General features: G+C 43.7%; 1 protein-coding gene across 1 annotated transcript; it reads right to left on the reverse strand.

Moving 5' to 3' along the window:
• Nucleotides 1–26,828: 26,828 nt before the first annotated feature.
• LOC143804275 (calpain-8-like) lies at nt 26,829–95,588 on the reverse strand. Its single transcript, XM_077282209.1, has 21 exons — nt 95,291–95,588; nt 61,796–61,865; nt 60,382–60,500; nt 59,292–59,425; nt 58,855–59,020; nt 58,537–58,620; nt 58,345–58,430; nt 54,009–54,083; nt 53,420–53,577; nt 47,576–47,736; nt 43,596–43,810; nt 43,293–43,329; nt 42,575–42,625; nt 40,275–40,338; nt 39,688–39,752; nt 35,872–35,940; nt 35,018–35,096; nt 34,479–34,595; nt 27,900–27,958; nt 26,996–27,042; nt 26,829–26,949 (listed from the first exon to the last, which is right to left on the reverse strand). The coding sequence occupies exons 1-20, from the start codon at nt 95,534–95,536 to the stop codon at nt 27,019–27,021; spliced, it is 2,079 nt and encodes a 692-aa protein (XP_077138324.1). The 5' UTR covers nt 95,537–95,588; the 3' UTR covers nt 26,829–26,949; nt 26,996–27,018.
• Nucleotides 95,589–111,729: the final 16,141 nt, after the last annotated feature.

Genomic DNA, 111,729 nt, shown 5'->3' on the forward strand with positions numbered 1-111,729 from the left:
TATGTCACCATTCTGTTCAGTGTGGTTTCCCTCACTCCTCCAGGAATATTGCAGGGTCATACCATCAGCTTCGGTACCGCAGCTTCCTGACTGGTCGGACTAACCCGCTTCAGGAGTTCCTGTCCGCTTCGTTTCGGATGTTTAGTGTTGCTCCCACAAAGTTAGCTGCTACCATATTGATGCTGCCCTGTATTCCTCCACCACCACGTGACTGTCATCCCATAGGCCCTGGATGGCTGGGCTTCCCAGCTTGAACGTTACGGGACAAAACTGTCTTGTCCTGGCTCCTAGCCCTTACTAACTCCAGGAAGCTCCCCAACTACTCCCAGTGGGCCCCTCTTATCTAGCTAAATCCTATTGGCCTAACTTATTCCTATCTTAGGGTACTGTCACACTCTGCAACTTTCCAACGATCACGACCAGCGATACGACCTGGCCGTGATCGTTGGAAAGTCGTTGTGTGGTCGCTGGAGAGCTGTCACACAGACCGCTCTCCAGCGACCAACGATGCCGAGGTCCCGGGTAACCAGGGTAAACATCGGGTTACTAAGCGCAGGGTCGCGCTTAGTAACCCGATGTTTACCCTGGTTACCATCGTAAAAGTAAAAAAAAAAAAACGTACATACTCACATTCCGGTGCCCGTCAGGTCCCTTGCCGTCTGCTTCCCACTCTGACTGAGTGTCGCCGTAAAGTGAAAGCAGATCACAGCGGTGACGTCACCGCTGTGCTGTGCATTCACTTTCCCGCCGGCAGTCAGTCAGAGAGGGAAGCAGACGGCTAGGGACCTGACGGGCACCGGAATGTGAGTATGTACGTTTTTTTTTTTTTTACTTTTACGATGGTAACCAGGGTAAACATCGGGTTGCTAAGCGCGGCCCTGCGCTTAGTAACCCGATGTTTACCCTGGTTACAAGCGAACGCATCGTTGGATCGGTGTCACACACACCGATCCAACGATGACAGCGGGAGATCCAGCGACGAAAGAAAGTTCCAAACGATCTGCTACGTCGTACGATTCTCAGCAGGGTCCCTGATCGCTGCTGCGTGTCAGACACATATCACGGATCGTACCGTCGTAGCGACCAAAGTGCCACTGTGTGACAGTACCCTTACTCTATTGTGCCCCCCTTCCTAGTGGGCTAAATCCTATACTTTCCCTTTATCTACTTGACACATTAACATCTGTACATTGTATTACACAGTATGACAGCATTATAAAACATATCAAATATGCATGGCATTCCATAGTATCCCATATCAGATATACCAGCCTTGCAGGGACATGGGCAAGGAGTGTGGGGCATGAACTAGCCTCCGAACCCCCTTACACGTGCAAAGGTTTCGGGAGATTAGTTTGGAGATCTATGTAGGAGACAGATGATGGATGGTCTTGTTAGCTAGCGCTCGTGCTAAACGGATTGCACTAACGCAATCTGAACCTAGCCTTAGGCCACTTTCATACATCAGTTTTTTGCCATCAGTCGCAATCCGTCGAATTTTGAAAAAAACAGATCCAGCGACTGATACTTCCGGATCTGTTTTTTTTTCTCATAGACTTGTATTGGTGATGAATAGCGACGGATGGCCTCGCGTTTCATCCGGAGTTCGCCAGATTTGTCGACAATTGTCTGTCTGGCGGTTCGCGACAACAGAGAAAGTGATTTTTTTTGTGTCTGTCGCCGTCCGTCGTTTGTTAGAATGGAAGCCTATGGTGCCCGATCCATCAAATGATGGAATCTGGCGATGGATTCCATTTTTTTAAATTGAGCATGATCCAATTTTTTTTTAGGATCCAATTAGCCGGATCAGCTAGTCACAATCTGCGACGGATCCATTTTTGCCGACTGATGTGTGAAAGGGGCCTAATACAGTTTGGATTTTATGACAATTGCTTAAACTTCTTTCAAATTCTTCTGAAAGGTCATAGTTTTCCCACAGGCTGGCAGATTTCCTTGTATTTGCCAATAGAGACATGACAGTGAACATACTGACTACGCATGATAAGACTGTTTGTTTTTTAAATCTATTTCCAAAATATTTACTGACTACTAATGTATGGCTTGGTTGTGGCTTTTATGCATTTTGTGCTCAGAGCCTAAATTTGGAGTAAACACTTGTGATCATCTAATGTGCCAGTCATACTGCAGAAGTCAATATTTATCACCTTACCTCTTATGCACCTGTCCATGGATCTTATGTAAGTGTCCTGAATGAATATGGATACACAGGATATCAATTTGGGGCAATTATCCTGATATGATTGTAATAAAGTAGCTGCACAGGATTAAAATCAGTACTATAAAAAACTGTCTTCTTCATCCAAAACCAGAACAACATCAGCCTATAAGTTGTGTACAGTATTGCAACTCAGAACCATTCACACCACTGAAGAAAATCCAGAATACCAGACCCAATCTTACTCAGATACATTATTCTGAAAGATTTACATCAACTGATCTAGATGGGTGCATTTCTTGCTCATTTATTAATATTTATTATGCTCGCTTTTTTAGTGCCATAATATTTCACAGCGCTATAAAGACATTATCATCACTGTCCCCTTTGGGGCTCACAATATAAATTGCCAAACTTTATGTTTTTGGATTGTGTGAGAAAACCCACACAAACATTATTGAGCCTGTCCTGAGAATGAGTCAGACCCAGTATTTTACTCCAGAGCTTCACTCACTATTCTGCTGGTGCAGTCACTGTGTACATACATTACATTACTGATCCTGAGTTACATCCTGTATTATACCCCAGAGCTGCACTCACTATTCTGCTGGTGCAGTCACTGTGTACATACATTACATTACTGATCCTGAGTTACATCCTGTATTATACCCCAGTGCTGCACTCACTATTCTGCTGGTGCAGTCACTGTGTACATACATTACTGATCCTGAGTTACATCCTGTATTATACCCCAGAGCTGCACTCACTATTCTGCTGGTGCAGTCACTGTGTACATACATTACATTACTGATCCTGAGTTACATCCTGTATTATACTCCAGAGCTGCACTCACTATTCTGCTGGTGCAGTCACTGTGTACATACATTACTGATCCTGAGTTACATCCTGTATTATACCCCAGAGCTGCACTCACTATTCTGCTGGTGCAGTCACTGTGTACATACATTACATTACTGATCCTGAGTTACATCCTGTATTATACCCCAGAGCTGCACTCACTATTCTGCTGGTGCAGTCACTGTGTACATACATTACTGATCCTGAGTTACATCCTGTATTATACTCCAGAGCTGCACTCACTATTCTGCTGGTGCAGTCACTGTGTACATACATTACATTACTGATCCTGAGTTACATCCTGTATTATACCCCAGAGCTGCACTCACTATTCTGCTGGTGCAGTCACTGCGTACATACATTAGGCTATGTTCACATTTGCGTTGTTGGGCGCAGTGTCGTCGACGCATACCGACGCATGCGTCATGCGCCCCTATCTTTAACATGGGGGGCGCATGGACATGTATGTTGTACATGGTTGTACTGCGTTTTACGACGCATGTGTCATATAGACGCACAAGACAGGGCGCAGGGGACGCTACTTGTAGCGTTTTCCCTGCGCCGAAATTCCCAATCTGTAGGATCTTATGACAACGCATGCATCGCAAAAAGCTGCGTTGTGTACATGCGTTGTTGGTTGCGTCGCGTCGCCGACGCTGCGCCCAACAACGCAAATGTGAATGTAGCCTTACATTACTGATCCTGAGTTACATCCTGTATTATACTCCAGAGCTGCACTCACTATTCTGCTGGTGCAGTCACTGTGTACATACATTACATTACATTACTGATCCTGAGTTACATCCTGTATTATACTCCAGAGCTGCACTCACTATTCTGCTGGTGCAGTCATTGTGTACATGCATTACATTACTGATCCTGAGTTACATCCTGTATTATACTCCAGAGCTGCACTCACTATTCTGCTGGTGCAGTCACTGTGTACATACATTACATTACTGATCCTGAGTTACATCCTGTATTATACCCCAGAGCTGCACTCACTATTCTGCTGGTGCAGTCACTGTGTACATACATTACATTACTGATCCTGAGTTACATCCTGTATTATACTCCAGAGCTGCACTCACTATTCTGCTGGTGCAGTCACTGTGTACATACATTACATTACTGATCCTGAGTTACATCCTGTAGATCTTTTATTATAAAAATGAAAAAAATAACAATAATAGTAACAAAAACAAAACAGAAATATCAGCCAGAAAATAATCAGTATAATGAACACTGGTCCAGCCGCTCTTCCTCTCCACTCACATATATTATATACTGTATACAGAATAATAACTAATAATAACTAACATTAAGTACTTACATCTTCTGGTTCGGTCACCAAACTGAATAATAGCAAACAATATAAACAATAGCACACAAAAACAAATAAACAATAGCAAACGAAGACTATATACACATACATATATATTTTTTTTATTATTACTATTTTTTAAAAAAATTATTTATTTTTTATTATTTTTTATTTATTTTTTATAAATAAAATAACCATAAACTATGCAAATATATACAATACTAAGCTGACCACTACCCCACACTCAAGCGCACCATTCCCAACCTCCGCACTGACCTGAGAGCTGGTCCTGCATCTCATGCCTCAGTTCATGTCCAACGTCCATAGGCCAGATCAGGCAGTGCCAGTTTTTCCCCCAAACAACCCAGTGTCCCATAGTCCCACAAGATAAACCCACCTCCCCCTTTTCCCACCACCCAACCTAACACCTTCACCCAAATCTATATCCCCATATACAATATATACAATATATACAGCAGCACACACCACAATAATCACAAATCACGAAGCCCAAGTTCGGCGCCTGCAGCCCTACGTCACTGTATAATGATCAAGCAAAACAAAAATCTACAGTGTCAGCAGCAGCCCACCACCAGGAAAGGAGACGACCAGACTAGGGTACACTAAAAGAAAAGCCCCTCCAGAGGAGCGCGGCCCTCCGTGTGCCCAAATCTCCCATACTCCAGAGAGCGCACCTTCACCAGGTCACCGAGTATGGTCCTAAACACATCATCCACTGGGAGGATTTTTCGTTGCGTCGATACTAAGCACCGTGCGTTCCACGTGTGATACCTAACCACTGCGCTAACTAGAAATAAGGTGCAGCGGTCCCGACCTCCAAGGTCTCCGAATGCTCCATAGGCCCATTCCGCATAGGAGAGACCGGCCAGCCGAGACCAGCCAATGAAGGCGCCACCCTGTTGTAAACCTCTGTGTTGAAGGGACAATGAAGCAGGAAGTGGTCCATGCTTTCCAGCAAGGTACCACAATGCTCCCGAGGATAATTCCTGTCCTCAGAGCTCCTACACTTCAGATTCTCCCTCACACACAGTTTCCCATGGAAGCAGCGCCAAGCCAAGTCCCAAAAACTTTGAGGGGATCTTGATAGAGTTCAAAAGATGCAAACCCACCCCAAGATCCCGACTTGGGCAGTCCCTGAGCGCCAGAGGCCTCTGGAAATGGGTCAAGAGAACCCTATTGTCAAGGAGTTTCCTTGGCAGAGTCCTGATCTCCCACATTCCCAGACCCCACCGACGAATTACCTTCAGAACCAAGGTAGCGTAAGCCGGAAGATGTCCATGCGGTGTGCGAAGATCCTTCACTTGCCCTCCTGTCTCCCATTCCTGGAAGAAAGGCTGAAACCATCCCCTACAGGAGAATACCCACGGAGGAGTCCTCTCTTTCCAGAGGTTTGCAATATTGATCTTAATGAAGGTATCCACAAGGAATACCCTCCTAGTCTCCTCGTATGGTAAGTAACCTCCCTCTTGACTAGGTTTAGTCTATTCCCCCATAACAGTTGGAAGAACAAACTGTAGACCCAAGTCCAGAGAGATTCCGGCAAGATGCACACACTGCCCAGATAAATCAGTAAAGGGAGCAGGTAAGTTTTGATCAGGGTTACCCTTTCCCTTAGGGTCAAAGACCAACCCTTCCATTGGTTCACCTTCTGAGTGGCGATCTCTAGCCTGCAGTCCCAATTTTGTTTGGGGTAATCCTCCTGGCCAAATTCGATGCCAAGGACTTTTGCAGAGACTTTGGGTACTGGAAAGGTGTCTGGGAGATCAAAAACAGGATCTCCTCCTCCCAGCCAGAGACTCTCACACTTATCCCGGTTGATCTTGGACCTGGATGCCTCCGAGTAGCGATCTACCTCTGACATCAGCCACCCTGCCTCTTCGTGAGAGGAAACAAACAGAGTGACATCATCGGCATACGCCACCACCCTCAGAGTGGCTTCCGGTGCTGCCTAGTCCATCCCGATCCCGGCCAACGGTCCACGCTCCACCCTCCTAAGAAGAGGGTCAATCGCAAGCACGTACAGCAGCGGGCTCAAGGGACAACCCTGGCGAACACCGGACCCAACCTCAAAAGAGCTGCCAATCCAACCATTCACAAGCGGGAAACTCTCTGCCCTACTGTACAAGGTCTTAAGCCAATCAACAAACCCCCCCGGCAGGCCATATCTCAGAAGGACGGACCAGAGGTACTCGTGATTAACCCGATCAAACGCTTTTGCCTGGTCCAGTGACAGCATGTACCCCTTCCAGTGACCAGCCCTACCCTGCTCCACTGCCTCTCGGACACAGAGCACAGCACTAAATGTGCTGCAGCCTGGAACAGAGCAATGCTGGGCCTCCGAAAGGAGTCGGGGTGCAAATTTCACCTGCCGATTAAACAACACCTTTGCCAGAACCTTCCTGTCTGCATTGAGAAGTGCTATGGGATGCCAATTCTCAATGCAAGATGGGTCCTTACCCTTTGACAAGATGATCAGAGCAGGTAGAAAATAGCGTGTGCACTACTGGTCAAATGGTGCTAAGGTAGGTTCCCACACCTTAATCCAAATAAAGAAAAAACCTAGCACTCAACTGATGCTTATGTGCAAATTTTATTGTAGTACCCAAAAACGTTTCGGTCCCTCAAGCGGACCTTCATCAGTTACGTACTAAACTGAAGCTCGGGCATAAGAGACAATATTGTCTCAGGGCACTTGTACCTGCAGCTTCTTGGCAGAACGATGTACTGGATAGAATGCTGTGGAGGATCAGGCGTGATGTGCTGCTGTCAGACGCGGTGTCCACCGCTGGTTCTGCCAAGACGCTGCAGGTACAAGTGCCCTGAGACAACATTGTCTCTTATGCCCGAGCTTCAGTTTAGTACGTAACTGATGAAGGTCCGCTTGAGGGACCGAAACGTTTTTGGGTACTACAATAAAATTTGCACATAAGCATCAGTTGAGTGCTAGGTTTTTTCTTTATTAAGATGATCAGAGCAGACCTCCTCATTGACTTCGGCAGAGTGCCCGAGGAAAGACACTCATTGAATACCTCAGTCAAGAGGGGAACCAAAACGTCCTTAAAGGTCTTATAGAATTCAGATGTTAAGCCATCTGGACCAGGCAATTTTTTTTGGGCAAGCCCTTCAATCGCCAACTGAACTTCCTCTTCCCTGATCATTTCTGTCAAAATGTCAAGAGAGGGGACTACCCCTGGTTCGGGGACAGCTTCAGCCAGGAAAGCCGACATCTCATCCCAATCAAGATCCCTCTTCCCCAAGAGGTGCGAGTAGAAGGATCTGACAACCTCCAGGATCCCTTATCTGGATCGTCTCAGGGACCCCGTAGTGTCGACCAGTCCTGTAACTATTTACTATTCACTGACATCTTGCAGTTTCTGTAAGGCTAGGTTCACATTGCGTTAGGGCAATCCGTTTAGCGCATAGCGCTAGCGGATTGCGCTAACGCAATGTATCTATAGGGATTTGCCGATCCCGCTAGCGCAGATCCCCGATCTGCGCTAGCGAGGAACGGACCTCGGGCGCACCTCGGACGCTGCTTGCAGCATCCGAGGTCCGTCACAAAGTAACGGCATATCGCTAGCGCGTGCCGAAAATGGCATGCGCTAGCGATGCGTTGGCAACCCGTTAGCACATTGCTGTCAATGGGTGTGCTAACGGACCCGTTACATGGCGTTAATTGCGACAATTTCACCATGTAACGTAGTCCGCTAGCGGACACCCATTAACGCAATGTGAACCTAGCCTAAGGGTCGGGCGAGCGGTACTTCCCATAATCCCTCTCAAAAACCAAAGATGCTTGTCTATCGTACTGACACCTCATAAGCAAAGATTTCACCCTGGAGATCTCCTCGCTGCTACCTCCAGTTGAGACAAGATGCTCGAGTTTCCTCCTCAGACCCTGATACAGGCAGTACCTGCTCAGACTCCTGAGGCTCGAGAGCTGGCAGAAGAATCTCGCCACGCTTTCCTTGAACATCTCCCACCACTCTGACTTACTACTACAAAGATCCAGTAAGGGTACCTGGCTCTGAAGAAAATCCTCAAAGGACTGTCTTATCTCCGCTTCTTCCAAGAGAGACCAATTGAGCCTCCAAAAGCCTCTTCCCATCCGGAGGGTCTCTGTATCATTCAGAGAAACAAAAATTAAACAGTGGTCGGAGAACTCCACCTCAACAACAGACACTGCTGAAGAGACAGCTTCCTCCTTTAAATAAAACCTATCTATTCTGGACCTACAGTTACCTCTATGATAGGTGAACCCCTCGTGGCCTGGGGTGTGCCGAATGTGGACATCCACCAGGTGAGCCTCACTAGCTATACTATTAAGGGCGACGCTATCATAAGTCAGCTTGTCTCTGGAACCTCCTCTATCTCGGGGCCTCGTGACAGCATTGAAGTCCCCTCCAAAGACAACCTGCCGACTTGTAAAAAGGTAGGGCTTGATCTTCATAAAGAGACACTTCCGGTCCCACTTAGATTGGGGACCATTGATGTTAATGAGCCGGAGCTCTTGTCCCTTCATGAGGACATCTAAGATCAGGCACCTCCCCATTTCTAACTCAATAACCCGTCGGCATTCCACCGGTGCGGTAAAAAGGACCACCACTCCGCTATACGGCTCGGCCGCAAGAGACCAATAGGAGGGCCCGAGTCTCCACTCCCTTTTAGCTTTAAACACGTCTGCCATGTTTGGCAGCCTGGTCTCTTGCAAAAAGAAAATGTCAGCTTCAACCCGGCTGAGAAAATCAAAGGCCGCAAATCTAGCTGTATTTGACTTTATGCTGGCGACATTAATGGACGCCAGCGTCAACGGAGTGGGTACCATCATTGGTGATTGAGTTAGATGGCTTTCTTCTTCCCACTCCCCTTATCCTCTGCCTCAGAGGAGGAATCCTTCCCCCTCTTTAATGACATAGAGCTGTCCATTTCCACATGTTTTTTCTTTTTATCCTCCTCTTCTCCAGACTCCGGGCCAGTCCCTCCCTCCAAGGACCTTACATTCCCAGAAGAAGAAGACTCGGCGCCCCCTGTAAGCCCCGCCGAAGCCGGAACCTCACCCTCAGCTTCCTCTTCAGATGAAGAGATGTTCTCAAGGGCTTGGAACCGGTTAGAAAGACCAACCAGAGGGGAGTCAGTTTTTCCTTCCTTAGATACCTTGGTCAGAGCGGGAGAAGATGTTTTATCTCCCTTCTTTCTCTTCTTTTTGGTGCCAAGCTCACGCTTTTCCTGTAGCCACTGCCTATTATCCTCATCCATACTTTCATAATGGGAGGATTCGGAGGCAATGGCGGTTTCCTCCCTGTGGATCCTCCTGACCTCCTCATCCAACTCATCATCCCTCGGGGCCTCAGCAGCAAGACTGGCGTCCAGGACAGGGGCCGCCGCAGTAGCCCAAGGCTCGCCCAGCTCCCTATCCTGTCTGTGCTTGTCTAGATGGCTCAGCTGGGCAGGCATCTTTTTATTGCTTTTCCTCCTTGGCCCCTCAGCTCCCTCACCCCAGCTAGTCCCTTCCCCAGCAGAATCAGCCTCGCAGCTTTCTCCCACCGGGGTCACGACTGCATTAGCAAAGGAGCGAGGACAACGGCTGAATGGGTGACCTAATTCACCACACAGGTGGCACCTAATCTCCACACAAGATGCAGCAAGATGGCCGATATCCCCACACAATGCACATTTCTGCACAGTGCAGTTTACGCTGAAGTGTGTGGGGTCGCTGCACTTGTGACAGAGCTTCGGTTGCCCCTGGTAGAAAACCAGGATACGACCCCTACCTAGGAAGGCAGATGATGGTATGTGGGCAACCGTACCACCTGAACGCTTAAGTTTTACCATAAACGTCCAGGCCCCTGACCAGATACCAAACTCGTCACAGTTTTTCTTTGGCATCTCCACTATCTCTCCATACCGGCCAAGCCACGTCATGATGTCATAACAAGAAAGCGACTCGTTACATGTCATCACGGTCACTTTCTTGACTTGATTTTGGCGAGACACCGCCTGAACGGCAAAGTCTCGCCAGCCGGGCTCATTTTTTGCCAACTCATAGTTCGACCAGAAGAGTTCAAGCCCCTTCGGCCGAACAAAGCTGACATCAAACTCAGGTGTGGAATAGGGATGTATAAAGGCATAGATGTCAATCGCCTTGAAGCCCATCCTCCGCAGGAGCTCCACAACCTTCGACCTTGGAGGACATGCATCACTGCCCCTCCACCGAAGACGGACCACATTCCTACGCACACTACCCGGCTTGGCTGTTGGGAGGGACCACACCGTATCCCCCACTCTTTGCTCTCGGAAGGCCCCGAGGCCATGCCTCTATCCAGAAGGATAGATCAACCTCTCGACCCTCTACCATTAGTGATCTCTCCCCCCTCTTTAGAGCCTCCAGGAGACGCCATTGCAACATGCCGTCCCCAGAGCCCAGAGACGAGGAGGACGCCCTATTTCCCCCGGAGGTGACAGCGACAAAGCTCCTGACAGGTGCTGCCACCACTGGGGGGGGCAACCGGACCAGTGACCACATCCACACCAACAGCATCACCATTACCCAATTCCATAACCCCCTCACCCTCTACCAAACCAGCAACCACACCACTAGACAAAGAGTTTTCCGCATCCATACCCACCACATTCACTCCTGCTGGACCAGTGACAACAGGGGGTGACACTGTGGCCTCCGCATCATCAGGCACAAGGGGCTGAGTCTCCTTCACAGAACTGGAGGTGACCTCACCCCTGGTTTTATGTGGGCCCTCCGCATCATCAGTTGATGTTTTCCGCTGCTTCATGGTTGCTACTAGGCGCCGTTGATCTTTAGCTGCTGTGAGGCACCGCTGATCCTTAGCATCAGGATCTTGTTGACCAGCGGCACCAACACAAAATAGGACTTTGGGAGGACCGGAACTCCCAGCCCCGGTAACCCCCTCACGCTGCCGCCACTCCTCAACTAAGTGATCAGCGGCAACAGTATTCAGGGGCACTGAGACTACCGAAGCTGCCCCCGACACCGGGCCGCTCCCCCCTCGCACTGAGGAGCGGACCACAGTATCGTGGCCTGACCATTCACCCGCCACCGGGCCACCCTCACTGTCCAACCTCTCGGCTGATGCACCTGCTGCTACGTCCCTGCTACTACAAGCAGAGACGGAGCTCTGCGCCTCATTGCATTGCTTTGTAATCTCCCTGTGCCTTTGCACCGGATCCACAGCAGAACCCGGGCTGGGCAACGGGGCTTATACAGCGAGCTGACCCTGCAGCCGACTCAGGGGGTACAGGGAGGGGGGCATATACATAGCTTACCGCCTCCTGCAGCTTTGGCTTGGTGGATTTCTTTGCCTTTTTCTTCTGGCCCCCAGGTGCTTCCTCTGGTAAATCATCACCAAGATGGAAGTTCTGAAGGCACACTGGGAACTCCAGGAGCTTGATCTCTGCCATTAGCGCACCTCCCTGGCCGATGTCACTGTCCTCCCCAGAGCCAGCAGAACTGTGACGAGATGTCATTGTCGCCTGTCCTGCAGGGACCTTGCTGCATGTGGCCTGTGAGTGACTAAGCAGGCTGCCTGGTGGGGCTTTCTGCTGGTCATCCTCCTCATCATCATCATCATCCACCTGGCTCTCAGGCTGCAGCCCCATCTGCCTTGGCTGTCTGTTATCAGCCATTTCTCTGAATCTGTCTTCATTTATAAGCTTTTCTTTAAATGGTCCACTTTTTTCTCTGATGTAAGCTTTTCTGACTTCAAGCTCATTGATCTCAACTTTCAGTCTCCTCACCTTCGTCTGGAGCTGATTCTTCCTTGGTTTGGAGGAACCTGCAGCTTTGTTGCTTGTGCAGCGCAGATCCTCCCGAAGCCTCCTCAGGGTCTTACTCGCCTCTTCATTCTCACAGAGGTGGCTCATGACCCGGGAGGCATAGGTGGACACAGACTCGCGGGGTCTCTGCAGCACCCAACCCTCCTCAGTGAGGTCGGCCTCACCTCCGTGAGCACTCAGCTTTCCTCCGGAAGGACCGCCATCTTGCACACTAGCAGGCTTCTCCTCCATGGAAGCCTTGCGGCTTCTTTGGGTCTCTGCAGACCTGGGGGGAGTAGGATCCACATTGCTGCGACTCCTGGTGGAGCGTCTCACCCCCGAATCCTCTGATGTGCAGGCTGGTTGCTGGTTCCTTCTGCCCCCCACCAGCCTGGTCCGGGAAGCAGAAGCCTGGGACTTGGCTCCTTCACTCATCTCAGGAAACCCACTCTATCCCTGGGTAAGAGAGAGGGCAGGTCCCCGGGTGGAGAGGTCGTGTGTTGTGAATCAGCTTTTGGGCTCCCCTGGTGGTTGCTGGTGGTACTAATGACTTGTGTGTGCTTTGCGGTCACAGTTCACCTGCTCCCGTCAGTGTTTGGGAGTTTCCTATTTAGCCTTGCTCTCCAGTCATTTCCTTGCCGGTCATCATTGTAACCAGAGCCTTCGGTTGCATGTTCCTGCTACTAGTCTGCTGATCAGCTAAGTGGACTTTTGTCCTTTTGTTTTTGTATCTTTGTCCAGTTTGCAGTTTTGTTATTCTCTGTAGCTGGAAGCTCTTGTGGGCTGAAATTGCCACTCCTGTGTCATGAGTTGACACAGGAGTCTTAAAGTAATTTCAGGATGGTTTTTTTAAAGGGTTTTCAGTTGACCGTGAAGTCCTCTTTTGTATCCTTCTGCTATCTAGTAAGTGGACCTCTCTTTGCTAAATCTACTTTCATACTGTGTATGTAGTTTCCTCTGAACTCACCGTTATTATATGTGGGGGGCTTCTATCATCTTTGGGGTATTTCACTAGAGGTAAGCCAGGTCTGTTTCTTCCTCTACCAGGAGTAGTTAGTCCTCCGGCTGGCGCGTGGCATCTAGGGATAATCATAGGTATGCTCCCTGGCTGCTATTAGTTGTGTGGTAGATTTAGCTCACGGTCAGCTCGAGATTCCATCACCCAGAGCTCGTCCGTTATTTTTGTGTTTTGACGTTCCCCTGCCATTGGGAACCATGACAGTATGACCGGCCATGTGTTAAAGTTATTGGCAGTAGAAAGGAGAGAAAAAGAAGTCTGCAGATTTTTTTTTTTTCTCCCCTATGCTTGCTCCATAGTTGGATCAGTTGTATTTCAGCTCTAATTACAGCCTTTGCCTTTCTCTCCTTCTAATCCTTGAATGGCTCTGATCTCACCTGTTTAAAGATGGATCCTCAGAGTTTGGCTGCAGGTTTAAATAATCTTGCTACTAAGGTTCAAAATTTACAAGATTTTGTTATACATACTCCTATGTCTGAACCTAAAATTCCTACACCAGAGGTGTTTTCCGGAGATAGATCTCGTTTTTTGAATTTCAAATATAATTGTAAATTATTCCTTTCTCTCAGACCTCACTCCTCTGGAGATCCTGTCCAGCAGGTTAAGATTGTAATTTCTTTGCTGCGAGGTGACCCTCAAAATTGGGCATTTTCATTGACACCAGGGGATCCTGCGTTGCTCAATGTGGATGCGTTTTTTCTGGCTTTAGGGTTGCTTTATGAGGAACCTAATTTGGAGATTCAGGCTGAAAAAGCTTTGATAGCCCTATCTCAAGGGCAAGATGAAGCTGAGATATACTGCCAAAAATTTCGTAGATGGTCTGTGCTTACTCAGTGGAATGAGTGCGCCCTAGCGGCAAATTTCAGAGAGGGCCTCTCTGATGCCGTTAAAGATGTTATGGTCGGGTTCCCTGCGCCTACAGGTCTGAATGAGTCCATGACAATGGCTATTCAGATTGATCGGCGTTTGCGGGAGCGCAAACCCGTGCACCATTTGGCGGTATCTTCTGAAAAGATGCCAGAGAATATGCAATGTAACAGAACTCTGTCCAGAAGCGAGCGGCAGAATTGTAGGCGTAAAAATGGGTTGTGCTTCTATTGTGGTGATTCTGCTCATGTTATATCAGCATGCTCTAAACGCACAAAGAAGGTTGACAAGTCTGTTTCAATTGGCACTTTACAGTCTAAATTTATTCTGTCTGTAACCTTGATTTGTTCATTATCAGTTATTACCGTGGATGCCTATGTGGACTCTGGCGCCGCCCTGAGTGTTATGGATTGGTCCTTTGCCAGGCGCTGTGGGTTTGATTTAGAGCCTCTGGAAGTCCCTATACCTCTGAAGGGTATTGATTCTACACCTTTGGCTTGTAATAAACCACAGTTCTGGACGCAAATGACTATGCGTATGACTCCAGACCATCAGGAGGTGATTCGCTTCCTTGTGTAAATTGTGTTGTACAATTTACATGATGTTTTAGTGCTTGGATTACCATGGTTACAATCTCATAACCCAGTCCTTGACTGGAAAACAATGTCTGTGATAAGCTGGGGATGTCGGGGGGCTCATGGGGATGTACCTTTGGTTTCTATTGCCTCATCTATTCCCTCTGAGGTTCCGGCGTTTTTGTCTGATTATCGTGATGTTTTTGAGGAGCCTAAAATTGGTTCACTCCCTCCCCACAGAGATTGTGATTGCGCCATAGATCTGATTCCTGGCAGTAAATTTCCAAAGGGTCGTTTGTTTAATTTATCTGTACCTGAACATACTGCTATGCGAGAGTATATCAAAGAGTCCCTGCAAAAGGGACATATTCGTCCTTCTTCATCTCCTTTAGGAGCCGGTTTTTTCTTTGTGTCTAAAAAAGATGGCTCTCTGAGGCCTTGTATTGATTATCGACTCCTGAATAAAATTACAGTCAAATATCGGTATCCGTTGCCCTTGCTGACTGATTTGTTTGCTCGCATAAGGGGGGCTAAGTGGTTCTCTAAGATTGATCTTCGTGGGGCGTATAATTTGGTGCGAATTAAGCAGGGGGATGAGTGGAAAACCGCATTTAATACACCTGAGGGCCATTTTGAGTATTTAGTAATGCCTTTCGGCCTTTCTAATGCACCTTCAGTCTTTCAGTCCTTTATGCATGATATTTTCCGTGAATATTTGGATAAATTTATGATTGTGTATTTGGATGATATTTTGATTTTTTCTGATGACTGGGAGTCTCATGTTCAACAGGTCAGGAGGGTTTTTCAGGTTTTGCGGGCTAGTTCTTTGTGTGTAAAGGGTTCAAAGTGTGTTTTTGGGGTTCAAAAGATTTCTTTTTTGGGGTACATTTTTTCCCCTTCTTCTATTGAGATGGACCCTGTCAAGGTTCGGGCTATTTGTGACTGGACGCAGCCTACTTCTCTTAAGAGTCTTCAGAAATTCTTGGGCTTTGCTAATTTTTATCGTCGATTTATAACTGGGTTTTCTGGCGTTGCTAAGCCTTTGACTGATTTGACTAAAAAGGGTGCTGATGTTGCCGATTGGTCCCCTGCTGCTGTGGAGGCCTTTCGGGAGCTTAAGCGCCGCTTTTCGTCTGCCCCTGTGTTGCGCCAGCCTGATGTTTCTCTTCCCTTTCAGGTTGAGGTCGATGCTTCCGAGATCGGAGCAGGGGCGGTTTTGTCGCAGAAAAGTTCCGACTGCTCAGTGATGAGACCTTGTGCGTTCTTTTCTTGAAAATTTTCGGCCGCCGAGCGGAATTATGATGTTGGTAATCGGGAGCTTTTTGCCATGAAGTGGGCGTTTGAGGAGTGGCGTCATTGGCATGAGGGTGCCAGACATCAGGTGGTGGTTTTGACTGATCACAAGAATCTGATTTATCTGGAGTCGGCCAGGCGCCTGAATCCTAGACAGGCACGCTGGTCGTTGTTTTTCTCTCGGTTTAATTTTGTGGTCTCATACCTACCGGGTTCTAAAAATGTGAAGGCAGATGCTCTTTCTAGGAGTTTTGAGCCTGACTCTCCTGGGGATTCTGAACCTGCTGGTATCCTTAAGGATGGGGTGGTTTTGTCTGCTGTCTCCCCAGACCTGCGACGTGCTTTGCAAGAATTTCAGGCGGATAGACCTGATCGTTGTCCGCCTGGTAGACTGTTTGTTCCTGATGATTGGACCAGTAGAGTCATCTCGGAAGTTCATTCTTCTACGCTGGCAGGTCATCCTGGAATTTTTGGTACCAGAGATTTGGTGGCTAGGTCCTTCTGGTGGCCTTCCCTGTCTCGAGATGTGTGTGTTTTTGTGCAGTCTTGTGATGTTTGTGCTCGGGCTAAGCCTTGTTGTTCTAAGGCTAGTGGGTTATTGTTGCCCTTGCCTATCCCGAAGAGGCCTTGGACGCACATCTCTATGGACTTTATTTCTGATCTCCCTGTTTCTCAGAAAATGTCTGTCATCTGGGTGGTGTGTGACCGTTTTTCTAAAATGGTTCATTTGGTACCTTTGCCTAAGTTGCCTTCCTCATCTGAATTGGTCCCTCTATTTTTTCAAAATGTGGTTCGCTTGCATGGTATTCCTGAAAACATCGTTTCTGACAGGGGAACCCAGTTCGTGTCTAGATTTTGGCGGGCATTCTGTGCCAGGTTGGGCATTGATTTGTCTTTTTCGTCTGCATTCCATCCTCAGACTAATGGCCAGACGGAGCGAACTAATCAAACTTTGGAGACTTATTTGAGGTGTTTTGTGTCTGCGGATCAGGATGACTGGGTTGCCTTTTTGCCGTTGGCAGAATTTGCCCTTAATAATCGGGCTAGTTCTGCCACTTTGGTTTCCCCTTTCTTTTGCAATTCAGGGTTTCACCCTCGTTTTTCATCTGGTCAGGTGGAATCTTCGGATTGTCCGGGAGTGGATGCTGTGGTGGATCTGTTGCATCGGATTTGGGGACAAGTGGTGGACAATTTGAAGTTGTCCCAGGAGAGGACTCATCAGTTTACTAACCGCCGTCGTCGTGTTGGTCCTCGCCTTCGTGTTGGGGACTTGGTGTGGTTGTCTTCCCGTTTTGTCCCTATGAGGGTTTCTTCTCCTAAGTTTAAGCCTCGGTTCATCGGTCCTTATAGGATTTTGGAGATTCTTAACCCTGTGTCCTTTCGTTTGGACCTCCCGGCATCTTTCGCTATCCATAATGTATTCCATCGGTCATTGTTGCGGAGGTATGAGGTACCGGTGGTTCCTTCTACTGAACCTCCTGCTCCTGTGCTGGTTGAGGGTGAATTGGAGTACGTTGTAGAGAAGATCCTGGACTCCCGTATTTCCAGACGGAGACTTCAATATCTGGTTAAATGGAAGGGCTATGGTAAAGAAGATAATTCTTGGGTAACTGCCTCTGATGTTCATGCCTCGGATTTGGTTCGTGCCTTTCATAGGGCTCATCCAGATCGCCCTGGTGGTTCTCGTGAGGGTTCGGTGCCCCCTCCTTAAGGGGGGGTACTGTTGTGAATCAGCTTTTGGGCTCCCCTGGTGGTTGCTGGTGGTACTGATGACTTGTGTGTGCTTTGCGGTCTCAGTTCACCTGCTCCCGTCAGTGTTTGGGAGTTTCCTATTTAGCCTTGCTCTCCAGTCATTTCCTTGCCGGTCATCATTGTAACCAGAGCCTTCGGTTGCATGTTCCTGCTACTAGTCTGCTGATCAGCTAAGTGGACTTTTGTCCTTTTGTTTTTGTATCTTTGTCCAGTTTGCAGTTTTGTTATTCTCTGTAGCTGGAAGCTCTTGTGGGCTGAAATTGCCACTCCTGTGTCATGAGTTGACACAGGAGTCTTAAAGTAATTTCAGGATGGTTTTTTGAAAGGGTTTTCAGTTGACCGTGAAGTCCTCTTTTGTATCCTTCTGCTATCTAGTAAGTGGACCTCTCTTTGCTAAATCTACTTTCATACTGTGTATGTAGTTTCCTCTGAACTCACCGTTATTATATGTGGGGGGCTTCTATCATCTTTGGGGTATTTCACTAGAGGTAAGCCAGGTCTGTTTCTTCCTCTACCAGGAGTAGTTAGTCCTCCGGCTGGCGCGTGGCATCTAGGGATAATCATAGGTATGCTCCCTGGCTGCTATTGGTTGTGTGGTAGATTTAGCTCACGGTCAGCTCGAGATTCCATCACCCAGAGCTCGTCCGTTATTTTTGTGTTTTGACGTTCCCCTGCCATTGGGAACCATGACAGTCGTGGTTCCCAGGAGCTCAGGAGCACACAGCAGGTTCGCAAGCGACCGCACCCACAATTAGCACAATGAGCAGCAGCTGAGCAGAGCTGCACCCACTATCCTGCTGGTGGAGTCACTGTGTGCATACATTACATTACTGATCCTGAGTTAAATCCTGTATTATACTCCAGAGCTGCACTCACTATTCTGCTGCTGCAGTCACTGTGTACATACATTACATTACTGATCCTGAGTTACATCCTGTATTATACTCCAGAGATGCACTCACAATTCTGCTGGTGTAGTCACTGTGTACATACATTACTGATCCTGAGTTACATCCTGAATTATACCCCAGAGCTGCACTCACTATTCTGCTGATGCAGTCACTGTGTACATACATTACATTACTGATCCTGAGTTACATCCTGTATTATACCCCAGAGCTGCACTCACTATTCTGCTGATGCAGTCACTGTGTACATACATTACATTACTGATCCTGAGTTACATCCTGTTTTATACTCCAGAGCGGCACTCATTATTCTGCTGGTGCAGTCACTGTGTACATACATTACATTACTGATCCTGAGTTACATCATCCTGTATTATACTCCAGAGCTGCACTCACCATTCTGCCACTGCAGTCACTGAGTAGATACATTTCATTACTGATCCTGAGTTACATCCTGTATTATACCCCAGAGCTGCACTCACTATTCTGCTGGTGCAGTCACTGTGTACATACATTACATTACTGATCCTGAGTTACATCCTGTATTATACTCCAGAGCTGCACTCACTATTCTGCTGGTGCAGTCACTGTGTACATACATTACATTACTGATCCTGTACTGATCCCGAGTTACATCCTGTATTATACTCCAGAGCTGCACTCACTATTCTGCTGGTGCAGTCACTGTGTACATACATTACATTACTGATCCTGAGTTACATCCTGTATTATACTCCAGAGCTGAACTCACTATTCTGCTGGTGCAGTCACTGTGTACATACATTACATTACTGATTCTGACCAAAAAGTTCTTAATGAACTTCCCATAAAAATGTGCAAAGCCAAGAAATCTCTGCAATGCTTTCAGGTTACTCAGTTGAACCCAATCAAGAACTGCTTGCACCTTAACAGGGTCCATCTGAAACCCCGATGCAGAAACCAAATGTCCTAAGAACTGCACCTGCTGTCCTTCAAATTGACATTTCTCCAGCTTAGCAAATAAATTATTGTTACGTAGAATCTAAAGAACCTGTCTGCCATGCTCACAATGCTCCTTCTGAGCTTCTGAGTACGCAAGTAAATCAATATGTCATCCAGGTAAATTACCACAAATCTTCCCACCAGAGACCATTGGTTACCAAATTTTCAGAATGATATTCAGGCGTATTAAATGAGGTCTTTCATTCATCAACCTGAGATGGTTTAGTATCCAGTATTGAGCAGAGGTTGGACATGATGACCCTGGACGTCCCTAACATTCTATGATTCTATGAATGAGTATGAGATTACATGCCCCTCTGAAGTCAAGTTTGGAAAAGTCCAGGCACAGACGCAACCCTCCATCTTCTTTTTAACAATTGGATGGGTGGATGGCCATATGACCCTTAGCCAGACTCTTTTGAATATATTCTTTCAAGGTCCAATTTGCCTTTTTCTGTGTGCTTCAATATACACCAAAAGAAAAAAAAAAGTGTGTATAACAAAACGTGTGTAATTGTAATAATTTTATGGGATAAAATACTTCATTTTCCGTAACAATTTCAAAGATGCCAACACTTCTGGTCCTGGCTGTATGCCAACATAGAGTTTTTAAATATATCCGTATATATTAAAACTCTACGGCAAAAAAATGTATATCAATTTGTGTAGCTGTTTTTACTGGAAATATATATATTTTATTTTTTTGTACATCGAGTTGGATGCATTTCTATTCAGATGTGATTAAATGCAGATTATGCAAATATGATCACTGATGTTTTGAAGAACCTGCCAATGAACACATTGTGTTCAGTGGAATTTACTAAGAACAGTTGTTTTCAATCCACACACTTTTTTTTCCCAGTAATTCACAAATATTTTTGCAATTTAGTTTGGGTTCTGTGTTTTTGTAATGAGCTTGGTTCTGTTATCATATCTTTGTATTATCCTTTTTTCTATTACTGATACCTATAAATCAACTCCCAAAAAAAGTAAAGGTCACATGCCTAAACACAAGACTAATAAGCAACAAAATAGATAAGACTCAGTCAAGAAACAATCTGAAAATAAAATGGATCACTTAAAACTATTTCTAAAAATTAATAAAAAGTGCCTGAAAAAATGAATGAATTCACACACAAACATAAAAGGAAGGGCACTAGGGTATTCGGATAAAGTCAGACAACAGTAGACCTTATGATATGTGAATGACTATAAATAAATATGTACAGTTACCTAATTCAGCATATAATTACACCATGTGACAGGATAACCTTGCAGAAGTCAAAAACAAACTCCAAAACATGGGAAAATAGACTAACAATATCATAAATCTTGATTAAACAAGAGGGAAAGAAGGTAACAAACCTAATGTGACCATTTTCCATCCACATCCAAAGTGAGTTTTGTATTAACATGCTTCGTTAGGAGTTAGAGAGTGAGTGGTAAACTTATTTATAGGGGAATTATCACAAAAAATCACATTAAATACTGCCCCATCCTAACTCTCTACTGTGCTGCTCCTACAGCCACTATATAGCCATGCCATTCACACACATTCCAGAAGTATTTTATAATGATAAACAGTACTACTAATGATGGGAAGTGTACTCACTTGTTTTTGTACCCTCAAGAAACATATCTGAAATATGGCTAATTTTTGGAAATGCTTGACAGCAATACAGAAATTCTTCACATTCAAAGTTTTGTGATTAGCAAACAGTTGAGAACACCAAAAAGGGATAATTTTTCTCACGTCTAGTTGAGAGGCCATTACTCCTTAATATTCAAAACAATACAGTGCACCTGTTTTGTCTACCTATTTAATGGGATAATTTTTGGACGGCCTATGAAAACACTATCACTTCTTCCTTTAACAAAGTGCAAAGCTTTTTATACTCCTCAAATGTGGAAAATTATTATTATTAAAAATATTATTATTTCAGTATAGGGCACCTCTGATTTCATAGTTCTTTACATGTGAGATGGGTCTACAAACAAAATACAAATATAAATTCCAATGAACAAACTTACAATGATAGACTGGTACAGAAAAGAGAGGGCCCTGCCCTTGTGGGCATACAATCTACAGGATAATAGGGAAAGAGACAGTTGGGAGAGTTGCAACAGCTAAGGTGGTGGTGAGGTGGCAGCGGTTCCCCTGCCTCTATTGGACCTGGTGTGTGTCTTCTTCGTCTCTTCTCGTTGGTTGCCCAAGGATCTATGACCTCTGCCACCAGCATTGTCAGATGAGAATCTTTGTACTAATTGTTTGACTAGGGCCTACTGGTATTGCACCATTTTACGAGCCCTCTCCGCAGCAGGAAGCAGAGACGGAAAGTTCTCCTTGTACCATGGGTCAAGAAACATGAACAACCAGTAATCATTGTTAGCCAAAATGCATACAACGTGAGGGTCATGGATGGGAAAACCAGTGGGAGATAAAGTCAGTCATGTGTGCCAGACTTCTAACAAACAAGACATCCCTGTCCCCACCAGGAGGACGACTCTCCATCTTCCCATTCTCCCCCTATTCCTCCTCTTCTTCATCCTATCCACACTGAACAGACTGGATGAAGTTGGTGTAGGTAGCACCCTCTGTAGCGCAGGCAGCCATCTCTTGTTCCTCTTTTCCTGACTGTGACTGCTCAAATATTTGGGCATCACTACACATGATCTCCTCATGTCCCCCTTTAAACGCACAGGGCGAGAGCTCAGAATAAATAAATGGAAATGTAAATAATTCCTAGGAGTATCTGAGTGTGGGATCACTTGTCTCCTGGGACTCTTTGCGGTGGGAAGAAAGAGGATCAGGGTGAGGATTATGTGGTCCATACTCTTGGCTGGTCAGACTGGACCATGTGGAAGACAGGGTGGTGCTGGGAAACATTCTGGAAGCATTATCTGTCATCCAACTGACCATCTGTTTGCACTGTTCTGGCTTCAAGAGTTCTGTCCCAAGCCCCCATGCAAAGTGGGACAGGAAGCTAGGTCTTGTCTGTTGTGCTCCCGCAGCAGGCACTGTCACACCTGGCACACGGCCTCGGCCGCTGCATGCACCATCTGCAGCGCGTCCACTTCCCTGTCCCTTACCGCATGCCTTGCGCATTTTAAATTAGTTACTGTATATATGCCTGCAAACTTTTCAGTATTAATAGGGAAAAGAAATGATGTCGCCCTGAGTTGGACTTTTCTTTTAACGATGCAGCAGTGATATACAAGTATCGCAATGTCAACATTAAACACTGCCTAGATGCCTCTAATCCTAAACGTTTCTTCAACTGAATGCAGGTATCAGCGGTTTTACTACAGAAAGGAAAATATTTAGACCTGAAAATGGCTGTTGTTTAAATGCTGTAGGAACAGTATACACGCACTGCAATAGCAAAATTAAACCCTGACTATATCCCTGCTCTAAAATATGCTCTTCCTCCAATAACAACTCTCCCTGAACTGCTTCCTGAATGCAGGGTGTCGAGTATTGCAGCACCAGGTCTTATATAAGACCACATGACGCGATGTGGCTGGCCAATCACAGTAATTCTAGTATCCAATATGGCTACGACATTACCGTGTATATCGGGCACTCTCCACGTTGGCTGTCTAACAGGTGCCAAACGTGCAGGGAGGGGACTCGAGAATGGTGCTCATGTAATCAAGTAATGAGCTTGCCCGAGCTCCTCGATCGAGTATCGAGCAGGCTTTCTCATCAATAATTCTGATGTAAAGTAGACATGTGGAAAAGTTTATTTATTAACTATTCTGTGTGTTACGGCAATCTGTTTTAATGGTATAAAACTTAAAAGTTCAAAAACTGTGAATTTTCTAATTTTTTTGACAAATTTTGGATCTTTTTGGAAATAAATACAAATCAAATCGACCTAAAGTAACATAAAGTACGCTGTGCCATCAAATAATATTCTTAGAATCACTGACACAGTATGTGAAAGGATTCCAGAGTTATTACAACATAAATTGAGAAATCAGTTGAAAAATTTGGTCTGGTCAGGAAGGTGAAAACAGCCTCAGGTTTCAGCGGTAAGGGGTGGTTAGCATAAATATTGGTTTTAAACAATCAGTTATTTTGTGATGACACTTTCCCTTTTACAGCGTTTTTCGGTATATCGCAACTAAAGCTTAGTGATTATCTTATCAAATATTCTGCAACGTCTATTACGCTTTGGAGAAAACTGATTACATCAAAACATATTTACTGTAATTTATGGCAAAAGACGACTAAATTATTGCACAAATCTGTGCCAGCCCGAAATTTATTACTAGGCTTCCCCCCTTTTTTTTGCAGAGCCCGGGCTTTCTGCTATTTAGTAATCCATCCTAACATTTTGCAAACGCCCTGTGCTCTCCAACGACAGTTATCTCTATGCTGTTAATATGACCCAAACTCCAGGACCCCAATTATGGTGAAGTGTTCCAGAAAAATAAATACAGGCAGGTCCAACATGGTATTGAATTGGGAAGAACATTAAATAACTGTCATCTGGAGTGGAAACAGATGTGCGATCGACTGTTAACGGTAGAGATGAGTGGATCTTTTAGGGTAAGTTCACACAGGGCGTTTTTGCTGCATTTTTTTTCTGCAGCAAAACCTGATCATCTTGGCAGGAAAGAAGTTGCGCCAAAAACGCAGGTTTAGGTGCATTTTTTGGTGCGTTTTTTCATGTTTTTTTTTCCTTTGTGCATGCCAATAAAGTTGAGTGCACGCAGAGAAGAAAAAAAACAACTTCCTGTAGATAGATAGAATGAATAGATAGATATAATGAATAAATAGAATAGATATAAAGAATAGAATTGATAGATAGAATGAATAGATAGATTTATAGAATAGATAGAATGAATAGATAGAATAGATCGATACATTACCTGCGGTATCCTCTTCCCCGGCATTATCCCACGGTGCAGAGGTCACCTCAGGTCAGGCTGTGAGGGAGTGCAGGCTCGGTGACGTCACCGCTCGTTACTGAGCCTGCGCCTGCTCCGTATCATTCATTCCCCAGTAGTTTACAGCCAGGACGGTCGCATTAGCAGGGCTTCTGGTTGTACGCTTTATCTCCCCCAGATACTGCGTGGGACACTCCTTATATCGGGCTGCGACGGATCAGGGAGTATTTGTGTTGGTTTATTATTTTTATTTTTATTTCAGGAGATCGAGGTCTAGTCTTGGAATGGCAGACTAATAAAATGGAAAAACTGTGTATATTGTTTTATTTCATTAAAAGACTTTTTTCTGCATGTGTGTGTGTTTATTTCACCCTTTAATTACTATAGGATTAGTAATGGATAGGTGTCTTATTGACACCTCTCCATTACTAAGCCGGCTTAATGTCACCTTACAATAAGAAGGTGACATTAACTCCTCATTACCCCACGTGCTACAGCTACAGGGCAAGTGGGAAGAGCCCGGCAAAGTGCCAGAATTGGCGCATCTAATAGATGCGCCTTTTCTGGGCAGCTGCGGGCTGCTATTTTTAGGCTGGGGGGGCCTATATCAATGGCCCCTTACCAGCCAGAGAATACCAGCCCCCAGCTGTGAGATTTAGCAAGGCTGGTTGTCAAAAATGGGGGGACCCCACACCGTTTTTTTTAATTATTTATTTAAATAGTTAAAAACAAAAGTGTGAGGACCCCTCTATTCTTGATAACTAGCCTTGCTGAAGCTGACAGCTGGGGGTTGCAGACCCCAACAGTGAGTTTTGTCTGGCTGGTTATCAAAAATAGGGGGGAAAGCACATCGGGTTTTTTTTAATTATTTTTTTATAGCGCAGGAGTGGCAGATGAAAACTCCCATCCGCCGCTCCTGCTTTCACTGTAATTAGCGGCTGTAGGTATCAGATAATGAGAGCAGTAGTCCCATCACCTGACACCAGTGACCGGAGGTGAAGTTTATACCTCCGATCACAGCTGAGCACTCCCGCTGTCTTCTGACAGTGTGGGAACCGCGGCTCTCTGACGGCAGGGAGGATTTCCCCGCTGATCAGAAGCAGTGTTTGCGGCGCTGTCATGCATATGACAGCGTGTCAAACACTGTATTGTCGGACCCCCCATTCAAGTGAATGGGGTTCGGGTTCGCTCTGCTGGATGACAGGCTGTACGGACGCATCATGCAGCCTGCCATCTAGAGGTAGCAGAACCGAGTGTGAGGTCACATCCGGCTGTCCTTGACTTTTCTGCAGCAAATACGCTGCAAGAAAACTCAACCTGCCTATTTGCAGCGTTTTTTCACAATCCATTTAAGTCAATGGGTGGAAAACGCTGAAAAAGCGCTGGAAAAATGCTGAAAGAAGTGACATGGTCTATGTCCAAAAAAACGCAGCAAAGCACAAAATACTGATCACACAAAAAAACAATGTGTGTGTATGAGATTTCTGACACCTCATAGATTTTGCTGGTACTGTAAAAAGCAGCTGAAAATTAGCATAAAAAAACACAGCAAAAAAACGCAGCAAAAACGCCCTGTTTGAACTTACCCTTAAAATTCGAATTTTCCAATTTTCCTGACTTTCCCCTGAAAATTCGATTCACAGAAAATAAATTTAAGCAAATCGACTAATTAATCAGCCTTTAATTGCTTGGAAAATAGGTGTATTATATTTTTAGTTCCACATGGAGTCAATTGAAAATGTATGGAGTTCTGTAACGAGAACGTCACCTTTTTAATGTCCAAATAATGTCCCGCTATGTGGCTGGGGGGAAACGGATGGTAACCAAAGGTACCCAACAGTCTATTTTACAATACACTGCAGTATCACACTTTCTAGGCTTCCTAAATTGTAGAAATGGTGGATTTAGGAAAATTTGACTTGAATTCGGACTGTAAAAGGGAATAGTGAAAAAAAACAACAACTCTGACTTGGTAAAGATTAGCTAAATCTTAATTCCAGGCTAAGAAATCTAAGCTTTTCAGACCTCTCTAAGAAAGCTTAGTTGATGCTAAATCTCAGACCATTGTCCATTTTAAGAAACTGTAATGGTTTTGAGCTCACCACTTCACGAGGATCATAATACTGAAAAAAGGTGTAACCAGTGGGTGCTGGAACCGATTGAGGACTTTTTGCCAGAAACGCATCAGTTTTCCACCTTGTTTTTAACCTTTTCAATAAACAATATGGTTTTATTATTTGGTGGTTGAGCGGAGGATTATCCCATGTCATTGACCAATTTAGTTGGTCATTGTGTAAATATGTAAACTATTTTTGGTCCCAGCAAGAAAACGATTTGACACCTAATAATGATGACAAGTCATTCAGATCACTCAAGAGAATGTTCAGCAGAATTTATTGAAATATTCATTTTTTTGGATTACACTAAATTTAATAAGATTTATTGGGCATGCTTATTGAAATATTAGGTGAAGCATCTTTCCTGGATTCTCATCATTGTAGCTGTGAGTCCATTCTCATTGTAGCTGTGAGTCCATTCTCATTGTAGCTGTGAGTCCATTCTCAGGCCATTTTTGTGAGAAGCCACTGTAAGAAAAAAAAGATAACTTATAAACATAATTACATTGGAGGTGTAGTTATTATCACCACCTGACCGGTGCCATCAGCACCCTGCTCAGTTGACAGTGGATCCAGTAACACTTCAGCGCCTATCATGGCTTACGGTTATCACTCTGAATCTTAAATGGTAATGTGTCAGAAAAGTGTCTGTTGTGTAAATCTGATTTAATAATAAATATATATTTTTAAATTTTTGAAAATATTTTTCCATATCATTTTCTATATCGAAAACAATTCTGAAACTCTGAAATTTTCACCTAATTGACTCATATGTCCTGTTTTTATCCACAGCCGCATGGCCATAAACAGTATTAGGCTGGCTCTGACTCATTGACTTATATAGAAGTATTTTCCTATCATGCTCTGATCTGGGAAAAGGTAAACGTGAAGGGAATGTGAAAAACTGAACTGTCACTTTACTCATTGTGAATGGTGGATCCTACAGAGTTTTCAAGTAAAACATACGCGGCTGCAGTATTGGCTCGGGAAGCATGAATCTACTGTCAGGCTTATTTTAATGTGAAAATTGCAAAATTTCATTATCTAAAGAAAAAATACAAGTAAAAAGATCTGATATAAAAAATATATTTTCTGATTACAGATTCCTTTTAAAAGAATTTACTAGTATATTATAACAAACACTTAGTTATTGTAATATGACACATTCTACAACTTTCTAATACACTTTGGAGACTTTACCAAGAGCTCTACGTGTCCCAGCTAATGAATGTACCGGTGAGCCTATGTCTTCTAAGTCTGACACTATTAATGAAACTAATTTTCATAAAATATATAATATTAGTATCAGAATTTGTTCTTCTCACCTCATCTAAAGACAGACTAATCGATCCTCCTTGATTAGGATTCATCAAGTTAAACATTTCTGTAGGGAAAAGTAATATAACGGTAAGTATCAGACTGATGTGTTATGTGATCGACCATGTTTTCTCTTATTACTAACTCTGTGGCCGCAAACATATAAGCTCCATATATTTTTAAGTTGGATCTATCAGCAGATTTCCCTCACCACACTGCTGACAGAGCTACATACGTCCTGTTATAAACATAGCTACTGAAAAATAGAGAAAGTTAGGGCAGTTCGGTGCTACCGGAACGCCCAGTGGACAATTGCTGGCCAATATGAATGCAATAGATGAGTTATTAAAATGTTCTCTATTTTTTTAGTACTATGTGATTGCCAAAGATATGTTTTCTACGAGACCCCACAAGCTGTAAAATCGGCCTCAGGAAAAATATTGTCCACTGTTTGGCTGATTGACTTTTCTAAAGGACCCACATCTTTTTGATACAGTATGTCAACAGTATCTAAAGTACATATTATGAGGTTCTGCAGAACCAAGATGTACTGTACACTATAATGCTTCTCTGTAGCTGAGGTGTGCATTATGATGTTCTGCAGCAGCTGAGGTCTGTATTATCATGTTCTGCAGCAAGTAAGGTGTGAATTATAGTTTTCTACTGCATCTGGGACACATTATAATATAATACTACAGCTGTTAAATAGCCTATGGTTTATAGAGGTAGTACTACATGTCAGTCAATCGCTATTTGGCAAAGGAGACAGAATGTCCTGTGTTATGACCCCAATGGCGAGGGTCTCAGAGGAACGTGGAAGTCTGCAGAATACAAAAATCCAGCTCATAGGGCAGTGGTAACTGGGTTGACCATATATCTACTCCTAACGCCAACACTAGAAGTAGCCGGGGATCATTCCTACGTTGATTCTAGATGACACGCGCCAGCCGGAGAATCTAACTACCCCTAGTAGAGGAAAACAAAGACCTTTCTTGCCTCCAGAGAAGGGGACCCCAAAGCTGGATAGAAGCCCCCCACAAATAATAACGGTGAGGTAAGAGGAAATGACAAACACAGAAATGAACCAGGTTTAGCACAGAGAGGCCCGCTTACTGATAGCAGAATAAAGAAAGGTAACTTATATGGTCAACAAAAACCCTATCAAAATCCACACTGGAAATTCAAGAACCCCCGAACCGTCTAACGGTCCGGGGGGAGAACACCAGCCCCCTAGAGCTTCCAGCAAAGGTCAGGATATAGATTTGGAACAAGCTGGACAAAAAATACAAAACCAAAACAAATAGCAAAAAGCAAAAAAGCAGACTTAGCTGATATAACCGGAACCAGGATCAGTAGACAAGAGCACAGCAGACTAGCTCTGATAACTACGTTGCCAGGCATGGAACTGAAGGTCCAGGGAGCTTATATAGCAACACCCCTAACTAACGACCCAGGTGCGGATAAAAGGAATGACAGAAAAACCAGAGTCAAAAAACTAGTAACCACTAGAGGGAGCAAAAAGCAAATTCACAACAGTACCCCCCCCTTAGTGAGGGGTCACCGAACCCTCACCACGACCACCAGGGCGATCAGGATGAGCGGCATGAAAGGCACGAACTAAATCGGCCGCATGAACATCAGAGGCGACCACCCAGGAATTATCCTCCTGACCATAGCCCTTCCACTTGACCAGGTACTGAAGCCTCCGCCTGGAGAGGCGAGAATCCAAGATCTTCTCCACCACGTACTCCAACTCGCCCTCAACCAACACCGGAGCAGGAGGCTCAGCAGAAGGAACTACAGGCACAATGTACCGCCGCAACAAGGACCTATGAAATACATTGTGAATAGCAAACGACACAGGAAGATCCAGACGAAAAGATACAGGATTAAGGATTTCCAATATCTTGTAAGGACCAATAAAACGAGGTTTAAATTTGGGAGAGGAGACCTTCATAGGAACAAAGCGGGAAGAAAGCCATACCAAATCCCCAACGCGTAGTCGGGGACCCACACCGCGGCGGCGGTTGGCAAAGCGCTGAGCCCTCTCCTGTGACAACTTCAAGTTGTCCACCACATGATTCCAGATCCGCTGCAACCTATCCACCACAGAATCCACCCCAGGACAGTCAGAAGGCTCCACATGACCCGAAGAAAAGCGAGGATGGAAACCAGAGTTGCAGAAAAAAGGCGAAACCAAGGTGGCGGAACTAGCCCGATTATTAAGGGCAAACTCAGCCAACGGCAAGAATGTCACCCAATCGTCCTGATCAGCAGAGACAAAACACCTCAAATAAGCCTCCAAAGTCTGATTGGTTCGCTCCGTCTGTCCATTAGTCTGAGGATGGAAAGCAGACGAAAACGACAAATCAATGCCCATCCTACTACAAAAGGATAGCCAGAACCTGGAAACGAACTGGGATCCTCTATCTGACACAATATTCTCAGGGATGCCGTGCAAACGAACCACGTTCTGGAAAAACACAGGAACCAGATCGGAAGAGGAAGGCAGCTTAGGCAAAGGAACCAAATGGACCATCTTGGAGAAGCGATCACATATCACCCAGATAACGGACATGCCCTGAGATAGCGGAAGATCAGAAATGAAATCCATGGAGATATGTGTCCAAGGTCTCTTCGGGACAGGCAATGGCAAGAGCAAACCGCTGGCACGAGAACAGCAAGGCTTAGCTCGAGCACAAGTCCCACAGGACTGCACAAATGACCGCACATCCCTTGACAAGGAAGGCCACCAAAAGGACCTGGCCACCAGATCTCTGGTGCCAAAAATTCCCGGGTGACCTGCCAACACCGAGGAATGAACCTCGGAAATGACTCTGCTGGTCCACTTCTCCGGGACAAACAGTCTGTCAGGTGGACAAGACTCAGGCCTATCAGCCTGAAATCTCTGCAACACACGTCGCAGATCCGGAGAAATAGCTGACAAGATAACTCCATCTTTAAGAATACCAACAGGATCAGCGACTCCAGGAGCATCAGGCACAAAGCTCCTAGAAAGAGCATCGGCCTTCACATTCTTTGAACCTGGTAAATACGAGACAACAAAATCAAAGCGGGAGAAAAACAATGACCAGCGGGCCTGTCTCGGATTAAGGCGTTTAGCAGACTCGAGATACATCAGATTTTTGTGATCAGTCAAGACCACCACACGATGCTTAGCACCCTCGAGCCAATGACGCCACTCCTCAAATGCCCATTTCATGGCCAACAACTCCCGATTGCCCACATCATAATTTCGCTCGGCAGGCGAAAACTTCCTAGAGAAAAAGGCACAAGGTTTCATAACAGAGCAACCAGGGCCTCTCTGCGACAAAACGGCCCCTGCTCCAATCTCTGAAGCATCCACCTCAACCTGAAAGGGAAGTGAGACATCGGGCTGGCACAAAACAGGCGCCGAAGTAAACCGGCGTTTCAACTCCTGGAAAGCCTCCACGGCAGCAGGAGCCCAGTTAGCTACATCGGAGCCCTTCTTGGTCATATCCGTCAAAGGTTTCACAATGCTAGAAAAATTAGCGATAAAACGACGGTAGAAGTTAGCGAAACCCAAGAACTTCTGAAGACTCTTAACTGACGAGGGCTGAGTCCAATCAAGAATAGCTCGGACCTTGACTGGGTCCATCTCCACAGCAGAAGGGGAAAAAATGAACCCCAAAAAGGGAACCTTCTGTACACCAAAGAGACACTTTGAGCCCTTGACAAACAAAGAATTTTCACGCAAAATTTTAAAGACCAACCTGACCTGCTCCACATGCGAATCCCAATTATCAGAAAAAACCAAAATATCATCCAGATAAACAATCAAAAATTTATCCAGATACTTCCGGAAAATGTCATGCATAAAGGACTGAAAAACTGAAGGCGCATTGGAGAGCCCAAAAGGCATCACCAAGTACTCAAAATGACCTTCGGGCGTATTGAATGCGGTTTTCCATTCATCACCTTGCTTAATGCGCACAAGGTTGTACGCACCACGAAGGTCTATCTTGGTGAACCACTTGGCACCTTTAATCCGGGCAAACAAGTCAGACAACAGCGGTAAAGGATACTGAAATTTGACAGTGATCTTATTTAAAAGCCGATAATCAATACAAGGTCTCAAAGATCCGTCCTTTTTTGCCACAAAAAAGAATCCCGCACCAAGAGGGGAAGAAGACGGACGAATATGTCCTTTCTCCAGAGACTCCTTGATATATGAACGCATAGCGGTATGTTCAGGTACCGACAGATTAAACAGTCTTCCCTTAGGAAATTTACTGCCTGGGATCAAATCTATAGCACAGTCACAGTCCCTATGAGGAGGCAGTGCACTGGACTCAGACTCACTGAAGACATCCTGATAATCAGACAAATACTCCGGAACTTCCGAAGGCGTAGAAGAAGCAATAGACACAGGCAGGGAATCCCCATGAATACCACGACAGCCCCAACTTGACACTGACATAGCCTTCCAGTCCAGGACGGGATTATGGGTCTGTAACCATGGCAGCCCTAAAACAACCAAATCATGCATTTTATGTAAAACCAGGAAACGTATCACCTCGCGGTGTTCAGGAGTCATGCACATGATAACCTGTGTCCAATACTGCGGTTTATTTGCTGCCAATGGTGTAGCATCAATACCCCTAAGAGGAATAGGATTTTCTAATGGTTCAAGAGTAAAACCACAGTGCTTAGCAAATGACAGATCCATAAGACTCAGGGCAGCACCTGAATCTACAAACGCCATGACAGGATAAGACGACAGTGAGCAAATCAAAGTTACAGACAGAATAAATTTAGGTTGCAAATTACCAACGGTGACAGGACTAACAACCTTAGCTATACGTTTAGAGCATGCTGAGATAACATGTGTAGAATCACCACAGTAGTAGCACAAGCCATTCCGGCGTCTATGAATTTTCCGCTCATTTCTAGTCAGAATTCTATCACATTGCATTAAATCAGGTGTCTGTTCAGACAACACCATGAGGGAATTTGCGGTTTTGCGCTCCCGCAACCGCCGGTCAATTTGAATAGCCAGTGCCATAGTATCATTCAGACCTGTGGGAATGGGAAAACCCACCATAACATTCTTAATGGCATCAGAAAGGCCATTTCTAAAATTAGCGGCCAGTGCACACTCGTTCCAATGTGTCAGCACAGACCATTTCCGAAATTTTTGGCAATACACTTCAGCCTCGTCCTGCCCCTGAGACATAGCCAGCAAGGCCTTTTCTGCCTGAATCTCAAGATTGGGTTCCTCATAAAGTAAACCGAGCGCCAGAAAAAACGCATCAATATCAGCCAATGCCGGATCTCCCGGCGCCAGCGAAAAAGCCCAATCCTGAGGGTCGCCCCGTAAGAACGAAATAACAATTTTTACTTGCTGAGCAGAGTCTCCAGATGAACAGGGTCTCAGGGACAAAAACAATTTACAATTATTCATGAAATTCCTAAACTTAAACCTGTCTCCGGAAAACAGTTCAGGAATCGGTATTTTAGGTTCTGACCTAGGATTTCTGATAACATAGTCTTGTATGCCCTGCACACGAGTAGCCAGCTGGTCCACACTTGTAATCAAGGTCTGGACATTCATGTCTGCAGCAAGCATAGCCACTCTGAGGTAAAGGGGAAGGAGAAAGAGAAAAAAAAAAAAAAAAAAACTCAGAATCTTCTTTCTTATAATCCCTCTTCTGCAATGCATTAAACATTTAATACTGGCCTGGCAAACTGTTATGACCCCAATGGCGAGGGTCTCAGAGGAACGTGGAAGTCTGCAGAATACAAAAATCCAGCTCATAGGGCAGTGGTAACTGGGTTGACCATATATCTACTCCTAACGCCAACACTAGAAGTAGCCGGGGATCATTCCTACGTTGATTCTAGATGACACGTGCCAGCCGGAGAATCTAACTACCCCTAGTAGAGGAAAACAAAGACCTTTCTTGCCTCCAGAGAAGGGGACCCCAAAGCTGGATAGAAGCCCCCCACAAATAATAACGGTGAGGTAAGAGGAAATGACAAACACAGAAATGAACCAGGTTTAGCACAGAGAGGCCCGCTTACTGATAGCAGAATAAAGAAAGGTAACTTATATGGTCAACAAAAACCCTATCAAAATCCACACTGGAAATTCAAGAACCCCCGAACCGTCTAACGGTCCGGGGGGAGAACACCAGCCCCCTAGAGCTTCCAGCAAAGGTCAGGATATAGATTTGGAACAAGCTGGACAAAAAATACAAAACCAAAACAAATAGCAAAAAGCAAAAAAGCAGACTTAGCTGATATAACCGGAACCAGGATCAGTAGACAAGAGCACAGCAGACTAGCTCTGATAACTACGTTGCCAGGCATGGAACTGAAGGTCCAGGGAGCTTATATAGCAACACCCCTAACTAACGACCCAGGTGCGGATAAAAGGAATGACAGAAAAACCAGAGTCAAAAAACTAGTAACCACTAGAGGGAGCAAAAAGCAAATTCACAACAGTCCTGTTTAAGCAATTTGTAACTTCAGCCGAGAGAAAGACATCATCTACGTAACGCCAGTCGTCTCTGTGTATATGGAAAAAAAACTATGCAACTCACTGAACAAGGTCTCCAGATTTGCTACGGTGGAAATAAATACATTAAAGTCCAGTTTCAGGCTGTCAGGGCCGACTTTATCCACTATGGCATTCAGGATCGAGATATTAAAGTTAAAGCCTGAAAAATAGGAAAAAAAGAAAAGAACATGAACATCTGAAACAAAGATGAACATCCAAATATGTAGTACATATAACAGGAAGATTAACCACAGTAGTAAATCATATGGTAGAAGTTTCCGATATCCGACGTGATCACGAAAACCGTGATAAAACATCGTATGACTCCTTATAGAGCGAATATACTGCACTTGATTAAACCATGCTGAGACCCTCAGAAAGTTTCATCATGGCTTTAGGAAGGTTGTATTTCCAACTCATGAGCTGGTAGCCATAGATTATCAAGGGTCTTAGATGCCACACATGTAGTGCATCTTAAAGGGGTCTTCTGGGATCACATTATTCACGGCCTGTCCAGGACAAACCTTCATAAATCATAAATAATACACTGATTTTTTAATTTCATTGTGCAGTGTTGGGTACCTGATTTTTCCAAAGCATTTCGGAATTCGGTGGCGGAAAGGGTGGCACTTTTGTCATCATCCGCAGACTGGAAAATGCGCTAAAAGGAAAAAGAAACAGAGAATCATATTCAATATTAGCCGTTGTCTTCTGTAAGCTGACAATAGCCTTCATCATCTTAGGGAACGTTCACTTAGTCTTGTGATACAAATTTTTCAGTCTCAGTTCTGACCAATAAGCAGCTTTCATAATTTTTGACACATTTTTCCAAGAACATACTTTTTTTTTTATTTAAAGAAGTGTTAATCCATTTATTGATTTTTATTTCTGCATTCTTTTTGATACATCTTTGATATGTTCAGATAAAAAGACCACATGCTCTGCACATTTGCAAAAGTCAGTGTAAACAAAATATGAAAAAAACTTAGCTTTTTTTATAAGTTTTTTACATTGATTTTTAAGACAGAGCTATAACATTCAATTTTTTTTCAATTTGTTTGCATCAAGCTTCAAATCCATTTGAATAAGAAAACACACCTATAGTTTGCATGTTGATGCTTTTTTTCCCCATGCAAAAAAAAAAAACAAATGTCAATTCTTTTTTGTGTTTTCCTCACATTAATCGTTCCTTTGTTTTTAATCACTTTTTTAAAATTAATTTTTGGCTAGATATTTGCTGCCTAAAAGCACAAAAAAAATCCACAGCATATTACGTCATAGCATATTATAATTAAGAACACATTAAAAGTCCACTAATAAGATATGAAATATCGCATCAAAGTAGCATCAAAATCGTGCGTTCTTACAAAACCACATTTATTTAAACGCTGTTTTTTGACTCCACATGAACAAAAAAGAAGAAAAAATATCATTACCCAGTAGTTGTCCACCTTCAGCCAGGTCTTCTTGAATTCTTCTACGCTCAAGGTCTTACTATTGTCCACCTGGATACTCTTCAGTTAAGGTTTTTTTTTCCATCGGTTAAACAGAGAATATTTTAAGGCATTACTTAAAATTAGTCTAGAACTAAACTGGGACTGGTGAGCAAAATTTAGCTTGAGGCCGCCCTTCCAAGCCATGTGGCGCTAATTCGTTGAGTGACTATTTGTTGAGGCAATAAGTAATGGTTCATACTTTCCAGAACCACGATTTTGCAAGGATAATTCTGCAAAGCCCATAAGTGGTTATTATAAGCCCCTATTTTGGGGCAGTCCTGGGGTCATTGCTTGATTATATTGCAATAAAATCTTGGTGAATATGTACATCTGATAAATCGGTTAAACGCTCATCCATAAAAGCTGGTATTTATAGGGTCTCTAATTAGTGAGTACAAGAAGTGAATGGAGATCTGTTGTGAGACTGGACGGGGGTCCGATCATAGATAGTCACTGATGAACACTCAAGTGGGCTTTGAAGCAGTTACCAGGCAGTGACTGTGGAGATTGAGAAGTTTTATGACAATAGAACACAAGAAGGGTGGTGATCTCATGGAAAGAAGCTCTCAGAGGTCAAAATACAGAAGTGGAAGGATGTCAAGATGTCAATAATACTGTAAAAATGTGTACCCCTCAGTGCTGAGCTGTCTGTGCAGTGATTGACAGCTCAGTTGTCCAGTCTGGCGCAGGGGCGTGCTGAGCTGTCCGTCTGTGTTTTGATTGACAGCTCAGACGTCCAATCTGAGACTGGGAGGTGCTGAGCTCTCATCAGGTGCTCCCAGTTCCCATAATTGCTCAGGTATTTAACTGATCTGGCAGCTCCTGATAGCGGTCAGCCGTAGCTTCAGCGAAGAGTGGATGTTTTACTCTGTTCTACTCTACCCAATTTATTATAATCGAAGCATGGATAATTTTTGTGTTTGAGGTTATGTAATACTTGAACGTAGCTGAACACTCGACCTCTAGAGTCGATGTTACCTTTTTTTTATTTTATTTTTTAATTAATGTATCCATATTGCGGCTTGATTTGAATAAATTCATTAATTGTACAAACAAAATACAGCAGCACACGTCATTAATTTGACCATATTTTGCACTAGAAAATTTTAAAATGTTCAAGTATGGTGAAAAAGTGCAAAAAAAACCTTTTTCTACTTTTTTAGGAGGAAGGTGTGAATTAGTTTTACAGCATTTATTGTTTGGAAAAACGATTCGGCAACATAATTTTTCAGGTGGGTATAATTACAGCAAAATTAACTTTTTGTATTTTTTTATTTTACTGGTGAGAACAATTCAGAAATTTCTTAACAAAAATTCTTTCAGTCACCATTTTCTGAGACCCGTAACTTTTTTATTTTTTTGCCAACTGATTTGCTTGAGGATGTGTTCTTAATGAGATGATATAATGTTTTATTGATACCATTTTGGGGTGCAAAAATCCCCAAAAAGATGGAACTAATGATTGTCTGAGTCAATTGACTATTCTTATAAGATTTATTTCCATTCCAAGTTATTTATATATTTATCCATGAGTATTTTATCCCCTCTATACAGGTAGTTAATTGTCAAGTCTGATACTCTTTTTATTCTTGTCATCTGTTTTTTCTTCTGACATTTTCCATCAAGTTTCTAACTTCTATTCATGTCCTTTTAAATTAATTAATAAAATCATCTTTTTTATTATCATTAGTCGTAGTTTATGTTTTTTTATTGTCATTAATCTTTGACATCCTTTTTTGTACTTTTAAGGTTCATTGTTTGACAGGTATCTATTTTGGGGTACATACAATGTTTTGATTACTTTTATTTTATTTTTTAAACTAAGGAGCAGTCAGCAAAAAAAAACAAAAAACAATTCTTGAGTTTATTATTTTATGCTTTTGGGCTGAGTATACAGCATTTAAAATATGGGTTAAATATTTTTACATTTTAATAGACTGGACTATTATAGATTTGACAATATCAAATATGTTGGTTTTTTGCTTTTTTTTTTAAAGACATCTTTATTTTGAATGAAGTGGGTGATTTGATTTAAAAAAAATATTTTTTAAACATTTATTTTATTTTTTTCCCCTTGTTTGAAAACTTATTTTTTTATACTGCAGTACAACAAGTTTTAATTGTGTCCACAGTCCCTTTGCAAGAGTACAACTATGCCCCAATGGATAAGTCAAAACAGACCTTAGACATGGACAAACCAAACGGTTCAGTACATAGAAGAACATAGATCGTATAGAAAATGTACAAAAGAACCACATTTGTAAATAATGGTATCAAAATTTTACTGTAAATAGAAAAATCACAAAAGACTCATTAAAAAACAAGTAAAAGAAGTGGGACACCACTATGCGGCACCACATGGAAAAAAACAGGTAGATGCAGTCAAGGTACCATCGAAGTTACCCATTTCTCTAAGTCAATTCTTCCAATCACATAATTTGTATATAGTTATTCTCAAATCCATCACATAAGCAGACATAGACAAATCTAAGCAGGGTAAAAACAAGATGGAGCAAAATACCTGGGCAGGACTGTGGTGCCAAAACCAGAAACACCCCAACGTACGTTTTGGCATTTGCTTTTTTTGGGGGGTAGCATCATACTACCAAGAGCAACCTTATATATCCATGATTAGCCAATTACTCAGTATGTACACATATTGAAGCTAATTGTGCTGCAGGAAAATTTTCATACCATTATTTACAAGTGTGTTTTTTTCCGTACATTTGAGTACAGCAATTTTGCAGAATATAAAGAATGACCTCGTATGGAAGCTTCGTAGGAGTACCGACATGGCAGGCATAGTGACCTTCATCAGGCCCCCTGGCTGCCATACCAACCCTCCATAACTCCAGAATCACCTTGTCTTGGAGCTCAATAGATGCATTGTAAGGTTCGTCCCCAGATTGCGAACTTTAAATGCCTTGTCAAAGATTGGTAACTGCATTTAAAAGGTTCATGTCATGGTATAGGACATGGTTCATGTCCTGCTCTCTCAGGGTTAATATTGCTGGCCTCTCTTTGGATCTGGGAGGGGTATTTATACACATTCCAGACTAGGATTCCCCATCAGCTATATTTTCATTTAGTCTGTGTGTCTGACCCCTTAGTGTGTGCTCGGTTTGCTTTTTTTGCCCTCCTTGCTTTACTCTGCTTGTTTGTTCTGTTGGCTTTTTTGTCCTTTGACTCCCTTTCTGACTACCCTTCCGCCTCCTCACCCCTTGGTTACTTTGTTATCTCCTTGTTTTGATCTTGGCATGTTTAATTACTCTCCAGTGTATATCGTCTCCTGTGCACCCCGGCATCTGGCGCCACCCTCGACCACCTCCTACCCTGTCACGTGGTTCAGGTCCTGTTTGCTACCCAGTGAGTTCCCCATCGCTCTGCTCTCAGCTCCCATGCTGCGGCGCACTGCTCTCCCCACAGCAGTAATACCCGGGAATCGTGACACTTCATAGCAGAAATACGAGTTTATCTTAGCTCCGATCGCTTTGTTACAAGCATATGCTGGCTGTTTAATACAGCGGTCATCTACCAGATATTGTGTTGGATTAGTCTTTGATGCCAAAAATAATCCCGATCACTAATCCCGCTCCCAACATGTGTCAGGAAAGATTTAAGCTTCTTCTCTAACTTTGAGAAAAAAAAAAACTAGTCTTACTTTGTCACATTTCAAAGACGTAAAACCTTTTTCAAGCCATCATATTCAATCATAGGGGCGTTCAAATTAACCAAACCTGTTACTCAGAAGGGTACATCCATGAGTTTGATCAGATCTTGGACGGCTTTTACAGTGAGTCCAGCTGACTTGAGCTCAGGATCTGCGCACAGAGACATGTGATTTATTTCTATACAGGAAGCCTTGGACCTCCACCTCTAATCTACCTGTATACACAGGTATTCTATGAGCATCTTTAGTCATCTTGGAGCCATACGGTATGTTATTCGGTCACTGTATAGAATTATTATTTGGGCACCGCTTAGCAGATCATGTGAGCATTATTAAATCACTATTATGTGCGCCCACAATACCTCAAATAGAAAAAAAATCGTACAGTGCCTCAATCTTTCTAACATTAGTCACCACCTAGCAGTGACTTTACATTTCAGTTTGCTCAATATTAGTGACTAAAGATGGCGGTAACTGGTGTAAGTGTCATAAGTCGCATGCATGCTACCAGTGGCACTGCCAATTAAGTCCTGTAGGGGAGGGCACTATAGTGCTTCCTCTTCTTTGGCTGTTGGTTCCTAGTGTCATAGTCACATACACTTGCACTTGCCAGTTTGGGGTTATATTTAGTCGCCTTGAAATAGAGAGAATCATCCGGCATCACATAACTTACATTTTGCTAACATCTTGTTCAGCATGTCCTTCACTTCATTCTCATTAAATTCACCTTTCTGAAACTAGAGAATATATAGAATGCAATGGTATAGTGTTGTACAGTGGTCTGCGATAGATAGATAGATAGATAGATAGATAGATAGATAGATAGATAGATGATAGATAATAGATAGATAATAGATAGATGATAGATAATAGATGATAGATAGATAGATAGATAGATGATAGATAGATGATAGATAGATAATAGATAGATAGATAGATGATAGATAATAGATAGATAATAGATAATAGATGATAGATAGATAGATAGATAGATAGATGATAGATAATAGATAGATAATAGATAGATGATAGATAATAGATAATAGATGATAGATAGATAGATAGATAGATAGATAGATAGATAGATAATAGATAGATGATAGATAGATGATAGATAGATAATAGATAGATAGATAGATAGATAATAGATAGATGATAGATAATAGATAATAGATGATAGATAGATAGATAGATAGATAGATAATAGATAGATGATAGATAGATAGATAATTGATAGATAGATAGATAATAGATAGATAGATAGATAGATAATAGATCAATAGATAGATAATAGATAGATAATAGATAGATATATAATAGATAGATAATAGATAATTGATAGATGATAGATAGATAGATAGATAATTGATAGATAGATAGATAGATAATAGATAGATAGATAGATAGATAGATAATAGATAATAGATAGATAATAGATAGTGAGATAGATAGACAGACAGACAGATAGATAAATAGATAGATAGATATATAATAGATAAATGATAGATGATAGATAGATAGATAGATAGATAGATAGATAGATAGATAGATAGATAGATAGATAATAGATAGATAGATAGATAATAGATGATAGATAGATAGATAGATAGATAGATAATAGATAGATAGATAGATAGATAATAGATAGATGATAGATAGATGATAGATAATAGATAGATGATAGATAGATAATAGATAGATAGACAGATAGATAGATAGATACATAGATGGATAGATAGATAGATAGATAATTGATAGATGATAGATAATAGATGATAGATAGATAGATAGATAGATAGATAGATAGATAATAGATAGATGATAGATAATAGATAGATAGATACTAGATAATATATAGATAGAGATAGATAGATAATAGATAATATATAGATTCGATAGATAATAGATAGAGAGATAGATAGATAGATAATTGATAGATGATAGATAGATGATAGATAGATAATAGATGATAGATAGATAGATAGATAGATAGATAGATAGATAGATAATAGATAGATGATAGATAGATGATAGATAGATAATAGATAGATAGATAGATAGATAGATAGATAGATAGATAATAGATAGATGATAGATAATAGATAATAGATGATAGATAGATAGATAGATAGATAGATAGATAATAGATAGATGATAGATAGATAGATAGATAATTGATAGATAGATAGATAGATAGATAGATAGATAGATAGATAGATAGATAGATAATAGATAGATAGATAGATAATAGATCAATAGATAGATAATAGATAGATAATAGATAGATATATAATAGATAGATAATAGATAATTGATAGATGATAGATAGATAGATAATTGATAGATAGATAGATAATAGATAGATAGATAGATAGATAGATAGATAATAGATAATAGATAGATAATAGATAGTGAGATAGATAGACAGACAGACAGATAGATAAATAGATAGATAGATATATAATAGATAAATGATAGATGATAGATAGATAGATAGATAATAGATAGATAGATAGATAGATAGATAGATAATAGATGATAGATAGATAGATAGATAGATAATAGATAGATAGATAGATAGATAGATAGATAGATAGATAATAGATAGATGATAGATAGATGATAGATAATAGATAGATGATAAATAGATAGATAGACAGATAGATAGATAGATACATAGATGGATAGATAGATAGATAGATAGATAATTGATAGATGATAGATAATAGATGATAGATAGATAGATAGATAGATAGATAGATAATAGATAGATGATAGATAATAGATAGATAGATACTAGATAATATATAGATAGAGATAGATAGATAATAGATAATATATAGATTCGATAGATAATAGATAGAGAGATAGATAGATAGATAATTGATAGATGATAGATAGATAGATAGATAGATAGATAGATAGATAGATAGATAGATAGATAGATAGATAGATAGATAGATAGATAGATACCTCATCATTCACAATGACAAACTGAGAATCAGTCTCTGGAGTAAGGACAGGCTGGAAATTATTTAGAAGAAAAAGATAATGTTAATTTCCCCACATGTAATATCAGCAGGATATTCCGCAGCTCTGTCCACATAGTGAATTCAGTGTAGACGACCCATCAACTTCCTTGAGGACTGAACTAAATGATAACCCACTGGTGATTTCACCGACTTCCTCCATTTCCATAGAACCATACAATATCTCCTATTTTCTTACAAATATCCCATATGAGGTGTTAGAGCAGGATTTATATTTATCGATCCTTACTCCATTTTTGTTTCTTTGTACGTGCATCTCCTTCCTTGAAAGATGGAGTCTACGTAAGGGCTGGGGGGGGTTTAGGAAAGTCTTAGAGATAACGGAGAAGTAAAACCAAGGAGAGATCCACTCCTAGACCCAAAAGCTGGGTGTCCATAGTGTTCACTTCAGCCAATTACAGGTATGCTGATATCAGCACATATAATATAGAGCTGAGCCAGTTATATTGTTACAACGCATGACTATTATTAACCTATATAAAGAGTGACCAAATGATGGAATAAAGGGGTTCTGTTCTGATACTAAGCGTTACATGTACTTGGATTTTACAATTTAATTTGGGGCAGACACAATGTCTCAGAATGTCCCTCGATGCGTGGCGACAACAGAGGTCGTTTGATTCAAGAAATATCAATATCACCTGAAATATAGCCGTCAGTGTGCTGTTCCCTGGTTCCCTAAATTAAAAAAGAGTAGAGCGGGAGAATTATCCATAAAATGCAAAGGTGTCCATGTCCCTTAACTCCTGGTAAGGCCGGGGTCACACTTACGAGTGCGGTGCGAGACACTCACGCGAGGCATCAGTTCCCGGCACTGCCGGAGTGTGCAAGCTCGGTCCCGAGTGCCGCCGGCAGTGCCGGGTATTGATGCCTGAGACTCGTGCGAGTTTCTCGCTTCACACTTTTTTAAGGTAACAGCAGTCTTTTCCGCATACAGTACTCACTGTGCTCTGGTTGGTTCCTTAGTGAAGATACGGAGGTAAAAAGCAGCTTCATCTGCTGGAGTTTTGTTTGCCGGCACAACAACATAATCTCCCGGAAGAAGGTCAATTCGTTTGGCTGCCTCGCGGTAAGTATTATCATATGTTGCTTCAGACGACACACACTTATTGTCCTCAAAGAACTTCTTCCCCAGAGGCAATACATCTGAACTGCTAAGCTGTTATATGGAGGCAAATAGTGAATATACAGAAACAAAACATTTGTCTACTGCACGAGAGATGAGCAAGATTGTCCTCACTGCCTTGGATCGAGAGTGGCAGCGGCAATAACTCTCGGCAATGTTCCCACAGCGCTATTTGAGGAGTTTTGGAGCAGATCTTTCCCAGACAAATTTTTGAAGAGGATTTTGGTGAACTCTTCCTGTTCATTTCTTAGGAAATGAATATGAATCCTTCCTATATTGTTATATTGTATGGTAACAGCACCATCTGCTGGCGGTTTAATGTATGCATTCTAGTTCAGTTTGCAATGTATTATGGGAAGTTCCTAGAGCATTGTGGGATTGTTCCTGATGCATTGTGGTCTTGTTATGACACTGTGATAGGAACAGCAACCATTGTTCCTGTATACTCCTGAGGAGGAACCACACCACTAGTTTTTCTGTCATGCACCTTGTAAACAGCCTGCTCTGAGCATAGTTGGTGAGTCACTATAAATATATATAAGTACGTCTGCTGTGTTAAATAGGGAATCATCAGCTTGTATATTACCTCGGGTTACTGTGTATTGCAGACTATCTGTATTCTATGCACTGTACAGTTATATATTCTGAAATGCTCCTGTTATTGCATCTTATAGTTTCACGCTTTCCTGTCACATCTACAATCTATAAAAGAAGGTTACAACTTTACAGCCCCTCTTTCTTAAAGAAGACGGGGGATATGGCTAGAAGTCTCATTACACACCGTGCTAACGTGTATGAGGACAGAATAAAGAAGATGGTACTTTAAAGTGAACCTGTCAGCACCTGTGGGAGACACCTTCCCACAGACCACACCGAAGCACAAACATGTTCCTCATCATAGAGACTGACTGTTTGTACTTCAGGGCGGCCTGTGGGCAGGTCTGTCCTTGGTTTTTCTGGCTTAGAGCAAAACATAGCAGGAAGATAGGACTCTGCCTACAGTCCCATCCCGGAGCCCGGGCATATCATTAACTGAAAACTTCTAACTCTGATTACACAAGAACCACAAGATGGATTTCTTCACCCAACGTATCATTTTAACCAGTATAACACTGCCAACCTGACAGTGTCTGTAGGTTACTTAAGAAAATCCTGCTGACATGTTCACTTTAAAAATGCCTCAAAAAAACTCTGTGAGAATATAGCCTTATCGTTAATGATCTCATTGATTCCCCTTACTGGCTACATATTATTACAACAGTGTCCACTAGAGGTAAAATGAAGTATTATATGTCTTAGGCGTCAGGGAGGGATAGATCCCAAGCCTTATCTGCCTCTGCGGTCCCCTATTTGGCTCCGGCCGCTCAGATTGCTGCTCAGCACAGATGTCGGTCCCAGCATCTTGCTGAGGCTCTTAGGCTACGTTCACATTTGCGGTCAGCGCCGCAGCGTCGGGCGCCGCAGCGGCGCCGCATGCGTCATGCGCCCCTATATTTAACATGGGGGCGCATGGACATGCGTTGTGCTGCGTTTTGCGCCGCATGGCCGCAAGCGTTGGACGCAAGAAACGCTTCAAGTTGCATTTTTTTTGCGTCCAACTTTCGGCCAAAAAGGACGCATGCGGCGCAAAACGCAGCGTTTTAGCGTGCGTTTTTGTTTGCGTTGTGCGCTGCGGCGCCGACGCTGCGGCGCACAACGCAAATGTGAACGTAGCCTAAGTACACGCTTGGTTGCTGCTGGCTCTTCTGCCAACTCTATGGCAATCAGAGATAGGCAGCTGAATTCTGATGCTCTAGAGCCTAAGGTATGTGCACACGTTGCGGATTTCTTGCAGAAAATTCCTGAAGAAAACCGGAAATTTTCTGCAAGAAATCCGCATTTTTTTTTTTGCGTTTTTTTTCCGTTTTTTTCGCGTTTTTTTAGCATTCTGCAAGCGTAATTAGCTTGCAGAATGCTAAAGTTTTCCCTGCGATCTGTAGCATCGCTTGGAAAACTGACTGACAGGTTGGTCACACTTGTCAAACATAGCGTTTGACAAGTGTGACCAACTTTTTACTATAGATGCTGCCTATGCAGCATCTATAGTAAAAGATAGAATGTTTAAAAATAATAAAAAAAATAAAAAAATGCTTATACTCACCCAGACATCTCACCGGCGTCCGTTCCGTATAGCTGGTCTGTGCGCACAGGACCTCCCGTGACGTCACGGTCACGTGAGCGGTCACATGACCGCTCACGACCAATCACAGGACAGTGACGTCATTCGGCGAGGTCCTTCAGCGCACACCAGGTACAGAAACCGAACGGCAGCGTGCGAGGAGGCGGCAAGACATCGAGGGTGAGTATAGGACTGTTTATTATTTTATTTCTTATTTTTTGACCACTTATATGGTGCCCAGTGCGTGGAGGAGAGTCTCCTCTCCTCCACCCTGGGTACCAACCGCATATAATCTGCTTACTTCCCGCATGGTGTGCACAGCCCCGTGCGGGAAGTAAGCAGATCAATGGACCCCTAGGTGTGCGGAATCCCTGCAATTCCGCATTTTTAATGAACATGTTGCTTTTTTTTCCGCTATGCGATTTTTTCGCGGAAAAAATCGCAACATTTGCACCAAAAATGCGGAATACCCTGTAAATAATAGGAGGCTTATGTAAGCGTTTTTTTTCGCGTTTTTATCACGTTTTTATAGCGAAAAAACGCGAAAAAAACGCTAACAATCCTGAACGTGTGCACATGGCCTGAGTCCAGAGATCAAGTTACTGAGCATGTCTGTGAGGTGGCGCCATCTCATTGATGCTCAGTCGTCAGCTGATTTGGTGATGTGCAGCTCCGGATTCGTCCACGGGAAAGGTCCTGTCCGACTGGACTTGAGCTTTACATATAAAAGGCTCTCAGAGGCGCATGCTGGTGAGCTAGTATCATTTGTGTGGGTTTATGTGAGTGGATACGCTACCACTCTGACTGCGCGTGTGTGTGATGTGATCTTGCTCAGCTTTGAGCCAGTTAGGGATTTTGCTTGCCGCTTGGCTTCCAGCATCTGTATCCTGTCGTGTGTGCGGTTAGCACAGCTGAGTTACAGAGCGAGTTTAACCACAGAGCCTTTTTGCTCCCCTGTGAGTTCTACAGGGTTTGGTTTAGTTAACTAGCGTCAGCGTAGTATTTCCCTTCGACTCTGCATCTGTTTCGGCCACATGTGCGATTGGCACGGGTCGATTACTGAGCAAGTTCAACCCTTAGTTTCTTCGCTCTGTGAAGTTAACAGAGCTGTGGGCTGTGCTTTCTGTTCACACTGCGTGGCAGTAACGCAGTCGTGTCAGGTATATGCTTGCCGTGTGTTCCGCCATTACTCTATAGCAGCAGTTTTACACCTCTGCACGGTGGACCCCGGGTTGCGATCACACTTTATTATTATATTTTATTTAGTGCGATCTGCTAACCCTAACAACATGTGACCACTTGTAATGGAACAAAGTCCAGCATCACCAGTTTCAAGAGTGAAAAAAGTCATAATTTTTATTGCATGTGTGCAACAAGCTCAAAGACAACATGCCTCAAACGGATGCTCTTTTTCAAGCCTTGGGGAATTGCCTCAAGCTTGTTGCTCTTAATAATAAAATATGATCACTTTTTTCACTCTTGCAACTAGTGATGATGGATTTTCTCATTTTACTACATGCAAATTCAGGAGGGAAATTTGAGTGGAAGAGACATGGAGGGAATGTAGAATGGCCTCCTGGAGGAAATCCCTGAAAGTTGGCAAGTATGAATATTAATTATGTTATTAAAGTAATAATAACCTTATATATATAGAATCCAAGACTAATGTAAGCTGCAGCCCTTAGTTTTATCTTCCTTCGATCCTTTTGCAACAGAGACACAATGACACGACACATCTTACTGGTGTCACCATCTGGAGCTCGCAGCGTAAATTTATATTGCGGGTTGATGGAAAATGTGTCTGTAAAAGAAAAAAATAACTGTATGTATCACATATCAGTATTATTTATTAACCCCTTCCCGACCCATGACGCCACGTAGGCGTCATGAAAGTCGGTGCCAATCCGACCTGTGACGCCTATGTGGCGTCATGGAATGATCGCGTCCCTGCAGATCGGGTGAAAGGGTTAACTCCAATTTCACTCGATCTGCAGGGACAGGGGGAGTGGTGCTTCAGCCCAGGGGGGGTGGCTTCACCCCCCCATGGCTACGATCGCTCTTATTGGCTGTTGAAAGTGAAACAGCCAATCAGAGCGATTTGTAATATTTCACTATGAAAACTGGTGAAATATTACAATCCAGCCATGGCCGATGCTGTAATATCATCGGCCATGGCTGGAAACCCTGATCTGTCCCCCCCACCGCCACCGATCGCCTCCCCAGTCCTCCGATCTGTCCCGTAGTCCCCTCCTTCCGCCTGTCCACTCCCCCGTCCTCCTGTCCGCTCCCCCGTGCTCCGATACCACCCCCCGTCCTCCGATCACCCCCCTCATACTTACCGAGCCTCCCGGTGTCCGTCCGTCTTCTCCACGGGCCCTGCCGTCTTCCAAAATGGCGGGCGCATACGCAGTGCGCCCGCCGAATCTGCCGGCCGGCAGATTCGTTCCAGCTACATTTTGATCACTGTGATAAAACCTATCACAGTGATCAAAATAAAAAAAATAGTAAATGAACCCCCCCTTTATCACCCCCATAGGTAGGGACAATAATAAAATAAAGAAAATATTTTTTTTTTCCACTAGGGTTAGAACTAGGGTTAGGGGTAGGGTTAGGGTTAGGGGTAGGGTTAGGGGTAGGGGTAGGGTTAGGGTTAGAACTAGGGTTAGTGTTAGAATTAGGCTATGTGCACACGGTGCGGAATTGGCTACGGATCAGGCAGGCAGTGCCTTTTACCTGCGGATTTTTCAAAAATGGTGCGGAAAAATCTCACACGAATCCGCAACGTGGGCACATAGCCTTAGGGTTAGAATTAGAGTTAGGGTTGGAATTAGGGCTAGGGTTGGAAATAGGGTTAAGAATAGGCTTGTGGTTAGGGTTATGGTTAGGGTTAGGGATGTGTTGGGGTTAAAGTTGGGGTTAGGGTTGGGATTAGGGTTAGGGTTGGGATTAGGGTTAGGGTTGTGGTTAGGGGTGTGTTGGGGTTAGGGTTGTGATTAGGGTTATGGCTAGAGTAGGGATTAGGGTTAGGGGTGTGTTGGGGTTAGTGTTGGGGTTAGAATTTAGGGGTTTCCACTGTTTAGGCACATCAGGGGTCTCCAAACGCAACATTGCGCCACCATTTATTCCAGCCAATCTTGCGTTCAAAAAGTCAAATGGTGCTCCCTCCATTCCGAGCCCTGACGTGCGCCCCAAACAGTAGTTTACCCCCACATATGGGGTACCAGCATACTTAGGACAAACTAGGCAACATTTATTGGGGTCCAATTTCTCCTGTTACCCTTGCGAAAATAAAAAATTGCTTGCTAAAACATTTTTGAGGAAAGAAAAATGATTTTTTATGTTCACACGGCTCTGCGTTATAAACTTCTGTGAAGCACTTGGGGGTTCAAAGTGCTCACCACATATCTAGATAAGTTCCTTGGGGGGGTCTAGTTTCCAAAATGGGGTCACTTGTGGGGGGTTTCTACTGTTTAGGCACATCAGGGGCTCTGCAAATGGAATGTGACGCCCGCAGACCACTCCACCAAAGACTGCATTTCAAAACGTCACTACTTCCCTTCCGAGCCCCGAATTGTGCCCAAACAGTGGTTTACCCCCACATATGGGGTATCAGCATACTCAGGAGAAACTGGACAACAACTTTTGGGGTCCAATTTCTCCTGTTACCCTTGGGAAAATAAAAAATTGTGGGCTAAAAAATCATTTTTGAGAAAATAAAAATTATTTTTTATTTTCACGGCTATGCGTTATTAACTTCTGTGAAGCACTTGGGGGTTCAAAGTGCTCACCACACATCTGGATTAGATCCTTGGGAGGTCTAGTTTCCAAAATGGGGTCACTTGTGGGGGAGCTCCAATGTTTAGGCACACAGGGGCTCTCCAAACGCGACATGGTGTCTGCTAACGATTGGAGCTAATTTTCCATTCAAAAAGTCAAATGGCGCGCCTTCCCTTCCGAGCCTTGCCGTGCACCCAAACAGTGGTTTACCCCCACATATGAGGTATCGGCGTACTCAGGAGAAATTGCCCAACATATTTTAGGATCCATTTTATCCTGTTGCCTATGTGAAAATGAAAAAATTGAGGCTAAAATAAATTTTGTGTGAAAAAAAAGTACTTTTTCATTTTTACGGATCAATTTGTGAAGCACCTGAGGGTTTAAAGTGCTCACTATGCTTCTAGATAAGTTCCTTGGGGGGTCTAGTTTCCAAAATGGGGTCACTTGTGGGGGAGCTCCAATGTTTAGGCACATGGGGGCTCTCCAAACGCAACATGGTGTCCGCTAAAGATTGGAGCCAATTTTTCATTCAAAAAGTCAAATGGCGCTCCTTCCCTTCCGAGCCCTGCCGTGCGCCCAAACAGTGGTTTACCCCCACATATGAGGTATCAGCGTACTCAGGACAAATTAGACAACAAGGTTCATGGTCCAGTTTCTCCTTTTACCCTTGGGAAAATAAAAAAATTGTTGCTAAAAGATCATTTTTGTGACTAAAAAGTTAAATGTTCATTTTTTCCTTCCATGTTGCTTCTGCTGCTGTGAAACACCTGAAGGGTTAATAAACTACTTGAATGTGGTTTTGAGCACCTTGAGGGGTGCAGTTTTTAGAATGGTGTCACTTTTGGGTATTTTCTCTCATATAGACCCCTCAAAGTGACTTCAAATGTGAGGTGGTCCCTAAAAAAAATGGTTTTGTAAATTTTGTTGTAAAAATGAGAAATCGTTGGTTAAATTTTAACCCTTATAACTTCCTAGCAAAAAAAACATTTTGTTTCCAAAATTAAGCTGATGTAAAGTAGACATGTGGGAAATGTTTTTATTAACTATTTTGTGTCACATAACTCTCTGGTTTAACGGAATAAAAATTCAAAATTTGAAAATTGCCAAATTTTCAAAATTTTCACCAAATTTCCGATTTTTTTTAGAAATAAACGCAAAAATTATCGGCCTAAATTTACCACTAACATGAAGCCCAATATGTCATGAAAAAACAATCTCAGAATCGCTAGGATCTGTTGAAGCGTTCCTGAGTTATTACCTCATAAAGGGACACTGGTCAGAATTGCAAAAAATGGCCAGGTCATTAAGGTCAAAATAGGCTGGGTCATGAAGGGGTTAATAGTATAGGGATGCAATGTTTTATATTAGCATAATTTACTATTGAATGGCCTAACCACTTTTAGTAACCCCATATTATTATGATGCACAAAAAATAAAAAGTAAGTCAACTTGCAAATATGTTACTGAAAGTATTTTGCTGCATTAGGCATACAGCTCTTCTACAGTATTAGATACTACCTGCTAGTATAAAAGTAATTTTGTAAGTTCATACCATCATTTAATGGTTGTATTAAATACTAATGTTTTATTCAGTTTGTGTGCAGCCTTCCATTAACGACTGTTTTTAATTATTTTTAGTGCCACATCTTCTTGTATTACTAATTAAAATAATGATGGCCACTCGTTTTTCTTTACTTAGCAGCTTTTTTCTTGCCATAATACAAATTCTAACAGTCTATTCAGTAGGACTATCAGCTGTGTATCACTCTCAGGTGACCTCCGAGTATTTGTTAGTGTTCGGAGATTACAGTTATATGAAAAAGTTTGGGCACCCCTATTAATCTTAAGCTTAATGTTTTATAAAAATTGTTTTTTTTGCAACAGCTATTTCAGTTTCATATATCTAATAACTGTTGGACACAGTAATGTTTCTGCCTTGAAATGAGGTTTATTGTACTAACAGAAAATGTGCAATCTGCATTCAAACAAAATTTGACAGGTGCAAATGTATGGGCACCTCACCAGAAAAGTGACATTAATATTTAGTAGATCCTCCTTTTGCAAAAATAACAGCCTCTAGTCCCTTCCTGTAGCTTTTAATGAGTTCCTGAATCCTGGATGAAGGTATATTTGACCATTCCTCTTTACAAAACAATTCCAGTTCAGTTAAGTTTGATGGTCGCCGAGCGTGGACAGCCCTCTTCAAATGATCCCACAGATGTTCAATGATATTCAGGTCTGGGGACTGGGATGGCCATTCCAGAACAGTGTAATTGTTCCTCTGCATGAATGCCTGAGTAGATTTGGAGCGGTGTTTTGGATCATTGTCTTGCTGAAAGATCCATCCCCTGCGTAACTTCAACTTTGTCACTGATTCATGAACATTATTGTCAAGAATCTGCTGATACTGAGGAATCCATGCGTCCCTCAACTTTAACAAGATTCCCAGTGCCGGCATTGGCCACACAGCCCCAAAGCATGATGGAACCTCCACCAAATTTTACTGTGGGTAGCAAGTGTTTTTCTTGGAATGCTGTGTTTTTTTGCCGCCATGCATAACGCCTTTTTGTATGACCAAACAACTCAATCTTGGTTTCATCAGTCCACAGGACCTTCTTCCAAAAAGAAATTGGCTTCTCCAAATGTGCTTTTGCATACCTCAGCCGACTCTGTTTGTGGCGTGCTTGCAGAAAAGGCTTCTTTCGCATCACTCTCCCATACAGCTTCTCCTTGTGCAAAGTGTGTTGTATAGTTGACAGATGCACAGTGACACCATCTGCAGCAAGTTGATGCTGCAGCTCTCTGGAGGTGGCCTGAGGATTGTCCCTGACTGATCTCACCATTCTTCTTCTCTGCCTTTCTGATTTTTTTCTTGGCCTGCCACTTCTGGCCTTAACAAGAACTGTACCTGTGTTCTTCCATTTCCTTACTATGTTCCTCACATTGGAAATTGACAGGTTAAATCTCTTAGACAGCTTTTTGTATCCTTCCCCTGAACAACTATGTTGAATAATCTTTGTTTTCAGATCATTTGACAGTTGTTTTGAGGAGCCCATGATGCCACTCTTCAGAGGAGATTCAAACAGGAGAACAACTTGCAAGTGGCCACTTTAAGTAGCTTTTCTCATGATTGCATACACCTGGCTATGAAGTTCAAAGCTCAATGAGGTTACAAAACCAAAAAAAGTGCTTTAGTAAGTCAGTAAAAAGTAGGTAGGAGTATTTAAAACAAGAAAATGATAAGGGTGCCCATACTTATGCACCTGTCAAATTTTGTTTGAATGCAGATTGCACATTTTCTGTTAGTACAATAAACCTCATTTCAAGGCAGAAACATTACTGTGTCCAACAGTTATTAGATATATGAAACTGAAATAGCTGTTGCAAAAAAAAACAATTTTTATAAAACATTAAGCTTAAGATTAATAGGGGTGCCCAAACTTTTTCATATAACTGTAAGTTTTCATCACGGCAGCTGAAAGATTTACAGCTATTAGCCAGGCTGAGTACATGTGGGGGTTGCCTGGGTGCTAGGTAATCCCCACATGTAATCAAGCTGGCTAATAGCTGTAAATCATGCGGCTGAGGCGATGAAAACTTAATCTCCAAGCAGTCATAAATACTCGGAGACCACCCGAGCGTGCTCGGGAAAACCCGAGCAACGAGTACACTCGCTCATCACTATTTAGGAGTATACTCATTCTTACCGAAAAAGCTCATCCCTCCAGACGTGCTTCCGAGTTTCCATTCTCCATTGAATTCTGTCAGGTGCCAATCATAGTTGTCACCACCGCACAACTCATTCATGGTGACGTCACATATCTGAACTCTTGAGTACTCTGTCAGAAAGTCAGAAATGGATATCCTGAAAAAAAAAAAAAAAAAAAACAACTGGCCCTTTGTGATCACTTTATTAAAAATGAAACCTAACAAGTCAGGATAGTCCAACACAGAAAATTAATTTAGGAGAGAGTAGGAGAGAGCTGAAAAGCATTCAGGCAAGGTTCAAGTAGGCAATTGTTTAAGGCTGCCGTCACACTAGCAGTATTTGGTCAGTATTTTACATGAGTATTTGTAAGCCAAAACCAGGAGTGGGACAATTAGAGGAAAAGTATAATAGAAACATATGCACCACTTCTGTATTTATCACCCACTCCTGGTTTTGGCTTGCAAATACTGATGGAAAATCCTGACCAAATACTGCTAGTGTGACGGCAGCCTTAGGATGTACAGTATCTGGCAAAGGCAGACACACTTTTGGGGGGGGGAATAGATGAATATTTGCTGATAACTCACCAAAACTCTCCTTCATCCTTATCAGTGTTGAGTTTTGCTTTTAAACTTGGATCCACATTGTCCCATATTGGAGATCTGAGAGAATATGAAGAAAAGAAAATTAAAACAGAATTTTTACTTTTAGACAATCTATTGGGTCCAGTTGATATACAACACCAGTTACATGTGACACGCTGCCCACACACAAAACGTAGAGATAGGTCCACCTCCAGCATCCCAGTATGAATTTGCATGCTCGGCTGGATGTGCAAACATATTCGGTAGGGGAAAGGGAGGAAATGGGGCTGAAAGGGGTATTTCACTTTACTTGGATGTGGTCTGCTAAGAACAGGGTCCGATCGATATTCATGAGAGTCCATGAATTCCTACAACTATATTCATGTCTGATTGACATTAGTGATGAGCAAATTTGTTCGAAAAACGATCGCCAGGCATAAATTCGGAATGAATATGGCACATTCAGATTCGTGATCGGAAACATGAGCAAAATGTTATAAAATCAGAAAAAAACTGAAACATTTGGTAAACAGTGCGGGAAAATATTTGGGTTGCCACTAAAGTATTTTCAGCACTTTGGCTATGATAATGGTGGTGTATCATAAGCATGGGGCAAGTGTTTGATGAGGGAAGGGGGTTTGCAGAGCTCAGAGGAGCGGCGTACTTGTAAACAGTAATCATTTTTTTCTTCTAACTTTATGTGTGTACATTGCGGCTAGCCAATCAGGGCTCAGGAAACATTCACAATGTCCTGACACAACGGCTTGTGTCATTGGCTGCTGAAATCACATGTCCCTCTCCATATATATCAAAAGTTTACATACCCTCGTGATTTTGGCCTGATAACATGCACAGACATTGACACAAATGGGTTTGAATGGCTAATAAAGATAACAACATCTTCACCTGTGACCTGTTTGTTTGCAATCAGTGTGTGCATAAAAGCTGAGTGAGTTTCTGGGATCCAGACAGACTCTTGCATCTTTCATCCAGCCCCCTGAAAGCTGCAAGCAGGTTGAGGTGTTACATGTGGTATCAGGGCTCCCAACACAGCAGGCTTACATGTGGGTGAGGCTTATCCCTCACCCACATCATCTTATTTTGATGTTTAATTCAAAGCTGTAAATGCTGGCCCTGACCCCAATACCTCATGCATGACTGATTGCTGCTGTGCCATGCTATAATTTAAACTGTGGGTGAATCGAGGCCACTTTACTGGTGTCTGTCCCTCAACTGATGTGTTTTGGCAGTTTTGGGGCCCTTAGAAGGTGTTGCTTCTCATTGACCTGAATGGCATTCGGCTATGTTCGGTGAATATTCAATGAATAAATTGGCGAATATTGGAAATTCGGCTATTGTAATCCGAAACGAACATTGAAAAATTAGCTCATCTCTAATTGACATCCCAAAAAAATTTATATTATTGAGAATATAGACTCTGGTAGCTGTGGGTTCACAAAAGCCCCTCTTCTGCATAAGAGGATACCTGTATGTCTCATATCATATGCCTTGTTGTTGAAAAATAATTTTTTGTCACTTTATATAAATGACTTCTTCCAGGCTTTGGGGAGGATGCTGATCTACATGAGAATCTGCCCCCAGAGCTCATTTTAAATATACGGGAGAGTTACCAGTGTGATGTGTAATGGACGCTCTCTGCTCTCTCATCTCACTGCAGAGCTGTGTGTGGTTATAACTGACACATCTGCAGGTTCCTCTCAGCTTCAGCTTCCATCTCACTTCTAGACAGGGTTGCAATATTATTTTAATTATTGCAAAAAAGAAGACTGAGAGGAGACTTAATAGCTGTCTACAAATATCTCAAGGGCTGTCACATTGAAGAAGGATCATCTTTATTCTCATTTGTACAAGGAAAAATTAGAAGGAATGGGATGAAACTGAATGGGAGGAGACACAGATTAGATATTAGAAACAACTTTTTGACAGTGTCGGGTGATCAATGAGTGGAACAGGCGGCCCCGAGAGGTGGTGAGTTCTCCTTCCATGTAAGTCTTCAAAGAGAGGCTGGACAGACATCTCTGGGATGATTTAGTGACTCCTGCTTTGAGCAAGGGGTTGGACCAGATGACCCAGGAGGTCCCTTCCAACTTTACCATTCTATAATACAGCAGAGCTGAGAGAGAAGCAAAAATGTGTTTGCAAGAAGGCACATTTCAGTTCTCCTGTTCTGTGTTAGTTACTTGTCTCACACTGAAGTTGGAGCACCCCCACGTAAGGGCAATGGGGTACTCAGCACCGGGTCCTTCGGTTTGGGGGATGTCACGTTGGCCTGACCCAGTCCGTGGCCCTTTGAGGGGTGTCCAATAAAAGGAAGAGTTTTTATGGGATAATGTTCTTGACGCCACCTGTGGTATTCGGTCAGGGTGACCGACGCTGCTTTAAGGGGTCCTCTGGGGTGATGTTATGGCAGCTAGATGGTATACCTTCCCACAGGTGAAGTGTGCCCCCAGGGCTTCCCAGAGTGTAGGTGGAGGATGGTGTGAGGTGCAATGAAGAGCGAGGACACAAGGTTGCAGTCTCTTTACCTTTGCTGAAGGCTTCAGCATCCACAGTCCAGGGTACAGACCACAGGGTAGTCCAGCCAGTCCGAAGGCAAATCCAGAGTCCCGTTATCCAGGTGGAAATCAGTAGCCTTCCTCTAGCGCCTGTGTGTTGTAGTACCTCCCTGCTGAGCTTCTCGGTAAGGTCCTCACAACCGATGTTGGTGTTCTAGATGTTATTTCTCTTTCTCTCTGTCCCCCAGATGGCATTGATAGGACAAACCCATATGACTGATGGCCTGAGGCTTTTTACAGGGACTCTACGACACCCCAGCCCCCACAAGTTGCCACCGTGCCTGGGTTTATGGTGGTGCAGCCAACGTGGAATTGACTGTCCTACCGGTCTCTGAAGCAAGGCATGGAGACGATTGCTCCCTCGGTGTTCCGGCTACCGGATTCTGCGCCTCAGAAGGAGGCAGCCTTTTGCAGGGCAGAACTCCTTCTAGATTCCTCTCCTTGTGCTATGACTTCGTTTCTCACCCTCTACAATACAATTCTCTTTCGTGTCCTTCCTTAGGATGCTGCCGCATGAGGGGCAGGCGCAGCTCCGTGGCCCTCTGTCTAGGCCTCTGACAGGATCCCACCCCTGTCAGGGACCTCTCTGTCTGCAGCTATGATGTTCCTCCTTCCCCTCTGTCTGCCTTACAGGAACTGACTAACTTCCTATCCAAACCACCAGTTTTACCTATATGTGAGGAGTGCCCTAATAGATAGGAGCATAGCTCCCCCTGGTGGCCTGGAGTGTGAAGTGTGGAGTATGGTTTGTGATATCTAGTAGGGAGATCTCTTTTATTGCCTTCAGATGTAATATCACTCCCCCTTGTGGAAGAATGACATTACTGCAACGACCAGGACTCTGGGGCGCTGCACTATCACTGCCTTTTATTTAAAATAGGCTCTGGGGGTGGAGTTATCTTCCAGGCTACATCCTCCCCATAGCCTGAAAAAGGTCATATATATATACACAAGAGAAACATGCATTTCTCAGGAATACGACTGAAATAGGATAATAATAAGGAATAAGATTGCAGATATCAAAATATTATTTTATTCAACTTCATATGACTTGAATGCTCATATTGACGGCTTAGGAGGGTTGATCCTACTGAGAGATTCCATTTAACTTGCTGGGAGTTATGGATTTTTGGTGTCAGAAAAACTGGAAACTAAATAAGAGTGTCCAACTGGCAGCAAAAACAATATTAAAAAAAATGGTAAAAATAACCATAGAATTAGAATTTATGATATATATATATATTTATTTTTTTTGCTGAGTACAGCACGGTTTAAAATACCATATAACTGGTTAGGAGTCTGGCATTAGTAAAATTCAAGACCAAATCACTGACTGTGATACTGAGCTCTGTACCATTCACTATCTGTGATGTAAACAATGCTGCATTGACTAAACCTCCCTATAGACAGGCAGCCAATATTCATAAGAACGCTCGTTCATGATCGTTGGCTCAAGTGAACATGTCAATGATCAGCTGACGACTGCCCAAAATGTTAAATTGACAATTGTTTGGATTGTTTATGCAGGCTTGAAAATCATTGATGTGAAAATGACAGCTCCGTAAGCTGAAAATATGCAGTGCAGATAGAACACATTACCCCAAGTGGTCAATTTTAGGGCCTGGACCCCCAATGACACATGCAATTGATCATTAAACCAATTAACAGGAGTGAATGAGTGAATCAGTTTACTGTATCTATTGCCAGCTGTAATAACAATATTTATATGGGGTGAATAATATTTTAAGAAATCTAGACCATACTTATCACTCCAGTTTCCTTTCCATTCGTTAGAACCCCAAGGATTCCTCATTCTTATAATCTGTACTGTGTTTTCACCATAAACGACCTTCAAAGTACAATGCACCATGTATTAGTGAACGTTCAGATCTCCGATTATTATCATTACCAAGATCAGGAGGATTCAAGACAAGTATATGTTGGAGTTTCCTCACCTCTTCTGCTCTCGATATAGTGTATGTATGACCTTTTTCGATGGATGAACTAAAAATACCTTTATTAGCAGTCCCCTTCGGAGGCTGAAAAGAAAAGTTGATGTGATTAAGTGAACTTTCTTTGATGATCATCTACATCTGAACAATTTACGGATTGAATGAGATTAGGTTTTCTAAAACAACATTACTTTGGTCCAGAGGCTGTGTCTGATTTTGCAGTTCATCTCTACTCGCTTGGGTTGAGCTGTATACCAGTATCAGTGAGATATCGCATTGATTTTATTAAACACTGATGCTAATTAATACTCGATAACTTACTGAGTCACAGGCAACTAAGCAGCGGTACCCTAGTGAGCTTTGGATCTTCTGGAATAAATTTTCCGGATTCTCTTCTATATGAATTACTTCACCAACCCCACCAGTGAAATCCAGCATTGAGTCCAAAATGTAACCTGATCTAAGACCTTCATATGATCCATTAATCCTGTGGAAAAAGACATTTTTAATTATTTCAAGCATCTTTTTAACTGTAAGTGAGAAATAAATTTGAAAAAGAACTCAAGAAGAGGTCTTTGGGGTTTCTTGGGGCCACCAGGGGAGATGATTCTGAGGTGACACCATCCATCTATACAGAACAAGTGCATGTCCATTTTTAGTTGTGCTTAATTAGAGTTGCAGTGGCTGCTAGACGAGAGCCTACTGGCATGTCTGGCACCTCTTGTAGTAAATGTAGTATTGGTTTTCATTTCACTTACTTAGCATAGGCTTTTTCCAGGAGGGCACTCCAGAACTCATTGGAAGTTTTGGACGTTGCAAAAAATAAGTTGTTATTCTTGGTAGGCAGCAGGTCATCAACAACTACTTCCACCCAATCTCCGTACTGCCAAAACTGCAAGAAAGCCGAACTTTACATTAATATACTGTATATTGTGAGACAGTGAGGGGAATTATATGCGAGGGACGGTATGTATCCCCCCAGGATGCACATAGTAGCGTATTGAGGCTGCTGGAGGGCATTGCTGTCACAGACATAGCTGTAGTTGCAGTGCAAAATAAAAGTAAGTGTGGACTTGGTGAAGCTATTTGGCCAAGGCAGATTTAAGAAAACCTGGCATGGGCTTTTATTTTTGGAGTGAAATACAGAATGGTAGTGGGGCAGTTCACTCCCTCCAGCTGGGTCTTACAAGTAGCCCATGGCCACAGATCCCATTTAAAACCCTGCAGCAAAGGATTGTTGGTTTGCAAGCTGCAGAGCAGGTGGCTCTGCAACACCCAGCTTGTGTGTGAAGTCAACACAAAGCCAAGGGAAGTGCATGACTGGCGTGCCCCCGCCGCATGACACGGTGACTTGGCAACCAGTCTCGGATACAGACTGTTTTGACGTCCCGGCCGCGATCTGGAGGATACTGTTGGCTTTTCATTTGTGAGTTTTTTGGACAATAGACATTTGCGTTGAACTTTACTGGGTCACTGCCTCATTACCACATGGTGTGAACACCGCCGCACTACAATATACACTGAATGTGTTCTGTTAGTGCTGAATGTTGGGTTACATGGAGGTCTAATCTCTTGTCAGATAGATTTAAATACTCTAAAAATACAAATACAACTAAATTTGTTCTAATGAAAAAAAGGAATGGGTGCCCATTTTGAAACCAATTTATTATAAGAAGTCATAGGAAATGCATAGTCACATCCATGTCCTGATGCAAGAGGGGTTGCAAATGGCCCTCCGCCACTTAAAAAGACACTGGTATCATAAATGGTATGTGGTGGGTGGCGGCTCTGTTACCAATTCTGCATTGTGCCCCAAGAGCGTTAAGATTAATCACATGAATTATTTACCTTAAAATGGAAGATGCCGGCGTAATCCTTGTCAAACGATTGGTTTGGTGGAACTATATATGACAGGCAATCTTCATGAGTTGTGAGGCATGTGAGGGAGGCAAGGAACCAGCAATTACCTTTATGAAAAAATAGTCAAGGGTTATAGGGAATATCAAATGCATTTACTGTACTTTCCAAAAGTTTACTCTTGGAATCCGGTCTGACGCCTCTCACCCAGCGAGGCATGTGATGGAGGCAAGGAACCAGCAATTACCTTTATGAAAAAATAGTCAAGGGTTATAGGGAATATCTCATGCATTTACTGTACTTTCCAAAAGTTTACTCTTGGAATCTGGTCTGACGCCTCTCACCCAGCCAAACCACATCTCATACTTTGCACTTACGAGGAGCAGCACCCCGAAACACAATGTCTGCAAATTGAGATTCTGGTTTGGCTTTTCTCCTAAGTCATGTGACCAGGCTCGTTGATGTGTCGATATTTACTTTTAGGATTACTACTTCCAATAGGTGGCACTAGAGTTCTAGTCCTCTTCCTCTCCAAAGAGGTAATTTGCATATTCCATTCACATGGCACTGGCTCATGAAAATCATTTATTAGGTGACAGAAAAGGAATGATTCCACTGGTATATCTCTACCGATCTCAAGAATGATCATGTCCTGTCCACTGCTTGAATGAAGCGATGACCACACATGTGCATTACCATTTAATTCACACTCTGTTATTAGATTTACAGTGATAGACGGGCAACATTTTCTGTTTTATATACCGTACTTTTAAAAGAGTAATATTACTCTTGTGATCGATGCTGGTCCCAAGGGTGGAAATCCTTCGCTATTATACCTTTATCACTGTGCATATTTTTCAAGGTCCAACCCTATTGTAGGTCTCTAGAGAAATAAAAACTGCCTCATCTGTGTAAATGTGGGTAGTTAGGAGATAGTGAATGACCTTCACTGGTGGTGTGTATCTGATCAAGGAGTCAGAATTAGAGTCCGATCTCTGTGGTTGTCCTGAAGAAGAAGTTGCCGTACTATAAAACCTGTAGAACCGCACTACTAAAACTTTTGCCTGATTCTGACTCCTTGATTGGATACACACCAGCAGCGCAGATCACCCGCTGTCTCCTAACTACCCACATTACCACCTTGGATATGCCAACCTGTGGAACTGAAGCAGCTAGAACCCTCTTTGATACCGTTTAGTGTTGTGTCTCGCACAACCCCTCCAGGTGAGTGGAACCGCCTCTTATCATTACCGTAATCTGGATAACACCTTATTCTGCTTTTATTGTTCCCTGAGCCAATTCTTCATTTGTGTGAATAACTTAATGTTTTGCCATCTATGTATTTTTTGTATCTTAAATACATCTTCAGTTTTCCATATTTCAAAGAATTTTTAGTTACACTCACCTATACGCCCTTGATTGATATCTTCATTTTCCAACCCTCCTACAATAAACTTGGGATTGCTATTTATATCCTGCAACATTGAACATGTTTTGTTATTTTTTTCTGCAATTTTTTTCTTAATTAACCAAGTTATTATTACCATAGCATTGTCAAAATATATTTTAGAATTATAACACAACCCAAAAAAGTGGTTACATATATTCAACTCAAATTCTAATGCCTTTGCAGCATGAGTTATAGAAAAAATGTTTATTTAAAACGAACACATCAAACAATTTTGTTACACAGCGTTAGGATTCTCTCACATCTGCGTATATAAAATCACTCAGATTCTCATCCAGAAAAGTTGTCGAGTGTCATGCGTATGTTATTCCGAATGTCATGCAAATACTGTGCATGTATGCCATTTTTTTTCCTTACCTAGCTGTATGACATCCAAATGACATGCACGTGCTATCCGTATGCAATAGTTTTTTAATTAGGATGAGCGGATCCGTGGAAATTCGGATTCGTCAGGTTCGGCCAAACTGTAGTTCAAAGTTCAGTTCGGGATCTGAACATGACCCGAACTTGAACCCAAACTCAATAGAAGTCAATGGGGACTGTCACGGATCCCTACCCCATGGTGTGACTTATTCGTCATGTGCCCGCTCTCACACGTGACTTGGGGTTGTGCCTACAAGGGTTAATCTATCTCCCCACTCTCAGTCCAGCATTCAACCTCTGTCCTATGCTGTAACAGGAGCATAAATCACACACCGACCCAGGCCACACACCCGCTCATGCACGCTCTTCTCCAGCTGTTTCTGCCTATCAGGAGCTTAAACGTCGATTTACTTCTGCCTCGGTGTTGCGTCAACCAGATGTTTCTCTTCCGTTTCAGGTTGAGATTGACGCTTCTGAGATTGGGACATGGGCCGTTTTGTCTCAGAGGGATCCTGCTGGTTCCCTGATGAAACCGTGTGCCTTCTTTTCCCGTAAATTTTTGCCTGCTGAACGCAATTATGATGTCGGCAATTGGGAGTTTTTGGCTATGAAGTGGGCGTTTGAGGAGTGGCGACATTGGCTTGAGGGAGCTAAACACCGTATTGTGGTCTTGACCGATCATAAGAATTTGATTTACCTCGAGTCTCCCAAGCGGCTGAATCCTAGACAGGCTCGATGGTCTTTGTTTTTTTTCCCGTTTTGATTTTGTGGTCTCGTATCTTCCAGGTTCTAAGAATATTAAGGCTGATGCCCTTTCTAGGAGTTTTTTGCCTGATTCTCCTGAGGTCCTTGAACCGGTCGGCATTCTGAAAGAAGGGGTGGTTCTTTCTGCCATTTCCCCTGATTTACGACGGGTTCTTCAGGAATTTCAGGCTGACAGACCTGACCGCTGTCCAGTGGGGAAACTGTTTGTTCCTGACAGATGGACTAGCAGAGTGATTTCTGAGGTTCACTGTTCTGTGTTGGCTGGTCATCCTGGTATCTTTGGTACCAGAGACTTGGTTGGTAGGTCCTTTTGGTGGCCTTCTTTATCACGTGATGTGCGTTCTTTTGTGCAGTCCTGTGGGACTTGTGCGTGGGCCAAGCCTTGTTGTTCTCGTGCTAGTGGGTTGCTTTTGCCATTGCCGGTCCCTGAGAGGCCCTGGACGCATATTTCTATGGATTTTATTTCTGATCTTCCGGTTTCCCAGAGGATGTCTGTTATCTGGGTTGTTTGTGACCGGTTCTCTAAGATGGTTCATTTGGTGCCTTTGCCTAAGTTGCCTTCCTCTTCAGATTTGGTTTTGTTGTTTTTTCAGCATGTGGTTCGTTTGCATGGTATTCCGGAGAATATTGTGTCCGACAGACGTTCCCAGTTTGCTTCTAGGTTTTGGCGGGCCTTTTGTGCTAGGCTTGGCATTGATTTATCTTTTTCCTCTGCATTTCATCCTCAGACAAATGGCCAAACCGAGCGAACTAATCAGACCTTGGAGACTTAGGGTACCGTCACACAGTGGCATTTTCATCGCTACGACGGCACGATTTGTGACGTTCCAGCGATGCATTTACGATATCATTGTGTCTGACACGCTACTGCGATCCGGATCCCCGCTGAGAATCGTACGTCGTAGCAGATCGTTTGAAACTTTCTTTCGTCGTCTAGTGTCCCGCTGTGGCGGCATGATTGCATCGTGTGACACAGGTTGTATACGATGTGCGCACAGTAACCAACGGCTTCTACATCGCAAATACGTCATGAAATTATCGCTCCAGCGCTGTGTATTGCACCGTGTGACCGCAGTCTACGACACTGGAGCGATAATTATACGACGCTGCTACGTCACAAATCGTGCCGTCGTAGCGATGAAAATGCCACTGTGTGACGGTACCCTTATTTGAGATGCTTTGTGTCTGCTGATCAGGATGATTGGGTGGCCTTTTTGCCATTGGCCGAGTTTGCCCTTAATAATCGGGCTAGTCCAGCTACTTTGGTTTCGCCTTTTTTTTGTAATTTTGGTTTTCATCCTCGTTTTTCTTCTGGGCAGGTTGAGCCTTCTGACTGTCCTGGTGTGGATTCTGTGGTTGACAGGTTGCAGCAGATTTGGGCTCATGTGGTGGACAATTTGGTGTTGTCTCAGGAGGAGGCTCAACGTTTTGCTAACCGTCGTCGGTGTGTTGGTGCCCGGCTTCGGGTTGGGGATCTGGTCTTGTTGTCTTCCCGTCATGTTCCTATGAAGGTTTCTTCTCCTAAGTTTAAGCCTCGGTTTATTGGTCCTTATAAAATTTCTGGGATTATTAATCCGGTGTCTTTTCGATTGGCGCTTCCGGCCTCTTTTGCTATCCATAATGTCTTCCATAGATCTTTATTGCGGAAATATGTGGTACCCGTTGTTCCCTCTGTTGATCCTCCGTCCCCTGTGTTGGTTGATGGGGAGTTGGAGTATGTGGTTGAGAAGATTTTGGATTCTCGTTTTTCGAGGCGGAGGCTTCAATATCTTGTCAAATGGAAGGGTTATGGCCAGGAGGATAATTCTTGGGTTTTTGCCTCTGATGTCCATGCTGCTGATTTGGTTCATGCTTTTCATCTGGCTCGTCCTGATCGTCCTGGGGGCTCTGGTAAGGGTTCGGTGACCCCTCCTCAAGGAAGGGGGTACTGTTGTGAATTCTGCTTTTGGGCTCCCTCCGGTGGTTGTAGGTGGTAATGCAGTTGTCCCTGAGTTGCAGTCCTGGTCAGGTGTATCTGCTGATTGCAGTTCTGACTGGGGTATTTAGGCATGCAGGATTCATTACTCCTTGCCAGTTGTCCATGGTTTTTGGAAGGTGATGGTCCTTGTTTGGTTTCTCCTGCCTTGCTACCAAATCAGCAAAGATAAGTGTCTGGTTTTATTTCTGTGGCACACATGCGGTGTGCTCAATAATTCAGTGCTATTCATTTTTGTCCAGCTTAGATTGTGTCTGTATTTTCTCAGTCTTGTTGGATTCTCAGGAGATGCAGATATACATTCCATGTCTTTAGTTAGATTGTGGAACTTTTTGTATTATCTGCTGTGGATATTTTTGGAAGGGTTTTAATACTGACCGCTTAGTATTCTGTCCTATCTTTCCCTATTTAGCTAGAGTGGCCTCTTTTGCTAAATTCTGTTTTCAGTCTGTGTGTGTCTTTCCTCTCCTATTCACAGTCAATATTCGTGGGGGGCAAGGTAGTATTCCTATTTCCATCTATAGAGGTATTTAGTTCTCTGGCTGTGTCGAGGTGTCTAGGGTTTGTTAGGCACACCCCATGGCTACTTCTAGTTGCGGTGTTAGTCCAGGGATCAGTACAGTTTCCACCTACTCCAGAGAAAGTTTCATGCGGCTCCAAAGTCACCGGATCATAACAGCTTACCTCCCCTCCAGCTGAATCCCGATGGCTTCCGTACCTCAGGCATCCTGTTAGCCACGTAGCAGTCCGCAATCCTTGCAGCCTGATCCGCAGTTTGTGGCTCCCGATCACACACAAATTGTCATAATCTGTGGGGCACATGTGAAGAAACTGATCCTTGATCATAAGATCCGTTAAGTCCTCAAAACTGTTAACCGAAAGTCCCCTAATCCATTGGTGGAACGTGGTCCTCAAGGTTCTCACAACATCTGCATAACTGTCAGTTGATCCACGTTGTAGGTTCCGGAACTTTCTACGATACACTTCTGGTGTCAGGTTGTATTTCCTGATCAGGGCCTCTTTTATGGTCTCATAGTTCGCATCTACAGTAGCTCTGGTGGGAGGCCAGCAAAACCTTCCAGGGCTTTGCCTCTCAACCCTGGGGTTAGATACTGTGCCCACTGCTCACGGGGTAGATGGTACTGCCTGCAAGTTTGTTCAAATCCCCGCAGGAAAGTATCTAAGTCTGTATCCTTCTCCATCACAGGGAAGTTTTCTAGACATGGTCTCCTTGGATTTATGTCCTGGGAGGGGGTTATCTGAGGACTGATACCCCGCTCTATTTGAGCCATCTGAAGCTGGAACGCTCTGTCCTCCCGGCGTTCTGCAGCCTCTCTCTCAGCCTGTCGGTCCCGGCGTTCTGCAGCCTCTCTCTCAGCCCGGTCCCGGCGTTCTGCAGCAGCAGCCTGGTGTTCTGCAGCCTCTCTCTCAGCCTGTCGGTGCTGTAGGATAAGCTGCATGCACAGATTGGGATCACTTGTTCCCAGCCGTTGTAAGTCCATTTGCAAAGTACAGTCCATAGGCTCCTTAGCACTGTCATTGCTGACATTTCCATCAGGCATCTCCGGTGCAAGAGCTGGCATTGCTGGGTCTCTCTGAGGTGGGCTCTCTCCTTGCCCCGATGTTCCAGCACTTTGCTCTATGTCCTGCTCGACCAAGGCGCGTATCAGCAGCTCCTTGGATCTGTCGGCTGTCTCTATTCCTCTCTGCTCACAGAGGTCGGTCAGAGCCTCTTTGCTCTGCTTCTTGTACTGGGCTGCCATATCGATGAACAGCCTTTGCCAAATAAAAGATAGAAAAGAAAAACCGGGAGGGGAAACTGTTTGCAAGTATGTCAAAGTAAGCACTGAGTTGAACCTTGAAGAACTGGTGCACTCCTCGCAAGGATACCGATTCTTTAGTACAGGGAATAATTGCTTAAACCATGCACTAATGCTCTAATAGAAATAATTCTATCCCACCGCTCGCCACCAATTGTCACGGGTCCCTACTCCATGGTGTCACTTATTCGTCACGTGATTTTGGTTTGTGCCTGCAAGGGTTAATCTATCTCCCCACTCTCAGTCCAGCATTCAACCTCTGTCCTATGCTGTAACAGGAGCATAAATCACACACTGACCCAGGCCACACACCCGCTCATGCACGCTGCCACCACTCATCGAATACACGGGCGATGAGTCCCAGAAATAATAATAATACTAATAAAAATATGTCTATCACTCATAAGGCTATGGATTCTTTTAGAACATTCAAGGTTCAGCTTGTTAAAGTTTTATACTTTAATAACAAAATGTTCAATGCTTACAATAATAAATGCTTATCAAAATAAACAGGAGACACTTACAGAAATCATCTAACTGGTAGTTTGCTTTCTGCTCCCTGGGGGTGTGAATGGATTTGGTGGAACACATCAGCTTCTCAGGCTGCCCTCACATATGAACACAATTCTCTGTCTGCAGCCTAAATTTATAACTTTGGTCTGGAGGTCAGGTTTCTAGACCGGCCCCTCAAGTCAATATCATAACTGCTGCCTGTTTGATTGGGCCACGGCCGCGCCCCCAATGAATACATTATTTTCTCTTGAGATACGTGTGAAAAGGTTCTCAGGAATAGATCACCTCAGGTTGCATTAAGCATCTCCCCTCCAAGACCTAAGAGGTGCCAATTTTACTTTTCTTCTTGGCTCTAGCTAGACCTCCTGGTGAGATAGGGAGACACAATGTCTACTAATCCCAATGAAGAACTTGTTAACACCTAGGTGCGACTTGCCTTCAGGACAGATGTTACATTATCACTAGACACACATATAACCCTAGACATATGTCACTACACACATATAGATATATATACACATATTTCACCACAGGGACCCGGACTTTGGTGCTTTAAAATGGTTGTAAAATAGTCATAGTAAGGGTTGGGGCTGCAGAAAGAAGCTAAATGGGGGTAAAAGTGGGACAATTGCTCCGCAAACAAATGTGGATAGCAAACTGACTTAAAATATAGTATTAAAAAAAAGAAAGAATAATCTTAACTCAGAAGGTGGAGGTCCAAGTGGAGGTGGAAATGGAAGTGGACGTGGTGATGGTGAAAAAGAATGATCTTAACCCAGAAGGTGGAGGTCCAAGTGGAGGTGGAGATGGAAGTGGACGTGGTGACGGTGTATGTGGAAGAGACGAGACGAGTAATCCAGCACTCTTTTTGTATTTCTATGTTTTGTTTTGTTTTTCTTTTCATGTGTTTTTTTCTTTTTGTTTTAGAGAACTGAATTTAAAAAGCATAGAATTAACAAAACAAAAAAATAGCAATCTAGATCCAGGAGGCGGAGGTCCAAGTAGAGGAGAGGGTGGAGTAGATGTAGGTGGACATGGCAGTATAAGTGGAACAAGCAGAGGAGGAAGCCAACACTTTTTTATTTTTTTTATTGGAGGAGGCCCCAAAATCAAATGGATGTCAATAAGAGTTGAGGAACGGCTGTGGGATCCATGCCTGATTTATTTTAATAAATGTTAGCTTCTTCACGTTGGCTTTGGACAGGCAGATGTGCCTGTCTGGGATCACACCCCCCATGTCGTGCTAGCCCACATTCCGACAAACCCATTGATATCCATTGGAAAGTTTTGACCGGTATATGCATCGATACGCAGCAAGCTGCAATTTTTTTCCTCAGCCTAATTCCAGATGAGGAAAAACTAGCAGATGAACGCTAGAAATCAGTGAATTTGTTCGGAAAACTTTCCCCAATCTGAAATTCGTCACGAATGTAGACCATTCGGTTTTGTGATCGGTTTCAAAAGCAGTTTTACTCAAAGTAAAAAAAACTCGATAACAGTTTGGTAAATCATTGCGTTTCCTCTAATGTTTTTGTTATTACTTTGGCTAGGATAGTGGTGCTGTATGATGAGCGGGGGGATACAGGGGGAGTGTTTGGTGAGGGGAAGGGATGTGTCTAGGTCAGAGAAGCTGTGGAGTGTAATTTTTTTTTCTTTAGTAATTTAATGTGTGTACATTCCGGCAGCCAATCAGGGAACAGAAACCATCCAGAACATCATCATCATACAAGGTTTTCTGTGATTGGCTTCCGAAGTGACATGTCCCTGGCCATATAAAAAGTGGATATCTTGCTTTGCTGGTGCCATTCTCTTAGTGTCACAGTGCAGAGAAGCCACACTTGATAGTGCTGCAAGTGAACTTGTCAGTCAGCTAGATAAGATCCTGCTTTGTGTGAAATCGATCTTCCAGCATCTAACTAGATTGGTCAAAAACTGTGTTGCAGTCTCAGGAGGCCCAATTTGCTAATCCAAATCATTTATGATAAAACTGTGTTTCAGTGAGAATTCAGAAGGCCAGATTTCCACTTAGAAATCATTAAGCCTAATTTTGGCGTGCAGCCAGAAGGCCCAGGTTGCTATTCCAAATTGTTTGGGATAAAACTGTTTCAGAGACAAATCAGAAGGCCAGATTTCTGCTTAAAAATCGTTAGGCCAAATTTTGGGGTGCAGCCAGGAAGCCCAAATTACTAATCAAAATCATTTGTGATAAAACTGGGTTTCAGTGAGAAATCAGAAAGCCAGATTTCCACTAACTAATCATTAAGCCTAATATTGGGGTGCAGACAGGAGGCCAAATTAGCTAACCAAAATCGTTTGGGATTATATTGTATTTCAGTGAGAAATCAGAAGGCCAGATTTCAACTAAAAAATTGTTAGGCCTAATATTGGAGAGCAGCCAGGAGGCCCAATTTGATAATCCAAATTGTTGGTGATAACACAGTGTTTCAGTGAGAAATCAGAAGGCCAGATTTCCACTTAAAAAACACTTGGCCTATTAATGTGGTGCAGCCAGGAGGCCCAATTTGCTAATCCAAATAGTTTGGGATAAAACTGTGTTGCAGTGAAAAATCAGAAGGCCAGATTTCCACTTAAAATTCATTAGATATAACAGTGTTGTTCAGGCACACTAAGAAAATAAATAGTGATTGATCATTTAGTAAAAGTTACTGACAGGTGTGGGCCTCAGGTTGTGAAACAGAAGGTTACAAGAGGGGAAGGGTACATACAACATGAGCAGGAAAAAGCGAGGTTGTGTTGGAAGAGGGAATAGGCTTGGTGTTCGAAGTTTACTTGGGATAGGTGTTAATGTTAATGAAAGCTCAATTGAACAAACACCGTCTTGCCCTATTCAAAGACCACTGACAAAATCTGTTACTGGAAGGGCTACTCCACTCCCTTTCTTTGGCAGTCGCAGAAACGATACACCTTGTAGATGAGGGCCAGAAAGAGCATGTGCTCCAGTGGATGGCAACCGCTGCATTAAGTGGCCTATCCTCCTCTTCCTCCAGATTAACATCACACATAGTACAATCCTAAGGGGAGGCACCCCAATCACCCTTGTTTCCCCCCATGTCACAAATTTCCAAATGCCCAGATGGGCCATTCTACAGAGCTGTTAACACATTCTATTCTATGGGCATTAGAGGTCTTCTACAAAATTCACAGAATCCAGAGGAGGAAAGCATCTGCACTGATGCCCAAATGTTTTTCATGTTGGATCTGGGGCTGGATGAAGTAGTGATAGAGCAGGATCCAGAATACCTCATTACTTCACATTAACCACTGGGGGTGGAGATGATCTTGATGAGACTCAGATACCAGAGGCGCATGCTGACTGTACTGTGGTGTCAGGGCATGAAGAGGAGGAGGGTGACTTTCAGGGCGAGGAGTGCGAAAACAGAGAGGATGACGATGAGATTGTAGATCCCAATTGTGTGAAACCAGAGGAACTCAGCTGAGTATTTCAGCTGAGGAGGAGGAAGAAAAGGAGGTTAGGTTGCAGCTTCCCACACAGACACGAAGTGATGCAAGCACGACAAGCAATGTATCCTCAGCCCCAACTCTGGCTGTGGCCAGCACCAGTTGCGAGTGTGTAGTTTTTTTGAGACCGCAAAGGATGACCCAACTCGCCTTATCTAATTTGCAAAACAAAACTCAGTAGAGGCAAATATTGCAATAATTTGACAACTACATATGCAGCGCCCCAGAGTCCTGGTCATTGCAGTACTGTAGCTCCGCCGCTAAGGGGGGCTATGGTACGTCTGATGGCACTGAAGGAGTTTATCTGACCAGGTATCACAGACACCAATACATTTCACAGTCTGGCCTCCAGGGGGAGCTAAGGGTTCTATTTATTAGGCCACTCCTCACAATTTGGTAAAACTGGGGGTTAGGCAGGAAGTTAGAGAGAAAGCTGACTGGGTTGGAACCAGGCAACACCTTGTGGCAGAGGGTGTTGTAGGGGAAGATTCGGAGGGGTCCCTGTCAGGGGTGGGATCCTGACAGAGGCCTAGCAACCAGAGAGAACGTTACGGGACCGTGCCTATACGATATAGCGGCGGTACCCCAAGAAAGGATAAGAAGCGAAGTTTATTGTGCTGAGTGAGAAACGAGATCAACGCAACAAGGAGAATACCAGTAGGAGTCGTGCTGTAAGACGAGGCAACATCCTATTGAGGCGCATAACCGGTGGCCGGAATGCCGAGGAAGTATAGAGCTCCAGGCCAAACTTCAATCCTACGGCAGGACAGTCAGTTACAGGCGGGCTGTCTCACCCAGACCCAGGAAGACACAAGGGGGGTAACAACAGGAGTGGGGCGATGCTAGAGTTCCGGAAGAGCTCCGAGCCTCCCCGTCATACGGGTGCGTCCTAACCGTAAGATCAGGGGGACTTAGAGGGAGAACATCAGAATCGAGTTGTGAGGGAACACGAGAAACAGACACAACAGTTGTGGGTACTATCCCGTAAGCACAGCAGGGGAGGACCACAACACACAAGCGCAGGAAGGTAGGCACAGATTTCCACCTGCAAAGGGAACTCTGGAGGTGCCATCGGACCGACCGGACTTGCGCAGCCCGGTTAACCGTATTCCGGATTGAGGACTCAGAAGCCTTCAGTAAAGAGGTAAAGAGACTGCAACCTGGTGTCCTCGTTATTGACCGCGACCGGCACTACACCGCACCGTAACATCAGCACCATACCACCACCTTTCATTGTGCGCCCCTCAGCAGGGTCACGGACCGGGTCTAGCCACCGTGACAACCCCAGAACTGCGACAGAGAGGCCCGGTACCGGGTACCCCTCGGCCCTGCGGCAGTGGGGGCGCTGCGCATACATGAACTGGCACATGCACGATCAATATGACTTAGCCTGGGAATCTCACTAAAATACTGACTAGCAGGCCTTGCCAACTACCGGTCCTACCTTCAAGCACATCTGCTGCTTCTTTCTCCTCCATCACTGTACCAAGTCTTCTCACACATGTCTCCGGCTGCATAAACTTGACTTGTTTAACCCCCTACAGTTGGAGTGAGTGAGAGCCCATCAGCTGTCAATCCACCATAACATCTCCAACTGCTCCTCACTCACAGTCCAGCGGTGTATCCTGTTTTCCGTACTCCACACTCTCTCAGCACATCAGCTAGCCATTGGTCCCGCAGTTGTGGTCACGTAAAATAATGTTTCCTCCTACACATGGCAAAGCTAAGAACTTGAACTCCACCATCTCTAATCAGTTGGTCACAGTAATGCTGCATTTCCATCTGGTGGATACCGATGGTTTCTGAAAGTTGATGACCATCGCTGTCCCCCTGTACCAGTTGCCCAGTCACCATTACTTCTCTAAGAAAGCTGTGCCTGCACTACACCAGCATGTCACAGACAACATTTCCCATTCCCTGAAAAAATCTATGTCTGCCAGGATGCATTTCACCACTGACACCTGGACGAGCAAATATGGGTAGGGGCGTTACTTCTCGGTGACTGGTCACTGGGTGATTCTGGTGGCTGTGAGGGCAGATGATCAAGGGGCTGCTCCACAAGTCTTTGAATCCCCAAGGCTTGCAAGACAAACCTTTTTATCTAACAATTCCTCCAATGCTTCTGGCTACTCCACCTCCACATATGCCCTCAGCCTCTTTCTTAATCAGACACGTGTTCCAACAGTGCAGATAGAATCCCCCCCACCTCAGTACTCCGCAGCCATGGCTCACCGCAATCAGGCAGTATTCAAATTAATATGCCATGGAGATCGCAGTCACACAGCTCAAGAGTTGTGAACAGCTATCCAGACCGAGTTAGAGCAATGGCTGTCTCCACTGAACCTAGAGCTCGGGATAGCCGTGTGCCATACTGGTGTGAACCTGGTGGCGGTCCTACGCCAGGGCAACCTGGAAGCAGAGGATGATGCGGAAGGGATAATAATATCTCAAATTTGCAGACTGTTGTTGCGCAGGCAGGTGCCATGGGAGGGTGGCTTACAGGGATCGAAGGGGACTCATAGTACCAGACAAACTGTTAGTGAAGGTTTTGAGGAACAAATGGAGGAAGAGGTGATGGATGTGCAACAGTCAAGTGATGAAGAAGAGAATGATCTAATCTTTGTTGTCTGTGGTTGGCGGAAGGGGACGGAGGAAGCAACCTTGAGTGTTACCCTGCCACCAACCATGGACTTGGACCACATGGAATCGCCAACACATGAGCACCTTCTTACTGCACTATCTTCAGCATGATGCCTGTATTCTACGGGTATAAATAGTGATGACTACTGGGTTGCCACTCTGTTAGATCAACGGTACAAGAGTAACTTTAGCCAGATGCTTCCCCCCCGGAATGGGACGCGTGCATGCTGGAGTATCAAAACACTCTTCTAGACAATCTTAAGAGTGATTTTCCCCAAGACAGCAATGAGGCACACAGTGTGCCTCACAGTTCTGGAAGCAACAGCAGAACTGTAGGTGGTATAAGCAATTTCTGTGAGTCGTTTCCCACATTTTTTAGACCAGCAGGTGGACCAGCAGAACAGAGTGCAAGTCTGACACGTTGTGAACGACTGGATAGGATGGTGCAAGAGAATCTGGAGCTCAATATCAATGCTATCGGGGAGTTTGAACTGTTTTGCATTTTGGTCTTCAAAATTGGAAAAGTGGCCTGAGCTCGCCTGTCATTCCTTGGAGGTTTTTTTCATACCTGGCAGCCAACGTTCTCTCACAACGCGTCTTTATCGCTGCTTGTGGTACCCTGACTGATAAGCGCATCTAGCTGCTCTGTGAAATTCATGTATTTCCAATGGCTTTTGCATCCCAGTCATAGACTGGGCAGACTAGGAGATGGTTTAGGCTGCTTTCACACATCAGTTTTTTGCCGTCAGGCACAATCCGTCGAATGTTGAAAAAAACGAATCCGTCGCAGATTGTGAAAAACTGATACAACGGATCCGTTTTTTTGATGGATCCAACTAGATGATACGGCTACATGGATCCTAAAAAAATCGGAGCATGCTCAGTTAAAAAAAACGGGCTCCATTCTAGCAAACGACGGACCGTGACGGATCCGTCGCTGTCCGTTTTTTTGATGGACACAAAAAAACTTTACTATGTCCATTTTCTCCAGTTGCCGGAAAACCAATTTTCGACGGATCCGACGATAAACGGATGAAATGTGAGGCAATCCGTTGCTAATACAAGTCTATGAGAAAAAAACGGATCCGGCGGCAACTTTTGCCGGATCCATTTAAATTTCGCCGGATTGTACCTGACAGCAAAAAACTGATGTGTGAAAGCAGCCTTAGTTTTTAGTATCATGCATTGATCTCTCATTATTGCAGTCTGTGCCACATTTGTTGTGGCTTCTGTGCCTGTTGTTGCTACTGCTGCTGATGCTACAATTTTTTAAAAAGTGGAGATTCGAAGTTGGGTCTCCATCTGGTGGGTTGCCTGTAGTGTAAGTTGTGTCAGAGGCCTATTATACTGTTTCTACTCTGTGGAAATTGATGCCACTTTAGTGACAATAATTTTTTGAAATGTGGAGACTCCAATTTGGGTCTCCATCTGGTGGGTTTGTTGTGGTGGAAGGTGTGTTAGAGACCTATTTAAATATTTCTACTCTGTGGAAATTGATGCCACTTTAGTGGCGTGTAACAATAATTTTTTGAAATGTAGAGACTCGAAGTTGGGTCTCCATCTGATGGGTTGCCTGTAGTGGAAGGCGTGTCCAAGGCTTATTATAGTGTTTCAGCTCTGTGGAAGTTAATGCCATTTAGTGGTGTGTGATAATTTTTTGAAATGTTGAAATGTGGAGACTCCAAGATAGGTCTCCATCTGGTGGGATACCTGTGTAAGTAGGGCTCCCAGACAGGAAGGCCTGATCTTACTTTCAGTCAGCTACCTGTGTTACTTTCCTTACATTTTTCTACCAATAGTACTGTATGATACTGATGGTTGTGCCATCTGAGTGTGGCTGGGAAAAAAAATGAAGCTGTTGCATAAGTTATCATGGTTTCCAGCAAAGCAGGTATACACCACTACCTTAACCACCAGGTCCTCATTGAAACTTCAATTCAAAGCTGTAAATGCTGGCCCAGACCCTGATACCTCATGCATTGCCTGTGGCTGACTGCTGCTATGCCATTAGCAAATTTCTACTATGGGTCAATAGATGCCACTTTTCATTGTGTCTGCCCCTAAAGGTACCGTTACATTAAACGACTTACCAACGATCACGACCAGCGATACGACCTGGCCGTGATCATTGGTAAGTCGTTGTGTGGTCATTGTAAAAGTAAAAAATTAAAAAAATTAAAAAAACACTACATACTCACATTCCGATGTCTGTCACGTCCCCCCGCCATCAGCTTCCTGCACTGACTGTCAGCACCGGCCGTAAAGTAGAGCACAGCAGTGACGTCACCGCTGTGCTCTGCTTTACGTCCGGCGCTGACACAGTCAGTGCGGGAAGCTGACGGCAGGGGACGTGACAGACATCGGAATGTGAGTATGTAGTGTTTTTTTAATTTTTAACTTTTACAATGGTAACCAGGGTAAATATCGGGTTACTAAGCGCGGCCCTGCGCTTAGTAACCCGATATTTACCCTGGTTACAAGTGAACACATCGCTGAATCGGCGTCACACACGCTGATCCAGCGATGATAGCGGGTGATCAGCGACCAAATAATGGTCCTGATCATTCCCTACGACCAACGATCTCCCAGCAGGGGCCTGATCGTTGGTCGCTGTCACACTATAAGGAGATCGTTAGCGGGATCGTTGCTGCGTCACCAAAAGCGTGACGTTGCAACGATATCCTTAACGATATCGTTATGTGTGAAGGTACCCTAATTTTAGCTGCTTGGAAAGCTTTTTGTCACCCCTTAAGGTGTTGTATATACGTTTGGTTTGGCCTTCCATTGAATTTAATAGGGTCTAAACTTTCAGGAAATTGAACCGAACCTTGAAAGATTAACTAATCTCTAATGAACATTGAATCAAATTGAATAGCAATACGGCTTCTGTATACTAGGAAAAAAATTGAGACGTTTAGCACATAATTTGGCCAATTCATGCATGCCCATCAACCAACAACAAGGTGGTCTCAAAACTGATGGGTCCTAACATGTCTAATGTGAATACCTCTCTAAAGGCCCCGTCTCACTTAGCGACGCTAAAGCGATCCCGACAACGATACGACCTGTCAGGGATCGTTGCTGCGTCGCTATGTGGTCGCTGGTGAGATGTCAAACAGTGAGATCTCCAACGATCGCAGCTGCGATCTCACTGTTTGACATCTCACCAGCGACCTGTAGCGACCTGTACAACGATGTCACATGGGAGCTATTATGACGATTCAGTGTCTGAGTCGTCAACGAGGTCGTTGGTAAGGTGTCAAACACAGCGATGTGTGCTACCCAGCGGGACCTCAACGATCAAAAAAAGGTCCAGGCCATTCCGACACGACCAGCGATCTCACAGCAGGGGCCTGGTCGCTGCTACGTGTCACACATAGCGAGATCGCTACTGAGGTCGCTGTTGCGTCACAAAACTTGTGACTCAGCAGCGATCTCGCTAGCGATCTCGCTTAGTGAGACGGGGGCTTAAGACTGTCTTTTACATCAATTAAGGAATTTGCACTCAGACCTCATGGGGCATCATAACACAGTACCAGACCCCAATCAGAGGACAACAAAACATTCACTCCTTATCTAGGAACTTTTCAATATTTATGGACACAGCTGTTTATCATTCCCCCATAATTACAGCTCTGTGCTGTGTTGTGTATAAATATGTGATTCTTCAGATGTTGTATTGGTCTATGCCTGATGAAGAGACCTGAGTAATCTCGAAAGCTTGCAATTTGTTACCATCTTTTCAGTTAGCCATTAAAAGGTATCAACCACTGAGGACTCTCAATTCTAAATATTTCTCTAAGACTGAAGTCTGAATTCCTGGGTAGATGTGAAAACTTCTCTTCCAAGTCTGATTTTATGGACAGGTAAGACATCCTTTCCCATCTACCCAGTAATTCAGACTTCAGGCTTAGAGAGGTATTGACAGCTGTCCTGCTGTCTCTCACCCCGACTGTGGTGGGTAAACAATTGTAGTTTCTGGTGCCAGGGACCTGTGTGAGAAGACTTGAAATGGTGACGGAGGAGGAAGAAGCAGCAGATGGAGTTGATGGAATGGTCTGTGGTTGGCGAGGCCCTTTAGTCCGCAGTTTAGTGCAGTGAGATTCCCACACTAAGTCATGTTGATGGCGCATGTGTTAGTTCATTCATGTAATTGTCAAATTATTGCAATTTTTGCCTCTACTGAGGTTTTATTTTTGCAAATTTGACAAATAACGTGTTCGGTCATGCTTTGCGGTGTCAAGAAATACCCAGGCTAGACAACCCTTGTGTTTCTTGCAAAGTGCACACTTGCGACCAGTGCTGGCCACAGCCAGAGTTGGTGCTGAGGATGCAGTGCTTGTCATGGTTGCATCACTTCAGGTTTACATGGGAAGCTGCAACATAAACACCTCATCTTCCTCTTCCACCTCCTCTGCTGAGCTACTCAGCTGCATTAATCTGGGTTCACACCAAGTGGGATCTACAACCTCATCGTCATCCTCTCTGTTCTCACACTCCTCACCCTAAGAGTCACCCTCCTCCTCCTCCTGCCTTGACACCATAGTACACTCCATGTGTTCTTCTGGTATCTAAGTCTCATCAGGATCATCTACACCCTCGGTGGTTAATGTCTGGTGACGAGGGTCTAGATTCTGCTCCGACCCTACTTCGCCTGGCTCCGGATCCAACATGAAAAAATTGTGGTCATCGGTGCAGATGCTTTCCTCTAGATTCTGTAATCCGTCGGAGCAGACCTCTGATGCCCATGGAGTTGAATGTGTGAACAGCTCTTCAGAATGGCTCATCTGAGGTGCCCCACAGTCAGTTGGGCATTTGGAAATTTTTGTCGCTGGGAGAAACAATGGTGATTGGGGTGCCACCTCTGAGTATTGTACAGTGTGTGATATTAAGGTGGAGGAAGAGGAGGAGAGGCCACTTGATGCAGCGCTTGCCATCCACTGTAGCACATACTCTTTCTGAGCCTCATCTACAAGGCGTACTGCTGTGTGACTGCCAAAGACAGTCATGTAGCCCGGCCAGTAACAGATGTCATCAGTGGTCTTTGGATAGGATGAGAGTGTTTATTCTGTTGAGCTTTCATTCACATTAACACCTGACCCACGTACACGTCAAACACCAAGCCTATTCCCTCTTCCACCACGACCTCGCTTTTTCTCGCTCATGATGTAAATAGCCTTCCCCTCTTCTAACCTGCTGTTTCACAACCTGAGGCCCACAGCTGTTAGTCACCTGTCACTAAATGAAAAATCACTATACATTTTCTTAGATAGGTATAAAACTGTTGTTCAGGCACACTAACTATTTTTAAGTGTAAATATGGCCTTTTGATTTGCCACTGAAACAGTTTTATCCTAAATGATTTGAGTAGCTAATTGGGCCTCGTGGCTGCACCACTATAATAGGCCTAACGATTTTTAAGTGGAAATCTGGCCTTCTGATTTGCTACTGAAATACAGTTTCGGCAAAAATAATTTGGATTAGGAAATGCAGGAGCGACGTCTTTGACACTGAGCAAATGGCACCAGCAAAACAAGATGTACGCTTTTATATGGACAGGGACATTTGACTTCGGCAGCCAATCACAGAAGTCCTTGTGTCATGACTAGGGTTGAGCGAAACGGGTCGATCATTTTCAAAAGTCGCCGACTTTTGGCTAAGTCGGCGTCTCATGAAACCCGATCCGACCCCTGTGCTTGTCGGCCATGCGGTACGCGACTTTCGCGCCAAAGTCGCGTTTCAATGACGCGAAAAGCGCCATTTCTCAGCCAATGAAGGTGAACGCAGAGTGTGGGCAGCGTGATGACATAGATCCTGGTCCCCACCATCTTAGAGAAGGGCATTGCAGTGATTGGCTTGCTGTCTGCGGCGTCACAGGGGCTATAAAGGGGCGTTCCCGCCGACCGCCATCTTACTGCTGCTGATCTGAGCTTAGGGACAGGTTGCTGCCGCTTCGTCAGAAGCAGGGAGAGCGTTAGGCAGGGTCCACTAACCACCAAACCGCTTGTGCTGCAGCGATTTCCACTGTCCAACACCACCTTCGGTGTGCAGGGACTGTGGAAGCTATTTTTTTTTTTTTTTCCCCTCAGCGCTGTAGCTCATTGGGCTGCCCTAGAAGGCTCCGTGATAGCTGTATTGCTGTGTGTACGCCACTGTGGAAACCAACTGCTTTTTTCAAAGCACATATCCTCTTGTTCCTTCCTTTCTGCACAGCTATCTTTTTTGTTTGTCCACACTTTTTATTTAATTTGTGCATCAGTCCACTCCTATTGCTGCCTGCCATACCTGGCTTAGATTACTGCAGGGAGATAGTAATTGTAGGACAGTCCCTGTTTTTTTTTTGTTTTTTTTGTGGGAGATTAAGATTGGCATTTCTGCTACAGTGCCATCCCTGTGTGTGCCATCTCTCACTGAGTGGGCCATAGAAAGCCTATTTATTTTTTCCGTGATTTGTGTTCTAAATTCTACCTCAACACAAAAACACTACATCAATCAGTGGGAGAAAAATATTGGCCTCAGTCAGGGCTTGTGTGCCACTGCTGTGTGTGCTATCTCTCATTCAGTGGGCTATAGAAAGCCTATTTATTTTTATTTTTTTTTTAATATTATTTGGTTTCTAAAGTCTCCCTGAAAAAAAAAAAAAAACCTAAAAAAACAGTGGGAGAGTAATATTGCCCTTTCAGCTTGTGTGCCAGTCTTGACTCCTGGGTGTGCCACCTCTCTCTCTCATTCAGTGGGCCATAGAAAGGCTATTTTTTTTTGGTTTTTTTTAATATTATTTGGTTTCTAAAGTCTCCCTGAAAAAAAAAAAAACAAAAAAAAAACAGTGGGAGAGTAATATTGCCCTTTCAGCTTGTGTGCCAGTCTTGACTCCTGGGTGTGCCACCTCTCTCCCTCTCATTCAGTGGGCCATAGAAAGCCTATTTATTTTTTTTTTAAAATATTATTGGGTTTCTAAAGTCTCCCTTAAAAAACAAAAAATACATAAAAAAACAGTGGGAGAGTAATATTGCCCTTTCAGCTTGTGTGCCAGGCTTGACTCCTGGGTGTGCCACCTCTCTCTCATTCAGTGGGCCATAGAAAGCATTTTTTTTTTTTTCCTTGATTTGTGTTCTAAAATCTACCTCAACACAAAAACACTACATCAATCAGTGGGAGAAAAATATTGGCCTCAGTCAGGGCTTGTGTGCCACTGCTGTGTGTGCTATCTCTCATTCAGTGGGCTATAGAAAGCCTATTTATTTATTTATTTATTTTCTTATTATTTGGTTTCTAAAGTCTCCCTGAAAAAAAAAAAAAAAACATAAAAAAACAGTGGGAGAGTAATATTGCCCTTTCAGCTTGTGTGCCAGTCTTGACTCCTGGGTGTGCCACCTCTCTCCCTCTCATTCAGTGGGCCATAGAAAGCCTATTTATTTTTTTTTTTAAATATTATTGGGTTTCTAAAGTCTCCCTTAAAAAACAAAAAATACATAAAAAAACAGTGGGAGAGTAATATTGCCCTTTCAGCTTGTGTGCCAGTCTTGACTCCTGGGTGTGCCACCTCTCTCTCATTCAGTGGGCCATAGAAAGCATTTTTTTTTTTTTTCCTTGATTTGTGTTCTAAAATCTACCTCAACACAAAAACACTACATCAATCAGTGGGAGAAAAATATTGGCCTCAGTCAGGGCTTGTGTGCCACTGCTGTGTGTGCTATCTCTCATTCAGTGGGCTATAGAAAGCCTATTTATTTATTTATTTTTTTTCTTATTATTTGGTTTCTAAAGTCTCCCTGAAAAAAAAAAAAAAAACATAAAAAAACAGTGGGAGAGTAATATTGCCCTTTCAGCTTGTGTGCCAGTCTTGACTCCTGGGTGTGCCACCTCTCTCCCTCTCATTCAGTGGGCCATAGAAAGCCTATTTATTTTTTTTTTTAAATATTATTGGGTTTCTAAAGTCTCCCTTAAAAAAAAAAAAAAACATAAAAAAACAGTGGGAGAGTAATATTGCCCTTTCAGCTTGTGTGCCAGTCTTGACTCCTGGGTGTGCCACCTCTCTCTCTCATTCAGTGGGCCATAGAAAGGCTATTTTTTTTTTTGGTTTTTTTAATATTATTTGGTTTCTAAAGTCTCCCTGAAAAAAAAAAAAAAAACATAAAAAAACAGTGGGAGAGTAATATTGCCCTTTCAGCTTGTGTGCCAGTCTTGACTCCTGGGTGTGCCACCTCTCTCCCTCTCATTCAGTGGGCCATAGAAAGCCTATTTATTTTTTTTAAAAAATATTATTGGGTTTCTAAAGTCTCCCTTAAAAAACAAAAAATACATAAAAAAACAGTGGGAGAGTAATATTGCCCTTTCAGCTTGTGTGCCAGTCTTGACTCCTGGGTGTGCCACCTCTCTCTCATTCAGTGGGCCATAGAAAGCATTTTTTTTTTTCCTTGATTTGTGTTCTAAAATCTACCTCAACACAAAAACACTACATCAATCAGTGGGAGAAAAATATTGGCCTCAGTCAGGGCTTGTGTGCCACTGCTGTGTGTGCTATCTCTCATTCAGTGGGCTATAGAAAGCCTATTTTTTTTTTTTTTTTTTTTTATTATTATTTGGTTTCTAAAGTCTCCCTGAAAAAAAAAAAAAAAACATAAAAAAACAGTGGGAGAGTAATATTGCCCTTTCAGCTTGTGTGCCAGTCTTGACTCCTGGGTGTGCCACCTCTCTCCCTCTCATTCAGTGGGCCATAGAAAGCCTATTTATTTTTTTTTTTAAATATTATTGGGTTTCTAAAGTCTCCCTTAAAAAAAAAAAAAAACATAAAAAAACAGTGGGAGAGTAATATTGCCCTTTCAGCTTGTGCGCCAGTCTTGACTCCTGGGTGTGCCACCTCTCTCTCTCTAATTGTGGGCCATAGAAAGCCTTTTTTTTTTTTTTTTTTTTTTTTTTTTAATATTATTTGGTTTCTAAAGTCTCCCTGAGAAAAAAAAATAAATAAATTAGGTGGGAGATTAATATTGACATTAGTGCTTGAGTGACAGTCCTGCGTGTGTGTCATCTCTGTGATTTTGTGCCACAGTAAACAGAGTGTGTAACATTGTGCCTGATTTTCCTTGTGGTCTCACCAACCTGTTAAGGGATATTGAAATCATACTGAAGTTATAGCTCACCGTGTAAGTTGTTTGACAGCAACAAATAAAGTTACTTTGGTTAAGATTTTAAAACAATGAGGAAGTCTGGTGCAAGAGGTCGTCGTGGGCGTTCATTGTCAGCTGGTAATGATGGTAGTGGTAGTGGAGCATCAGGTGGTCGTGGGGATAAAAATATTCCACCTAAGTCTGGAGCTGTGGAGCCAGTTTCATCGTCAGGCTACACAAGGCCTCGAACGCTCTCTTTTCTGGGAGTAGGAAAACCGCTTTTAAAGGCGGAGCAGCAACAGCAAGTTTTGGCTTACATTGCAGACTCAGCCTCTAGCTCTTTTGCCTCCTCTTCCGAAACTGGTAAATGTAAAAGCAGCGCGTCACTTGTGGATGTTCACGGTCAGGGACAAGTCGCTTCCTTGTCCTCCTCAGCAAAAACTACAACAAGAGAGAAGGATGCAGCAGGCGACACAACGGGTCACTCCATGGAGCTCTTTACACATACCGTCCCTGGCTTAGAAAGTGAAACATTTAACAGGCCATGCCCATTACAAGTATATTCTGACATGGAGTGCACTGATGCACAGCCACAGCCAGAGTACTATGCTGCTCCTTTGACTCAGACCACCACATTGCCCTCTCAGGGTACAGATCCACAATCAGACCCTGATGAGACTATGTTGCCCCGCCACGAACGCTATACCACCGACCGACACAGTGACACAGACGAAGTTGCACACGAGCTCGAAGAGGAGGTAATAGATGACCCAGTTATTGACCCCGATTGGCAGCCATTGGGGGAACAGGGTGCAGGCGGCAGTAGTTCAGAAGCGGAGGTGGAGGAGGGGCCGCAGCAGGCATCAACATCGCAACAGGTTCCATCTGCCGGGCCCGTATCTGGCCCAAAACGCGTGTCAAAGCCAAAACCTGTTGGAGCACAGCGTTGCCATCCGGTTAAAGCTCAGTCTGCAATCCCTGAAAAGGGATCCGAGTCTAGGAAGAGTGCAGTCTGGCATTTTTTTAAACAACATCCAACTGATCAGCGCAAAGTCATCTGTCAAAAATGTTCAACTAGCTTAAGCAGAGGTCAGAATCTGAAAAGTCTAAATACTAGTTGCATGCATAGACACTTAACCACCATGCATTTTCAAGCCTGGACTAACTACCAAACGTCCCTCAAGGTTGTAGCACCCTCGGCCAATGAAGCTAGTCAGCAACGCAACATCCCTTCCGTCACTGTAAGGACACCATTTTCCGCACCACCGGCAGTATCTGTGCAGGTTTCTTTGCCAGCCAAAAGCAGTCAGGGTCAGGGAATCACCAGTTTTGTAGGAGGAAATATTGCATCTAGGGCACCGGCGGAAACAATACCGTCTCCAACCGTATCTCAGTCTGCCATGTACACCGGCACACCCGAAAGTTCCACGATCTCCAGCTCTCCAGTCCAGCTCACCCTACATGAGACTCTGGTTAGAAAAAGGAAGTACTTATCCTCGCATCCGCGTACACAGTGTTTTAACGCCCACATAGCTAGACTAATCTCGTTAGAGATGATGCCCTACCGGTTAGTTGAAAGCGAAGCTTTCAAAGCCCTGATGGAGTACGCTGAACCACGATACGAGCTACCCAGTCGACACTTTTTTTCCAGAAAAGCCATCCCAGCCCTGCACCAGCATGTTAAACAGCGCATCGTCCATGCACTCAGGCAATCTGTGAGTACAAAGGTGCACCTGACTACAGATGCATGGACCAGTAGGCATGGCCAGGGACGTTATGTGTCCATCACGGCACACTGGGTGAATGTGGTGGATGCAGGGTCCACAGGCGACATCAATTTAGGGACAGTTGTGCCTAGCCCACGGTCTAGGAAACAGTTGGCTGTAGGCGTTCGCACCCCCTCCTCCTCCTCCTCCTCGTCCTCCTGCAGAAGCTACAGCTCTTCCACAGAACGCAGTCTGCCAACCACTCCATCGGCAGATGACACTGTTGCACACCAGTTGTCCCATTATGGGCCAGCTACTGCCAAGCGTCAGCAGGCTGTATTGGCTATGAAGTGCTTGGGCGACAACAGACACACCGCGGAAGTTCTGTCCGAGTTCTTGCAACAAGAAACGCAGTCGTGGCTGGGCACAGTAGATCTTGAGGCAGGCAAGGTAGTGAGTGATAACGGAAGGAATTTCATGGCTGCCATCTCCCTTTCCCAACTGAAACACATTCCTTGCCTGGCTCACACCTTAAACCTGGTGGTGCAGTGCTTATTGAAAACTTATCCTGGGTTCTCCGACCTGCTCCTCAAAGTGCGTGCACTTTGCTCACATATCCGACGTTCGCCTGTACACGCCAGCCGTATGCAGACCTATCAGCGGTCTTTGAACCTTCCCCAGCATCGCCTAATCATAGACGTTGCAACAAGGTGGAACTCAACACTGCACATGCTTCAGAGACTGTGCGAACAGAGGCGTGCTGTTATTTATTTGTGGGAGGATACACGGGCAGGCAGTAGGATGGCAGACATGGAGTTGTCAGGTGTGCAGTGGTCTAAGATACAAGACATGTGTCAAGTCCTTCAGTGTTTTGAGGAATGCACACGGCTGGTTAGTGCAGACAACGCCGTAATAAGCATGAGCATCCCCCTAATGCGTCTGCTGATGCAAAGTTTGACGCACATAAAGGAGCAGGCGTCTGCACCAGAGGAAGAGGAAAGCCTTGATGACAGTCAGCCATTGTCTGGTCAGGGCAGTGTACAGGACGAGGTAGCGGGCGAAGAGGAGGTGGAGGACGAGGAGGATGATGGGGATGAGTATATTTTTAATGCCGAACCTTTCCCGGGGGCACAGGAAATTGGTTGCGTGTCACGGCCGGGTTCTGGTTTTTTGAGGGACACAAGTGACGTAGATTTGCCTGCAACTGCCCCTCAACCAATCACAACCGGAGATTTGACAACTGGAACTTTGGCCCACATGGCGGATTATGCCTTACGTATCCTAAAAAGGGACACACGCATTACGAAAATGATGAACGATGACGATTACTGGTTGGCCTGCCTCCTTGATCCACGCTATAAAGGCAAATTGCAAAATATTATGCCACATGAGAACTTGGAACTAATATTAGCAACCAAACAATCAACTCTTGTTGACCGTTTGCTTCAGGCATTCCCAGCACACAGCGCACGTGATCGTTCTCACACGAGCTCCAGGGGGCAGCAGACTAGGAGTGTTAGGGGTGCACACATCAGAAGTGGCGTTGGACAGAGGGGTTTTCTGACCAGGTTGTGGAGTGATTTTGCTATGACCGCAGACAGGACAGGTACTGCTGCATCAATTGAAAGTGACAGGAGACAACATTTGTCCAGTATGGTTACTAACTATTTTTCATCCCTTATCGATGTTCTCCCTCAACCGTCATTCCCATTTGATTACTGGGCCTCCAAATTAGACACCTGGCCAGAATTGGCAGAATATGCATTGCAGGAGCTTGCTTGCCCGGCAGCAAGTGTCCTATCAGAAAGAGTATTCAGTGCTGCAGGTTCAATATTAACCGAAAAAAGGACTCGTCTGGCTACCCAAAATGTTGACGATCTAACATTCATTAAAATGAACCACAACTGGATTTCGAAATCTTTTGCCCCACCTTGCCCGGCCGACACCTAGCTTTCCTATGAAAAGCTCTTGCCTGTGAATTACTTTTCTAATGTCTAATTTGCTGCAGCTGATTGTACAGCATACGACATGTTTACACCTCCCTAAATGGCAAAACTCCCCACACGGGGCCGTGGTATCGCGACTTGGCGCAAGCACCCGTGAGACTGCTGTTTGTCTGAAGAGGTGGGTGTGCTCGCTTTTGGTTGACGGCATTGCTACTGGGTCCCTCATAGTACAATGTAGTGTCTCTGGCGGTGGTGGTGCGCACCCAACGTCAGACACACCGTTGTAACATGAGGGGCCCTGGGGCGGTCCCGCCGGCCTCAAGAGAGTTCCCCCCTACCCCAGCTCAAAATGTGCTCTACCACGTGCAAAATTATGTCGCACAGCTCCACCAATCTTTAGTCTATTCGCTGACATCATTCAATGTCTGGCACTGATAATACAAATTTGTAGACATCTATGATGCAACTTAAAGTAGTCTGTGTCTGTGTCCTATATTGGCACCATTAAATAGTTACTGCCAAATTACTATGTCAGAAACTCAGCAGATGAGCCCACCCCTGTACCTAAGTATGCCACCTTTTTTTTTGTTTTGGTTGTTTTGCGAGACATTAACATCTATTTATATTTTGGGAGTACTGGGACAGACACTCCTTGCACTACTCCTCCACTCACCACCAAGCTGCCCGTGTATCCATGTAACCGCTGTAAAACTGCCATGAGCCTATTGTTTGTTATTTTAGGCCTTTGAAGCCTGTCTGCGGTCCCTCCTTCCACTAGTCCTCCACTGACCAGACCACTGCTGCCCGTGTACCCCTGGAACCAATTATAAAGTGCCTACAGCCAGCCCATTTTTTTATGTTAGGCCTTTGAAGCCTGTCTGCGGTCCCTCCTTCCACTAGTCCTCCACTGGCCAGACCACTGCTGCCCGTGTACCCCTGGAACCAATTATAAAGTGCCTACAGCCAGCCCATTTTTTTATGTTAGGCCTTTGAAGCCTGTCTGCGGTCCCTCCTTCCACTAGTCCTCCACTGGCCAGACCACTGCTGCCCGTGTACCCCTGGAACCAATTATAAAGTGCCTACAGCCAGCCCATTTTCTTATGTTAGGCCTTTGAAGCCTGTCTGCGGTCCCTACTTTAAATACTCCTCCACTCACCACCAAGCTGCCTGCCCGTGTATCCATGTAACCGCTGTAAAACTGCCATGAGCCTATTGTTTGTTATGTTAGGCCTTTGATAGCCTGTCTGCGGTCCCTACTTTAAATACTCCTCCACTCACCACCAAGCTGCCTGCCCGTCTATCCATGTAACCGCTGTAAAACTGCCATGAGCCTATTGTTTGTTATGTTAGGCCTTTGATAGCCTGTCTGCGGTCCTTACTTTAAATACTCCTCCACTCACCACCTAGCTGCCTGTGTATCCATGTAACCGCTGTAAAACTGCAATGAGCCTATTGTTTGTTATTTTAGGCCTTTGATAGCCTGTCTGCGGCCCCTACTTGCAATACTCCTCCACTGACCACAATGCTGCCTGGAGTGCCTGCCTGTGTATCCATGTAACCGATGTAAAACTGCCATGACTGCCTACTGTTTGTTATTTTAGGCCTTTGATAGCCTGTCTGCGGCCCCTACTTGCAATACTCCTCCACTGACCACAATGCTGCCTGGAGTGCCTGCCTGTGTATCCATGTAACCGATGTAAAACTGCCATGACTGCCTACTGTTTGTTATTTTAGGCCTTTGATAGCCTGTCTGCGGCCCCTACTTGCAATACTCCTCCACTGACCACAATGCTGCCTGGAGTGCCTGCCTGTGTATCCATGTAACCGATGTAAAACTGCCATGAGTGCCTACTGTTTGGTATTTTAGGCCTTTGATAGCCTGTCTGCAGCCCCTACTTGCAATACTCCTCCACTGACCACACCAATGCTGCCCGTGTACCCCTGGAACCTATTTAAAAGTTCATAGAGCCTAGTTATATATTTTATTTACTATTAATAAGGCCATGATGGACTACGCTGTACCACGCTACAAGCTAACCAGTCGACACTTCTTTTGCGAGAAAAGCCATCCCAACCCTCCACCAGCATGTAGAAGACCGCATTGTCCATGCACTCTGGCAATCTGTGAGTACAAAGGTGCACCTGACAACAGACGCATGGACCTGTAGGCATGGCCACGGAAGATTACGTGTCCATTACGGCGCAATGGGTTAATGTGGTGGATGCATGGTCCACAGGGGACAGCCTACTAAGTCTGTCTGCAGTCCCTAATTCAAATTGTCCTCCACTGTCTAAATCGGAGCTTCCACCTTCTGGCTTTCGGCCTATAGTATCAGAAATTAAACTGCATTTGGCCTTCAACTTTGGTTAGGGCCTACTAACGGCTTCTGCCCCTCCCTGGTGTTGCCCTCAACTAAATAAAGCTGAGCTTCAACCTTCTGCTCCAAATTACCATTTTAAAAAATGCAATAGGCTTTTCCGGCCTACTAAAGGTGTCTGTCTGTGTGCCCCTGCCTGGTGTTGTCCTCAACTAAATAAAGCTGAGCTTCAACCTTCTGCTCCAAATTACCATTTTAAAAAATGCAATAGGCTTTTCCGGCCTACTAAAGGTGTCTGTCTGTGTGCCCCTGCCTGGTGTTGTCCTCAACTAAATAAAGCTGAGCTTCAACCTTCTGCTCCAAATTACCATTTTAAAAAATGCAATAGGCTTTTCCGGCCTACTAAAGGTGTCTGTCTGTGTGCCCCTGCCTGGTGTTGTCCTCAACTAAATAAAGCTGAGCTTCAACCTTCTGCTCCAAATTACCATTTTAAAAAATGCAATAGGCTTTTCCGGCCTACTAAAGGTGTCTGTCTGTGTGCCCCTGCCTGGTGTTGTCCTCAACTAAATAAAGCTGAGCTTCAACCTTCTGCTCCAAATTACCATTTTAAAAAATGCAATAGGCTTTTCCGGCCTACTAAAGGTGTCTGTCTGTGTGCCCCTGCCTGGTGTTGTCCTCAACTAAATAAAGCTGAGCTTCAACCTTCTGCTCCAAATTACCATTTTAAAAAATGCAATAGGCTTTTCCGGCCTACTAAAGGTGTCTGTCTGTGTGCCCCTGCCTGGTGTTGTCCTCAACTAAATAAAGCTGAGCTTCAACCTTCCGGCTCTCATTAAGTGGTTTTAAAAAAAAAAAATGGTGGTTAGGGCCTACTAACGGCTTCTGCCCCTCCCTGGTGTTGCCCTCAACTAAATAAAGCTGAGCTTCAACCTTCTGCTCCAAATTACCATTTTAAAAAATGCAATAGGCTTTTCCGGCCTACTAAAGGTGTCTGTCTGTGTGCCCCTGCCTGGTGTTGTCCTCAACTAAATAAAGCTGAGCTTCAACCTTCTGCTCCAAATTACCATTTTAAAAAATGCAATAGGCTTTTCCGGCCTACTAAAGGTGTCTGCCCCTCCCTGGTGTTGTCCTCAACTGAACAAAGCTGAGCTTCCACATTCTGGCTTTCGCCCTATACTATCAGATATTAAACTGCATTTGGCCTACTAGTGTGGTTAGGCCCTTGAAACAGTGTCTGCTGCTCTTGGGTTTGCTACTCCACTGAACAAAGCAATGCCGCCTGTTTAGTCCTGTTACCAATTTTGAACTGCATTTAGCCTACTTTATTCTTTGGCCCTATATCTGTTTCCTCCTCATCCTGCCCATTGCCCAGCCACTGCTAAATGAGTCTGCTGGTACATTGACCTAGACCACTACATTCCCCTTGTACTCTACACAGCCAGAATCTGACCCTGCTGAAAGTAAGGTTCCCCTTCCCGCATGTTATACCACCTTACACAGGGACAAAGAGGAAGGTGCAGATGAAAGTGCAGGTTCCTTCATCAGGTGGGGGGGCATACTCGTTGGCGACGTCACTGGCACAGGGCCCCTCAGAGTACGCAAAAGTGTCGCTGCTGGTGGGAGGCGCCCCCGCCATGCAAACACACCGCCGTACTTTGAGGGGCCCTGTGCCAGTGCCAATGCGAACGAGTGGGCCCCCCCCTGCTTGCTCAGGATCACAGCACTTGCAACGTTTAAATACTTACCTTTCCCTGCAACACCGCCGTGACGTAGTCCGCATTTCCAGGGCCCACGAAAAACTTGAGCCAGCCCTACTCCCCCCACAACTTTCCCCCAATTCCCTATGCCCAACTATTATTATACAGTTAATTAAGATTGGCAAGCTTCAGAAACAAGAATGGATGTTTTTGGCATTAAAATGGGCACTGTAGGTGTTTTCCTGGCCTCCACTCACTGCCGACTATGCTTCCCCATTGACTTGCATTGGGTTTCGTGTTTCGGTCGATCCCCGACTTTTAGCGATAATCGGCCGACTGCACTCGACTCGACTCTGGACAAAATCGGGTTTCCCAAAACCCTACTCGATCTTAAAAAAATGAAAGTCGCTCAACCCTAGTCATGACATTGTTCATGGTTTCTGCACCCTCATTGGTTGCTGGAATTAACACTCATAAAGTTAAGGAATAAAAAGCAGAGGGCCCTGCTCTTGTAATCTCTTCACATGCTCCTGTAACCTCTCCACATCCCCTCCCCTCATCAAACACGTAACCCCCCCTCATCATACAGCACCACTATCCTAGCCAAAGTAATATCAAAAGCATTAGTGGAAATGCGATGATTTGCCGAACTGTGACCGATTTTTGCAGACTTTTAGTAAAAATGCTTGTGAAAGCGAAAAAAATTCGAATGTGCCACGTTCAAGCCGAGATTTGACATTGGCGAACATTTTCCAAACACGTTCACTCATCTCTGCTCCTCACTTGCACTAGATAAAATTCAGTGTATTAGTTTTTCTTAAAGGGAATCTGTCACCTACTTTTTCGTATATATGCTTCGGCCACCGCCTTTAGGGGCTTATCTACAGCATTCTGCAATGCTGTAGATAAGCCCCCGATGTAACTTGAACGATATGAATAACAAGTTAGCTTATACTCACCTGGGGGGCGGTCCGGTCCAACAGGGCAGATAAAGTACGCCTGCGAAGGAGCCGCGACAGACGCAAGGAAGAAGATGTCATCACATGAAGATGGGAGGTGCCGGACACGGACCGCGATGACCATCGGACTGGACCGCCCCCCCCAGGTGAGTATAATCTAACTTGTTTTTCTTATCTTTCAGGTTACATCGGGGGCTTATCTACAGCATTACAGAATGCTGTAGATAAGCTCCTGATGGCGGTGGCCGCAGTTTATATACGAAAAAGGAGGTGACAGATTCCCTTTAAACTGTTTATTTTCAATGCATCTGTCATGATTAATATGGTTCTGTTTTGCTGAGTCACTTCTCATGGACAAGTCGCAAGTCAGTATAGTCAAGGAGTCCGAGGTCAAAAGCCAGGAGGGCACATCATAAACAGAAGGAAGAGACAAAGGTGTAGTCAGCTAATGGTCAGCGGTCAAAATACCAGGAAGATAAAGCGGATCAGAACAAAGCGTTTAAACAGATGGTCAGAAGGAGGTTCAAGGTCAGGCAATGAAAGATCAGCAAACAGAACACAAGGCACAGAGAGACAAACCACACAAAATCTGAATTTATATCATGCAGAAGTGTGTAACTAACAGCCATGTTAAGTAGCCGGCAATCACTTGGGACAATGAGTATCTGGAGACAGCCAGCACCTCCCAGTCTCAGATTGAACAACCGAGCTGTCAATCAAAACACTGACCGTTCAGCAAGCCCCTGCACCAGACTGGACACCTATCTCACTGACCTCATGAGACTTCTTAATAATAATGAATTAAATATACATTTGACTTACTCCTGTGGACGGAGAGTTACGTTCTTGGATATTGATGTGTCTGTGAATCCAGATGGTTCAATCTTTACCACCATTTTTAGAAAACCAACTTCCACCAACTCATTATTATACGCCGAATCCTCTCATTTGCCCTCTACTATTAGGTCTATCCCTGTAGGACAATATTTGAGAGCAAAAAGAATTTGCTCTACTGAAGATGCCTTCCAAACTCAAGCATCTGATTTGTACTCTAGGTTTCGGGAAAGGGGATATGGTCATCGACCAATCCGTCATGCCTATAACAGAGCCTGCAAGGTGACAAGGAATCAGCTTCTTTATATGAATAAAGACAAGAAACCTGAATTCGATAAAGTAAGACTGATTACGAACTTTAGTGGCCAATGGAAAGAACTAACTAACATCATACAAAATCGTTGGGCCATTTTACTAACTGATCCTATTTTGAAAAAGACTTTGACTCCTAAACCCCTTATAACAGCTAAAAGATCTAAAAATCTGTCCGATCTGTTGGTAAGGAGTCATTATGGTCCAAAAAAACCCATTCAGATGAATCCCTTTGGTGAAGTGCAAGGTTTCTTTCCTTGTAAAAAATGCAAGGCGTGTGCGAATACAATTAAGAGTAAGGTCTTTTACAACTTTGATCACTCACGTACTTTTTCTATCCGGAAATATCTTACTTGCACATCACAAGGAGTAATTTATCTAGCCTATTGTCCTTGTAACAAATCGTATATCGGCATGACCACTCGTGAGCTTCGCATTAGGATACGCGAGCATATACGCGACATAGAAAAATCTAAAGATCCAAATGAAAAAGAAAAATCTACAGATCCAAAGGAAAATGAACAGTTAAAAACTCTGGCTAGACATTTCAAAGCTGTTCATAATTCTGATGCCACTAACCTCCGTTTTATGGCAATTGACCAAGTGACCTTGGGGATTAGGGGTGGCAATTTGTTTAGAGTATTATCTCAAGTGGAAAGCCGTTGGATTTATAGGCTGAACACTTTAGTTCCTAATGGTCTAAATGAGAGTCATGGATTCGGTTCATTCCTTTAAAATAGTGTTCACTATAGGATTGCTATTCCCTAGTTTTTAATATGTTCGTATATGTTTTATTTGGTTTTACAATTTTAACTTACATGTTCAATTATCTTTTTAGATATGTTTATCTATATATTTGAGTGACCAAATATGTTGATTGTGGATTAAACGAGCTGAAGAAGGATATACGTTGGATTTGAAGAGCTATCAAGCATAATTATGTACAATTGTATTGTTAGGTTCATTATATTTATATTATGTATATTATTCTTGTAATTTTATGGTGTTTATTGATGAAATTGTATTTTATGATTATCAGTAATTTATTGTGGAATTCACTTTATCTAGTTATACTATGTAGATTAATTTTGTTATTTTATGGTGTTTACTGATAAAATTGTATTTTATCATTATCAGTAATTCATGTAGCACATTTTATTTTATCCATATTTATATTAAGCAGATGATTTTTTGGTGTTCATAGATAAAACTATATTTTATAATTAGTAGTAATTTATATTGCTTATATTGCACAATTCACTTTATTTATTCACATGTTTTATGGTCAAATTTGTACCTTAGGTTTTTGAATATTTATGCACCGATATATATATTTATTATTATATAAAGTATTTATATTTATATTTATAGAGGTATCGGTTTTGTTCATTCACATTGTTAATGTTGTATTTATGTATTTTTACTATTGTGCATGCTTGTATTTTGATTTATTCTGTTATCAGCTCTTATTGTTAAATATACTATTTAATCGTATGTCCACATAGACATAAGAACAAATATCATGCCTCTTTATGCTGCCTTTGCGGTGAAGGAGGTTGGTAGTATTGCCGTTCATATTCTTGGTATAGGCCAGTGCGCATGCCCGGGGACTCCCGAGTCCGGACCTTCCAGATTCGCTCACGTGATACGTTGGCGTCCCCCGCTGCTAGGCAGCGGTGGATTGCTTGCATCTCAGGAGCGAAGGAGGAAGTGCCCAGATGGGGCCGGGGAATACTCGCGCATGCGCCTTATATTACCGGATACCAATTAGGGACGGCATTCACATCATTGGTTCCCTCAAACTATATATACGGATGTTTGTGTTATGTTAGCCACGCCTCCTGAAGAAGAAAGGCGAAACGCGCGTCGGGGCGCCAGGTCCAGGGTCCAGGTTTCTAGTTGAAAGTAAGTGTAGCGGGCATTATTGGCATTATCAGCACCCCATGTTACCAGTACTTTTAGCTGGAATTGTACGCTGCACTGACAGCACATTTGCGGGGTTTTCAAGTGCTATAAATAGTATTTGGTAATTATTTTAATTCTATATAGGTAGCCCCTTGCTTACTTTCTTTCCTTAAAGGGCCAGTCACATTATTTGTTCCATAGAATTTAAAAATTTTTTTTGGGAGCGCCAGATTGAAAGTTCAGGGCTCCAATTTGAATTAAGTTTAGTGGGGAGTATTGGTATTTTTTGGCACCTTCTTATTGCTAGTATTTATAGCCGGATTTTGTATGCTGCACTGACAGCTCATTCTCTGGGTCCTTACGTGTTATAATTAACACTTGGATCTAATTTTATATTATATAGGTAGCCTTCACCTCCTTGCTTACTTTCCCTTTCTTTTGAAAGGGCCATTTATACTATTTGTTTGAGAATATTTTTCTATTAATATATACGGTCCAAATATTTATGGCTTTGGAATAATATAAAAACATCTGCAATACTGATTGTTTCTTACTATTATACCTGGTTTTACTTCCCTATGTACCTGATTTTGGTGGGTGGTACTTTACTTCTATACATGTTTATTTTGTTTATGTATAATAAAGTATTTATATTTTAAAGAAAAGGCTCTTTATCTCGTTGATTAATATACAATTGGGGTGTTGTGTTATAACCTATCTGTGAGCAGCAAAACATAGACTAGAAGGAGCTAAACAGATGACTATGTAAAAGTGGTTGAATAGAGTCAGTGTAAGATGGACGATGTCACAGTGTGAGATCTCCCACTAGACTCCTACGACAACTCAAGCTATACAAAATTATTTACAGTAAGCAATATATTAATCTGCTCAGCTCTTTTTTCCACCATAATACAGTGCACGTAGAGCAACGCTTTCAAAGTGGCTAATCTGTAAAAGAAGTCGTTTTGGAAATTTGTTATAAGTGAATTTACTTTACATAAAATTATGAGATACAGAAGAGTTTTTTTTGCTTGTCATCTCTTCTAAACAGATAGGAATATACATACACATTATTATTGAACAGATTCTTACCTTTGGTCTCTTCCACACTGTCCCCTGTGCCTTTTCTGTACCTGGACCCAGCCCTTCCTTGTCATCTTTGCCTAGGGAAGACTGCTCAGCTTTAAATTTTTCATCTTCAAATAGCTTTTTGGATGCCAGGTACTCTGCCTTCAGCTTCTCAAAGTCCTGATCAGCAAATTTTACAGGGTTATCAAGGGAGCCAAGACCCGCTGCCTTGGCCCTATCTTGGGCGATCTTAGAGGCAACTCCGGACATGATGTAAAGCTTTCTGTACTGTAGTGGATTATTATAGTGATGATTATAGTGGATGAACAGGGAGGTAGTTATACACAGTTATATGCATAATAAAACCCTTGAGCAATGAATGACACACATGATAAGCATGACTAGGATATATGCCTGACAGGACTAAAGCAGTATGAAAAGCAAATATAACTTTGGGGCAATTTCAAAAAGCTGGGAATTTCCAAGAGGCACTTTCTCAGGAGAAATGAATGCTCATTTAAACTAATGACCATTTCATGACCAAGTAGGGTCCATCAGATCATTCAGATTTGCACTTACCTCCTCATAGAAACCCAACATGTTAGTTAGGCATGACTTATTCTTCATGAATCCATGCTGGTTGTCAGTTATTATATTATTATCTACTATATATTTCTGCAGGTCATTTCTTATAATGCCCTCAAAAATTTTGCACACTACTGATGTCAGGCTTACCGGATGGTAGTTGCCTGGATTCACCTTCTTACCTTTCTGAAATATTGGTACCACGTGAGCCATCCTCCAATCCTGTTACAAGAGTGTCTAAGAATATGAGGTACAGTAGTCAATTATTAAGCTCAATTCCCTCAGTATCCGTGATTGAATGCCATCTGGGTCTGGGGATTTGTCAATGTTTAAATTGCTCAGATGTAGATGCACTTCTTTTTGTGTTAAACTAGTTATATCAGGTTGTGAGTTTTGATTTTTGTCTCGTTGAATGATCCCTATAACAGACAGTTCATTGGCTCAGCACCACCCTACATCTCCTCTCTGGTCTCAGTCTACCAACCTACCCGTGCCCTCCGCTCTGCTAATGACCTCAGGTTAGCATCCTCAATAATCAGAACCTCCCACTCCCGTCTCCAAGACTTTACACGTGCGGCGCCGATTCTTTGGAATGCACTACCTAGGTTAATACAATTAATCCCCAATCCCCACAGTTTTAAGCGTGCCCTAAAAACTCATTTGTTCAGATTGGCCTACCGCCTCAACGCATTAACCTAACTATCCCTGTGTGGCCTATTAATAAAAAAACAACAACATAATCACGTTCCTCCATCATGTTCTCATACACTTTATGCAGTTAATAGCCTCTGTGTCTGTACTGTTACATACTTAGGCAGTTAACTGGTTCATGCAGCTTTACATGAACACCCGAGCCTTACACTATGGCTGGTCCAAACAACTAAAGCAATTGTTACCATCCACCTCTCGTGTCTCCCCTTTTCCTCATAGATTGTAAGCTTGTGAGCAGGGCCCTCATTCCTACTGGTATCTGTTTTGAACTGTGATTTCTGTTATGCTGTAATGTCTATTGTCTGTATAAGTCCCCTCTATAAGTTGTAAAGCGCTGCGGAATATGTTGGCGCTATATAAATAAAATTATTATTATTATTATTATTATTGGTGAACACAGATGAAAAGTGCCTGTTTAATATCTCAGCCTTTTCTTTATTCTCTATGATTATCTTGTTGTTGTCATCTTTTAAGGAGCTGATACCTTAAATTTTTTTCTTTTTGGCATTGATGTATTTATAAAAAATGTTTGGATTTATTTTAATGTCATTGGTGATTTGGTTCTTTGTAGATAACTTTGCTAGCTTGATTTCTTTTTTACATTTCTTATTTAGATCTTTATTCTCCTGAAATGTTATTTCAGTATTCTAGGCTTTCAAGATTTTGAACGCTCTTTGTATTTGTCTTATTGAACTTTGCACTGTCTCATTCATCCATAATGTTTTTTTTTTTTATTCCTTGACGTTTTATTACCAGAGGGTATAAGTTTTCGGCAGGATTCTAGTAGTATTTCCTTAAAAATTCTGCATTTAAGATTGGTATCCACAGTTACCATGATGTTGTCCCAGTCTATACGATTAAGTTCTTCCTTTAATTTGTTGAAATCAGCTATCTTAAAGTTCCAGGTTTTGGCATTTCTCCTTTTGAATGTTTGATTAAAAATTATATTGAAACTTACCATGTTATGGTCACTGCAAAACCCGGAAGAAAATACTAATATTAAAGATCTGTAGAGTGTTGATATTTCCCAGCCATCTCGGATCAGCAGGACAGTTCTACATTTGGCCAGTTGTCCATCTATTCCGAGGTGTCATGGGTATGTCCCGATTTCAGCCATATGTCAGTCCTCAGGTTTTTATTTCTTGGTCCTCAAATACAGTTGACTATAATAGTGGAGCTGGAGTCATTAGATTCCTGCCTTACCATTGTCTTTGGGATAGGTACGGACTGGGGCTGAAATTCAGTCTTGGCATTTGAAATCACACAGGCCCATGTTGTCCCCGTCCCCATGAACCAGATGGGATATGTTACTAACATTACCCTGGATGGAGGAAACGAAGATTTTCTACAAGGCCAATATTTCTAATGATACCAGTGGCCTGCTGGGGTAAGTGACGGAGTCAGCAACTTTGTGCTCCATCACAACTCTTAACAGTGTGGGTGTCTTGAGAACACCGATTATGTTAACAACGTAGCAAACAAAGCAGCTCATGACCAAACAGGCCCTTCTGTCATTTACCAGAATTGCCAGATGGCCAGTCCGGCCCTGCTTTGGGAGGAGACTGAGAGCCTCAGTGATCATCGTTAAATTGTTGGGAAATCAGAGTTCCATTTTTTTGCACCACCACTGTAAAAGAATGGACAGCAGTAGAGATGTCTGAGTGACCGACAGAGAAGAGAAAGAAGAAAATGACCTCTGAAAAACTGCAGGGATCAAACTTTGACTAAAGGTGCATCTAGGAGAGTCGAGAGGTCGACGGGAGTTTGAGAGAGTTACCTTGTACATTGTGGAGGGATCTGTGGAAGCGTTAGTAAGCAAAAGCCTATGCGGACATTGCAAGAACTAGCAAAAATAAGAAGGAACATAGACTCTGATACACCTTGTATTAGACAGAGGAGGGCCTCATACACATTCTGTTAAAAATGTTAGGTGGTGGGACTCCTAGACTCCTAAAGCCTATGCACTAATTATAAGAGCTGCCATAAATTAGAAGTACACACTACAATACACCCTGGAAGACACGTAGAGGAGGGCCTCCGAAAAAAAATGTTTTCCTTTTTTTTTAGGAGTGGGACTCCTAGTCTGGATAAGCCTATGCACTAAGTGCAAGGGCTGCCAAAATATAATAATAATAGCAATAATAACATGATGAAACCTTCCATGCTTTCACTTATATACACTGGAGGAAATAAGTATTTGATTCCTTGTGATTTTGTAAGTTTGCCTACTGACAAATACATGGACTGTCTATAATTTTAAGGGTAGGTTAATTGTAACATTGAGAGATAGAATATCAAAAATAAAATCCAGGGGGGCGTGGCCAGCAGCTGAAGGAGCCGGACGTGTTCTCCCTGAGCTCCTCTGCTAGATGCAACTATCTAACTCAATCAAAAGATTTGATGACCCATCCACACAATTTGAAGGTGTCATTCATCAACCCTTCGGCCCAGAAGTCATTTCCTCATCACCTGGACCAAAAACCAGTGCTTTAAGCACAATAACAACCTGAGGCCTACAGACAGACCTGAAGCCTGCCAGAAGACTGCTTTTCCCGCCAACCGAGGGTCGCGCCCGAAGTGGATTCTGATTTAAGCCAGCCTGCGGTGGTGAATCCCCCCCTAAACAATCAGGGTCCCGGTGGACTGTCCGGAACGAGCTGCAGCGCTTGGATGAGAGACAGCGTTCTACTGGGTACTGACCTGTTGGCGGAGGGTATCGGAGTTGTGGCGTTCCCCCCTCCAGTCGCGTCTCCCGACGACATAGTTTCCCGCCGCCGACACCATCAAGGGACTGGTCGCTGGAGGAGACTCGTCCACCTAATTGGCTGCTTCTCCCGACGGTGGCGGTGGTGCTGCGGAGTGCAGGTGCTGGTCGGCTGCCCCACATGGTGGGCTTCCTCCCGACGCCATCTTGGAGAGGGTGAGTGGAGCAGTAATTTTCGTCCGGGAGCGATCCAGCAGGGGGGCAGCAGAGACGAGCTCTGACCAACTCATGTGAGCAGACAGAGCCATAATACGTACTTCAGCTGCATGAATAGTACTCTGCTGACACCTTTTAGCGACATACTGTTACTACACCATCATTTTACTTCAGAATTCTATTAAATTCTCAGCTGCCATATTAAAATTACTATATTGTTAATTGCGTAAATCCAGCACCCCCCTAATCCCTGCAAGGGACAATGTACAGCATGCATTTTCCTTGACTCTATCTCTCTTTAAGCTGGTCATATAATACTGTAGTTCTCTATCTAATTTCACCGCTCCTATGACTAGCAACGCAGAACCAACTCCAGGTACGCTAGCAATAGGTTCCAGGCGCTAACTGATCTAGAGGACGCTATGTCTCCAGGGCCACATTCCCAGTCTGAATCCTCCAACTCCTCCATAATGGATGGAGCAGAGCCCGATACAATTTCAGCCTCTACCACCAAGATCCCAAGTACTCAAACCCCGGATCATAATGCCCTACTCTCACAATTCCAGTCTATTTTACATACGGAACTATCCAAAATGTCCGATAAACTGACTAAAGACTTAACGAAAGAGATTAGGGAGCTGGGATCTCGTACCTCTGACCTAGAAGATAAAATGGACTCTGCTCTAGCCAACATCGCTACCCATGAAAAAGATATGGAGTCGCTTCATGAAGAGATATATACCCTCAACAACAGGCTGGAGGATTTCGAGAACCGAGCCCGCAGAGGCAACATCAGAATTAGAGGTCTGCCAGAGTCCATTACAGATCTCCAGTCTACGGCCACAGCTCTGTTCCAAGAACTTTTAACCCGGCATTTCTATTGAACGCCTTGAGATGGACCGTATTCACAGAACCTTAACCAGAAAAAACCCCAATGGCCCTCCGAGAGACATAATATTAAAACTTCATTATTATAAAACCAAAGATCAACTTCTTCAAGCTGCGAGAAAATCAGCGTCACTGGTCTTCCAGGGGCACCCTTACGAACTGTTTCCAGATCTGGCCCCTACTACTATTGCGAAAAGGCGGGCAATTAAGCCATATTTAGAAGTTCTACGTTCCAAAAATATTAAGTATCGTTGGGGATTCCCCTTTAAGCGGATGTTTATCCATGGCGAGATGGTCCACACGGTCCTTTCCCCAGAGGGCGCATGCCGCTGCCTCACCAAACTGCAGCTTATGAATCCCCCCTCGCCCTCCTCACCGCCTTCTTCGTCATTGCCACGATCGGGAGACAGGCGACCCGATAAGCAAGCTTCATCGGGCCCCCCCTGAGACCCTACAATCAATATAACTCTTTTGCGAGCTCTAACCCATACCTAGGTAATTCTGAATGCTGCCTTAGAGTCCCTTGGTAACATTACTAACCTATGACTCCTAATTGTTGAATAGCTGACAGAAAGTTCATGTTAAAGTTATTATTGCATATCAATGTTTTTTTTTCTATTCAATGGTTTTTGAATGTTTTTCAGTTGTTTTTTTTTTTATTATTTTTTTCTTCTTCTACGATTCTCTGGTGTTTATGGCCTTAACGGGACATCTTCTCGGAATCCAGATCCGAAATGTTATTTTTCTGTCACGAATGCCCGAGAAAGTTTATTTCTCCTATTATGCATCGCTGTTTTACTTTTATCCTCAGGTTTTCGTTACCAACTGCATATCAAGAAGTGTTGTCAGTATTTTATTGTGGCTGATTGTTTTTTTTTTAATAGCCACCCTTGCGGGGCTAGCTTGGTGTGCAGCCTATATGTTGACCCAGTATAATGTTAAGCCCTATTGGCGTTCCGCATAGCCAGCTTTCCCTCACCTGTCCTACCCTCCCTACCTGCCTAAAAATTACTAGTTATAGTTTAAAACGCGTTGTCCCTAACTAGTCCTTATGTCCCTACAGTGTCTCTATACACTGCTGCTCAGCACGTCGTGCTTAGCCAATGTTGTAGTTTTCCCTGCCCTCCCTACATCCCAGTTATGCCCGACCCGCTCTATTTGTGTTGACCTGATCACCCAACACTTCTTCCCCTTCTACCACCCGAGTAAACTTTGTCCATCTCGCCGGAGCATAAGGGCCTCTTCTACTTCCCGCCCCATGCCACGTTTGATAGTTACCATAAGTGATTTTCATATCCTCTTACCATGCCGCTAACGATTATTTCGCACAATGTAAGGGGCCTTAATTCTCCACACAAACGTACCAAGGCCTTTCGCTATTATAGGTCTCAACGGGCTGATGTGGTCTGCCTCCAAGAAATGCACTTCTCGGTTAGCTCCTATCCGAAGTTTCTATCCACTTCCTACCCATTATATTATTTAGCTAATGCCCCAAATAAAACTAAAGGCGTGGCCATCTGTTTTAAGAGGTCCGTCCCCTTTGTCTTTAAATCTTTAGTAGCCGATAAAGAGGGCCGTTACTTAATAGTTACAGGCTCCATTTCGGATGAACTGATAACTATTGTCTCATATTATGCCCCTAACACTCATCAATCCGCCTTTTTCTCCCAGTTGTGCAAATTAATCACCGAACACGCCCAGGGAACCACGATACTTTGTGGCGATTCTAACTGTATACTCAAACCTAATTTGGATAGGTCAATTAATCCCCTGCTACCCCATCGCCGCCTACGTCAGTGGACTCGACCTACCTTAATAAACTCCTTTCCCAATATCACTGGGTGGACCTGTGGAGGGACTTGCACCCTTGATTTAGAGACTATACGTATTTTTCCCCAAGACATTTAGTCCATACTAGAATAGACCATATATTTGCCCACCCATCCTTTATTCCTAACGTCTCTAATATTTCCATCCTTTCCACCCCATGGTCTGATCACTCCCCAATCATACTTATGTGTTCCACGCTACATCCTAAACCTCAATCATACAATTGGATCTTGAACGACTCTCTGCTCTCCTACCCTGACATCGCTCTAAAATTAAAAAACCACCTCGAAGAATATTTTTCTTTAAATCTTCAATCAGCTTCTTCTCCAATTTCTTTATGGGAAGCTCATAAGGCAGTGTTGAGAAGTCTTTGTATTCAAGTGGCCTCCCGCAAGAAGAAAGAAAGACGTGCGAGGGTGGCGGAATTGGAGGACAGGGTATCAGTTCTCGAGACTCAGTTGAAGAATTCACCATCCCCAGATATATACAAAAACCTCACTCATGCTCGAACTGAACTCGATCTTTGCCTATCCGAAGATGCAGACCGAGCCCTACGTGTTGTGAACTCTATTTTTGGGCTCCCTCTAGTGGTCACAAGCGGTACTGTGTAGTGTTGTCTTTCTGCAGGTTGGCTGCTTCAGCTGGTTCGTTATCCTTGGTTGGTTTCCTATTTAACTCACCTGGATACTCAGTTCCTCGCCTGCTATCAATGTATTCAGTGCTATTCAGATTCCTTGTGACTACCTTGCTCCCAGTCTCTCCAAGACAAGCTAAGTTCTTGTTTGTTCATTTTTCTGATTATCAGCGTTCATCATGTTTTTTTGTCCAGCTTGCTAAAATGTGATTTCTTTGCTTGCTGGTTGCTCTAGGGGACTGAGTTTCTCCCCCCACACCATTAGTTGGTGCGGGGGTTCTTGAAATCTCAGTGTGGATATTTTGTAAGGGTTTTTTACTGACCGCATAGATCACTTTCCTATTTTCTGCTATCTAGTATTAGTGGGCCTCATTTGCTAAATCTGCTTTCACCCCTGTGTATGTGCCTTCCTCTTACCTCACCGTTATTATTTGTTGGGGGCTTCTATATCTTTGGGGATTATTTCTCTGGAGGCAAGAGAGGTCTTTCTTTCTCTCTAGGGGTAGTTAGTTCCTCAGGCTGGCTCGAGACGTCTAGGATTTTAGGCACGTTCACCGGCTACCTCTAGTGTGTTTGGATAGGTTCAGATTTGCGGTCAGTCCAGTTTACCACCTCCCTAGAGCTTGTCCTATGTTTAGTTACCTTGCTGGAGTAATTTGTGATCCTCAACCACTAAGGATCATAACAGTATAGCAGGCCAAAAAGTGTTTAATGCATCGCAGAAGTGGGATTAAAAGAAGACCTGAGTACTTTTTTTTTTTTTTTTTTTCTCCAGCTTTTCCTTTGCTGCAGTCTGTTTAGCTTCTTTCATCCCCTTGAACTCTGGGTGGTTTTGAGCTCAGCTGCAGACATGAATATTCAGACTCTGACTTCTAGTGTGGATCATCTTACTGCACGGGTGCAAAGTATTCAGGATTTTGTAATTCATAGCCCTATGTCAGAACCAAAGATACCCATTCCTGAGTTGTTTTCTGGAGATAGATCTAGGTTTCTGAATTTTAAGAATAATTGTATGTTATTTCTATCTCTGAGACCTCGTTCCTCTGGTGATTCCGCTCAGCAAGTTAAATTTGTTATCTCCTTGTTGCGTGGCGACCCTCAGGATTGGGCTCTCTCTCTGGCGCCAGGAGATCCTGCATTGCTTAATGTAGATGCATTTTTTCTGGCTCTTGGTCTGCTTTATGAGGAGCCTAATCTTGAGAATCAGGCAGAAAAAGCGTTGCTGGCCCTCTCTCAAGGTCAGGATGAAGCAGAGGTGTATTGTCAAAAATTTCGAAAATGGTCAGTGCTTACTCAATGGAATGAGTGTGCCTTGGCTGCAAATTTCAGAGAAGGTCTTTCTGAAGCCATTAAGAATGTTATGGTGGGGTTTCCCACCCCTACAAGTCTGAGTGATTCTATGGCTTTAGCCATTCAGGTTGATCGGCGTTTGCGGGAGCGCAAATCTGCTCATCCTTTGGCTGTATTTTCTGAACAGAGACCTGAGTCTATGCAATGTGACCGAACTCTGACCAGAATTGAGCGACAAAGTCATAGACGTCAAAATGGGTTGTGCTTTTACTGTGGTGATTCTACTCATGTTATCTCAGCATGCTCTAAACGCTTAAAAAAGATCGCTAAACCTGTCACCATTGGTACTATACAGCCTAAATTTATTTTGTCTGTTACTTTGATTTGTTCTTTGTCGTCCTACTCGGTTATGGCTTTTGTGGATTCGGGTGCTGCCCTGAATCTGATGGATTTGTCGTTTGCCAGGCGCTGTGGTTTTGTCCTGGAGCCTTTGGAATTTCCTATTCCTCTGAGGGGAATTGATGCTACGCCATTGGCTGAGAATAAGCCTCAGTATTGGACGCAAATGACCATGTGCATGACTCCTGTACATCAGGAGGTGATTCGCTTTCTTGTTCTGCATAATTTGCATGATGTTGTCGTTTTGGGTCTGCCATGGCTGCAGGCTCATAATCCAGTTTTAGATTGGAAAGCTATGTCTGTGTCAAGTTGGGGTTGTCAGGGAATTCATGGCGATACTCCGTTGGTGTCTATTGCTTCTTCCACTCCTTCTGAGGTCCCTGAGTTTTTGTCTGACTACCAGGATGTATTTGATGAGCCCAGGCCCAGTGCCCTGCCCCCTCATAGGGATTGTGACTGTGCTATAAATTTAATTCCTGGTAGTAAATTCCCTAAGGGACGACTTTTTAATTTGTCTATACCAGAGCATGCCGCGATGCGGAGTTATATAAAGGAGTCTTTGGAGAAGGGACATATTCGCCCATCCTCTTCCCCTCTTGGTGCAGGATTTTTTTTTGTGGCCAAGAAGGACGGTTCTTTGAGACCTTGTATAGATTATCGTCTTCTGAATAAAATTACAGTCAAGTTTCAGTATCCTTTGCCACTATTGTCTGATTTGTTTGCTCGGATTAAGGGTGCCAGTTGGTTCACCAAGATAGATCTCCGTGGTGCGTATAACCTTGTGCGCATTAAGCAGGGAGATGAATGGAAAACAGCATTTAATACGCCCGAAGGCCATTTTGAGTACTAGGTGATGCCTTTTGGACTCTCTAATGCTCCTTCTGTGTTTCAGTCCTTCATGCATGACATCTTCCGAGAATATCTGGATAAGTTTATGATTGTTTATCTGGATGACATTTTGGTCTTTTCTGATGATTGGGAGTCCCATGTGAAGCAGGTCAGGATGGTGTTTCAGGTCCTGCGTGCTAATGCTTTATTTGTGAAGGGCTCAAAATGCCTCTTCAGAGTACAGAAGGTCTCCTTTTTGGGTTTTATTTTTTCTCCTTCTACTGTGGAGATGGACCCAGTCAAAGTCCAGGCTATTCATGACTGGACTCAGCCCACGTCTGTTAAGAGTCTTCAGAAGTTCTTGGGTTTTGCTAATTTTTACCGTCGTTTCATCGCTAATTTTTCTAGCGTGGTAAAACCTTTGACGGATTTGACCAAGAAGGGTTCTGATGTGACTAATTGGTCTCCTGCGGCCGTGGAGGCCTTTCGGGAGCTGAAGCACCGGTTTTCTTCAGCTCCAGTCTTATGTCAGCCAGATGTCTCTCTCCCCTTCCAGGTCGAGGTTGATGCTTCTGAGATTGGAGCAGGGGCTGTTTTGTCGCAGAGAAGCTCTGATGGCTCTGTGATGAAGCCATGTGCTTTCTTTTCAAGAAAATTTTCGCCTGCCGAGCGGAATTATGATGTTGGTAATCGGGAGTTGTTGGCTATGAAGTGGGCATTTGAGGAGTGGCGACATTGGCTCGAAGGAGCTAAACATCGTGTGGTGGTCCTGACTGATCACAAAAATCTGATTTACCTCGAATCTGCCAAGCGCCTGAATCCTAGACAGGCTCGTTGGTCGTTGTTTTTCTCCCGTTTCAACTTCGTGGTCTCATACCTGCCTGGTTCGAAGAACGTGAAAGCTGATGCACTTTCTAGGAGTTTTGTGCCTGACTCTCCGGGAGTTTCTGAGCCGGCTGGTATTCTCAGAGAGGGAGTGATTTTGTCTGCCATTTCCCCAGATTTGCGACGAGTGCTGCAGAAATTTCAGGCGGATAGACCTGACCATTGTCCACCAGAGAGACTGTTTGTCCCGGATAGATGGACCAGCAGAGTTATTTCCGAGGTTCATTCTTCGGTGTTGGCGGGTCATCCTGGGATTTTTGGTACCAGAGATTTGGTGGCTAGGTCCTTCTGGTGGCCTTCCTTGTCGCGGGATGTGCGTTCCTTTGTGCAGTCTTGTGGGATTTGTGCTCGGGCTAAGCCTTGCTGTTCGCGTGCCAGCGGTTTGCTTTTGCCTTTGCCTGTCCCGAAAAGGCCTTGGACGCACATTTCCATGGATTTTATTTCGGATCTTCCAATATCTCAGAAAATGTCTGTCATCTGGGTGGTGTGTGATCGTTTTTTCAAGATGGTCCATTTGATGCCCTTGCCTAAGTTGCCTTCCTCCTCCGATTTAGTTCCTCTATTTTTTCAGAATGTGGTTCGCTTGCACGGCATCCCTGAAAATATTGTGTCTGATAGAGGATCCCAGTTTGTGTCCAGGTTTTGGCGAACTTTTTGTGCTAAGATGGGCATTGATTTGTCTTTTTCGTCGGCCTTCCATCCTCAGACTAATGGCCAAACCGAGCGAACTAATCAGACGTTGGAAACTTATTTGAGATGTTTTGTTTCTGCTGATCAGGATGATTGGGTGACTTTTTTGCCATTGGCCGAGTTTGCCCTTAATAATCGGGCTAGTTCTGCTACCTTGGTTTCACCTTTTTTCTGCAATTCTGGTTTCCATCCTTGTTTTTCCTCGGGTCAGGTTGAGTCTTCTGACTGTCCTGGGGTGGATTCTGTGGTGGATAGGTTGCAGCAGATTTGGAACCATGTGGTGGACAATCTGAAGTTGTCACAGGAGAAGGCTCAGCGCTTTGCCAACTGCCGCCGCGGTGTGGGTCCCCGACTTCGTGTTGGGGATTTGGTGTGGCTGTCTTCTCGGTATGTTCCTATGAAGGTCTCCTCTCCTAAATTCAAGCCTCGCTTCATCGGTCCTTATAAGATCTTGGAAATCCTTAACCCGGTGTCTTTTCGTTTGGATCTCTCAGCATCGTTTGCCATTCATAATGTGTTCCATAGGTCTTTGTTGCGGAGGTATGTGGTACCTGTGGTTCCTTCTGTTGAGCCTCCTGCTCCGGTGCTGGTCAAGGGCGAATTGGAGTACGTGGTGGAGAAGATTTTGGATTCTCGTATCTCTAGACGGAGACTTCAGTATTTGGTCAAGTGGAAGGGCTATGGTCAGGAGGATAATTCCTGGGTTGTCGCCTCTGATGTTCATGCATCCGATTTGGTTCGTGCCTTCCACGCGGCTCATCCTGATCGCCCTGGGGGTCTTGATGAGGGTTCGGTGACCCCTCCTCAAGGGGGGGGGTACTGTTGTGAACTCTCTAGTGGTCACAAGCGGTACTGTGTAGTGTTGTCTTTCTGCAGGTTGGCTGCTTCAGCTGGTTCGTTATCCTTGGTTGGTTTCCTATTTAACTCACCTGGATACTCAGTTCCTCGCCTGCTATCAATGTATTCAGTGCTCTTCAGATTCCTTGTGACTACCTTGCTCCCAGTCTCTCCAAGACAAGCTAAGTTCTTGTTTGTTCATTTTTCTGATTATCAGCGTTCATCATGTTTTTTTTGTCCAGCTTGCTAAAATGTGATTTCTTTGCTTGCTGGTTGCTCTAGGGGACTGAGTTTCTCCCCCCACACCATTAGTTGGTGCGGGGGTTCTTGAAATCTCAGTGTGGATATTTTGTAAGGGTTTTTTACTGACCGCATAGATCCCTTTCCTATTTTCTGCTATCTAGTATTAGTGGGCCTCATTTGCTAAATCTGCTTTCACCCCTGTGTATGTGCCTTCCTCTTACCTCACCGTTATTATTTGTTGGGGGCTTCTATATCTTTGGGGATTATTTCTCTGGAGGCAAGAGAGGTCTTTCTTTCTCTCTAGGGGTAGTTAGTTCCTCAGGCTGGCTCGAGACGTCTAGGATTTTAGGCACGTTCACCGGCTACCTCTAGTGTGTTTGGATAGGTTCAGATTTGCGGTCAGTCCAGTTTACCACCTCCCTAGAGCTTGTCCTATGTTTAGTTACCTTGCTGGAGTAATTTGTGATCCTCAACCACTAAGGATCATAACACCTACGCTGGTCACAGCAACGGTTTTACGCCCTCAATAATAAAAACAATTCTAACCTGGCACGACGGTTAAAATGTTTACCCCAGCCCCGCCCCCCAGTAAGATTACGTACTCCTTCAAGAATCACGTCCAACCCGCAAAGAATTACTCAACTGTTCCAACAGAAATTAAAACAATTATATAGCGCTAATACATCTGTGGATCCTGAGGAGCTAGACTTTTTTTAGATTCCGTTCCTCTCCCAGCGTTGGGCCCAAATTTGATTGAATCACTGAACCAACCTATTTCCTCTAACGATATAGAGTTCGCTATCCAGCAATTGAAAGTCAATAAAAAGCCTGGCCCGGATGGATTTACAGCCCTATATTATAAAAAATATGCCCCACTCCTGATTCCCCATCTTACCAATTACTTTAATTCCTTGAGGGACGGTAATAAACCTGGAGAGGCATCATTGATAGCGGCAGTGTCTATGATACCAAAGCCTAATTCTGATCAGTTAGTATGGTCCAATTATAGACCAATATCCCTAATCAATGTAGATCTTAAGATATTAGCTAAAATTTTATCTCAGCGATTAAACTCAGGTCTGGGGATGTTGATACATAAAGATCAGGTGGGTTTTGTTCCTAGAAGACAAGCTTCCGATAATATAAGAAGGGTCTCTCATCTGTTGCATCACTGCAAACAGCGCAATATACCAAGCATGTTACTGTCGCTAGACATTAAAAAAGCCTTTGAATCCATTTCGTGGTCGTACCTGTTTGCGGTTTTGCAGAGATAGGGTTTCCCTGATCACTTCCTTACATGGATTCACGCCCTCTATAGCTCCCCTTCAGCATATGTACGATACAATGGCTTCTCTTCTACACGCTTTCCCATTCATAGAGCCACCCGCCAAGGCTGTCCCTTGTCGCCCTTATTATTCCTTTTAGCTTTTGAGCCTCTGGCGATACATCTTCGACTCAACTCATCCATCCAAGGAGTTACCATAGCATCAGTCCCCCATAAACTTTTCTTATTCGCAGACGATATGCTGCTCCTCCTAACGTCTCCTCGGTCATCCCTCCCAGCCCTACTTCAGACTCCTAACAGTTTTGAGTACATTTCAGGTCTACAACTTAATCCTTCTAAATCCTATGCCATGAATATAACGCTCCCTCCCTCCACTATTGCAATACTAAAACAAGATTTTCCGTTCCAGTGGACCTCCAATCACTTGGACTACTTGGGAGTGAAACTCACTCAAGAGTACAATGCATTATATGCAGCTAATTACCCTCATATGCTTCGTAAAATTAGACTAATGCTCCAGTCATGGAGCAAACTTCATCTTTCCTGGCTCGGCCGAGTGCGTGCATTAAAAATGACTATACTCCCTAAACTATTTTACCTATTTTGGGTTCTGCCAGTCTCGGTTCCTACTCAATACCTTAAAATAGCCCAGCGAGCAATTAATACCTTTGTTTGGAGGGGCGGTCTTCCCAGGGTTAATAGAGCCACTCTTTATCGTCACCACCTAAAGGGTGGGTTGGGGGTCCCAAATCTCTCGAAATACTATCAAGCAGCCCAACTAGGCCAACTGACGTTATGCCATGCCTACTCTGAAGCCCCCTTGTGGCTAGCTCTAGAGGCCTCTGAACTCCATTCGAATACCCTTGATACAATACTCTGGACTCTCCCTTCGCAGCGCAGAGAAATTACCAACCCCATCATGATACATTCTCTTAGAATTTGGGACTCTTTAAAATATTCTGCACACTTAATATCACCATTTCTGCCTTTGGCCCCCCTCTGGAGTAATACCCACTTCCTCCCGGGCGTGGAATCCCTCAGGGATTTCCATCTATGGGTGGCAGCGGGAATAACGAGAGTCCACCATCTTTTCAACGTGGATGGGATAATCCCATTCTCTGTTTTGAGCAAAAAACATCTTCCACCTAGAGAAATATTTTGCTACCTACAACTTAAAAATTTTGTTCAATCTCTGCTAAGAAATTCCACCCCCCTTACTCTTTCACCCCTTTTGAACAGAGATGCCGTCAAAATCCACATGCCCCAGGCATCATATCTCTTCTCTATTCACACATCAACTCACCAACTCACAGGCGATGCCTAGGCTACACCTCTCGCTGGGAGTCCGATATTGGTTCTTCTCTGACGGACTCAGGGTGGGCTCAGATTTGGTCTTCCTCCACTGGTAGTATATTAAACACCCTCATGCTGGAAACTAATTATAAAGTACTAACCAGATGGTACCTGACCCCAGCCAGGGTAGCAAAGGCAGTTGCTAACTACTCCCCAAACTGTTTTCGTGGATGCAAATCCATAGGTGATATGATTCATATCTGGTGGCTATGCCCAATTCTACGAAGGTTCTGGACCAAGGTATACTTCTTGATTCTCTCTATAACGAATATCAATCTTAGGAAAAACCCCTGGGAAGCTCTACTAAATAAGCGTTTCCCTAATTTGCCCAGACATTCCCGAGCCCTTATTGCAATGATATTTTTAGCAGCTAAACAAACTATAGCTTCGGCTTGGAAAAAAACAAACTTGGACCTCTCAGGAGTTAAATCTCGTCTATCGTGGTACATGGTAAACGAAAAACTATCTGCCATTAGTGTTGAGCATTCCGATACCGCAAGTATCGGGTATCGGCCGATACTTGCCGGTATCGGAATTCCGATACCGAGATCCGATACTTTTGTGGTATTGGGAATCGGTATCGGGATTAATATCAATGTGTAAAAGAAAGAATTAAAATTAAAAATAGGGATATACTCACCTCTCCGGCGCAGCCTGGACTTTACCGCCGTAACTGGGAGCCGTTGTACCTAAGAATGCGCGCTTGAAGGGCCTTAGATGACGTCATGGCGCTCTGATTGGTCCGTAGCGGTCGCGTGACCGCTACGCGACCAATCACAAAGCCGTGACGTCACCTAAGGTATTTCAAGCGCTTGAAAGACCTTAGGTGACGTCACGGCTTTGTGATTGGTCGCGTAGCGGTCACGCGACTGCTACAGACCAATCAGAGCGCCGTGACGTCATCTAAGGCCCTTCAAGCGCGCATTCTTAGGTACAACGGCTCCCGGTTACGGCGGTAAAGTCCAGGGCGCATCAGAGGGTGAGTATATCCCTATTTTTTATTTTAATTCTTTCTTTTACACATTGATATGGATCCCAGGGCCTGAAGGAGAGTTTCCTCTCCTTCAGACCCTGGGAACCATACA

This window comes from Ranitomeya variabilis, chromosome 2 (assembly GCF_051348905.1).
Source record: "Ranitomeya variabilis isolate aRanVar5 chromosome 2, aRanVar5.hap1, whole genome shotgun sequence".
Lineage (NCBI taxonomy): Eukaryota > Metazoa > Chordata > Amphibia > Anura > Dendrobatidae > Ranitomeya > Ranitomeya variabilis.

Bases quoted from the DNA above. Each gene is read 5' to 3' on its own strand.
- LOC143804275 (XM_077282209.1), bottom strand. From the start codon at position 95,536: ATGTCCGGAGTTGCCTCTAAGATCGCCCAAGATAGGGCCAAGGCAGCG. The intron at 59,426-60,381 runs GTAAATAATTCA...GCTTTCTTGCAG, and splicing joins CCGGCATCTTCCATTTTAAG to TTTTGGCAGTACGGAGATTG. The intron at 43,811-47,575 runs GTTATTATTACT...TCCATATAACAG, and splicing joins TTGGATTCTATATATATAAG to CTTAGCAGTTCAGATGTATT.